Here is a 139,675-nt window from a genome sequence, read left to right on the forward strand (position 1 = left end):
GCAGCACAGAACCATCAGAAGACAGGTGTCAGTGAGTACCATGATGGTTAGCAGATCACAATAGTGGGATCTAGAGAGATGGCTCATAGAATGTGGTGTTCCTAGGGACAAGAAAGATGAGCAGGCGAAAGGGTAGATTGTTTAGTAGATACAACCAAAAGAGACTGCGAATGGATAAGCAGAGAGCCAAGTCAGCTGCCCCAGGGAAAACTCATGATCCCTTGTCCTATTTCCTGACTGAATCAGTTCTCAGACTCAGAATCCACTGGCTGAAGTGGAGACCAGGCCCCTAAGAACACTGTAATGCTCTAACCACTGTTTCTTCCATCCTCCCCTAAAGGGATCTGCCCCATTTACTCAGGTCATTGTTTTCTTGCTATCAAATTGTGTGAGTTCTTTATATATTCTTGATACAAGTCCTTTATCAAATATATATTTGCAAATATTTTCTCCAAGTCTATGGCTTATCTTTTTATTCTCCTGGTAGTATCTTTAGAGGAGCAAAAGTTTTAAATTTTGATGAATTCCAATTTATTTTTTCTTTTATGGATCATTGGTGTCCTCACTAAGAAATTTTTGCCTAACTCAAGGTCACAAAGACTTTCTCCTGTGTTTTCTTCTAGAAGTCTTATAGTCTTAGGTTTTACATTAAGGTCCACAATCAATCCATTTTGAGGTACTTTTTGGATAGGTGCGAGGTATGGATTCAAGTTCATTTTTTTTGCATGTGGATGTCCACTTGTCCCAGCACCACTTGTTGAAAAGGCTAGTCTTTCTCCACTACGTTGTCTTTCACCTCTGTCACAAATTAATTGTCCATATATGTGTGAGCTTATTTCTAGACTCTACGAGATTCCACTGGTCTATTTGTCTAATTTTATGTCCTACCCAGGCTGCTCTGATTACTGTAGCTTTACACTAAGTCTTGTTGTGATAACTGTTGCTGTGCTGAGGGGTTTCATCCACTAAGTCATTTTATGTTTCCTTGGTGGGTGCACATCAAGGCCCATGCTTTGTTGAAGGAGTAGCTAAGGCTCAGGGGAGAGGGAGGCAGGAGAGACAAGAAGAGGAGGAGGAGGGGCAGGAGGAGCACCTGCAGAGGGAGCAGGGGAGGGAGGAGGAGGGGCAGGAGGAGGGGGAAGAGCTCCTGCTCCTGTTTTCTGCCCTCTGACCACCCTGGTGTCTTTCCCACGTGGCCCCATGTGGCATGCTGTGCCTTCCATCTCTAGGACCTGTGAATATAATCAACTTTTTTTTCTTGAGCCTCTCTTACATCTCCTCTTGTGGCCGCACCTGACTGACCATCACATAAGAGAACATAAAACAAATGTTTACTTCTTTCTTTTCTTTTCTTTTTTTTTTGTGAGGAAGACCAGCCCTGGGCTAACATCCATGCCCATCTTCCTCCACTTTATATGGGATGCCGCCACAGCATGGCCTGACAAGCGGTGCATCGGTGCGCGCCCGGGGTTCCGAACCCATGCCGCCAGCAGCGGAGCACCGCACTTAACCGCTAAGCCACGGAGCCGGCCCCTACTTCTTTCTTTTTATTTGTCAATTATCAGAAGAATGAGTTAGTCCTTTAGCAACCTCCAAAGCTGTCCAGTGAGGTTTTTAAGTATCATTACAAATTCATGAATGTTTAGATATTCATATATTTTATATGTCTCAATAAATCAGAGCTATTATTCTTCATCCATGACAAATTATCCCTTCTATTCTTTGTTTTTAACAAGAATGACAATGACAACAAGGCACAGGCCTTAAGCTCGGAGCAAATAAGAATATCTAGCTAGAATTTAATTACATTGGTTTTTTTTTCTATTTATGACAAATAATATTGATTTTATTTTAATGGTGATGACGTAAAGTTTATTTTAAAGATTTAAAGAAAAATATTAATAATCCTCAACAAATACTGACAAACCAAATCCAGCAACACATAAAGAGGATTATACACCATGACCAAGTGGGAATTATCCCAGGAGTGCAAGGGTGGTTTAACATTAAAAAATCAATTGATGTAATACATCATTTTATTTTTTTATTTTTTTAAAGATTTTATTTATTTATTTTTCCCCCCAAAGCCCCAGTAGATAGTTGTATGTCACAGCTGCACATCCTTCTAGTTGCTGTATGTGGGATGTGGCCTCAGCATGGCAGGAAAAGCGATGCGTCGGTGCACCCGGGATGGGAAGCCAGGAACCCAGGCCGCCAGCAGTGGAGCGCGCGCACTTAACCGCTAAGCCACGGGGCCGGCCAATACATCATTTTAATAGATTAAAGAAAAAAGCATATCTCAATAGATGTACAAAAAGCATTTAACAAAATGCAATACTCTTTCATGATAAAAACAGTCAACAAACTAGGACTAGAAGGGAACTTCCTCGCTCTGATGAAAGACAACTACAAAAAGCCACAACTAACATCATACTTAATGGTGAAAAATTGAATGCTGTCTCCCTAAGATCAGGAACGAGATAAGAGCTTTTGCCACTTCAGGAGATTTTGGTTAGGGCAATTAGGCAAGAAAATGAAAGGATGTGAAAGGAAGAGGTAAAACTATCTCTATTGGCAGATGACATGATCTTGTATCATGAAAACACTAAGAAATCCATTGAAAAACTAATAAAACTAATAAACATGTTCTGTAAGTTTGAAAGATATAACATCAACTCACGAAAATTGGTTGTATTTTTATACATTTGTGATGTTCAATCTGAGAATGAAATTAAGAAAATCATTCCACTTACAGTAGTACCAAAAAAGAATAAAATATTTAGGAATAAATGTGACAAAAGAAATGCAAAACTTATACTCTGAAAACTATAAAACATAGTTGAAATAAATTAAAGACTATCTAAATAAATAGAAAGACATCTCATATACACAGATCAGAATATTTAATATTGTTGAGATGGCAATACTCCCCAAGTTAATGTACAAATTTAACACAATCGCTATCAAAATCCCAGCTGAATTCTTTGTAGAAATTGATAAGGTGATCCTAACATTTAAATGGAAATTCATGGAATCCAGAATAGTCCAAACAATCCTGAAAATGAAGATCAAATTTGGAGGACTCACACTTTCTGGGTTTCAAAACTTACTAAAAAGCTACACTTAAAACTCTGATTAAAGAAATCAAAGAAGAGCTAAGTAAATGGAGACATATTCCATGTTCATGGATAGGAAGACTCAATATTGTCAAGATGTCCGTTCTTCCCAACTGGATCTGTAGACTCTATGCAATTCCAGTAAAAGTCCCTGGAAATTATTTTGTGGACATTAACAAGCTGATTCTAAAGTTTATACGGAGAGGCAAAAGACTCAGAATATCCAACTCAATGTTGAAAGAGAACAAAGTTGGAGGACTGATACTACCTGACTTAAAGACTTACTATAAAGCTACAATTGTTAAGACAGTGTGGTATTGGTGAAAGAATAGACTGTCTATCAACAGAACAGAAAAGAGAGTCCAGACATGGACCCACATAAATAGCGTCAGCTGATATTTGGCAGAAGAGCAAAAGCAATACAATGGAGAAAAGATAGTCTTTTCAACAAATAATGCCGAAACAAGTGGACTTCCACATGCAAAAAAAATGAATCTAGACTTTATTTACACTCTTCACAAAAATTAACTCAAAATGGATCATAGATCTAAATGTAAAATGCAAAACTATAAAACTCCTAGAAGATGCCTTGGGTATGGAGAAGATTTTTTAAACACAACACCAAAGGCATAATCCATAAAATAACTAATTGATAAGGTGGACTTCATTAAAATTAAAAATCTCTACTTTGTGCAAGACACTGTCAAGAGAATGAGGAGACAAGCCACAGACTGTGAGAAAGTACTTGCAAAAGATATCTGATAATGGACTTTAATATAGAAAGAACAAAATATACAAAGAACTCTTAAAACTCAACAATAAGAAAACAAACAATCCAATTTAAAAATAGACAGTAAACCTGAACATACACCTCACCAAAGAAGATATATGGATGGCAAATAAGCATATGAAAAGATGCTCCACATAATACATCATTAGGGAAGTGTGAATTAAAACAATAAGGAGATACCACTATACACCTACCGGAATGGCCGAAATTCAGAACACTGACAACATCAAATGCTGGTGAGGATGTGGAGCAACAGGAACTCTTATTCATTGCTGATGGGAATACAAAACGGTACAGCCACTTTGGAAAAGACTTTGGCAGTTTCTTACAAAACTAAACATATTCTTACCACGCGATCCAGCAATCACGTTCCTTGGTATTTACCTAAATGAGTCAAAAACTTACATCCACGCAAAAACCTGCACACAATGTTTATAGCAGCTTTATTTATAATTGCCAAAACTTGGAAGCAACCAAGATGTCCTTCAGTAGGTGAATGGATAAATAAACTGTGGTCCATCCAGACAATGGAATATCATTCAATGCTGAAAAGAAATGAGCTATCAAGCCATGAAAAGACATGGAGGAACCTTAAATGCATATCACTAAGTGAAAGAAGCCAATCTGAAAAGGCTACATACTGTATGATTCCATCGCTATAGCATTCTGGAAAAGGCAATACTGTGGAGACAGTAAAGAGTTCAGTAGTTTCCAGCGGAAAGGTGGAGGGAGGGCAGCCAGGCCAGTGGGACAATTGTTCAGTTGCTCATTCATAGGTACGTTGCTTTGAGCACCTACTACATTGTGGGGCCAGGGGACCAGGCAGAGGATAGTCATATCCTCTCAGACACTCCTGGAATGGTGGGGAGATAGAAATCTAACAAGGAAAACAGAGAGGGACAAGGGCTGTCAGGGAAGGGTGCTCAGGCATCCTGAGGGTGCTTTGGGGACCTTAGGTGCCCGAATGCCATCATGCTGAAGAGGGCAGAGATCAGAGCCATGACTCTAGAGGCAACTCCACAGGGTGGAGTATGAGCTGGGGACAGGGTGAGTTAAATCAGGAGCAAGATCTGCCATCATCATAGGTGTTATTTACTTGTGTAGAAAGCTTAGGGTTGTGTGGACACAATGTTCATTTTGGTGTGATGCACTCAGAAGGGCACACCTCTTCTGTGGCATTTTTGCCAAAAATGAATAACCTTGGTCTAATCATGTGAAAAATTCAGACAAACCAAATTGAGAGCCATTCTACAAAAGAACTGACTGGTGTTCCTCAACAGTACTGAGATCATGAAACATGAAGACAGACTGAGCAACCATCCAACTGTCCCAAATTGGAGGAGACTAAGGACACATGATCCTGGATCAAATCCTGGACCAGAAACAGGACATTATGGGACAATTGTTGAAATTTGGATAAGGTCTGTAGATTAGTTAATAGTCTTGGATCAATGTTACTCTCCTGGTTTTAATCATTATATGTTGTTATATAACATTTGAGGAAGCTGGGTGAAAGGTACACAAGCATTCTTTGCACCACGTTTAAGAACTTTACTGAGGCATATAATTTATATACCATAACATTTGCCGATTTTAAGTGTACAATTCAATGACTTTTAGTAAATTTACCAAGTTGTGCAAGCATCACCATAACCCAGTTTTAAGACATTTTCATCACACCAATAGGACCCTTCACACTCCCAACCCCAGACCACCAATGATCTGTTTTTTTGTTTCCATTGATTTGCCTTTTCTGGACACTTCATACAAAAGGAATCATAAGATCTGTGGTCTTTTGTGTCTGGCACAACTTAGCATAATGTTTTTAAGGTTGTGGGTGATCAGAATTAGCCATCTCAAAGTGTGTCTCTTTGCCTTGGCTTGATTATTTTTAAGAACAAAAGACTGTGAAAGAAACTTTGGCCTTCGCTTTAACTGCCTAAAAGACTTTAAGATAAAATGCGCGTCCCCAGGATGGGCCATCACCACACATAACTCTGGGTATTGATAGACTGGGAGGGTCCTTGCTAAGCCATTCCTTTTTGTGTGTGTGTGTGAGGAAGATCAGCCCTGAGCTAACATCCATGCAAATCCTCCTCTTTTTTGCTGAGGAAGACTGGCCCTGGGCTAACATGTGTGCCCATCTTCCTCCACTTTATGTGGGACAGTGCCACAGCATGGCCTAACAAGTGGTGTGTCGGTGTGCACCCGGGATCTGAACCCGGGCCGCCAGCAGCAGAGCGCATGCACTTAGCCACTACGACACGGGGCCAGCCCCTAACCCATTCTTTTTTTTTTTTTTTTAATAATTTTATTTATTTATTTCTTTTTCCCCAAAGCCCCAGTAGATAGTTGTATGTCATAGTTGCACATCCTTCTAGTTGCTGTATGTGGGACGCGGCCTCAGCATGGCCAGAGAAGTGGTGTGTCAGTGCGCGCCCGGGATCCGAACCCGGGCCGCCAGCAGTGTAGCGTGCGCACTTAACTGCTAAGCCACAGGGCTGGCCCACCCCTAACCCATTCTTATCAAAGTTCTCTTTCCATTTCCATGTGAATTGCCTTCCTCCTCTTTGCATTCCCAAACCACTACCCCCAACATCCTCTTTTGTCTTTAGCTGAAGATAGTATTTAAGATGACAGCCTCCAGCATTTTGTTGAGTTGCTCGGTTTTCCTGAGTCTCTCCCATGTGTACAAGTTATAAAGCTTTGTTTGATTTTCTCCTGTTATTCTGTCTGATGTCAATTTAATTCGTAGCACAGCCAGAAGGACCCAGAGTGGGTAGAGGATATGTCTTCCTCTCCTACAGTTTGGCAACTTAGACAGGATAAAAATTCACTGGCTGGACACTCTTGGCTCCTGGACTACTGCAGCCAAGAGATCCTGGACCCCTGACAGGAGCTGGCAGGAGGTAAGAGTTCTTACCATGTCAGTCTCCCAGATCTCTGCATGCGGTGTCCAGTGGAAGCGAGAGTGGTGAGTTTTTTTCCTTTTCTAAATTTAGGTTAGCAGGAGAAAATATTGGTGAAACTAGCATCTTGGACTCAGCAACTCTAGGATTTGGTTGAGTACTCATTGGTTGTAGATCTTTTTCCTCCCAGAGATAGTATTTTTCCTTGTCTCTGCCTTCTTTTGTCATTTGTCATAAGACACAGGCATCTCTATAAGCCTGTTGTCTGGGAATATGCGCATCAAGTGAAAAGTTGTCACTAAGGGCATCTCAGAAGCCAAAACGGCCACAAATTTGGTTGGCGCGGGTTGAGCAGTTAAGATCCATTAGCGTCCTCCCACCTGATGAAGTCTCCCGTGAAAGGATCAGTTGGTCATGGAACGGGGTAGATGACGTAGATCCCCTGCCAACTTCAAGAAAATGTCTGTGCAATGACAAGTTACTGTGTAAAGCATACAGGATCCCCAACCCCATGGCACCTCCCTCCTAGGTGTTATTCTGGCTCCAAGAGACCCAAGGCTTAGCTAAAGCTGTTTTTTTGTTGTTGTCTTTTTGTTTTTGGTGAGGAAGATCAGCCCTGAGTTAACGTGCGATGCCAATCCTCCTCTTTTTGCTGAGAAAGATTGGCCCTGCGATAACTTCTGTGCCCATCTTCTACTTTATATGGGACACCGCCACAGCATGGCTTGACAAGGGGTGTGTCAGTCTGTCCTGGGGATTCGAACCTGTGAACCCCAGGCCACTGAAGCGGAGTGTGTGAACTTAACTGCTACACCACTGGACCAGCCCTTAAAGCTGTTAATGTGCATATCAGATGAGGTTTTTTTTCTTTTGTCTTGTTCTGTGTCTTGAGAGCTTGGCTTTGTGACCTTTCTGGTCTCCACCATCTGAAGGATGCACGTACTGGCACACATCTTGGCAGCCAGTCGAGTAGATGGGGGTTCCGGGACACAGTCTCTTTGTCCAGCTGTGTCAGCTCTCAGGGGAGTTTGTCATAATGGGTCCTAATTGCTTTCATAAGGGGCCTTTGTCATCTCAACCTTCATTGCTTGTTGTGCAACGACTGCCTTTGCTTTCTTAGGCTATTTGTGGGAGTGAATTTCCTGGATCTCTTTTGGGGACACCTCTTGAATCCATGGTTAAGCTTATTGGCATGAGTCGCTGTTAAGATCCTACTCATCAATGTGGCCAGACAATGGATCACTTAAATTGGAAAAACTTCTAAATTAGGAAAAAAAATTGTGACAGCTCTTATCATAACTGTTTTATTGGTACCTATGAAAAGACCAAATTAGAAAAAGGAAGCACACACACAAAAATAATAACTAGCCTAAGACCCTAATTCAGGTTACCATTAAACTGAGAAAATGTAAAAGTTTGGTGTTGATAAGAGTATAAATGTTGGGATGTTTGAGATAATTTTGTATAAAGAAGTTACATCAACTTTGCCTGAGTATGTTTTTTGTTTTGTTTTGTGAGGAAGATTAGCCCTGAGCTAACATCCGATGCCAATCCTCCTCTTTTTTCTGAGGAAGATTGGCCCTGGGCTAACTTCTATGCCCATCTTCCTCTACTTTATATGGGACACCACCACAACGTGGCTTGACAAGCAGTGCATCGGTGCACGCCCAGGATCTGAACCTGTGAACCCGGGGCCGCCAAAGCAGAGCTCACGCACTTAACCGCTGCACCACCAGGCTGGCCCCCTGAGTATATTTTAAAATGTCTGACTGGGAAAGCTTCCCCTATCCAATATTATAAGACCAAGACCTATTGATAAAGTCCTAATGAAAACCATGATTAGAGGTGTAAGAGTTGATGAAATTTTGTAGGAAAATTCATATATTTATGGGCTTTAATGTGAAGTGATTGTATCTCTTTTTTCCTGATCGTATTATAGATTGTATTGTGGGGATAGACATTGTGTCTCACTGGGGAATGTTTCCCCTGCCTGATTGTAAGACAGCATATAAATCTGCCCCTAAGACGATGGTAATTAAACTTACAAAAGGGAAGTCAATAGGGTTGCCTGAGTGCACACACTGTATGAGATAAAAACTAGAGACTAATATCAGGTGCTAATAAAAAGATAATAAAAGCTCCCCCCCACCCCACCCCAGGTAAATTGGTCTAGAGTTAAATTGTACACTTAGGAAAAAAATGGCCTTTGTTAAATGCTTTGTGCAGACTTTTAGTAGCATGTTGTTTAATCTCCACATCTTTGTCACTTTCCTAGTTTTTTTCTTGTGGTTGATTTCCAGTTTCATAGCATTATAGTCTGAAAAAAAATGCTTGTTATGATTTCAATCTTCTTAAATTTATTGAGGCTTGCCTTGTTTCCCAACATATGGTCTATCCTTGAGAATGTTCCATGCGTGCTTGAGAAGAATGTGTAGCCAGCTGTTTTTGGATGGAGTGCTCTGTATATGTCTACTAGGTCCATCTCATTCAGTTTTTCATTTAAGTCCACTGTTTATTGACTTTTTGTCTGGATGATCTGTCCATTGATGTAAGCAGGGTTTTAAGATCCCCTACTATTATTGTGTTGTTGTTAATATCTCCTTTTAGGTTTGTTAATAGTTGCTTTATGTATCTTGGTGCTCCTATGTTGGGTGCATATATATTTATAAGTGATATGTCTTCTTGGTGGAGTGTTCCTTTTATCATTGTATATTGCCCCTCTTTGTCTCTCATTACCTGTTTTATCTTGAAGTCAACTTTGTCTGATATAAGTATGGCAACACCTGTTTTCTTGTGTTTGCGATTAACTTGGAGTATTGTCTTCCATCCTTTCACTCTGAGCCTGTGTTTGTCTTTAGAGCTGAGATGTGTTTCCTGGAGGCAGCATATTGTTGGGTCTTGCTTTTTAATCCATCCCACCACTCTGTGTCTTTTGATTGGAGAATTCAATCCATTTACATTTAGAGTAATTATTGATATATGAGGGCTTAATGTTGCTGTTTTATTGCTTATTTTCCAGTTCTTTTGCATTTCTTTTGTGTCTTGTCCCATGTGTTTTGGACTGTCAATTCAGTTTGGTTGTTGTGTCTTGTGACTCTTTTAGTTTTCTCTTTATTTATCATATGTAATTTTGTTCTGATTATTTGTTTACTGGTTACCTTGAGGTTTGTATGAAAAAATCTTGTGTATGAGATAGTCCATTATCTGATGGCCTCTTATTCCCTGATACTAAGTCAATTTGATCTCTTTCCTCTTCCCCTTCTAAGTTATTCTTGTCACAACTTATTCTATCTTGTGTTGTGGGTGTGTGTTTAAAGTGATGAGGTTATATCTATTTTTGGTGATTTCCTTCCTTTGATCTTTGATTTTGGTATTTAAGTGGTTGCTAACCTGTTCAGGTAAAGATCTACTATTTTTCTGATTTTGTCTACCTATCTTTCTCCTTGCTCCAAGCTTTGTATTCCCTTTCTCTTCTTTTTTTCAGGCCTGAGGGCCTTCTTGAGCATTTCTTGTAGTGGAGGTCTTGTGGCCATGAACTCCTTTACCTTTTGTTTATCTGGGAAAGTTATCATTTCTCCATCATATTTGAAGGATATTTTCACTGGATAGAGTATTCTTGGCTGAAAGTTTTTGTCTCTCAGTATTTTGAATATATCATTCTAGTCTCTCCTAGCCTGTAAAGTTTCTGTTGAGAAATCTGCTGAGAGGCTGATGGGAGTTCCTTTGCACGTTATTCTTTGTTTTTGTCTAGCTGCCCTTAATATTGTTTCTTTGTTATTGACTTTTTCCAGTTTTACCACTATATGCCTTGGAGTGGGCCTTTGCCTGTTGACATATTTAGGTGACCTATTGGTTTCACTTACTGGTATTTCCTGCTCCTTCCCCAGATTTGGGAAGTTCTCAGCTATTATTTCCTTGAATAGGCTCTCTGTTCCTCTTTCCCTCTCTTCTCCCTCAGGAATACCTATAATTCTTATGTTACATTTCCTAATTGAGTCAGATATTTCTTGGAGACTTTCTTCATTTCTTTTTAGTCTTAATTCTCTCTTGTTTGCCATCTGGAGCATATCTGTATTCCTATCTTCTATAATGCTAATTCTTTCCTCCATATTGTCAGCTCTGTTCTTTAAAGATTCCATATTCTCCTTATCTCCTTCATTGTGTTCTTCATTTCCATCAATACTGATTGGTTTTTCTTTATGGTTTCAATCTCTTTTGTGAAGAAACTCCTTATCTCGCTGAATTGTTTATCTGTGTTTTCTTGTATTTCACTGAGCTTTTTTATGATAGCAATTTTGAATTCTCTGTCATTTAGGTTATGGATTTCTGTGCCATCAGGGTTGATTTCTGGGTGCTTGTCATTTTCCTTCTGGTCTGGCGATTTAATGTACTTTTGCATCATGGTTACTGTATTGGCTTTGTTTTTCCTTATCCTGGAAATATCTGGTTGCAGTTTCCACCTGCTGTTACCATGTGGGGGTCAAGGGCTGTGTAATCTGAGCCCCCTGCACTCTGCTGCGGCCACCTGCACTCTGCCAGGGCTGCTCTGACTGGTCGGCTGAGCTGCAGTATCGGGCATGTGGGAGGGAGGGGCTCTCTCTTTTGCCCGCTGGGTCCCTGGGGGGGGGCTTCTCACTTGCCCCTTGTTATCTGCTCTCCTGGGGTGCTCAAATGTTGTTCTGAGTCCTCTGTGTGGGAGTTTTCCACTGGCTGAGAGAGCTTGGAGAGCTACAGTTTCCCCGCAGAGGGCCGCCCCTCCCCCCTCTCTGGGAGCCATGGGGACCCGAGTTGCCGATCTGATGGTGTCTTGACATGAGTACAGCCATGTTTGGCCGCTCCATTGACCTACAGCCACCAGCACAAAAAGAAATATAAAAGCTGCTTTCTGCGTGGTGGGAACTGGCCCTTCTCTCACGGAGGGAGTTGCAGGTTGTAACATTTCAAGGCTCTTGGAGCGTCGTAGCACGGGATGGACTGGCCATCTATGCCGGGCTGGGACGATAACCAAAGAGAACAATGCACGTACACAACTACTGGGCTGGGACGTTAGCCAGGGGGCTCAGTGCACGTACGCCACTGATAATCATTTTGTGCATGGGAACACTAAATGCTTGCTCTGCAAACTCTGTAATTGCTTACTCTGAAAATTACTGATGGTATAAAAACTGCTGGAAACTGAGCCCTAGTGAGAGTTCCACCTGAGGAAGGGACGCCTTGCCCAGGACGTGTGATCCTTGCCCAGCCGCGTCGATTGACAGAGCTCTCCCGGCAGTGGGGCGTGGATGTTGTGAGTAACTGATTTGATGTGAAGCAATTGATTTGATATGAAGTAATTGATTTGATGTGTTCTCTTTTTGGTCAACCTGGTGTTTCTCTTTCTGGTTGATTTGTGTCCTTTCTCTTCAGCCGATGTGGGTGTTTTCCCTTTCCAGTCAGGCTGATGTTTTTTCCCTCTTAATATTTGACCTATTTGGATCTGTTTGCAGACTGTCACCTTTACTATCCTCTATATAATAAAATATACCTTCGGTCCATTTGTTTGGAGTGGAAAGTGTCTTTTACGTCTCCGATCTCATAACAGATGGGGAGGGCGAGGGTTTCTCCTTACCTCTCCCCACTTCCTCTGGGGGTCCTAGCACGTCCCCTCTCAGATGTGCGGCAGTGTGGGTCTTTCTGATGTCCCTTTGTGCAGTGTGAGTGTCTTTTGTTGGTCTATGATTGACCCTTTTCTTGTATCTTATCAGGGAAAGAGTTTACAGGAAAGCTCACTCTGCCATGTTGCTGATGTCACTCAGACTTTTAGAGGTGTGATACATTGTCCTGAAAGTTTTATTTTTATTATTATTATTATTTTTTTTTTTGGTGAGGAAGATTGGCGCTGAGCTAACATTCATTGCCAGTCTTCCTCTTTTTTTGTTGAGGAAGATTAGCCCTGAGCTAGCATCTGTCCCCCTTTTCCTCCATTTTGTATGTGGGATGCCGCCACAACATAGCTTGATGAGCAGTGCATAGGTGTGTGCCTGGGATTTGAACCTGTGAACCCTGGGCTGCCAAAGCAGAATGTGTGAACTTAACCACTATGCCACCGGGCCAGCCCCTGTCCTGAAAGTTTTAGAATATACAAATCTTTTGATTCACCTCTTAAGTTAAAATTTTCTCTGATATAAAAAAGCAATTGGAAAAATGCTGCTGGAAGTGTGTGTTAACCTCTTTTTTTTGTCATTCAAACTGTAACCCAGTTCTTTGGGGACCTGGAAGCAAATGTCTTTGTCTTACAAATCTCTACAAGGCCTGAGGTATGGCTCAAGGCAGCAGTTCAAAGTTCACCTGTCTTTTGCCAATCCCAAGGCCTCCCCTATTCCTCAAAATGCTCCTACATATTGATTGAGACAAAAGATTGAGACATTAGAAACAGAGAAGGCAGATATGCCCCCAGAAACTCCATCTTGAAGAAAACTTGACTACTTTTTCTGTGCCTTTATGATGTAGATTTTCTGCTCCTATCTTCTCTAGGACCTGAGAGCCATTCTTTTAAATACAAATGTTTCTCAGACACTAGTGGGTATTGTATTACACCTGATACACAAGAAAAATTTAACGTCTCTGTGTCTACCTATGTGTTTATGTGTGTCTATATGTATGTTATACATGTGTGATGTTTAACCTCCGGATGATATAGACAAAATTAAGAGCCCTGCTTAATTGACTTAAAGTAAGTGCTTACATGTCTTTCAAGTTAACGTGATATGAAATAATCTTTGGTAAACAAAAGCTTGTTTAAGTCTGTTGGTTTGATTAAAATAGACATGTCTTCAGTTATCAGCATTGGATCTGATGCAGACATGCAGCCTTTATTCTACATTTATTGGTCAAATAAGCTGATGTTATCTTTATTACAAAACTGGTTAACAAAAATAATAACAAAATAATAGCTGATTTTCTCTAATGTCTCATGAAGTTTTCTTGGGTAATCTAAACATAATTGGGAACAAATGATTTAGAGTTTATAGATAAACTTTTAGCAATAATTATATTTTATGAAGTGTATTTAAAATAGCTTCCAGAATCTCTTTGGTAACTTGAAACTTTGAAGTTTTGTTAGGTTAAATTAAATGACAAAAATTCGTTAAGTATTTAGATGATTTTCTTTTTTTTTTTTAATTTTTATTTATTTATTTATTTTTCCCCAAAGCCCCAGTAGATAGTTGTATGTCATGGTTGCACATCCTTCTAGTTGCTGTATGTGGGACACGGCCTCAGCATGGCCGGAGAAGCTGTGCGTCGGTGCGCGCCCGGGATCCGAACCCGGGCCGCCAGCAGCAGAGCGCGTGCGCTTAACCGCTAAGCCACGGGGCCGGCCCCTAGATGATTTTCAAATAAGATAAGATATTAGATATTAATTACTAAACATAAGTTTATCTACTTTTGGCTTCTCATTACCGAGAGACTAAAAGGTGTGTTGGGTTTATTGGTGAACACGTCTTGTAGTTTTTTGTTTTGTTGTTGGCTTTTTTTTTTTTGTGAGGAAGATCAGCCCTGAGCTAACATCTGATGCCAATTCTCCTCTTTTTTATGAGGAACACTGGCCCTGAGCTAACATCCGTGCTCATCTTCCTCTACTTTATATGGGATGCCACCACAGCATGGCTCAACAAGCAGTGTGTCGGTGCGCACCTGGGATCTGAACCCGCGAACCCCGGGCCGCTGCAGCAGAGCACGTGTACACATGCACTTAACTGCTTGTGCCACCGGGCTGGCCCCTCTTGTGGTTTATTTTTATTTTTGTATTTTTTGTGTGTGAGGAAGATCAGCCCTGAGCTAACATCCATGCCAATCCTACTCTTTTTTTTTTTTTTTTGCTGATCAAGACTGGCCCTGGGCTAACATCTTCCTCCACTTTATATGGGATGCTGCCACAGGATGGCCTAACAAGTGGCGCATCAGTGCGTGCCTGGAATCTGAACCCAGGCTACCAACAGCAGAGCACACGCACTTAACCGCTACACCACAAGGCCAGCCCCCTGTCTTGTGGTTTATTAAAAGATTGTACTATATCAAGCCATGCTGTGGTGGTGTCCCACATAAAGTAGAGGAAGATGGGCACAGGTGTTATCCCAGGGCCAGTCTTCCTCAGCAAAAAGAGGAGCATTGGCAGTGGATGTTAGCTCAGGGCTAATCTTCCTCACACACACAAAAAGATGGTACTATAAAGTAACACGTTTCCAAAAATTATAAAAAGTGTTTATAAATTTTCCAAGCCACAGAATGCTAAAGTAAAAGAAAGTTTATAATTGCTTACTTAGTTTTCGGCAAAAGTTAAGTTTTATAAGGGTTAAAAATTCTAATATATGATTATAGCTACTAGAAATTAATAAGGAAAATATGTTTGTATTCAAGGAAAATAAGAGATATGTTTTCAGTAAAGAAAATATAAAGAATGGAAATATTTTTGTTTGGTTGGTTAAGAAAGATAAATTTGTCCTAAAATACTGGAAGGAAAAAAGGATGGCATGAGACAAATTCTGAATGTAAAAAGAAAGTTATAAAAGGTTTGTAAAGGAGGAATTCTGAAAAAAGAGTTTCGTACGTGGTCAAGTTGGCTGCTTGAAATAAATGAGTTTTAATATCAAAAGTAAAGTGGTGAAAAATTAGAATTTGTTTTTTTCCCTCTCTTAAAAGGATAATTTTCTTAAACTTTTAGTCTGCTCTTGATAAAGAGAGTATGGACGGTTTTTTCTTTGAATAGTCTACCAGAAGGGTAGGAATTTTATGTTTTATCAAAATAAATTTCTTGTATTGTTTTTATTAGGTCTTTAATCATAGGTGCTGAGGTTTTTCTTCCAGCTATTTAATCTTCTACATTCACCTGAAAATTGTTAATTGTCACCATGGTTAAATGGATAACTAAGCCTTGTTTAAAAGGGACCTATGGTATTATGTGGGTAAATGTTACTGATGTAAGTGTTTTAAAAATTATATAACAGGGCCAGCCCCGTGGCTTAGTGGTTAAGTGCGCGCACTCCGCTACTGGCGGCCCAGGTTCGGATCCCAGGCGCTCACCGACGCACCGCTTGTCCAGCCATGTTGAGGCCGTGTCCCACATGCAGCAACTAGAAGGATGTGCAACTATGACATACAACTGTCTACTGGGGCTTTGGGGTAAAAAAAAAAAAAGAGGAGGATTGGCAATAGATGTTAGCTCAGAGCCGGTCTTCCTCAGAAAAAAGAGGAGGATTAGCACGGATGTTAGCTCACAGCTGATCTTCCTCACAAAAAAAATAAATAAATAATAAAAAAATAAAAATTATATTACATTCCTAGAATTCTGATCTGTCCTGGTTATTGTCATAATTCTAGTTATTATTTTAAAGTGTTGTATGTCACAGAAATAACCAAGTTTCTTTGTCAATTGTCATTTTTAAGTCTTTTGGTGTTCACAGACAGTTATTGTTTTACTCTGATGCTTTTGCAAATGTTTTCATCTTCAGAGAGATTCTTGGAAAGGACTCTGACATTTACTCTGGAATACAGGTTTCTGACAAACTTTCAGATTGTGAAACTGAACTCAGTAAGAAATTGCAGAACTCTAACAGAGAAACTGATGGCCCCATAAAACTGCTAACAGAAGATTAAGATCAAATCAATTACACAGGGGGCCAGCCCTGTGGCATAGCAGTTAAGTGTGTGCATTCTGCTGCTGGCAGCCCAGGTTCGGATCCTGGGTGAGCACCAACACACCGCTTCTCATGCCATGCTGTGGTGGCGTCCCATATAAAGTGGAGGAAGATGGGCACAGATGTTAGCCCAGAGCCAGTCTTCCTCAGCAAAAAGAGGAGGATTGGCATGGATGTTAGCTCAGGGCTGATCTTCCTCACAAAAAAAAGAAAAATCAATTACACAGGACTGAATGAACTGATAAGGATGATTATAATTTTCATGACTTTTTGTTTAAAATAGTGCTGATTTTTTTAAAAAAATATTTTGTTTTTTCAGATTTAAGAAAAGCTTTTTCTTTTTTTCCTTAAACTAACTATGACTTATAGCAACTTGGTAAATTATACTTTTGTAAACAGAATTGAAACATTTATCTTTTTCTTTCTACCTGATCCCTCCAGAATTTGGAAACTCTTAGTAAGTGAATAATCTTATTTCATGGCAATATAGTTATTTGCATAAGTTCAATAAGAATCTGTTCTCCTTATAACAGGACACAATTGGAAACATAGGTTATATTACCAAAGCTTTGACTGGGATGTCATATTTGAGAGAAACATGCATAGACTCAGATATGACCAGACAGCTTTTGAGAGACAAAGATTAGACTTTATGGAATAAAGCCACATGGAAATATTGGCCTGGTATTTTGTTTACAGTGTCTCCAGCAACCTTACTGGGTAAATAAAGAAGGTCACTTATCTGGCAGGTGCTTGGAACCTCAATATTTTGGGGAACCTCAAAAGAGGAATTCACCCAAACCTGTAGGTATTACAGGCAAGTCTGATGACAAAGTCCTTGGCTTGGCTTTCCTGACTTCGAGAGGCCTTTGAAGTTCAATTTGAGATTCCTTATAAAAGTTCCAGCAAAGCAGATTTAAAAGAGCCTATATGATCAATTGCTATTCTTGCTGTACTTGTGTAAATAACTGGGCCAAATTTATTGAAATTAGACTTATTTTACAAACCAGTTAGTCTTAATTTGGCTATCTTTGGTAAAATTGAGGGTGATTGTCAAGAGAAAAATCATTTCAGTAAAAACTATAGTACACATTTGTGGGTATTAGATCCTCGTTTTTTTAATTGTCTTTGAGGTTTTTGTTTTTCTACCTGTAAACTGGACTGGATCCTGAATTCTTCCAGTCTCCTGAAATATCTGGCTACAAATCTCCAAACTAACATTTTCAATTTTTTTCCATCATTTTCATTTGGAATCATTGAGAACTGAAACCACCCTTGCTCCTGAAGTCCTACAAACTGAAGCTAGACAACTTGATGTGAACTTAAGAGAGATCACCACGATAGCATGCCTGTTGCTGTGTAAGCCACTCAAAAGGATACTTGAACACCCAAACATCACCACAGACATTTCAAGCTGCAAAAGATGCTTTGACACTGACATCTAGAAATCTTCTTAACTGGCTGTCCTCTGAACTCAGAAACTGGTTTATAATTTGCTCCAACCATTAACCTTGTTTTTCTTTTTGTTTCCATGGAAATGCTTCTTATTAAATACCTAATTGCTTGCTTCCACAATATAGACCTAACTTTGGGAGCCCATATGAATCACCACCTCCTGAAATGAATTTAACTGGACTGATCTATTATCAGGACTAAGAAGTGTGTCTAGTGAGATGGAACAATCTACCACTCAGCTTCTGGACTACAAAACTTCTTAAAGTTTCAAAGGACTGTGAAACATCTTAAAGTTTCAAAGGTGGGACTGTGGGGGATCAGAATTGGCCACCCCAAAATGTGTCTCTTTGCCTTGGCTTGATTATTTTTAAGAACAAAAGACTCTGAAACTTTGGCCTTCCTCCTAACTGCCTAAAAGAATTTAAGATAAAAGGCCTGTCCCCAGGATGGGCCATCACCATAGATAACTCTGGGTAGTGATAGACTGGGAGGGTCCTTCCTAAGCCATTCTTATCAAAGCTCTCTTTTCCATTTCCATGTGAATTGCCTTCCTCCTCTTTGAATTCCCAAACCACTACTCCCAACAACCTCCTTTGTCTTTAGCTGAAGATGGTATTTAAGATGAGAACCTCCACCGTTTTGTTGAGTTGCTCAGTTTTCCTGCATCTCTCTCATGTATACATGTTATAAAGCTTTGTTTGATTTTCTCCTGTTATTCTCTCTTATGTCAATTTAATTCATAGCCCAGCCAGAAGGACTCAGAGTGGGTAGAGGATATATCTTCCTCCCCTACAAGGTCTTTGTGTTATTTTAGTAGGACAATTGGTGAAATTTGAATAAAATCTGTAAAACAGCTGACAGGATTGTATCAATGTTAATTTCTTAGTTTACATAGTTGAATTATGGTTATATAAGATTTTAACGTTAGAGGAAGCTGGGTGAAGAGTATATGGGAGGGGCTGGCCCAGTGGCATAGCAGTTAAGTGTGCATGTTCTGCTTCAGCGGCCTGGGGTTTGTGGGTTCGGATCCCGGGTGCGCACCAATGCACTGCTTGTCAAGCCATGCTGTGGTGGTGTCCCATATAAAGTAGAGGAGGATGGGCACAGATGTCAGCCCAAGGCCAATCTTCCTAACCAAAAAAAAAAAAGAGGAGGATTGGCATCAGATGTTAGCTCAGGGGTAATCTTCCTCAAAAAAAAAATTTTTTTTTGTAACGAGTATATGGGAACTGTGTACTACTTTTGCAACATTTTTTGGAATTAAAATAATTTCAAAATATATTTCTTTCTTTCTTTTTTTTTTTTTTGTGAGGAAGATCAGCCCTCAGCTAACATCCGATGCCAATCCTCCTCTTTTTTGCTGAGGAAGACTGGTCCTGGGCTAACATCTGTGCCCATCTTCCTCTACTTTATATGGGACACTACCACAGCATGGTTTGACAAGTGGTGTGTCAGTGTGCTCCCAGGATCCGAACCTGTGAACCCCGGGCCGCCAAAGCTGAGCGCACGCACTATATATATTTTTAATTTAAGCTTAGGGTGTAAGTTGTGCTGCTTATGATGGTCTATGATACTAAAGTTGTGATGTCTCTTCAACATAATAGTTCTGCTGGCCTTTCCAGTCTGCAGAGGTCCTTGGTGAGCTCAGCTTCCGGAAGGTTCCTCAGGGCCATGTAGGAGCTGTAGTACAGAGGGCATGGGTCCCAAGTCACAGAGGCACATCCTACAGGGGCTCAGGGAGGAGTTTTTTCACTTCCCTTGTCATGTTGGCGCCTCAGGGCTGCACAGGACGATGGGTGGGTGGCCTGTGCCTGGAGGGCTTTAGGCTAGACCTCTGTCAGCCTGAGCAGGCCCAGCCCAGGCAAGGGCCCAAGAGGCTGGGCAAGCTCATAAGGAGGCAGGTGCAGAACGAGGGGCCTGGGGAGGCTCCAGGGGCTGAGACCCCAGTCCCTGCCTGGACATCTGCCCAGGGATTTCCTCAGAAGCCGCTGATGTTAAGCTTCAGCTTCCTGTCGCCAGGACAGAAGGGGCGAGCTCAGAAGGGAGGAGGTCTGGGCCTCAGAGGAAACGAGAGCTTGGCAGAGAGGAGGCCTGAACACATGCGGAGACCCATGGACACAGAGCCGGCCTGTGGACGAGCTCGGAGACACTCACAAGCACAGGGGCCCTGAGGGACACCCAGGTGTGTAACGCATTGCCCTACGGGCAGCACGATGTGCAGACACACACGGTTCATGCAAACACGCTGGCACATAGCACACCCATCGGCATGTGTCCCACCCTTCAGGCAGGCCAGGCTGGGGCCAGAGGGGAGATCAGAGCAGGGGCTGTAGTCAGGACAGGTTTCAGGGAGGAAGGGGGCTGAGTGGGCAGAGAGGGGGCTTGAGGACGCCTTTGGCATCTGCTCTCAGGCACTCCTGTCCGTTCCCGAGCTTCTGTCAGTCATTCCCCCATCACTGAGCACATACTTCTACTACTGTTAGGCCTCGTCTAAAGCGGGGCACAGACATGGAGACCCAGCCCTGCCCCTGAGGAACCCACAGAGCCCCCAGCTGGGGAACTGCTGGTTCCCTGGGGTGATAATGGCCAAAGGGCATTCACTGGGCATTGGCCAGGTGATAAGAAGAGAAAAGTGGTTCTTGGGGAGCCCAGCAGACAGAAAAGCCCTCAGGCTTGGAACCCAGGCTTGGGGGCAGCAAGGAAGGAGGCCAGGTGGGTGGCAAGGGCAGAGCTCCCAAGGTCACATGACCCCGATGTATGGAGAACTCCCCGAGTGACTAGGCAGGGGCCACCAGGGCACCACGGTGGCCCAGGACCAGGTGCAGTAGCAGTGGCCCCGAGGACCTAGCTGCTCTGTCCCTCCCACAGCATGGCCTGTGCTTGCTTGGGGCCTCGCCAGCTTCTGCTTGTGCTTGTGTATCAGTCTGGATTCTGCCACCACTGACGAAAACCCACCTCAAACCAGCTTGAGCCAAAAGGAGAAGTGGTCGTCTTACAAAACAGAAAGGCTGAACAGCCAGGGGGGTGTTCCAGGCATGGTGGTCCCAGGGCTCTAGGACATGAGCCACCTCCCTCCTTGCAGCATGGCCACATGTTGGCTCCATCCTCCTCAGGGTGGCGAAGAGTCACCAGTGGACCCTCGGTTATCTCCCTCCTCACTCCTAGCTTCCCTTCCCAAAGTTCTAAGGAAGTTTCCAGAATTCGTTTCACCATCTTGAGTTAGCCTTGGTTCACAGTCAGTTTTGGCTCCTGCGTCCAGCCCACAGGCCTGGGGGGGCAGGAGGCAGCGCTGTCCGGACCACAGGACCTGAATGTGCAGAGGGTCGGGGCCTCAGGAAGGAGGGATGCAGGGCAGGCAGAAATGGCAGGTGACTGTTCTGGGGTCAGAGGCCTGGCAGAGGATGGGTTCAGCCATCCTGAGGGGGGGTGACCCACCCTGCCAGGCCAGCCAGGCAGCCTTCGGGATGGCCCATGTGCATGGAGCGCAAGCAGCTGTGAGGCTGGCAGACATGAGGTTTCCTGGTGGGGAGCAAGGCCGTGGCTGTGCCCACTGTGGTCCCGATACCGGGACGCTCTCAGTCAGAGGCACATGTTACAAAGCAGCCCTGGATGTGGGGGCAGGGAAACAGAGAAGTGGGCATGTACAGCGGATGGGGGGCTCAAGGCTGGGAACTCGTGAGGAGCCTGTGACCTGTGCGAAGGTGAGAGATGACTGGGGCAGGGCAGGGCTTGGCAGGTAGCGCTGGGGGTGGATTTGAGAATGAGTGGGACTTGGTGATAGATGGGAAGTGGTGGCAGTGGGGGCTTCAGGTAGGAGCCCCTAGTTTCCTGGGACTAGACTCAGGACAAAGGGAGGAACAGAGAGCCAACCAGGATCTGCTGAGGGTGCAGGCCCTGAGGGACACTGGGACAACATGGCAGCTGGACACACTCGAGGCTGGACAGGCTGCGTTCTGCCAGCACAGGGCTAGGCTTCGAAGGGGCAAGGACTGGGAGGAAGTGGCTGGGCTGTCCCCAGCTGGCTGCTTTCCTGCCCAAGCTCCGCCTGGCCCTGGTTTCCGCCTGCTCAGCCCAACCAGGCTCCCTGGCCTTCTGGCCATGGTTACGCCCCTCCCCCACACTCCCCTCCACCGAGAAGGGGTGGGGAGAACAGGCCACTCTTCCTCTCCTGGGCCAGCCTCCGAGCAGCACAGTGGCTGAAAAGAGCTCAGCAGCTAGTCCTCTCACACGCCAGCCAGGCCGGCAGAGCTGCAGGCACCATGAAGGACGAGGTGGCTCTTCTGGCCACTGTCACCCTCCTGGGAGTCCTGCTGCAAGGTGGGGAGGCTCTTGTTCGGGAGGTGGGTGGGCCTCACACGCCTGCAGCCTGCCTTCTGCCCTCTAGACCCCGGGGAGGTGCTGGAGGGCCCAGGCCAAGGTGAGGGAAGAGGCAGGGCCCCCGGCCCAGACTCCTGGTGCCCATGCTCTTCTGACCCCACCATTGGAGGCTGCGATGCCCCAGGGCTGAGGATTTGCACTTTTCCCAGGTGGGGAGGGGGGAAGCCGTGGAGGGCTGTCTGCAGCGTAAACTGTGAAACCCTGGGCAAGGACCAAGGCCAAGAGAGGCAGCGATAGAAAAAGGCCCTTAGGGATAGAAAAAGGCCCTTAGGGACGACTGAGGTAGGCATGCCAGGTGTCTGGCTTGGGGTTGGGGTGGTAGCCCCTGGACCAGCATAAAAAACCCTGGAGGAGGACAGGGGGCTTTCAGAGAGCAGGTGGGGCACCCAGCTGTGTTGGACAGTAGGCCCTGGGGGGTGTGCCAGGATGCTGGGTGCTCTGGTGCTGGCTACAGAAGTGGGACAGTCACGGGCCTGGTGCAGACCTGCTCCAGCCAGTCCCTGCCTCCTCCAGCTGTCTCCTCTCTGGGTATCCCAGCAAGAAGGCCCATCCTCCAGCGCTGCCTTCAAAGGCACCCTCTTCATGCTGGGACCATGTGGAGCTGGACAGGGGTTGGAACTTGCTCCCCAGGCCCCCAAAGGGGCCTGCTTGGTGCATATCTCAGATTGGCCCTGGAGGATGCATTCTCGGGTCAGATAGCCCTGCTGCTTGGGATACCATTGCCGCACAGCATATAGGCTAGTACAAGGCACAGCTGGGGACCGGGACCCTGGAGGGACCAAGCAGATGGGCTGACTTCACCTACAGCCACACCAGCAAGCTTGGCCCTCAGCCCCTACTCATTTGCCACAGGGACCCCTCCAGACCCTACACTGTGCTAGCACGGCTACCCTTGGCACCCACAGTGCACTTAGATGAGACATGTCTGCCCAGGGCCTGGCACCAAGGGCTCCAGAGCACAGTACTTACAGGAAGACAGTGGGGGACACCCAGCATTGGGGCTGTGTGGTGGGGGCCTGGCCTGGGATCAAGGACCCCTGCCCACAGAGCTCCCCTCAGGCCAGCCCACCCTCGGCTCCCACCCATGCTATACCAGAACCCCGGAGGCCTGGGGTTGGACCAGAAAAGTTCCAGCTGCAATCACCCAGGGGCAGGAAAGAGGATGTCTGTCAGATTTATGCCAGAGTCCAGAGCACCTGAACAGGAAAACTGAGACAGGAGCCCACGCCACAGAGTGGAAGCACACGTATCCAGGCTTGAGTGACCCGGGCCTGAAGCAGGGTCAGGAGGTCCTTCCTGGTGGCTCTGTAGGGGGCGGACCAGGGACTGTTGTGCTCCCCTGCACCTGGAAGGATGCAGCCAGCTCTGCCCTCAGGCCTTGCTTCTCCCTGCCTAGGGGCCCCAAAGCCAAGGTCCAGGCCTAGTGAGCGGGAGCTGGGTATTTGCCTGTGTTTTGCAAGTCAAATGATTTGCTGGAACAAAGTCCCCTGCAGCCCCTCCTCTGGGCAGGAGTCCCCGTGACTATAATTCTCCTCCCCCTACACTCACAGGGCGCCCCCGGCCGGCACCTTGCCCTCCCCATTAAGCGTCCGTGGATACTGGGCAAGCCCGGAGACGAGCAGGGTCGGGAAGTCCCCTTTAAAGGGGAGTCGTGACGAGTTCAGCTTGGAGAAGGGAGAAAAGAAGGTGCAGGGCCGGCGTGGAGGCGGGGCCCGGGGGAGGCTGCAGGCGTCGCGGCGGCCCGACCTGATGCCCGACCTGACTCCCGCTCCCTTCGGCCCCAGCCTACTTCTCCCTGCAGGTGATCTCGGCGCGGAGGGTCTTCCGCGTGTCGCCGCCGCTCACCACCGGCCCGCCCGAGTTCGAGCGTGTCTACCGAGCCCAGTGAGGCGCGGCGGGAGGGCGCGGGGCGGGAAGGAGCGAGGCGCGGGCCGACACGGTCCGAGGCCTCCGGCCGCGCCCTCACGCCGCCCCGCCCCCTGCAGAGTGAACTGCAGCGAGTACTTCCCGCTGTTCCTCGCCACGCTCTGGGTCGCCGGCATCTTCTTTCACGAAGGTCCGGGCGCGGGGCAGGGGCGCGCGCACTGGAGCCCAGAGGCCCCGCCAGCGTGCTCACCGCGCCCCGCCTGCCCGCTCGCAGGTGCGGCGGCCCTCTGCGGCCTGGTCTACCTGTTCGCACGCCTCCGCTACTTTCAGGGCTACGCGCGCTCGGCTCAGCAACGGTGAGAGCCGGGGCGGGGCTCCCGGGAGGGAAGGCGGGCGGGGAGAGGCGGCCTGTGGGCGGGGACTCGACGGTCCCAGGAGGCCGGCTGGAGGCGGGCCCCTTTGGGAGGTCCAGCGGGCTGGCCCTGGCGGCGGTCCCGGCAGGGCTGGTGGGCGGGGCCGCTGGCCGCCCCGCCCCTGCCCCCCCCACCTCCGCTGAGCATCGCCCGCAGGCTGGCCCCGCTGTACGCGAGCGCGCGCGCGCTCTGGCTGCTGGTGGTGCTGGCGGCGCTCGGCCTGCTCGCCCACTTCATCCCGGCCGCGCTGCGCGCCGCGCTCCTCGGACGGCTCCGGATGCTGCTGCCCAGGGCCTGAGACGGAGGACGCCGGGTCGGCGGAGCTACAGAAGAGCCCGGGCCTCCTGGAGGGCGGGGTATGGTTGCTCACCCCCGCTTTGAAGTCTCGAATTAAAGTGCCTGTGACCGGACCCCGAACGCGTTCTCTGGGTCGGAGGGGCCCGGCCCGGGGTCGCAGCGGCCAGGTGGGCTTCCCGGGGGCAGCAGGGGCGCGGCCGCGGAAGGAAGGGGGCCTTTCCCCGGGACCGGGGCTCGATGCAGTTCTCTCCTGCCTGCTCCCAGCCCCTGGAGCCACACACCGGGCCCGCGGGTGCCCTTTCCTGCCGGGGTCAGAACTCTTCGGAGGCCTGCTCTCCACTGACCGTTAGCCGCCCTTGTCCCCTGGCCTTCACACCCGACACCAGGGACTTTTTTACCTTGTCAGCGCTTGGTCCCTGTCATCCACAACAGTATAAGTGTTCAGGCACCCCGCCCTTCGTGAAGCCATGGGGACCACGACGAAGATGGTCAGTGTAGTCGTGTTAGGCTTTCTCAAGAAAACGCCCAAGTGCCTTGGGGGACCAGACCATGGGAAGGTGGCCAACAGTGTCCCTAAAGAGGTGACTTTTAGCCGAGCTGGCAGAGGAGAGGAGCTTTCCAAGCAGGGCAACAGCATGTACAAAGGTCCCCTGTACAAAGGCAGGAGATCCTAAATTGTGTCAGAGACCCAGGGGGGAGAGATGAGCGGGGCCTTGGGGACCGTGAACGACGACAGGGCTGAGACCCAGGAAGGAGGGGGTACGAGGAAATAGGAGATGCCTTCGGTTGAGAGGCCGCCATAGCAGGGGCGGGATGATGGGAGCTAAGGGGAGCAAGGGGTGGGGGGTCCTCATGGAGCGAGGGCAGCTTTGGGCACCTGGCCCCGGGCTCGCGCCCGCTCCACCGCGAGTTACTGACCAACAGGGCGGCCCAGACCGTCCCAGGAAATGGGGGTGACGTGTGAAACTGCGCAGAGGGCAAGTCCCCCTCCGTGGCAGGCGTGGCTGCGGGTGGCGCTGGGGGCGCCGGGTCTCCCCCCACCAGCCGGAGCTCGGGGTTCTCCCTCGGAGGCGTGCACTTCATTAACCCTTTATTACAAGTCACGCTCTTATAGAAGTATAGGTGGACTTACGTGAAAAAATCAAATGTATCCAAGAATAAAAAACACAGCACAGAAAGTAGTATATGCATTCCAGTGTTCGCGCCGGAGACAGCTGGCACCCAGGAAGAAGCTCTTCTCCACCGGCCTGGCTCCAGGCCTCAAGTGCGAACTGCTCCAGGCCTCAAGGGCCGGCCTCAGGCACAGTGTGGGGGCTGCCTACCTACTCCTGTGGCCCGGCGCAGGGCAGCACCAGCTCCTGGGGCCTCTAGGCCAGCAGAGACCCCAGGCCGCCAGCGGTCACCAGGCAGGACCCCTCAGGCTGGGGTGGCGGCGCCTGGACTGGCCCTCCAGGGGCAGCAGCCAGACATCCCAGGTCTCTTGGGCTTCAGGGCCAGTGAAGTGCAGCCAGGAGCCCTTGGCTTAGTCAGCCTTTTTCAGGAAGATCTAGAGGAGCAGGGCTCAGGGTTAGTGGGGCCTCGGAGCCAGCCCTGGTCTAGCCACTCCCAACAGCTCCCGGCGCCCCGCCCTGCCCTGCCGCACCGCACCTCACTCAGAATGACCCACACCGGAGAGTCTGTCTGGATGGAGAGGCGCAGTGCTTCCAGGGGGCCGAAGGCAGGGTCCACCTCGCCCTCTGCCACACCCTTGTAGAAGGAGCCTGGGGGAGGGCAGCGCTGAGAGGCTGTCCCAAGGCCCCTGTCCCCCAGCCTCTCCCGCACCTCTGCCTACCTGACCCCACTCACCAATCTGGAGGTAGCCGTCAGGGCTCCGGGGGTACCGGAGGGTGGCTGAGCGGCCCTCCTGTAGGGCCTCCTTGTCCGACTGAGGATTCTGGGGGCAAAATCAAGGGGCTGAAGTCAGGGGCTGGGGGAGGGCAGGCCTCAGTGCACACCCACACCTTTCACACTCACATCAAAGGGCAGCACCTCCACAGACGTGTTGAAGAGCTTGTCCTCCGGGTGCTCAATGTTCCCACTTCGGAAGAAGAACCTGCAGCCAGACAGGCCTGTGAGCTGCTGCAGGGGTGGGGCCGCCCAGCAGGGAAAAGGCCAGGCCTGGGCCAGGGGAGCAGTATTTGGGCCCTAGGGCAGGCTGCACCAGGCAACCAGGGCCTTATTCATAGGGACGATGGTGATGGGCAATGTCACTGAGCTCCTGTGGGCACTGCCTGACTTAGTCTTTACAAGGTAGCTACCATTATGAGCCCCACTTTTCAGACAAGGAAACCGAGGCATGGTGAGGTTAAGTAATTTGTTGGGGGTCACAGAGGGACATATGCAGGTCCAGAAATTTATGGTGAGGGCTATACCCTGGTAGCCACCCTCCTCCAAGGTGGACCTGTGGGTGCTGGCACTGACCGCTCAAGACGCAGTGGCTGAAAGAAGCGGAAGCGGATGAAGTCCCCTGCCGCAGGCGTGAAGGCCCAGAAGAAATCCTCGCGCAAGTAGGCCTTCTCCAGGGTGAAGTGCTGATATGTCTTGAGGCTCGTGCTCACTTCAGCCGGTGGGTTAACGTGCTCCTTCTGCAGTGCCTGCTTCCCAAAGTCCTTGTCCTGCAACCACCGGTGCTAGAGGGGGCCCGGACTTGCCCTGCCACTCCCTTGCCCCGCCCTCAGCCCAGCTCTGCATGTCCTGGGCCAGGCTCAAGTGGGGAACAGCTCACCTTCAGTTTCTGGATCTTGCCTGCCAGCGAGGAGTGCGTGCCCACGTGTTGGAAGAGGGATGGCTTGAAGCGGATCCGCAGGTTGGCCTTCTGCCGGTCACAGTGCTTCTACGGAGGGAGGGTGACACTCTAGGGCGCTCAGCTCAGTCCCACCTCCCAGGCCAGGGCCTCCCGCAGCCAGCAGCAGTTTCTTTGCATCCGGCGTGTGGAGGCTGACAGTCCACGCTGGAGGCTGCACACCCCACCGCCCCACCCGCCTCTGTATAGACCCTGCTCACCGCATCCTTCTCTGGGTTGCAGACTTTCACCCACAGAATATGGTCCAAAAGCCAGTCAATGGGCTTGTCTCGGTAGAACATGAGAATGAACTCCACAATCAGGCTCAGATCCAGTGACTTGAACATCTTCCCTGGAGGTGGGAGTGGGGGGAACGGGGCACTGAGTGGGCAGCTTTGCCCTGTTCTACTTCCTCTTAATCCCTGTGGGGGGGGGAGGGTCTCACAGCAAACCGTGTGGGCTGGCTGCAGGGAGGGGTGGGTACAAGGAGGCAGATGGGAATGGTGAGCCCAATATCCCCGATGCAGAGAGTGGGCGGGAGCAGGCCAGGAGGGGCCGCAGCCAGCACTCCAGGCAGGGCCCGATCTGGGCGAAGGCTCACAGCATGACACTGCATGGTACTGGGGATGGGGAGCAGGTTACAGCGGGCTGAGAGGTGATGACAGAGAGGTGATGACGGGCAGGCCTGGGGCTCTGGTCAGGTCAGTGGGGTGGGATGGGGGTGGCACACCGATGAAGCCCAGCTGGGAGAACTCCAGGATCATCCAGTCGTCTGAGGGCTGCTGCAGTGCGAAGTTCTTCATGGTGCTCAGGTAGTTGGGCTTGGCCACAATGTCATCCTCCAGCTGCACAGCGGGGGGTAGAAGGGGGCCGGACTGAGAATGGCAGAGGGGCAGGCAGGGCTCCCCACCCAGGCCCAGCCAGGGTCGGGGGTGGGGGCAGAGCAGGGTCTCAGAGCTGACCTGCACGTAGTAGATGCCTTTGGACTGCGCGTACATCATGAGGAAGCAGTAATCGAGGTTCTGTTTGGTCCTCCACCTGTGGGCCGGGTGGTGCCTCAGGAGCTCAGAACCCTCCACCTCCAGGGTGGCTACCACCCTCCCCCCAGGCGGAGGTCCTCCAGTGGAGAAACAGAGGCACTGAAGGGAAGTGCCCGGGGCTCAGACACCAACAGCCTAGGTTCTCAGCACAGGTGGGTGGGCTGCTGAGAGGACAGGCAGAGGGTGCTAGTACCTGACTCTCTCCTTGGGGTCCCCAAAGGACTCTCGGAGGCGGGAGAAGTCAGGATAGAAGTGGGGGGAAGGGGAGATGACCTCCAGGAGCCCGGAATGGATCTCCGTGGGGAACCTAGGGGACAGGAAGGCCCAGTGGGTGTGCAACCTCCAGGGACTGGAGTGGGGGCAGAGTTGAGCTAGCCAGATCCAGTCCCTTTCCTAAGGCCCACTAGGCAGACATCCCCCCACACCACACCCATCCTACCGAGGCAGTGAGGCTCCAGAGGGGCTGGGCCACCTCTACATCTCCACCGCCTTTCAGCCAAGAGGGGAAGCACCCTCTCCCACAGAGGGAAGGGGGAGGCAGGTACCTGCCCACCCAAGAGCCCATCAATGGTCCTCCCTCCACCAGCTCTGCAGGCTGCCAGTACTCACAAGGCCTTAATGTTCTCTGTCACCACCGAGGTGTACTGTGGGTCAGTCTGTGGGGAGACCAAGTGCCCTCCCTAAGCTGGGCTGCCACCACAAATGACCTGGAAGAAGGGGCTGAGGGAAGGGTGCAGGCTGCGGATGGCACCACACACAGAGGGAGTGAGCCCCCATCCTGAGGGCCAAGTAAGGCTGGGCCTGGGGGCCACAGGTGCCTCCGAAAAAGCCCTCTGGGGTACCTCGGTCCATGGGGGGGGGTGGCGAACTAGGTAACTGGCATCTCCAAGAGGGGGCACTAAAATGTTTCTCGTTAACATTATCTTGATAAATTTGTGAATCAAACTGACAGCTGAACTTCTGGTAGCTTTTTCTGAACGTTGCTGTTTTCATTTCTCCTTGTTATTTTGTGCGCGTGTCCTCCTCTGAATGTCCCCCGACCCCAGCCCACTCGCCTCGGCGATCAGCACCACGATGACCGCGTCCTCCTTCTCCTGCCGGCTCAGCTCCGAGACGAGCGAGTGCAGCGTGTCCGTCAGGTAGGAGTGCACCTCGCGCCGCACGCTGGGGATGCCCATCACCACCGACACTGCAGGGTGCGAGGGTCAGCACGGCGGGGTGCCTGACGGCCCGGCCCGTCTCTGCCCCTCCCGCCTGCCCCTACCTCCAGTGCGGCCCTGGCCCACGCGCACGGCCGGCTGCAGGCTGCCCTCCTTGGCCAGCAGGTGCGGCAGGTGGTGGAAGACGGTGGGCAGGTGCAGAGCGTGCTTGTGCGACATGTTCCAAGGCTTCAGTCGTGGGTCCTCTGGTGGGTCGGGAAGGGACGGGTCAGATGGCTGGCCTTCGGTCAGCCCCACCTCCCCCGCCGCCTCCTGCTCCGCCGCTCACCCGTCAGGCGGCCCCAGGTGCGATTGCCGTCACCGTCTCTCAGCGCCTGCCTCTCCGACACGGCCCTCTTGATCTCGTCCAGCACCAGGTTGAGCTCCTTGGAGCGCTTGAGGCTCTCCTGCTCAGCCGCATGCAGCCGGTCGCGCAGCGCCAGGAACTCCCGCTGGTACACGTCCACCACATCGCCTGTGGGTGGTGTGCACGCTGTCACCAGGGGGCAGCCTGGAGCTGACCCACTGCCCCTTGAGTGTGCCAGCCAATCTGTGCTATAGCCCACCTGCATCAGTTCTGAGGGTACAGACGGGACACTCTGAGGTCACACTCACGCTCACACTTGGGGGAGAAAAGCCTCCACCGGGGAGATTAGCCCTCTCCCCGATATGTCCTCCTTTGAGGAGGTGTCTGAAGTGGGAGGACTGCAGGATCACTTTCAGCCCCAGGTGGGACAATCCCAAGCAGGGGCTGGAGCAGCCTTAGACTGGATTCTCTCCATCGGGCGGCTCCCAGAGCCCCTCTGGCTTCTTCTCACACCATCTGCTCCTTCCAGGAGACGGGACACCCAAGGTCCCATCCAGGGACCAAGGACCCAGCCCTTCCTCAAGGGGCTTCTTAGGCCCCCAGCCTTCCCCTCTCCCTCCTCTCAGCCTCTGCACTTTGCTCCCCAGCCCCCTTCACAGAGGAGACCACAGGCAGCCCCACCCCCAAGGCCCTCTGGGGACAGACAACCTCCCTGGACTCCTTCTCCCTCCTCCAAGTAGGGCTGAGCCTCAGGGACCATCCATCACTGTCGTCAGGATCAGGCCTTGGTTGCTCATTCCGCACTGGGCACCAGCCCTGGATTCTGTCAGTCTCACACCCGAGGGGGCTGCTGCAGTTACAGCACCCAGAGCTCAGACGAGAAAATGAAGTTGAGAAACTAGCCCAGGATCACTCCCGAGTCCGTGGGCAGAGAGGGGACACGAGCTCTGAATGCCCTGAGGCCTGCTTCTCTGGAGACCCCGTGTTGGGCCTGGGCTACTTAAAAGGGTCTGCACGCCATCCTGGGGGACCTGTGTCAGAACCTTCAGCTGGCCCCCGCTGGGGCATTAGGGGTGCAGATAGGCCAGGAGAGCACAGAGGTGGGACTGCCTGACGGTGGAGAGGAATCCCCGGGGCACAAGTGTCTGGCTCCATTGGTCTGGCAGGGCCCAGCAAGCAAGAATGTCACAAAGGCCACCCTGCCTGCAGCTGGGGCCGGCAGGTCCCGCCTAGGGCACGCTCAGCACCTTCTCTGATCTCTCTGCCCTCTCTATCTGCCATCACACACAACTCCTCTGCCTCATCGTCCGGCTATGCCTTCACGCATGCTGCTGCTTCTGCCTAGGACTCCCTTCTCTTCTGGGCCGAAGGAAAAACCATGTAGCCTTCAAGGCCTGGTTTCAAAGTCTCCCAGTCTAGGACGCCTTCCAGAAGTCCTCTCCCACTCCAGGCAGCACTTCTGTTCCTTGATCCCTGGCGGGGTCACAGCCCTCAGCATGCCCTGTGCACCAAAGGTCACAACCAAGGCAAAGTTTGGTTACCTCAGGACATACCCCCTTCTGCAGCTGGGGGGGCAGAGGTCTCCGTGCTAAGTCCGGGGAAAGGGAAGACCCTCGGAGGAGGAGGGAGAGGGAGAGGGTGCCGGCCGTATCCTCCCTGAGGCATTCTAAACCCAGCTTGTGCTAGCCTCCCTCCCACACCCCGCCCCCTGGGGCTAAGGGCCAAGGCCACTCCCGGCTTCTGAGCTTGGGGACAGCCCTGTGGGGGAGGGAGAGAGAGTCAGATTACCGGATCCGGATGCGTGAGGCTCTGCACAGGGTTCAGAGGCCAGGTTACCCTGGAAACCCGACCCCTTGAACGGGAGCTGGCCACCCCCAACACGCACCTGCCTACCCCACCGCCAGTGACAGGGAGGGGGACTGGAGGTGCTGAAGCCCAGCAGCAGGGAGTTCAGAGCCGCCTAGACACTGCAGGTGGCCTCCCTCCTGCCTGGCTGAGACCCCACGCACCTGCCTATTGGTCCCCAATGCCCACCCCAGTGAGGTGGAGCCACTGAATCCTGCAGGGGCAGCCCTTGTGCCCCTAGCCACGCCTAAGGCAGCCCCCTGCGGTAGGGCCCTCTGTGAAGCGGGGGGTGAGAAGGCCTCACGCCCACCCCACTGCTGCCCCTATTCTCCCTCACTGGCCTCCTCGGACCTTTAGGTAGGCCACGCTCTGTCCAGCCTTAGCCTGCCCCAGGTGGGGCAGTGCTGGGCACTGCTGCCTGAATCACCCTGCTCTCTACCCTGGCCTCCCCTCCCAGGGCTTCCTGGGCCTGGCTCCTGCCCACACCCACCGTTCTGTCATTTCCCTGAACACTGCAGGCCCTGTCCCTCAGCAGCCTGCCCTGTTCCCGCCCTGCCTGCAAGCTCCCACACCTAACCCTCACCCCTGGCTTCTCCGGTCAGGGGTCCACTCTGTCCTTGACGAGACTCAAGTTCTGTGACTGCACCCCCATGGGCTGAGCCTCAGGCCAGGCCTCTGCCAGGCCATCCTGGCACTCCACAACCTTCATGGGCTGGGTGACTGGACTCAAGTGGTGAGTGGGCTAGGAAGGCAGCTCAAACGATGGGAGGGGCAGAGGCCTGGGGTGCCCCTGGCCTCTGGGGGGCAGGGCAGAAGTTTCTGAGAGCTAGAGCTGAGGGGCACTTGGCTTCTCCTTCCATCCACACCCTCGCACCCCAGGGTGGTGGTGGGGTGGGGGGTGAGGGCCTGGCCCCAGGTGCAGCTGGCCCCAGGGAAGGACTGTGGCTGTGGCCAGAGTATTGGAGACTGTTAAGCTACAGGTGGGGCTGGGGCGTGGCGAGGAAGCAGGTATCTACCGCCTCTCCCAGACTTGCACCCACCATCCCAGTGGTCAAGGAGGGTGTCCATCGTTGCTGAAGTCTGGGCTGCTTGGGGGGTAAGCCCGGCCCAGGACTGAGGAGAGGGAACAGCTTGGACACTGGAGAGGGTCACGTGGCCAAGGCCAGTCCCCTGGAGGGTGTGCTCTCCTCCCTGGGGATGGGCCTTCAGCAGGTGCTCGGCTGAGGGCTCGTCTGCAAGCTAGCAGAGCTGCTGCACAAATTTGGTCAAAGATGGACCCAAACCCGTATCCAGGCTCTGTCTTGCCAGGGCGTGTGTGTCCTTCCTGGCCCTTGGCTTCCAGGATGCTACCTGCTTCTGCTGCCTCCTTCCTCTCTGGCTTCCTGCCCACCCTTCCCTACAGATCTGGGTTTCTCTGCCCTTCTTCTAAGTATCTGTGCCTGGGCCAGCCATATGCTGAGCTCCCCCCACGCTGCAAACTGGAAACCAAGGGCCAGTATGGCATCTCCATAGGCTTAATTCAATTGTCTACATCTAACAATGAGAAGGTTCAGAGAGAGCCCAGATTCAAGATTCTCTTGAGGCCTCCAAAGACCTGGTCCTCCTGTGCCCCCCAAAACAGTGACACCCCCTCACCTCACCGGCTCCTGGGCTTCTGTGCCCCAGGGACAAGGACCCCTGCATCCAAGCCCCACACTTCTTTGGCTGGGGGTGCTCTCGTTGTCACCAGAGCCTTGAAGTGCCAGCCTCCTGGATGCTCCCCTCAGGGAGAGTGAGCCCTAATGGAGCCACTGGGATCCCCCTCACTCCACTGCTCTGGGACACTGGCTCCCTGTGGCCAGCCAGGCCCCCAGAGATGGTGTCCTAGTGGAGGCCCTGCGTTTCAGCTGCTGACATCAGGCTGAGGACATGGGGCTGCTGCAGGAGGCACACAGGAACTGCAGCCTGGCCAAAGACATGGCGCCAGGGCTCGTCATTTCACCCACAATGGGACAAATGTGCTCCAGCCTGACGGATATGGTCCCACCTTGGTCTCCATGCCAGTCTGCTTACGTAGCCACTCTCCATAAGGGTCCAAAATGCCATGCCCCAGGTGACATACTCCACCTACAGAAAACTCTGCTCCAGCCATGCTCTCCCTCCAGGTGGCACACCTCACGTACAGAGCTGTAGAGAACTCTGCCCCAGCCATGCCCTCCCTGTGCCCCAAGGGCAGCCCAGGCCTCCACCCAAACAGGAGGACTGCAGTGGGCTGGGCTGGGCAGGCAGGAGCCAGGAGGGGACCTGGAGGATCAGGAAGGCTCCAGCTCCTTCCCCTGCTTCACTGCGCTGTTGGGAAACAGGAAGCAGAAGGTGAGAGTGATGAGAGGGTTAGCAGGCCGCAGCCTGATCCTGCTGAGGCCTCCCACAGGAAGGCCAAGAGGCAGTAAGGAAGGAAGCAGCTCTCCCAGCACCTCCTGCGCTGCAGGCTGAGTGGACAAGGGCCTGCGCCCGCCTCCTGAGCCCTGGGCCAAGGCCCCCCACAAGCCCCAGCCACCTCAACCAACGCCCAGTGACTCCAGCCAGTGCTGCCCCTGCCCCAAGTCTGCTGGCCACACTCCGAAGGCCATTGAGGGTACTGGCCAGACTGACCAAACTTCAAGTGGGGGGCGGTGGCCCAATGAGGTCACACAAAATAAGTTAATGGTGGCCGGGCTGGGCTGGCTGCTCATGAAGCCCTCCACACACTCCCCAGGCCAGCAGCCACAGCAAGGCTTCCCCAGCACCCAGGTCTCTGCGGAGGAGGGCTGCCGAGCCCCCCGGGAGCAGGACCTGCAGTGCTGGATGGATGCGCGGACTTCTGGCTGCGCCCTCACACCTGTCTCAGAAACACCGCCTGCTCACGCCCAGGTGCCTGGAGCTGCTACCTTGGGGACCACCTAGTCACAGCCACCTCTGTGACCTTGCGTCTCTATCCGTCTGAGAACTCCGAGGTCCCCAGCTGGCCAGTGGGAGCAACCACCCTAACATCGGCATAACTGTACTCAGAGGCCGGGCCGAGCGCCGCACGGGAACCCACCAACCGCTCGGCGGGGCGGCCCAGTCCAGGCCGGAGGAGAATTTCGTGATTCCGGCAGCAAACAAGTGGGGGCGAGGATGGGAGGGGCGTCCTCCCGCGCCGCCCGGGCGGGGAAGGGGCGCTCGCGTCGGCTTCCGGCCGCCTCCCGCGGCCACTGCCCGGAGCCCGCGCGGGCCCGGAGCCCAGGTGCGCCCAGGTGCGGGCGCGGGGCGCGCGGCGGGGGAGGGGCTCACCTTTCTGGCCGCCGAGCGCCGCGTACCAGGAGAGCGAGAGGAAGGCGCACAGGCAGAAGAGCAGCAGCGTCAGGAAGGGGCCGTTGCGGAGCCTCATCTCCTCGGGTCCGCGGGGGGCGCCGGCGGGGCCGAGGCTGCATGGCCCGGGGCGCCGGGGCCGGGGCGCGGGGGCCAGAGGGCGGCGGGGGCCCCGGCCCCGGGGCGGGGAGGAGCTGGGGGCCCGGGCCGGGCACCGCGCGGACGGCTCCTGCGGGGCGCGGGCGGCGTCGGCGCCGGGCCGGGCCGAGCCGGGCTGGGCTGGGCTGGGCGGCGAGAGCCGCGGCCCGGCCTGAATCCGGGGCCGCCGCGGAGTCGGCCGCGCAGGGCGGGGCGGCCTGGATTTAAAGGGGCCGCATCACCCGCCGCCGCCACCGGCACCGCGAGGGGCGGAGTGGGCGACCCGCGCCCGGGATCTCGCCCTCCCGTCTGGGGATAGCGGCCCCGCGTGCGCTGGCGCGTTCCGAGCTTTGGGCAACCCGGGCTCCCGCCTCAGGTAGGTCGAGGCTGGAGCCTTCGTGAGTGCGGGTCGGCTGCGGTGGAGGCGGCACGCCGGGACCTCACAACCCCTTCTCGGTAACATCTCCATTATGAACCCTCCCCCAGATCCATACATCACAGGCATCCCAGACCCATTTACTCGGGATCCTCAGGCCTCTCCCCCTGGTCTGAGGGGTCTGGGTGGGGGCAGGGGAAAGGTATAGCTGGAGCTGGTCTTGCCTCCAGCTGGGAGGCTCAGCGGAGTGGCCGCTGCCTGCACCGACGCCCACGGGCTCTTCCCCTCCCGTAATCTCTTTCTAGTCTGCCGGATAAAGGGTGCTGGGGACGGGCAGTCAAAATAGGGATAATGGGCCGTTTTCAGGAGTAAGAGAGCCGATGCATGTGGGTGCTGGACACTCAGCGGGGCTGGCCTCCCGGTGCCAGGCGCAGGTGGGCAGGAGGCAGGCGAAACCACAGAGTGATGGGGACTGCGACCCCTAACGGTCCAGCGTCGCCTCCTCCTTCACCGCAGGGCGCTTACACCTTCTTTCTGTCCTAATTGCAGGCTTTCCCCAGCCCACTGTGGAACCGGGAAGGGCACAGACAGTAAAGGGACTGTCCTGCGCAGGAACTGGGGGGAGCGCCCTTGCCACTTCCCTGCTTGGGCCTGGGCACCATTCCTGAGTCCTGGTTCCCAGCATTGGCTGCAAGGACATCAGGAGGCTCACTCTTGGGGGTGGGTTCAGACTGGGAGACGTTAGTTAGAGATCTATCCTCCTCTTCCAGCCCAGGCCTGCACCTGGGGCGGGATGCCCCAGGGTCTGGGCATGCGCCTCTGCAGAGGTGTTGATGCCAGGAGCAGGTGAGGCCAGGCTAGTGATGAAGCTTCGGATTTCCTGCAGGCCTGATTCCAATGCTGACACAGCAGCGCTGCTCTCCTTACTTGCTAATGAACTTGGTGAACTGAGACTGGGCCTTGTTGGAGCCTTCTGGGGGAAACTGTCTTGTTCTGTGTTCCTATATTTTCACAGGCATCTTCTATTTGTGGCAAAGGATAATGGTTTTTCATTTGGACTGTGATATAAAGGGTTTAAATTTTTTTCTAAATGTGTATTTAAGTTTCAAAATGAGTTGATTTAAGGAAAATTGTTAAAACAGTAAAAATTGAGATGGCCCGTCAGTGATTAAAGCTTGGGAAGCTTATCTGAGTCTCCTCCCCCTCCACACTCTGGCTTTGGAGAGGAGGAACAGGGATGAGGGAGGCCCAGGAGGAGGGTGGGATTCTGCTCTAATGCCTGGGGAGTACAGGGCCTCTGTCAGAAATGGGACTGCCTAGCACCAGGGCCGGGGAGAAGAACGGTGATTGATTTTGGGAAGTGTGAGGTCTGGAGGGATGGAGAGTGGGCGAGGGGCTAGGTGAGTAGGCTGGAGGGGGCCATACCCCAAAACTGATGGCTGGGGTTGGGCAGCCATAGGGGTCTGGGTGGTGGAGACTGAGGGCAGTCCTTCCAGATTCCCCCAGCCAGTCTGCCTTTCCATGCCTCCTCACCTCTGCCCCATCAGAATCCCAGGAGGGGGTCCTGTGGGCCATGTCAGGGACACACACCCATGACTTGTCTGATAATGGGTCAGCACCAGGCCTGACTGCCCTGCCAGGGTTGTCACTGGTGACAAGAGACATCCTGAAGGAAAGCCAGGGTGCTCCCACAAGAAGGGGGCTGGAAGTGGGGTGGTCATGGAAAGAGAGCAGAAGCCTAAGGGGGTGAAGTCACCAAGGGTTTACAGAAGTGACATCATAGTGAGGGAAGGCCCACTTGATTCATTAGTTCCTTGATTCATTAGTTCCTGCATGCATTCATTCATTCATTCTGCCCACTGTTGCCGAGAGCCTCTCTGGGCCTGGGCCCTGCTGTCCCAGTGCTGGGAGGCCTTTAGCCTGACCCTCACTCTAGCCTCTGCACTCCCAACTTTCCCCTCGGAAACAGGAGCAGCAGTTGCCTCGCTCCTGGGCTCCTGGCCAGTGTCCACTGCTCCGGTGCCTTTGCAGTAATCAATTCCTCAGGGCCTGCCTGCAGCTCAGACTCCCTCCAGGCACTTCCAGGCAGGTGAGCTCTGCCTGTCACCCTGCGGCCCAGGGTGGGGCACCCCCTCACCTAAGGGTTCAGCTTTTCATGCCTGGGGACAGCAACTCCACCCCCCACCCAGGAGAGGATGGAGCCAAGTGGGCCCAGAAAAGTCTTACTTTCCCTCCAGACCCCAGGCTGGGGCCCCTACTCCTTTGTTCTTGCTTCCCACAGAGTGAAAATGCCCTTCTGTGTTGGGATTACATGCCAGCCCTCAGCTCACTTTGCCTTCCTGGAGATTTTCTGGGACAGTCCTTGGAGGTGGCCAGTCCTTCCATCCTTCTTCACAGGGCTTCTTAACCTGTGGGCCAGGGATCCAGAATTGGGCAGGTCCAGCTGAGATGAGGAAAAAAAAAAATCCATCTTTATTTTCACTAACCTCTTAACCTCTATCGGAAAGTTGGTATTTCCTTCAATTATGAATGGAGGCAGCAAAGTCCAGGAGAATGAGCAGTGTTACCGCACAAAAATGGGGTTCTCCTACCTGATGTGTATAAACAAGCCAATTAATTACAGCATCGGCTTTTGGGAGAAGAATTCAGCTCTATTCTGCGAGATCGACCTGGAGAGAGACAGGGGTGCGTGCCCTCAGGTCTGTCTCCCTGATTCAGGATTTGGGGTGAAATTTAAGAGGTTAGGGAGAACAGCCTGGCGCACAGAAATGCTGGCAGGACAGGTTTTGATTGGTGGGCTTCAAGCATTTATGGTAAGGTTCTAAACATTTATGATGAGGTGGGGAAGGAATTTAAACACCAGATCTTCCTGAATGACAGACCCCTCGTTTCTGATGAGAGTCCGACTTTGAAGTTCCGGTCGTGTTTCGGTCATGCCCCGGTCCTTTGGTTCCGTGGGGAGGAGAATCTTTGGTTCCACAGTCATTTCAAGTCAAGATTTCTTCTTCTGTGCATGCCCTGGGTAATGTGACTGCAAATTTTCTGAAAGACAATTTCTTCATTACTCTTGATAAGATGGGGTCAGTTGAACTGGTCCTGGAGGGCCCAAGGTGACAGTAGTGCTTGTGACTGCCACACACAAATCACAGAGCTTTTCACTCACTATAGGTGTTGCAGACACTTCAATAATGGTTACACACAACTATTTCATGTTTCTGGTATTTATTAGTCCTGCCTCTTTATCTCATAAGTTAATGAGTTAATAAAGAATCACAGATATTTCTATATCACAAATGTGTGTTTTTATATTTTGATATTTGCATTTCAATATCAGTAGTCTTTTTGTAATGTGATATACTTTTATGCATTTCAAAACATGGTTCTAAGCACAGTTCCTTGGTCTTCTCCAGAGGCTGATGGTGACTCTGGCACAGTGAGAGTTTGGCAGGCCTGCCCTGAGCATCCCTCACCTCATCCCTCCACCGACCCTTTCCTGAGATGTCTCACTCCCTTATTCATTTATAACACATGTTCTGAGTGTCCATCATGGGCCAGACGTGCTTGAGTCACTAGAGACACAGACACACTGTGCGCTGACATCTACCTGGTCCCTGCCCTGCCAGAGTCCCGCCCATAGCCACTGTGCCCAGTGCTGGAAAGGTAAGGTTCGTGGGGCTCAGAAAGCTTATAATGGGGGAAACTACTGTGCCAAAGGACAGAGGGCCTCCCTGGGAAAGTGAAGGTAGCCATTTGACCCAGGGGAGAGGAGGAGTTGCTTCAGCAAATGCTCTGGTGGGCCAAGCATGTGTCATGTGCCTACAGCACCCTACCCCCAATGGTAGGGGAGAAATGGATCCCCAAAAGAAAATTTGCATCCAGAAAAGGGATGGAAATTGAGCAGGGCAATGTGACTGGCGAATGCATATAAAACCTGGGGGCGAGGGCTTTACCCCCTTCCCTCATCAGAACGCCTGTCTTGGGGACCCTCAGCCCCTGCTCCAAGACTGCAGAGCCTGAGGGTGGGGGAGTGTGGGTCCTTACCACCCAGTGGGGGCTGTGCCCTTCTCAGTAGCTGCCAGCTTCTCCCCACCTGATAAGCTTTTAACCAGGTCACAGTGGAGGCCACCTTGCCAACTGCGGCATGGTCTCCTGGAGGCCCAGGCCCTGCAGCGCTCTCAGACCCTCTCTTCTTGTTGCTGAAACCAAAGCGGGTTCCCCTCCTGGTGAGTTAAATCAGACTCTCCACCAGAAGTAGTTGTCTCACAAAGTAAGGTATATTTGCAAATAGGAGACCATGTGGAATCATTTCCGAAGTCATGGCTCCCTGAACAAAGGGTAGGAGGAGCTTTTATATCTGGTGGGAATGAATATTCAAAGAGGAGAGGCGGGTATTTGCTTTCGCAGGCTCAGTAGGAAAACATGTTTCCACATACACTGCAGCTTACCGTGATAAGGCCTAAACTCCTGCTGGAGAGATCTTAGCATTAAAAATAAGGCAAAGGTCATGGGCGTAGCTCTTGTGGTGAGGCCTGGTCTGGTTCAGGGCGGTTGGTGGTTGCACCTCCTTAACGCAATAAAAAGGGAAAAAAAACAATTTGGAAAAACAGTAAAATGCTTCCAAACCCACCCTTGGGCTTCTCTGGGCAATTTGTTGGTGACATTCTCTCCTCGGCTCAGGGCCTGCCACACGGTAACTCCGGGCGCCAGGCAAAGCGGGGTGCTGAGGAGCAGCCTCAGCCACTCCTGGTCACCCGCGCGAAGCCCCGGCGCCCCCTGCCCGCGGCCCCGCGGCGCCTTGGCTCCGGCCCGCCCTGCTAGGTCGCCTGGTGGCTCCCATGGCCGCGGCCCGGGAGGGGGCGCCCTGGACCATCCCGCGCCGTCCCCGCCCCGGAGCGTCCGGGTTACACGGCACGGGGATGCGCTACGGGCGACACTCGTACGATCCCCACGCGCCGCCGGGGCTCCCGCACGTGCCTGGCAAAGGGGACCCACAGCGCGCCAGCCGCAGAGGGCGCGGGGGGACGCGGAGCAGCAGGCCGGCCCCGAGGCCGAGGGGGAGAGGGCAGCGCGGGCGGGGGGAGGCGGTGAGTCCCCGGCACGGAGGCGGCGGCGGGTGCCAGAGCCCGGCGGTGGGGGCCGCGCACGAGACTCTGGAGCACGCGAAAGGGTTAGATCCGCAAAGCCAGACAACGTTTCCAGAAAGTTTTCGACGGCAGGGGGAGAGGAGGGACAGGGCCCTGAGCCTGACCCGCAGGGGCCGCTCTCTCCACCTGACCCCAGACTCCTACCCGCTCCGGAGAGCGCCAGCCCCCCGCCCTTCTCCCGCGCCTCCTCTTCTTCCTCTGCCTCGAGCCGTTGTCAGCCGGTCCCGCCTGGCGACTCCGCAGGTCTCCGGCCTCTGATCGGCCTGGGACGCCTAGGTGCACTCTTCTGGGGTGGCCGCGCGGTCTCCTCACAGCCCCCCTTCCCCACACCTCGTGGCTCCTTTCATCTTTCCAGAACCTTCCGCATTCGGGCTGGCCCTCTGCTTTGGGGACACTGCCCGGCCGGGGGTAGGTCTCCACGGAGGAAGGGAGAGGCCAGGGAGGGGCGGGGCCCTGAGATCCCAGTCCTGACCCTCGTCCGACCCGCACCCCCTTGAAGAACCACCTTAGGGGCCCGGAACCCCGGGGCCGAGCAGACCACTAACGACCAGCGGATCTGACGCGAAGAGCGAGGTGTGCCCTCCCTGTCGCTGCGGGGAAACCGAAGCCTTGACCGGAGGTCTCAGTCGGGCAAAGACCCCGCCCAGCGCCGGGAGCCCAAAGACACACGCTGGGGCCGAGGGGGGCTGGCTGGCCGATGCCTCTTGGGGTGGGGTGGGGCGGGTCCAGTCTCCTCCTAGGCGGCACCCCTCCAGGGACCCCCCCCCCCCGCCCTTGGCTACCGCCCCGGGCCGCACGTGCCTTCTGAGCGGGGCGCGCGCGGTTGGGGTCTCAGCCGGAGAGGTCCCTGGCGCCGCCCGTCGGGCTTAGGGTTTCCGCCGATCTTGGGCGCCGGGCTTCCTGATACGCAGACAAGGCCCCGCATTAGCCGGTCAGCCTCACCTTCCCCCATGCGGCGTAGGTGAGAGTCGTTTCCACTGCTCCACACGCTTGGCATGGCCCCCAGGCGGGCGCAGGCGTCTCGCCCCCGCATCTAGTGCGGGCAGCAAAGCCCAGAACGGCTGCTCCAGCCCTCCAGCAGCCGTGCAGGAGGGCCCAGTGCTCCCACGCCCCGAGAACTTGGCATTACCTAACTCTCCAGCTGTGTCTCTTCGTGGCTCTATTTCATTTCCCCGATGACCGAGGACTTGAACCCCTTTTCTTTGAGAACCCTGCCCCCCCCAAAGCCCCCCACACCTCTTGGCTAGGCTGTGGGCTTTTGCAGGAAGGGCTAAAACGAAGTGATGTCCAGTGCCTGGGGATTTTCCCCAGGGGGTGGTCAGGGAAGGCCCCCACTGAGGAGGTGCCATTTAGCGTGGGAGGTTGCCTCTCTAGACAGCAGGGAAAGGGTTTCACGCAGGGGGAGGAGCCAGGAGAAAATCACCAGGTGGAATGAGTGGGCCTGGTTAGGACCAAGTATGGGCTGTGTCCCTACGGAGTGAGAGAGGGGAATAAAGTGGCAGATGGGTCCTAGGGCAGTGTGGCCTGAAGGCCACCCCATCCACGACCCTGTTCCCCACGGAGAGACAAACGCATCCCTTGAGCCTAGTGCTGAGGTCAGGAGGGGCTTGATCCCTTGTGATCCTCAATCTTAACGGCGGCCAGGGGCAGCTCAGCCTGAGTCCTGCAGTGGCCTTGTCTCTGGCTGCCCCCAACACCCACCTCTAGGCTTGGCTCCACACGGCAAAGAAAATAAAGAGAACTTCAGAAAACTTTTGTCAAAGGATGGGATTATTTTTGGAAGGGAGGAGGGGGAACTGAGGAGGTAGTTACAACACACCAGACCAAATCAGATGACCTCTTGGCCCCCCTGCTCCCAGAGTCTCCCAGAAACTCGACTCAGGTCTTGTCTCTGCTCCCCACTCTTTCACCTCCACTGTAGGCTGTAGCCTCTTTCCTTCCTGACAGCACCCCTGAAGCTGACACCCCCAAAGGCAGACAAACAACAAGTAGCACACCTAGGGGCATCACTTGGGAGAGGCGACTCAAGTCATCCCACTCCAGCCCCATTTCAAAGATGAAGCAACTGAAACTGGTCATTTGCCCAAAGATGGCAGGGCTGGTTGGATAGTCGGTCTTTTTATTCAGGTGCCAAGCTTTCCCCAGCTGCAGAGTGTTCGTGCCATGTTCTGGAGGGTGGGGAGGGGGCCAGAAGGCACAGGAAGGGTTGGGGGAGCTCCCTGCAGCCCAGGGAGTGGAAGGACAGCAGATGTCAGAAGCAGGCCTGGGTTCATGGGGATAGGGTCTGATTGGCTCTGGCCTCCCCGCTGCCAGCTCCCTGCCATCCTAGCCTCTGCGGGCTCTTTTGGCTCCGGGGGTCCCACAGAGGCCCATGCAGCCACTCCTCACCCCTGTGCTTGGCTGGCTGGTAAGATGTCACTGAGATTGGTGGCATCGGGCCGGGGAATCCCCCCTGTAATGAGGCGGTCATGAGACGCTGACTCACTGCCGGCCAGACCACCTGACTACGCAGCGGCAGGCGGAAGGGGCCCTGCCAGGGGGTTCCCCGGCCCGGCCTTGTTTACCTCTCACCCGCCGTGGGGGAGGGCAGGGGCAGGGGCAGGGCAGGGCGAGGGCCTGCTCAGCCGCGGGGCATGCTGGGAAGGCCGGAGCTGGGCCTCCCCAGGGGCGGAGGTCTCTCGGCTGCTTGCCAGGGCTCTATTTCCTGCCACCCCCTTTCTTCCTGAGCTCTCCATCTTTCCCCGAAAACCCACCACGGCCCCAGATGGGGCCAAATGGCGAAGGGCAAGGCGTTCCTGCCCGCGGCCTCCGTCTCCGCTGCTTGTTAGGACGGGGCCTGCGACTTGGGCCCTTCCTGAAACCCGCCGCTCCTCAGAGCCACAGGGCTTGCCTTGGGCACCCCACCCCCTCACACCCGGATGCTGAAGCTCTGGGGGGCGGGAAGCCTGGCCCTAGGCCCATCCCGCTGGGGGCTGCGAGGCTCCCAGGCTGCTGAGTCACGGGCGTGGGCGCCTGTGGGCCGCTGCACCCGCTGCCTAGCACTGCCCCCTCTGTGGCTTTTGACCCTGTCTGCAGGGCAGTGGGCAGAGGGTCACTTTCCCAGGCTCACAGCGGGGGTGCAGGGAGGGGCCTGAGACGGGACCATCCTCTCTACAGGGCAGTTTGGGCAGGGGTGCCAAGGCCGGCTCTGGAGCCCTCTGGGAAGGACCAGCCACACCTATGAACAAGTCCTTGCTGTGCTCCCATGGGCGTGTCACCCTTGTACCTGACTAGCCAAATCCACTCAACTTTCTGTGGTCTTTGGGTTTCCCATCCCTTGAGGTTTTACCTGCTCTCACAAACCCCACCATGATGGAAAGGACATGACTTTGACTCAGCAGGTCTGAACTTCTACTCACAGGACCCCACCTGGGAGACCTCATAGGGTGACATACCCTTCCCACTCACCTCCTTTCCAGACCATCCCCCCCAACGACCCCCTTTCCCCAAGCCTTGCGAACAGGTCACTTTCATCACATAAAGCGGTGTTTCCTGGTTCCTAGCTGGGGAGCTGTTGGTTTGCCCCCTGGGCTGCCTGTGAGCCCAGTAGGCCTGAGACTCCACAGGTCCTTGGACATCGCCTGCTGAACTGAACCCAGGCGCCCAAAGGGAGTCTCTCCGGCTGCAGTGAACACTCTGACCACTGAGGCTCCGGGAAGCCTTAGCTGGTGGTCCAGCCCGGGTGGGGTGGGGGCACTCTGAGCTCTTCCAGCACCTCTCAACAGTGTGCTCTATTCAACTGGGAGCTCCTCTGGTGCTCAGGCCTGAATTGGGGGTATGTCCCTCCACCAGTAAGGGGCTGTGGCCAGGTTACCAGGCTAGGCCATCATGGAGGATGCTAGGGGTGGTGGAGTGGGCTGCCACCTGGGAAGCTGGTTGCTTTGAATGGATGGGGTCGGGGTTCTCAAGAGTTGCGGTCGGGACAGAACCTCGGGAGCCAGTTTATTCCGGCCGGCCCTGCCTGATGAGCACCTAGGAACCTTCTGGCTTCCGGCCTCTGTCGCCCCCCTCCCTCCTGCGCTGGGTATCCCCAGGCGGCCAGCGTTCTGCTCTGCTGAGTCATGGTCAGATCCAAGCCTGGGAGGGGTCTGGGGCGGGGACCCCAGCGGGTCCCTTGCCCCAGGTGCAGAGACCAGAGTCCAGACATCTGTCGGAGTCCTTGGGCCGGCCTTTCGGGGTCCCTGTTGTACTAGGGACTGTGACGACAGTGGTCACCAATGAGGCGGCGGGGACGGAGGGGGCGGCAGGCGCGGGGCCCCAGCAGGGCGGCTCGCGCGCGGCGGCCCGGGCGGGGGGGGCGGGGCCGGGAGCGCGCAGGCCCGGCTCCCAGGAGGCCGGGCGGGGCGGGGCTTCCCGCGCTCCCTACAAAAGCCGCGCCCGCGATAGCCGCTGCCGGCTGCGCTCCTGCTCCTCGACACCTGGTGATGGCGTCGCTCACGGTGAAGGCTTACCTTTTGGGCAAGGAGGACGCGGCCCGCGAGATCCGCCGCTTCAGCTTCTGCTTCAGCCCTGAGCTTGACGCAGAAGCTGAGGCCGTGGCTGGCCCCGGGCCATGCGAGCGGCTGCTGAGCCGGGTGGCCGCCCTGTTCCCCGCGCTGCGGCCCAGCGGCTTCCAGGCGCACTACCGCGGTGAGCCGGCCGGCGGCGCGGGGCCGTGACGCAGGCTGCCCGCGGGCCGGGTGGCCGCTTCTTCTTCTCGTCGGGCCTGGTGGCGCCTGCAGGGGTCTGCTGTGGCGGCTTTCTGGGTGGGCGGCGGCCGGCGTGCGACCCCAGTTCGACTTCGGGTGCCAGCCTGGTGACCGGGTGTGATGACCAAGGCTGCGCTTTCGAGCTAGGCGCTGCCGGGGTCTCCGGGCGGATCTCAGGCCCCGGGGCGGGACCTGCCGTCCCTCCCCCAGCTATGATGTCGCAGATGTTGGCAAGGGCGCGCTGGGGCGTCCTCGCCGGCTCGCGGCGGGCACAGGGTGGTCAGGCGGGCACTCAGGTTACAGACGTCTTGCTCTGCGCTGAGTCTGGGTCTGCCGGCGCCAGGTGGGGGTTCAGATAATGCCGTGGAAGCGCCTGGACTGGGCAGACGCGTAGGAAGGGGCGGCGGGGAGAGGACTGACGTCAGTAAACAAGCCTGGGCGTGGGGGGGACCAGGGGCGGTGCGGCCTGGCCAGGAGCCCCGGGCCGGCGGGGAGGGGAGGTCAGGGACACATCACAGAAGCCCAGACCTGGCCAAGTCCAGGCGTTATTCCATTGGCAGCGGTCAGAAGGACAGGATCAAAATGTATTTCAGAAGTGTTGGTGTAGAGACAGAAGCCCAGGGACGAGCTGAGTTTCTTGCTGTACTGGTGTAACTGGTGGCTGCTGGGGTGGGGTTGGGAGGTTTTTGTGGCTGGGAGGGAGGCGGGCAGCCAAGGGCGGCCCCTGGAGGGGCAGTGCTGGGACCTCCCTCAGGAGTGCTGCCAGCTGGCTAGGCCAGCTCCTGGTTTGTTTTGGTAATGATTTTATTGAGCTATAATTTATATACCATACAATTCACCCATTTAGAGTGTACAATTTTTAGCATATTCACAGATTTGTGCAACTGTCATCGCAATTTCAGAACCTTTTCATCACTTTTTAAAGGAACTTGTACTTTTAAAGGAACTGTTAGCTCTCTTCCCATTCCCATTCTCTCACCCCCCAGTGCCAAGTAACCACAAATCTACTCTTTTTCTCTATGGATTTTCCTATTCTGGACGTTTCATATAAATATATAAATGGAATATAATTTATATGCATTATATAATCATACAATATTTAGTTTTTCCTAACTGGTTTCTGCAATTAGCATGTTTTCAGGGTTCACTTATGTTGTAGCGTGTGTCAGTACTTTATGTCTCTTTGTGGCTGAATAATACCCCATTTTATGGACAGACCACGTTTTGTTTATCCATTTCTCAGCTGATGGATGTTTGGGTTGTTTCTACATTTTGACACTGCCCTGTTTTTTTTTGGTTTTTTGTGAGGAAGATCAGCCCTGAGCTAACATTCATGCCAATCCTCCTCTTTTTACTGAGGAAGACTGGCTCTGAGCTAATATCTGTGCCCATCTTCCTCCACTTTATGTGGGACGCCGCCACAGCATGGCCTGACAAGTGGTGCGTCTGTCTGCGCCCGGGATCTGACCTCAGGCTGCCAGCAGCAGAGCGAGTGCACTTAACTGCTATGCCACAGGGCCGGCCCTCCACTGCCCTGTTCTTATGTTGGATGTTGTGGCTGGTGGCCCTCAGACCTGGCCCAGCCTGCAGATGCATGTGGTGCTTTACAGCCCTCTGAGCCAGCATCTAGAGGTTGGAGACTACGTACCAATACATAACGTTAGCTTTGCTGGGGGAGACAGCAGGCAGATGTGCTCATCTGCTTTACTCTCCTAAACCACAAGAGGCCCAAGGCTTTTGGAGGAGCTGGGCCCCCCCAGAGCAGATCACAGGCAGAGACCTCCCACAGTGGAAGATGGGCTGGGGCCTTGCTGGCTGTAGACTGAGGCAGCACCTTCTGAAGGGGCAGATGACAGGCTGCTGCTGCCACTGCACGCACACACTCTGCCTCCTAAGCGCCCAGGGCTCAGCTGAAGTACTTACCTTCCAGGCAGTGGCAGAGTGAATGGGCAGTCTGGTTTCAGCCTGCTTCCCTCTGGCTCAGACAGGTGGGCTTCAGTGTAGAGCCCTGCAAGTGCCCCTTTAGCGCTGGCCTCAGCCCTTTTTGGCACTGGTGTCCAGCTGAGAAGCCCTGGGTGCTCAAGTGCTGTCTTTTAAACAATCTAGATGAGGACGGGGACTTGGTTGCGTTTTCCAGTGACGAGGAACTGACGATGGCCATGTCGTATGTGAAGGATGACATCTTCCGTATTTACATTAAAGGTAAGGGGCTGCTGTGGGGTGCTGCCTGAAGCCAGGTGCTCCCTACTGAGTAAACTAGCTTGAGATTATGGAGAAATTACCCCAAAGAAGTGGTGAGGAACCTGCGGCTGTTTAAGACAGGGACATAATCATCGCTATGCTTGGCCTGAGAAAGGAGTCCATGTCCACCATGTGGTGGGATTGGATGGTCTCTGGGTTCAATCCTCTTTTTTTTTTTTTTTTTTGTTGAGGAAGATTGGCCTTGGGCTCACATCCGTGCCCATCTTTCTCTACTTTATATGGGACGCCGCCACAGCATGGCCTGACAAGCGGTGCGTCGGTGCGCGCCCAGGACCCGAATCTGAGAACCCTCAGGCTGCTGCAGTGAGCGTGCGCGCACTTAACCGCTCTGCCACCGGGCTGCCCCCTCTGGGTTCATTCTTTTTTTTTTTTTTTTTTTTTTTTTTTGTGAGGAGGACCAGCTCTGAGCTAACATCCAATGCCAATCCTCCTCTTTTTTTGCTGAGGAAGACTGGCCCTGGGCTAACATCCATGCCCGTCTTCCTCCACTTTATATGGGACGCTGCCACAGCATGGCTTAACAAGCAGTGCGTCGGTGCACACCCGGGATCCGAACCGGCGAACCGCGGGCCGCCACAGCGGAACGTGTGCACTTAACCGCTTGCGCCACCGGGCCGGCCCCTAGGGTTCATTCTTGATTGTGCCCAGACCAAGCACCACGGGCTGGGGGCAACTTTGGGAGTTCTGTGGCGTTTATTTTAGTGAGGGGCAAGGCCAAAGTGGTGCAGACCCAGCTCTTTGCTGCTTCTCTTCTGCCTGGGCCTCATGTGTCTGGGTAACAGGACGGGGGCTTGGGAACTTCCTGGCAGATTCTCAGGTAGCTTTCTTGCCACTTGAGCAACTGAATTCTGTGTGGACTCGGTGTCTGGAGAGCGGGGCCGGAGGCCCGCTGACAGCCCCGCAGTCGTGACAAGTGGGAGACTTCGTGGGACCCCACCTCACATCTCTGCCCTCCCTGCAGAGAAGAAGGAGTGCCGGCGGGACCATCGTCCACCATGTGCTCAGGAGGCACCCCGCAACATGGTGCACCCCAACGTCATCTGTGATGGTTGCAATGGGCCAGTGGTGGGGACCCGCTACAAGTGCAGCGTCTGCCCCGACTACGACCTGTGTGCCAGCTGTGAGGGGAAGGGCCTGCACAGGGAGCACAGCAAGCTTGCCTTCCCCAGCCCTTTCGGGCACCTCTCTGAGGTGAGCAGGGCCTCCCTGCGGGCCTAGGACGGCTGCGTGGTGGCTGAGAGGTGGAAGGAGCCCCCTGACCTGGCACCACCCTGCCCCTCTGCTTGCTCCTCCCCAGGGCTTCTCTCACAGCCGCTGGCTCCGCAAGCTGAGGCACGGGCACTTTGGGTGGCCTGGCTGGGAGATGGGCCCACCAGGAAACTGGAGCCCCCGTCCCCCTCGAGCTGGGGATGCCCGCCCCAGCCCCGCTGCGGAATCAGGTGAGGCTTGCATCTCCTGGCTTCTGAAGGGTGAGATGGAAGGGCTGACAGAGTTGGCCTTCCCCGTGTCCTGAATTCCTGAATTCCTGCTGTGCTCATGGCTGGGCTGGGCACTTCACGGCCATTCATGGCATTTAATCCTCATGAAATCCTGCAAAGTGTGGACCATTATCTTCCTGAGGCACCTAAGTGCCCAAGGCCACTAATTCACCTGCACTAAACCTAGACTCAGTCCAGGCCTGGCTCAGCTGCCCTGTTCCCGCCTCGCCATGCTGCCCTTCTGAGGCGCCCTCATGTACAGCAGGGAGGCCCTTCCAGCACCTCCATCTCAGTAATGTGCTCCTTTCTCTTTTGTGTTAGTAGTCAGGAAAGTCAGAGCCAAACTTGTCAAGTCTTTTTGAACATAGTCATAAAGTTAAAAACTTCCACAGAGCTTGCATTCCAGATTTTTGGATTCTGGTTTTATTTTGATTTTATTAATCTTACTGTGTCCTTTGATTCAGCTCATCCTTTGGGACAAAGGTGGGGATATTTGATTTTGAGTAAATAACATACTTAGGATGTGGCCAGTATTTTATACTGTGTACTGGGTCCCCTGATGGGCTTCCAATCACCAGGATCACAGACAAAGGGGGAGCGGTTCTGAAGGAGGAAGGAGCCCGGGGAGTGGCTGGATGGGAGTGGGAGAGGAAGGCACTGCGAGTGTAGGCAGCCAGGACAGGGCTCGGATGGAGGGGCCTGAGGCGAAGGTGACAGGACTGACATGGGTATCTGAGGCCTTGAGAAATACGCTTTGAATTAAATATATCTTTGTTTTTTAAAATGAAAGCCTCTGGCCCGCCGGAGGATCCCAGTGTGAATTTCCTCAAGAACGTAGGGGAGAGTGTGGCGGCCGCCCTCAGCCCTCTGGGTAAGTGGCTGCCCTGCCTGTCCTTTGGTGTCAGCGGGGCGTGTTAGTAACTTTGGCGTATGGGTGGCCATTGGTGGCTCTCTCTGGGACGCTATGGAGGATCGGTACTGCTGGGCCTTGAGACTGTAAGGATTTGTTGTCTCACATCAACCTTTGCCAGGTGCTGCACCACAGGCCATTCAAGGTTGAATTCCCTGGGCCAGCCCCATGGCTTAGCGGTTAAGTGCTCGCAGTCCGCTACTGGCGGCCCGGGTTCGGATCCCGGGTGCGCACCGATGTACTGCTTCTCCGGCCATGCTGAGGCCACGTCCCACATACAGCAACTAGAAGTATGTGCAACTATGACATATAACTACTGGGGCTTTGGGGAAAAAAAGGAGAATTAGCAATGGATGTTAGCTCAGAGCCGGTCCTCCTCAACAAAAAAAAAAGAGGAGGATTAGCACGGATGTTAGCTCAGAGCTGATCTTCCTCACAAAAAACAAACAAACAAACAAAAAAGGTTGAATTCCCTGACAAATTATCGTGCTTTTTCCACATGGAGTGAAGTGGAATCTGCCAACATTTGGTTGGGATAATCCCCCAACAGGGAGGGTGACCAGGCTCAGTTGCAAGGCTGGCCTGTCCACTTCTGCCTGTCTGTCCTTTGAGGGAAGAAGAGTCTGCATTTTCCCCTAATGTGAGCCTCGGGGTTTACTCAAGGACTTGGGTGAGTAGCTGGTTGAGAGGCCATTTTTCTTTTCCTCCCTTCTTTTGCAACCCCCAACCTTTCCGGGTGCTTCCCGAGTGCTGGGCTTGTGCCACTGCTAGGGAGCAGGGAGTGGTGGAGGAAGGTGCTGTGTGTGACACCAGGTTCCCAGTAGGCCTCTGGGTGGGTGAACCGCAGCATGCACCCCCACAGTGGTGTGACCTGGCCCAAAGTGTGAGCTCTGAGGCTTTAGCAAGTGCCCACCATGTCTGCTAGTCTGGATGGGCTGCTGCAGGGTTAGGCCCTGTGGCAGTGAGAATCAGCTAGTGAAGGTGACTTGTGGTTTAAGGCTACGATGGATCCGTGATCTCAAACTAGAAGAGAGCTCAGCTTTGTGACTGCCGTGGCAGGAAGTGTCCACCCAGTGTGTCCAACGTGTGAAAAAATGCTGATAGGAGGGTGCCCAAACCCCACCTGCCACCCACCCTGTGGCTTACAGGGCATGACCCCCATCGCCTGCGACCTGAGACCGTTTCTCCTCAACGCTCATTCTGCCCCAGGACGCAGCTTTGAAGCAGCAGTGACATCTGGGCATTGCTGCTACATGAAACAGCTCAGATCACACACGGTTTCTGTTCTGGCGTTAAAGGCTCTTTAGAGAATGAGAAAAAAGAATTGATATTCTTAATGCTTTCCAAGGAGGATAAAGCAGTGGGACAGTGATCAGATTATAATCGAGAGATAAGCTGTGCCTAAGCTTATAAGTGTAGGAACTTTACAACTATGTGGAGTCCCAGGTCCCACCTTCCTGAATCTCGTAGGTTGGTCTTGGGTAGGGCCTAAGATCTGTGTGTTTTGAAGGCTTTCCAGGTGACTCTGGGTCACCCTTGTCCATCCTGAGACCCATCTGAGCTTGTGGAATGTTTCAGAACTTGACCTGGATTCCCCACTCAGGACGCATGGGAATAATTTTGGAAGTGCTCAGAGGTCTTTTGGGATAAGGATAAAGGCCTTTTCAGATCTTTCAAAGTGGGTGGAGTTGCTTTCTTCCAACTAGGTAGGAACTCGGAGCTCTACGAAACAAGGGAAGTCTCAGTAAAATATGTCTGAGTAGTTTCAGTGGAGGAGAGCCATTCAAGGAGCTATTAAACTGCTGTTGGAGTGATGGGTATTTTCCTTTCTTATGAGGAACTGACAGGATGATTCACATTGCTGACTGCCTAGAAGGGGCTGTTCCCAGAGCAGAGCCCTCTGGCAGTCTGGGAGAGTAAGTCAGTGACCTGAACGGAAAATCCAAGGCCTTGTTTTGGTAAGAGCTGTGAGAGCCAGCTGAGCCGGTGCACCAGGGAGGAGGCTCATGACTGTTCCTGGCTAGGTTGTAGTCACTGACGTCTGGGACGTATACAGCAGGGCCTTTCCTGGTCTTCGAGAAACACCCCCCCACAAAGGCTCGGGGGCATCTGGGCACAGGCTGTCATAGTTTTGTGAGCCCTGAAGTCTTGGGTTCATCATTGGGTTGGGGAAACCCTTGCTCTACAATCTCTGATCCACCTACAGAAGAATCACGTGATTCACCCGTTTTAAAAAAGTAAGAAAGTCATGGATGTTCAGTGTACTGTTCTTCCAACTTTTCTATTTGCTTGAACCTTCCATAATGAAAAGTTGGGGGCAAATAGAAGGAGAAAAACAATTTAAACATTGCAGATGGGGGTACTCATAGTTAAGCCTGCTTTTATCTCTGCTCATAAAGAGAGTTTAAAAAGTATAAAGCTACATGGCCAAAAAAAAAGGGAAAAAAGTAAGAGAGGACAAGATAAAACGATGTCATCCAACTTTGGAAGATGGGAAATGGGTGGAAGGTGGGAACCAGCAGTGGAGGCATCAGAAACCCATGCGCGTTTGCAGGGACTCTGCTGAGATGCGAGACTAGCTGTTCAGGGACCACGGGAGGCCAGCAAACAAGGGAGAAGTTGAAGACCCCTATTAAGGATCACTTAGACACTTCAGGGCCCCGCTTAGCCAGATGACGGCCCTTGCCAACGCTTGCAGAAGACCTGATGTTTAATTCCTGCAGTACTTGATCCAGGGAGGCTTCAGCCATAGGGACACCAGGGACACAAGGCAGGGTGAGGCACCAGCCTGAAATGGACATCATTCTTGAATGAGCAGTGGGTCCACCAGGAGCTGAGGAGTCCCTGCTCAGGAGAAGCTGAATGTGCCAGAGAAGCATCCTATGGCTCTGCCATCTAGGATCCAGTGCCTGCCGGGCACCCACTCACCCTGCAGATGGAAGCTAGTGGCGGCCCTGGACCCACGCAGAGTGCTTCCTGTGGCCTTTTCTTCATGCCTCCCTAGGATCAGACAGCCAGGGGTCACCAACCATTTGGAAAAACCTCTGTACATGGGAGAGAGGAAACTTGGGGAAGGACTTAATGGGGAAGAGAATGTTAGCATCCTCAGTGAGATACAAAAAAGTATTTGTATCCATGAAAAAGGAACAGGATACCATAAAAATAACAAAAGGGAACATAACGAGAACATTCTTGGAAATTAAAAAAATAATAACAGAAAAAAGAAAACTTCAAAAGAAGCCTTAGGTTTTAAGATCATCTCAAGGAAGTATTCCAGGAACAAAAAAATTAGAGGCAGGAGGAGAGAAAAGATGAGATAATTCAAGGATTAATCCTGGAGGCCCCATGTAGGATGAATAGAAATTCCAAAAAGAGAGCAGAGAAAACCTAAGGGAGGAAGTGAACAAAGACTACAAGACAGTTTCTTGGCCCTGAGGATATTAAGTTGTGGGTTGCAAGGAACCCGTTGGACAGTGACTGAAAATGACCCCCCACCAAGCTTGTTGCTGTCAAGTGTCAGAACCTTTGGGGTAAAGAGAGGCTCCTCCCCTCCCCAGGTTACCAGAAAGTCTGGGCAAAGACAGCGAGTACAGCACTGGGAGCCAGGAGACAGTGCACAACCAATGATTTCCAAAGTCTGAGCTAGAATGGTTTTTCAACCTAGAATTCTATACTCAGCTAAGATGATCAAGTGTGAGGGCAGAACAAAGTTGTTTGCGGGTCTTCATCATCTTACCTGGGCTTGAGCCCTCTCTCCGGCTAACATGAGGAAATAAGCCCAGAGTGACGAAAGAGGTGCTCAACAAGAGGACCCAGCACAGGAGGGAGAGCACGGGCATCGCCAGGAGGGAAGGAAAGGCGGTCATGGGCAGAGAGCTGCCGATCCAGGTGGAGACAGAGGCTGGCAGCAAAAGGCCCGTCTCTAGGGACAAACCAGAACTGAGAGGTATCTGTACGCTGAGCCCCTGTAGAAATGTGAGAGAAGCTGTTGGAGAACAGGGCAAGTTAGCAATGAGAAAAGAGGGTGTCACTAATGCTGCAAAACTCCAACTCCCAGGAAATAACCAAGTCGCTACTCGGCCCACAATGTTTCTGTAGTGGCACTAACATAGACATAAGATGTTGTTTTCACCACACGTTGAGTTTTTGAAAGGATATGGGAAGGGGAGGTGAGTGTTGATCTTCTAGAGTAAGAAATAAAGAGAACGTAAACAATCGAGAGCAGCATGGGTTGAGAGTGGTCTCTGAGGGGTGCGCTGGGCTGTGTGCTGGGGTAGACGGTGTCTTCACTATAGCCGTTGGACTGTTTGACTCTAAGCTGTGGTCATGTAGTCCTTTGATAAATTAAAATTAGTTAAAAACACAGCGCTGGTGATTGTGCCCTCCCTCCCCCTTGGTGAGCATGTGCCCAGAGTGTGAGAGACTGGAGGTGGACACGCTGGGCCCGTGCTTCCAGCCTCGTGGGCCTCACTGGGCCTCACACAAAGCTTGCACAGGCCGTCCACCTACCTGAGCAGAATTCCAGTGTTTAAATGGGTGTGTTTTTCACACCACTAGGCCCCAGCATGCAAGCATGGTGCTTCATGTGGTCCAGTGCCAGAGTGGGGTGTTCTGGCCACACGTGGGATTGGCTCCCATCCTGTTGCTAGGGCCTGGCCCTGCCCGCCGCGCAGCCGCTGTCCTACATAGTTAGGGAAGAACAAGGTCTCTTGATGGAGTTTCTGGCTCCGAAGCTGACCTGGGGTGTTTGCCGAGATTACTGTTTTACTAAGTTGGAGGAAGAGAAAGGTCCAGTGAGGTGAACATGTCAGCAGAGTTTTTGTAGAAACCAAGAAGATTTGGGGCCAGGATATGGGGAGCAGCACTTCAGCCCTTGGGACCCTGCAGATCACAGATGGCCATCTGTTTGCCTTCTGGCTGTCGGGTTGGCAGCCTGGCCCCGTCCCGTCCCAACTCTGTGCCTCTGGATTCTATAGTGGATGCCAAGGTCTGCGTCCACACCGAGTGCCGTCCTCCGGACCCCTCACACACTCGTGGGGACTGAACGTGCAAGAGCTTTGTAAGCACACAGTCCCGCACACGCTGCATCTCACCTGCCGGTCAGCCCTCTGAAGGACTTACAGATTTTTGTTTCCTCCTTGGCCTCTAGGCATCGAAGTTGATATTGATGTGGAACACGGCGGGAAGAGAAGCCGCCTGACCCCCATCTCCGCAGGCAGCTCCAGCCCCAAAGAGAAGTGCAGCTCTCAGCCGAGCAGCTGCTCGTCTGGCCCTCACAAACCGGAGGGGGACGCAGAAGGCACAGCGCAGTCACTGGCAGAGCAGATGAACAAGATAGTCCTGGAATCCAGGGGGCAGCCTGAGGCAAGCATCTTCCTACCTATCCCCTGGGGCTGCAGCCGCCCAGCGCTTCTCCCAGTACCCCAGCCATAGCCCCTCCCCAGCACTTACACAGCCGGTGAGACCCTGTTTCTGCCGCAGAGTTAACTCTGTGGCATTTAAGTTATTCTGTGAACCTTCTGCGAGAACTTTGTAAAGAAAAATGTCTGTAACTCCTTGCCAGTCCTCCACACCCCAACTTGCCCAGGAATTGAGGCTGTGGTGAGGGGGCCGCTGCACACATTCCTAGTGTGCTCATGGCCGGGGTTCTGTTCCAGGAACAGATGGAGTCTGATAACTGTTCAGCAGGAGATGATGACTGGACTCATTTGTCTTCAAAAGAAGTGGACCCGTCGACAGGTGAACTCCAGTCTCTACAGATGCCCGAATCCGAAGGGCCAAGCTCTCTCAACCCTTCCCGGGAGGGACCCACAGGGCTGAAGGAAGCTGCATTGTACCCACATCTTCCACCAGGCAAGTGATTTCAAGCCATTTTGTATTTCTTTTTTGTTCAGAGCATCCTATCACCTGCTTTTAGCAATACAAAAAGATATCGTGTGCTCTACTGTGGGGCTTGTCTATTGACATGAGAGAAAATTAGGAGTTGGTTTTGTCCTCGTGTTTGTACTGAGCCCCAGTAACCTCAGCTCATTTTAGTTATTTTTTTTTTTTTAATAATTTTTTAATTTATTTTTTTCCCCCAAAGCCCCAGTAGATAGTTGTATGTCGTAGTTGCACATCCTTCTAGTTGCTGTATGTGGGACGTGGCCTCAGCATGGCCGGAGAAGCGGTGCGTCAGTGCGCGCCCGGGATCTGAACCCCGGGCCGCCAGCAGCAGAGCGCGTGCACTTAACCGCTAAGCCACGGGGCCGGCCCCATTTTAGTTATTTCTAAAACTGAAGATCCAGACCCAGAATTATGAAGGCAGATGTGATGGAGAAGATGGCACTGGCTTTGGCCTGCCGTGCGCTGCTGAAAGTGGACTCAGAGTCCATTTTCACTGTTTCCTCATGGAGAGCTAACTTTAGAGTAGGGGTCACAGCCAAGATCCCTGTAAGGAGCCAGGCAGGAAGCCAATGTGTGAAGTTAGGTGGTGTGGAAGGCAGTAGGGTGGGGTGGGGACTGTGGCAGCCAGCGAGCACACACTGAATGAAAGAGGCAGCTGATACCCTGCTCTGGTTCATTACTGTCACATGGAACGATGTTTAAAAAAATATTCAAGTGAAAACCCATCTGTGGGTCAGATTTGGCCCTTGGGCTGCCAGTATATATCTCCTCTGCCTTAGAGCAGGGGCAGCAAACCATGGCCTATGGGCCAAGAATGATTTTCCATGTTTATAATGGTTGAAAAAAAGTTAAGACTTATGAAAATTAGATGAAATTCAAATTCCAGCGTCCATAAAGTTTTTTTTTTAAGATTTTATCTATTTACTTTTTCCCCCACCGAAGCCCCAGTAGATAGTTGTATGTCACAGCTGCACATCCTTCCAGTTGCTGTATGTGGGACGTGGCCTCAGCATGGCCGGAGAAGCGGTGCATCGGTGCACACCCGGGATCCGAACCCGGGCCGCCAGCAACGGAGCCCGCGCACCTAACCACTAAGCCACGGGGCCAGCCCAAGCGTCCATAAAGTTTTTATTGGAACACAGCCATGCTCATTTGTTTACATATCATCTGGCTGCTTTTATGCTGTAATGGCAGAGTTGAGAAACTGTGGCAGAGACCAGATAGCCTGCAAAGCAGCTGAAAATATTTTGTTTCTGGCCTCTTACAGAAAAAGGTTGCCAACCCCTGCCTTGGAGGGTCCCTGTGAGGGTTGGAGGTCCTGTGAAGGGCTGGGCCGTGCAAGCACTGGGTACTTGTTGGCTGGACAGGATGCTGCTGCCTCTGGGCGCACACGGGGCCCCGAGACTCCCCTTCATGGCTTTCATTACTCTGGCAGAAGCTGACCCCCGGCTGATCGAGTCCCTCTCCCAGATGCTGTCCATGGGGTTCTCTGACGAAGGCGGCTGGCTCACCAGGCTCCTACAGACCAAGAATTATGACATCGGGGCTGCCCTGGACACCATCCAGTATTCAAAGCACCCACCGCCGTTGTGACAATTTTTGCTCACCTGTTCTATGTCCCCTTTCTTGTCTTAGTTGTGTTGAGCTAGTGTAGAACCCTAGGGCCTCTGTGAGGGCCAATTTCTCTGCATTTTTCTTCCAGAATCTGGGGGTGGGGTGCATGAAGGCATTTAGGGCAATAGAACAGGTGACGGGGGGCGGTTCTGCGTGTGCAGATGTCTGAGAAACGTCTGCCAGCTTCCTTCAGGGGCTCTGGCTCTTCACGGCCAGGCTGGGCCCCAGAGGCTTCCTCGGGCAGAGCGAGACTCCTTGCTGGGGAGGACACTGAGGCCACACCGCATCATATTCCTGCTCTCCCCCCGCCAGGATTACACCGGCAGTCCAGAATATATCTTGCCCGATGGCCTTCTGCTTTTTCTTTTTTTTTTAAATGACTAATAGTATGCTGACATGTAGTTGATTTTCTGCTAGAAACTCTAGGTTTCTATAGAGTACAGCCAACGTTCTGTCGGGGCAGAGGAGGCTGCCCTGGAGCAAGTACTGGAGGGAAGGACAGCCCAGCACTGTGGGCTTCCTATCCGGGAATAAAGAAGGGCAGATAGGGAGGGTGACGTTGGTGTTCACTGAGTCCTGCCTCTGTTTCATAATCACTGTAGTTCTCTCATTTCCAAATGTGTCAACTGCTTTTAAAGTAAGAAAATCCCTTTGTAGCCATTCTGTTATCATATTTGTAAACACTCTGTAATTAAATGGTATAAGCACTTTAATCAAAGATGTTGCAACAGGAGATGATCTGTTTGATAGTCATGTTTATTGTCAAGTTCTTGGTAGTTCCCATAAATCATCCTCAGTCCTATTTAAAAGCACCTTAGGGGTCCTGTTTCCAATGGCATAAGGTCTAGTGGAGAAGGGCTCTGAACAAGGATGTCTCAATTGACAGTATGCTAGTCTGTCACAGATCATCATCAAAGTCCTCACCGGTTTTAAAGAGGTCACATAGTCGCACAAGTGGGGCCTCCTGTGTCCCTTTGACCAAGGGCCCACCCTCTACCTGATACACCGTGCCCCACAGCTGCTCCGCGGTCTTCCCGCAGGGCCTCTTGGGCCCAGATGTGGGAGTGTGTGTGGCCCCAGGAAGCTGGAGTGTACTGAGGGGCCTGCTGAAGAGCCCTTCCCTTGGGGTCTGGGCCCTGGGCGTCCCCTGCTCAGCCTGTGCTGCCCCCGCTGGCTTGAGGCCTTTCTGCAGGGCTGTTGGGGGCTCCATGTCCATATGTGAGCTGTTCCCAGGTGGCAAAAGAAATCGTTCCCACTTAGAAGACGTGGTCCTGACCTGCTGGGCAGGACATGGTGGTTCCCCATGAGGAACAGTGAGCTCCCTGGTGTCCCAGTCCTCATGACCACTTCCTTCTTTGACGTTCCCTGCCAGGCCCACATCGCCCTGCAATAGAAATGAGAGCAGATGGCCACAGCCTCCATTCAGAAGAACAAGTGCCACTGCCTAGCAGGACTGAGGGACAAGAAGAGAGGGGTCCTCGTGCCTGCACTGCCGCTTCCTCATCTCTACCTTGGGGTTCTAACACTCTGCTCTATCGTCTACTGACTAGCTAGTTCTCAGGCTGGCAGGCTATGTATGTGCTTTGATGTTGAGATTTAGCAAAGTGAATAAATGCTTGCTACCTTACCCCAAATCCTTTGCTCAATTCTATGACCAAGCTTTCCAAAAATTGAAGATATTTTCATATAATCAGGTGATCATCTCCTGGGGACCTTAAGATCAGGAAACTGGGGGCTTGAGAGGAGGTGCAAGCAGGAAGGCCCTTAGAGAGCATCTGGAAAGGGATGGAGACGCTCCATCCTGCCTGCTCATTGCCAGTCGGATGGGGAACGTCTCCAGAACTGTGTGAAGGGTTTTGAAACTGGAAGTGGCTGCACAAAGGCCCCTGTGGGATGTGACAATGGCACTGGGGCCTGGCTTCTCCCTTCCACTACAGGAACCAACGATGCACTGAAAATAGGAATTAGAAAGCAATGACAGGCGGGACACTGCATCACCACCCCCAGGCAGTATGGACGTGGCTCTGTAGGCCCTTAGATGTACATCAGCTCTGCCACTGACTTGCTGTGACCTCACTGAACCTTGGCCAGCCTTAGTTCCTCACCTTAAAAACAAAACAGGCCTCTTTTGAGCATTCAACATGATAATGCAGTGGAAATGTTGAGCTCAGGAATGGGTGCAGGGTAGACTTAATAACTGTCATTATCATTCTATAATTTGGCGAGTCAGGGCCACACTCTTACCTGGTGTCACACAGCTAGTTAGTGGCAACACCAAAGTTTGACCTGTGGACTACAGTCTGAAGCTGGCCAGGCCCACCTTGACCTATGTTGGGGGGTGGCAGTGACTGACACCCAGCTGAGTTCCTCTGCCTCAGTGCCTGTAGCTCCCATGACAGCGGAAAGCATGCTATGGCCTTGGAAGTGTGGTGGGGTCTGCTAGGTCTGAAGCATCAAGAACAATTCCAGATCCTAAGTGAGGAGACTGCCTCAAGTGCAAAAGAATGCACGTGGGTAAGTGAAAGTGAGGACGGAAACAGTTTCTCAGAAACCCAAGGCAGGGCCCATGTTGAACAGTCTCCCAAAGACCTCCACTCCACACAGAACAAAGAGGGTGGTCCTGACTCAGAAGAGCCCTCCTGGTCAACCTTGGCTGCCTCCAAGGCATCAAGACACCCCTTTGACGAGGAGTTAACAGGACTGGGAGGAGTGTGGCAGGGAAATGGCATGGGCCAGAGAAGGGAGCTAGCTTAAGACAGAGAAAACAAGACATCCAGGTGTTAAAAAAAATCCTGTGTGTGCTCAATGGTCACTGGGACCAGAAGAGAAACACTGTCTTCAATCACTGACCTGGGGCTCCAAGGTGAGCTGAGAGTTGCCTGAGTCCTGGACATTAGGGCCGCATGGAGGCTGGACCGTGCTCTGGCTCCATTTCCTGGCAAAGGGAAAGTGCTGTCAAGAAGCCAGTCCTGTCACTGCCCAGTGGCCGGATCCTGACTCTGTGGTCAGCTGGTCTGATGCCCAGCCCCAGTAGGGACCTTGTCCTCCCTTATAGCTTCCCAGGTGGCTGCATACCCTCCACAGGACAGTAACAAGCTGTCCACCTACATCCACGGCAGTCTATTTCTCTGCTCCATAGCCTGCAGTTATTAGAAAGTTCATATTTTGAACTGGAAATCTACCTCCCGATAGCGCCTGCCCCGTAAAAGCCACCACAGATCTGGACAAGGCAGTCTCAGAAACTCACTGAAATGCATAGTAAGTCTGGAGAAGAACCCTATAAAAGTCAGGTCTTCCCTTCTCCAGGCTAAAAGCTCCCCGATAGGTCGGCTACTCCAGCCACATTTCACTTTCTCAACCCTGCCCTTAAAGTAAATTCTTCCCTGAGGTCAGCGCAGTCTGAGATGTTCAGAATTAAGTGAGCATCGACAAAGGCACCCACACTGGCATCCTGCCCAGCCCTAACCTCTACACTGGCAGCACCTGGCCCTGGCCAGGCTAGTGAGGGCCCAGTGGTGACGGTGCCCACGGGCTTATGTCACCCAGGCTTCTCCCACGTTGCCGGCCACTAGCAGCTGCTCATTAGTCCCTCACCTGTGACTTGCATGGCACCTTTTTCTAGGCAGGCCTGTGCTGAACGGAGGCTCTGGCTTCTCTGTCCTGGAGGAGGGCTGTCTGCTGAAACACACTCTTCTTCCTTCTGGCCCCAGGTCTTTGGACTCTCTTTCCAGATACTTCATCCAGCGGTTCTCTGAGGGCTGGGCTTTTCCCTACAGGATTGAGAAGTAAGTTAATTCTCAGAGTTGGAAAGCAGGCACTTTTACTGAAAATCTCCAGCCCAACTCTGAGGCCTGAGGGTCTCAGGACCCATGTCTCCCCCGTCACCAGGAGAGGCATTTGGCTGGAAGGTAACAGGGAGACAGATGTCGTGAGACACCACTGGGGACAGTGCACCCTGGCACAGACCTTGCAAAAGCTGCAGGGCACAACATCAAGCACTTTGCAAATGTCCACGTTCCCTGGCCCACTGGTTCCAAGCACAAAGAGGCTCATCAAGTGTTATAAACAATAGCAAATATTTATAGTAGCAAAAATTTGGAAATAACCTAAATGCCCAATAAGGGAATAAATATCGGTATGTCCACTATATTCTGTAGATACTTTTTAAAAATGAAAAGCACTGAAAACTATACAGCAACATAGAAGAATGACGTAAGTGAAAACTCCAGAATGCAAACAAGTATTTCTTATAATAAAGGTGATGTAAAATTAAGGCTGTAAGTAGTCAAAATTGGAAGTATATATTCAAACACGCAAGAAGAGCTGCCATGTTCAAGTAGTGTGCCTCAGAGCATCTCCCCTGTCTACAAAGATGAAGAGCACATGGAGAGGACACAGCCAGCGTGACACTGAGCAGAGGCAGGGCTCTGCCCTCAGGTGGGCAGGGAGCCTCTCTCTGACACCCGTTCCCACTGCCCTTGTCCCTGGCAGGACAGTGTTCCACATACCCAGTGTCTTGGATATATCAATGGCGTCACCTACTCAGTCACTCAAGCTTCTACACACACTGCCCCCCAACACTGTTTGAGCACTTACATTACTAGGCACAGAGGCAGAATCACTGCATTTGAGCCGTTCTCAGGCTCAGTCTGGAGAACCTACGACCCAGGCCCTCCACAACAGCATCCCTTCCCTACTGGAGGTATGCCCAGAGGGCTGTGGGGCAAGGGAGAAGCATAAGGAGGTGAAGTTCAAGCTAAGTTCAGAGGAGTTCTGCAAGCTGTTTTCACCGAGTATTGTAATTACTTGTACACATGGCTGTCACCATCCTTACAAAAGGGACAGCTTCCTTTTTGTGTTCCCTGTAGTTTTAAGCCAAGTGCATGTCATTTGGTGGCATCAACGAGTGTTTGCTGAACAAATGATGAATGAATGAATAAATGAAACCCCCTTCTGTGACACAGAGCCAGCCCAGGTGGCTATGCTGAGGTGGGTGCTGCTGCTTACCTGCAGACTTGTGTGCGCAGCCTGCTGAGGACCTGCATTTTCCTCTTCATTGGCATTTACAGGTTCTTCCAAAGACCTTAGAGAAAGATTGCACATATGTCCTTTGGAAAATGACCAGGAAGATGAAGGACAGGGAAGATGGGAACAGCAGGATGCAAGGACTTGACAATGGATATCAAAGACTGTTCCAGGGCATCTTAGGATCTTATCTCTGTTGTTTAGATGTGATTCAGTAATCTTCCAGCAGTTCAGAAGGCTGGGGCAGGGGGACCCATTTGTCTCTAAGTCCTCGGATTTAGACCGGTAGAGCCCTCCATCAACAGGAAAAGTGACACAGGGTAGAAAGGGCAGACTCTTAACCCACAGAGACCAGAGTATGCATCCTGGCTTTGCCAGTGACTGGCTGTCACTGTGACAGTGTGACTTTGGGTTCATCACTGTATCTTAGTTTCCTCATGTAAAAATGGGGATAATACTGCATGGCTGATTGTGAAGATAAATGAGACATGTGTGCACATGCCCTGCTCACGGCCTGGAACAAAGCAACGTTGGCTGAACTACTGAAGCAGAGTCCCTCACATCAGTAGTGGAGGTGCCTCCATCACACAGGGTCACACGAGTTTTTACAGTTGTTACATTTCAACCACTGCAAGAGGGGAGAAGGCATTTTATTGAGCTTGATGTGTCACAGTGACTTCCCAGCCTCCCAAGGACAGCATGGCTCTCTCACCACACAAAGAGCAAGGGAGTCGGAGCCTCTGCAGCCTTGAGCGGGGCTGGATGGCCAGTGAAAACATTTATTGTGTGAGGGCCGGAGGTTAGAGCCAAAGCCACATCCATTCATGTCAGACAGCTGTTACATCATATGATCAAACTGTTAACTCTCTAGTGAACTACGAGAACCCAAAACTCCACCAAATGTGGGCACCTCTACTTCCATTTTTTCTTCTGTAAAAAGAAGTCAGTGGTCCTCACAGGGTGATTATGAAGATGAGATGAGATCATGCACGTGCAACTTCTACCCTGCCACATGTCGATACTCCAACGTTCAGGCGAGCAGTGTCCTGACAGCTACTAGCCAGAGCTCTGCTCACCTTTCTGACTCAGGAACACCATCAACTAAAGGACTTCTCTCAGCAATCTGGAGATACTAGTCTGTCCTCTCGCTTCTAATGTTACTACAGAGAAGCTGGTGTCTATTATTCCTTCGCAAGTGATCTCTCTTCTCTCCAGCTACTTTTCAGCTCTTCCCTTTGTCTTCTGTGTTCTGCAATTTCATTATGTTGTTGTGTCTAAGGGCATATATTTTTTTAAATTTTATTTATTTATTTTTTCCCCCAAAGCCCCAGTAGATAGTTGTATGTCATAGCTGCAGATCCTTCTAGTTGCTGTATGTGGGACGCGGCGTCAGCATGGCCGGAGAAGCGGTGCGTCGGTGCGCGCCCAGGATCCGAACCCGGGCCACCAGTAGCAGAGCGCGCGCACTTAACCGCTAAGCCACCAGGCCGGCCCTTCAGCTACATTTAATGTTTAATCTGTCCACTGAATTTTTTTTTTTTAAAGATTTTATTTATTTTTTTCCCCCCAAGCCCCCAGTAGATAGTGGTATGTCATAGCTGTACATCCTTCTAGTTGCTGTATGTGGGACTCGGCCTCAGCATGGCTGGAGAAGTGGTGTCTCGGTGTGCGCCCGGGATCCGAACCCGGGCCACCAGCAGCGGAGCGCGCGCACTTAACCGCCAAGCCACGGGGCCGGCCCTGTCCACTGAATTTTTAATTTCAGTGATTATAATTTTCATTTCTACAAACTCTTACTGTCATTTTTTAAAGTCCCTTGCACCTCATATTATCAACCCTCTATTTTATTTCATTAAATATATTAAACATATAATATTATATATTCTGAAGTCTTTGCAGATCTGACTTTTCTGTCTGTTGTTTCTGCTGTCTTTTGCTCACGGTGACATGTCTCCTTGAGTGTTTAATGATTTTCAACTCTGAGTATATGCTCCTTGGAACTTTATCTGTGGGAATTTTTTCAGGCCTAGGTTGAAGATGTGTTGTTCCAGAAAGGAGCTGCATTTACCCCTGCTTCCGGGGACAACTTGAAAATAAATTCTCAGCTTGAGGCTTTTCACATGATGCGCGTAAAAAGGCTGAAAAGCCATGTGACGGGTTCCTTGTGCTTATAAAATTCCGAGAGACACTTCCCCTTGTGAACAGATTTTTGGGCCCCTCTCCCTGGTCTAACAGGTGAATCTAGCAAGCAAACTGCATAGGCTTTAAGTTAGTACAATAACATCCATGCTGTACTGTGAAGCAGCCGTGCAGGCCATCTTCAGCTTGTGTCAAATGACCTTGCAACCCCACACCTCATGACTGAAGATGCCAGCTGGGCAGACCCACAACAGGAAGAGATAAAGGGGTACCTTGCTCTCACATTTCCCAGCTGCATTTCTTAGAAATGGAGGGAATAATTAATAACACTGGTCCTTGCCTCCCTCCACACACAGATAACGTCAGCATTTCTAAACCTGTCTGATGTATAACCGAGAAATTCTTGTTTATGTTACCTTCAATGTATAATCTAGAGAAAAGCCCAGATGTACTCTATCCCCTTTGTTTTTGGACATACATGAAATCTAGTTATAAGTTTTTTTTCTCGTCCTCTTCCCGGCATATTTGCTGTTTTGTGGAAGAGATATAAGCTGCACTTAAACTCACACACCCTGGAGCAGGTCCAGCAGAGCACTCTGTTGAACTGTTTCCTGGGGTTTGAACCCCTCACGCTGATTACCGAATAAACTCCTTCACTAATATCGCCCAGACTCTATTTTAGTCAACACCCTCCTCAGCCAGTGCCAAGGTCACACGGGCAGGCTCCCTGCTGCAGAGGGGGTGCATTTCTAGTTCATTTGCACACAGAAGGTGTAGTATTTTGGAGACTCAGCTTGATATGGCGTCTCCGACTGACCTTCCCGCACTGGACAGGCCCCAGGCTGTGTCTCTGTCTCGTGCACCCTCCCAGCTGTCCAAACGGAAGATCCAGAGCATGAGCTCCAATCGCCCCAGCAGCCCCGTTGCTTGCTCTCTGGATTTTGGCTTCTGCTGCTGCTGCTTTCTTTTTGTGAGGAAGATTACCCCTGAGCTAACTGCTGTGGCCAAGCCTCCACTTTTTGCTGAGGAAGACTGGCCATGGGCTAACATCCGTGCCCATCTTCCTCTGCTTTACATGGGACGCTGCCACAGCATGGCTTGACAAGCAGTGCGTCAGTCTGCTCCCAGGATCCGAACCTGCGAACCCCGGGCCGCCGAAGTGGAATGCGAGAACTTAACTGTTATGCCACTGGGCCGGCCCATTCTGCTTCAGTTTTGACTTCTAATAATTATTTACTTTCTTGTCATTTCATCAGTGTATTCAAAATATTGTAGGGGCCGGCCCCGTGGCTTAGTGGTTAAGTGCGCGCGCTCTGCTGCTGGTGGCCCGGGTTCGGATCCCGGGTGCGCACCTACGCACCGCTTCTCCGGCCCTGCTGAGGCCGCGTCCCACATACAGCAACTAGAAGGATGTGCAGCTATGACATACAACTATCTACTGGGGCTTTGGGGGGGAAAATAAATAAAGTTTAAAAAAAATAATAATAAAATAAAATATTGTAGTTGGCATTTTCAGTTATTCTCAGTTGGAAGATTGTTCAAATGGTAAGACATGGAAATCTAAGAGATTTCTCCATTGTATACTTTCACTATCCAGTCAAGATGAAAACAGGGCAAGATAATCATGCCCTTCTCAAACAACTGTACCTGAGTGACATCTCTGAAACCTGTCCCTGCAGCAGATTTAATTTTTGAACATGGCGTCTGCAGTCAGCACCAGAGCCCTCACCGTAAGCCTGAGAGAGAAAAAAAATATATTAAGGTTAAAAAGTGTTGACAGAATGCTGAGAAACAGATCCACTAGAGATGTACCTCAGGGAGGGTAAAGCTGTACTTTGCAAGGCCCAAAGATGCCAGAAGCACCATGCAAGAATCCTAACATTGGATGGTGTTTCTGCAGTGATCTACAAACGAACAGTCTCAGGAACTAATAGTTTCAGTCTATCTGGCTGCCCTGCGAGCACCCTGAACTCCATATATCAAAGCCAAACTCAACCCAAAACCCCACACCAAATGGTTAATGAACACGAATAAGAAACTCAGAAGAGAAGTAATACAAATTGCCAGTAAATATGTGAAATGATACTTACCCCTCACTGATAATCAAAGGAATACAAAATAACATGAGACACTTTTTTTCACTTCAGTTACTTCTTTTTCAATACATATTTGTCGAGCACCTATTTTGTGCCAGGCCCTGGACCAGGTAAGGAGAGCACAACACAGGAGTGGGCAAGAGTCACTGTCATCACGGAGCTCACCCTGTAGTAAGGAGACAGACAGCAGACTCACAAGTCAACTACCACGGCCATCAGATGAGAGAAGTGCTACGAAGGAAAATAAGGCAATGGAATGGGTGGGCTGGAGTGGGGACAGAGCAGACAATTTTATACAGGGTGTTCAAGGTGGTCAAGGAATGGATCACTGAGGTGACATCTGAGCACAAAAGAAGATATGAGGGAGTAAGCCTTGTAGATACCGGGGGGGAAGAATAGCAGCAGAAGCAAGGAAACAAGAATGAGTGCAAAGACCCCAAGCCTGGCATTTTGGAGGAGTAGCGAGGCGGCCACATGGCTGGAGCTGAGTGGTCTAGGGGGAGGATGGCAGGAGATGAATTTTGAAAGCATAGGCCCTACTATAGGCAGAGTCAGCCTCGTGGGCATGAGACCCACTCTGCTGTTACCATGTTGAAATTCTTAGTAATCTTATCTGAGAACTTGTGTTGTGTAAGCGAAGTCTGATGGGACAACAGAGCATACCTGTGACCAGAGGAGATACACTATACGTGTCCACTGGTCCTTGCCACCCCATGTGCGTACATATGCTTAATGCCCCTGGAGCACAGAATTCCAGTGGACTCACAACACATGGGAGTTCAGTGAGACTCTGAGTGTAGACTGTAAGTGTGTGCTGTCTATGCCTGAGTACGTGGGAGTGCCCATAGTCTGAGAGGCCAGGCTTTCCACTGGAACCAGAATTTGCTTCAGATGTGAAAAAAGGCAAGGCTGTTCTAAAAAATATGAACAACCCATGGAACCCTATCATATCTTTTCTTACTCCTGTTACTTCCCTGAAATAGCCAATCACTTAAATGAAAATGAATGACACAGAAGGAAAGGGAAAGCTAGGGCAAGCCACAGTTCCTTCTCCTCTCAGTCCATCCTTCCTTATCAGTGAGCTGAAGGTAGTGAATGTGGGTAGAATGTGTGCATATCAATAAGTAAAGTAAACACAGTTGAGTCAATTTTGTGCAGCATTTCCACTGTATCAGTAAGAATGAAACACGTACGCATGTACGAGCTGCAAAATACAAACTGTGCAATTTTGATGATCCTGCACATATTCTAAATGCTCTTATATTATTCTGTATAAATTCTGCAAATGTTCTAAATGCTCTTTGCATTTAAAACTAGTGTTGCACAATATAAATGGTAAAATTCATGCTAATAATTTAAAGTGTTAGTTTTTCTTTATATAGAAAGACATCAGGGGGCCGGCCCCGTGGCTTAGCGGTTAAGTGCACATGCTCTGCTACTGGCAGCCCAGGTTTGGATCCCAGGCGCGCGCACCAACGTACCACTTCTCCGGCCACGCTGAGGCTGCGTCCCACATACAGCAACTAGGAGGATGTGCAGCTATGACATACAACTATCTACTGGGGCTTTGGGGGTAAAAAAAAAAAAGGGAGGAGGATTGGCAATGGACGTTAGCTCAGAGCCGGTCTTCCTCAGCAAAAAAAAAAAGAGGAGGATTGGCATGGATGTTAGCTCAGGGCTGATCTTCCTCACACACACACACACACACACAAAAAAGACATCAAGTGGTAAATAAAAGACATCATGAAAAGTCGAGAGACCATGAAAGAAAAGCTTAATATTTTAGTATTTAACAGTACTTTTTTCTGCTTTTGAACAACGGGCTCCATGTTTTCATTTTGCACTGGGCCCCCCAAACCCGGCCCTGTGTGTAGGACCATGGATTTTGCTGCAACCTGGAAGGTCTAAGCAAGTGACCCGATCCAGCATATGCTTTAGTAGGACCCTTCAGCTCTGGTGCTGACAGCAGACTGTACAGCAGACAGGTGGCCAATCAGGAGGTCGCTGAAACACTGCAGCAGCTCAGACCACCGTGGTAACAAGTGGGCACAGTCTGGGTATATTCTGAAGGTAGAGTTGACAAAATGTGCTGAGGGTTTGGAGGAAGAGTATAAAAAAAAAAGAGGAGTCAGAAACGACTTCAAGGTTTTTATCCCAAACAACTAGAAAGAGGGACTTGGCATTTAAGAGATGGGGATGACTACGGGAGAGCAGCTTGGTGTGGCGAGGTGAGGGCTTCCGTTGCAGACACAGGAGGTTTGGGAGGCCTGTGGACAACCAGTAGGAGCTCAGTGGATGTGGCACACACAAGCTCAGGGGCAGCTCTGGGGTCTGAGATAGACACTCGAGAGTTGTCAGATGATCTCATTTCAGACTACTAGAGGAATGAGTGTAGCTAGAGAAGAGGTCAAAAAACCGAGTTCCAGAGCATTCTAACGTTTAGAAGTTGGGGAGATGGGAAAAAACTAGCAAAGAGGATTGAGATACAGCCAGGAAGAAATGAGGAAAACCAGGAGCAGGATGACTAGAAGTTCGAGTGAAGACAATGTTTCAAGGAGGAGGAAGTGACAAACTATGAAAGACACTGCCAATCAGTCAAGTTGCTTGAGAACTGAGAACTGACCATTGTTTTTAGCAACATGGAGATCACTGCTGACTGTGACATGAGGAATATTAGTGGACTGGTGGGGAGTGAAATCCCATTTGGGGCAAGTTCAAGTGAGAATGGGAAGAGAGGAATGGGAGAGGGGAATGGCAAAGTTTAAAAAGACTGATAACCTACCTCTGGCATAACCAGTAGGGCATATGTTCCCCTGCATGTCAGAGACCACCGGCTGAATATTAAAATGCATTCTCCCCTTATCTAGGTACAAACTAAATTATATTTTCTAGTCTTCCTTACAGTCAGGTGTGGCCATGAGACTAGGTTCTTTACAGCAGAATATGAGCCACTTACAGGCCTGGCCCCTAAAAGCCTCCTGGGTAGCTCCTCCAGGCTCTTGTCCCTTTCAGTGGCTAGAGGCAGCAGGAGACAAGCCTCAGGAAATAACAGAACTTCGAGACGACAGGAGCCTGGTCCCTGAATGATCACACCAAGGACAGCGGCCCTGCTGATCTCAATTCCTCCTGGGACTGTTACAAGAACAAGAGAAACAACTTCTATCATGTTAGGCTGCCACAATTTTGGTGTCTATTTGTTACTGCCTAGTAAACCATAAGTCATATACCAGTGCACACACATGGAGGCACTGAAAGGAAGGCAAAGGCTCCTCGAGGAGAATTTAGAAATATATACTGACATCTAAAACAGGAGCTAGGCCTCCATCTTCTGAGACCCAATCTCAGAACAGGTATCTGCAACTGATCATCCCCACTCCCACCCCCATCCCCAGCCCTGTTACTGGACCAGAAACAGATATCTCAGTCAACTGGGCCAATCAGATTGCTTTTCACAGGAGTTTACAATTGGGACTCAGCTATTCCAGTTGGCTTGACATGTGAGTCTGTGGTCTGTGAGCAGAGTATGTCACTGTCAACTGTCTGGGAAGAGAGAGGAAGGGAAAGAGAGGAGGCAGAGAGGAGATAGGGAGAAACTAGATGAGGGGAGAAGCTGAGGAAGAGATGCTGCCCGCGTTGTCGGCAGCTTTGCAGTTCCTGGGGCCGGTTCTTGAAGGGGTCAAGGCTGAAGCTCCTCCCTTGATTCCCCAAGAAACCCCATTACCTTGTCTGTACATTTTTGTATTTTGCTGAAGCTATTCTGAAGTGGTCTTTTTCCTATTATCTGCAACTAAAAGAACCTTGGTAGAAGGTTTGAAACAGCAATTTAACTTCTAGGAATTTGTTCTAAGGAAATAAATGGTCAAGTGAAGAAACAGGTATTTGAAAGAAGCTTCATTGTACAGTTGTTTATAACGACGGAAACTAAAATCAACCTAAATGCCCATCAATGTGGAACTGGCTATTTATTCATTCAACAAATATTTATCCAGCGAGCACTTACTATGTGACAGGCCCTGTGCTATGTGCCATGGGTGTATCAGTAAATACAACGGGCAAAGCCTCTGCTCTCATGGACTTATAGTCTGAGACGGACAACACTCACGTAACCACACTCAAACAGAATTTCCGATCAGGATAATGAGAAGAGCTGGGGGAAGCCCCAACAATGAGCACAAAGACCTTAAGGGGGGAGCAGATCTGGATTATTTCAAGGCCAGAAAGAAAAGGCCCTATGGCTGAAGGAGCAGAATGATGAGACGAGGCTGGAGAGGTGGCATCAAGGGCTGAAGCAGGTGACTGAAGGGTTAAATGAGGCCAGGACCCAGGACGGTTTGTGGTATTAAAGAGATCAGCTGGGTCAACAGGCATGGACTTGAAAAGAATTGTGATGCTAGGTGAAAAAAGTGGCTAGCTAAGAGCACTTACAACGTGCTCTCTTCAGTCCACAGGCTCCCTCGAGTCTCTCCTGACTGCCTCCACCTCCTGAGCCCACCCCCCTCCACACCCCTGCATCCACCCACAGCTGTCTGCCCACCCCTAGTTGGGTCTGATTCCCCTGTTATCTTCTGACAGGCCCCTGCACTGTCCTTTCATTGTGCTCAGTCTAGTCGTAAATTACGCGTGTGTGTGCATGTGCACACACACGTGCACAGATTAGCTTCTCTTCCCCTCCACTCAAGCACCTGGGAGGGCAAGAACGACAACGGTCTTACCTTCCCCCGTTTCCCCTGTGCCTGCACACAGAAGTACTCAATAAATACCTGCTGACTAAATAAACAAATGAGGGTAATCTTCCAGGCGCTGCTCCATCCATTTTGGTTCCTGAAGGAACAGGAACAGGAACCTAGAGAGCAGGAGCTCTGTGTCTTTGGAACTTGATCCCAATCGTGAAATGCTGGGGCTCCACAAGAAACATGCTTTGGCAGGGCCGGGTCCCACCTGCTGTCTGGCATGGGAGTCAGATGCCCCACCTCCCAGGACTCACCCGCAAAAACGGCTGCTTCTCTCCACAGGCTTTGCATGTCCATCTGAGACTCTTCTTCATCTACAACGAAATTTCAGAAATACACCTTAGATAATTATTTAAAACAGGTGGGACTGGATCAGAAATAATAATTTAAAAAGATCAATGGAAAAGAATAAAGAGTCCAGAAACAAACCAACACATATATATAAAAATTTAGTATATTATAAAGGTGAGGAAAGATCTGACTATTTAATAAGTGGTGCTGGGAAAACTGTCTACCCATATGAAAGGAAATCAAATTAGATCTCTACCACTTGTGGTTCTCAAAAATAATTCCATAACACTTAACTTGGATTCTTGATAAATCAGTCTGACTAGATGGGTTCTCTCTACCACGATAAAAGGACTCACATCAAGCTCTGAAGCTGCAGAATCGCTACCTGCATTCCCAGGAAAGGCAAGAGCAAGCCAAGTACCCCACTACTACTTATCATTTTTTTCTGGAAGTACTAGCCAATGGAATTGTAAAAGAGAAAGTAATAAGAGGTACGAAAATGGAAAGAAGAAAAAAAAGCTATCATTATTTATAGATGACTTTTTTTTCTGAAAACTCAAGAGAATCAAATGAGAAACTACTAAAAATAGTAAAACAATCTAATATAAGGGCCTGGTAAAAAAATTAATATATCTTCAAAAATTAATATAGCCTTAATATAAGCAAACATCTGGTTAGAAGAGATAATAAAAGAAAAGAGTCCATTTTATAATAGCAACAAAGAAAATGTTATCAAGGGGCACCACACTTGCTTTAAGAAATGGAATCAGGGCCAGCCCCAGTGGCCTAGTGGTTACGCTCAGCACGCTCTGCTTTGGTGGCCCAGGTTTGGTTTCTGGGCATGGACCTACACCATTTGTCAGCCATGCTGTGGCGGTGACTCACATACAAAATAGAGGAAGACTGGCACAGATGTTAGCTCAGGGTGAAATCTTCCTCAGGAAAAAAAAAAAGAGAGAGAGAAAGAAATGGAATGAAATAGCATGACTAACATCACAAAGGCATCTAGGTTGATTCATAAAAATTAATATGATTAATACAACCCTGATACAAAAAATCAGGGCTTTTGGGGAAGTACCCAGAAGAATTCTAAGGAGAACAAGCAGCATCTACTACAAATTTAAGTGGTTATATCCTAAGATCTAGTAATTTTACTTCGCAGCGTCTACCTTCAAACACTACAAAGATACTGTATATCTTCTATGAGTATATATACAAGTAAGAAATGCATTTTTTTAAAAAATAAAAGGTCTGGAAGGACACAGTAACTGGTTAACTGGCTAGCTCTGGGGGGCTGGAGAAAGGTAGTATGATACAACAGGATCTTTGCAATCGGACAGCCTTGGCTCTGCCATTTATTAGATGGAAAGACCACTTGATTTTTCTGGATTTCAGTCTTCTCATCTCTGTAAAATGAGAATGATAATTCAGAGATTGTTGAAATTAAATGAGATGTGTGAAATTGCCTGGTACATAGCAGACTTGGAATTAAACTGTTAACTCTCTTTTTTCCCTTGCTTTCACTTTTCAGAAAGTTGAAAATGACCATGAGAGCACGCACTACATCATATATGTGTAATAATTTAAAAGTGGAAATGATTCCCATTTATCCTTAACTCCCGGAACCAAAAAGTGAAATAAGTAACAATAGTTTCTGAGCCCCTAAAATAGCCTTTACAAAGTCTCTGCAAGCTTTCAGGTCAATACTCAGCATCTTACTGACTTCTAAACATACATTTTAAAGAAGTTTGACGTTATCCTTTTTCAAGGCACAGCGGATTAGCAGATACACAGGAGGAGGAGGGGACTATCAGAAGCAGATATGCTTGACAGCAATGTTAGGTGACTTCAAGCAGGGAGATAGAATACGATCTAGGAAAAAATAGGTAAGTGACATCCCCTATCTTGATTTTGAAAGTCAGGGAAGCAATACCTTTCAGAAATATCGATTATCCTGTTTAAAATACTCGAGGTGCCGGTTGTTGACGCTTTGGGGAGCAGGCATCCTCACCGCGCGGATCAAGACCAGGGCAGAGCCAAGGAGTGACAGCAGGGGGCGCACAGTCGTGCCTGTTTTAAAAACTGTCATCTCCGTCCTCAAAGAATTAAAAATAGAGATGCCCTATGATCCAGCCATCCCACTACTGGGAATCTATCCAACGAACCTAAAATCAACAATCCAAAGAGGCTTATGCACCCCTATGTTCATTGCAGCATTATTCACCATAGCCAAGAAGTGGAAGCAACCTAAGTGTCCCTCGACTGACGACTGGATTAGGAAAATGTGGTATATATATACAATGGAATACTACTCAGCCATGAAAAAAGACAAAATCGTCCCATTTGCAACAACATGGATGGGCCTGGAGCGTATTATGTTAAGTGAAATAAGCCAGAAAGAGAAAGACAAACACTGTATGATCTCACTCATATGTGGAATATAAACCAACACATGGACAGAGAAAACTGGACTGTGGTTACCAGGGGCAGTGGGGGTGGGGGGTGGGCACAAGGGGTGAAGGGAGTCATATATGTGGTGATGGACAAACAAAAATGTACAACCCAAAAATTTCACAATGTTAGAAACCATTAAAACATCAATAAAACAAACAAACAAACAAACAAACAAAACTGTCATCTCCGTTGTATTTAAAGAAAGAGCCACTTTCGGGGCTGGGCGCTGCAGAAAGGAGGCTATCCTCAACCTGGTTTTCCCTGCTACCTGCTAGAACTCACAAGGCCGCCTCCGCAGAAACCATTACCCATGGGTTCTACGAATCTTACAACAACCAAGCAAAAAACGAAAGAAGCCCAGAACGGCGTTATGGAGAAGGGACATCAATAAAACCCGGTCCTCAGGACAGTCATCTTCACTTGTCAGGGCCCCAGGCACACCCCGCAACCGCACGAGACAGCGCGCACGCCTGGGGGGCAGGGCGCGGGACAAGGCCCGGTCCCTCGCGGCCCCGCGTGTCCCGATCGTCGTCCCCGCGCCCGGAGGAGAGGAGGCCGGGGCCCGCCCCACCTGGTGCGCCTGGAAGAGGCGGCAGCTGCAGCAACGCAGGACCCGCGCCTGCGGAAGCGGCGCCATTACGGCCGCGGTCACCGAGGCGCACGCGCGCGTGCTTGCGATCCACTTCCCTGCGCGCGCGGCTCTGTCCCCTGCACGCGCTCCGGCTCCTCTAGCCCCAGCGCCGCCTCCTATGCGCGTGCGCCCTGTGCTCCGGCTCGGCCCGGCTCCGCCCCCTGCACACGCTCGGGCTCCTCTAGCCCCCAGCACCGCCTCCTATGTGCGTGCTCCCTATGCCCGGCCCGGCTTCGCCCCCTGCACGCGCCCGGGCTCCTCTAGCCTCAGCGCCGCGGCCTATGGGCCCCGGAGGCCGACTGGGGCTCCTTGAGATCTCCGGACGGGGGCCCTTCCTCTGCTGCGCGTCAGGTGTTGTGTGGAGTTTGCGTTAGCCGGGTCACCGACTCTTTGTTTGAGCCCAGCCAGTTCCCCTCTTTTTCCAAGCCACCGTTTGCAATTAGGCTCGCTGGGGAGATTGACGTTGCAAGGGCAGAGCCTCCAGCCTGTCCCGTTCCCTCTGCTTCCTCACGTCGCAGAGAGGGAGCTGGAGGACGCCTCCCTGCTCCGGCCCACCCCTGGGGCCCGTGGTTGGAATTTGCAGGACCTCTGGACAGATGCAGTCAGTTAACCTTTGAGTCCAAGCCCGTAGGGCCGGAGAACCGAGAGTCCCGGGAAAACAGGCAGTTTACCAGCCTCACGCTTCCCGGAGAAGGAGACGGAGACAGGAGGCGGCTGAAAATGAAATCAGTCCCTCCTGCAGCACCCCCGGAAAGCCCCACCGCGACCCACTCTGGGCAAGAAGAGTATGGCACTCCTTCTGTCCCAGCCGCCCCAAGACCTTATAACGCCGGCCCGCCAAGATAGTCACACGTGCCTAACAACGTAAACCATCTTGTGAAAAGAAAATCATAACACCCAGTCCTGACGAGGATGTAATGAGAGGAGCCCTTCTCATAGGATGCTAGTAGAATGGAAAAGAATTTGGCAATTACCTTGATCCTAAGAAAACAATCGGAATCACTCAGATTTATTATTTATGTACTAGTGTTCACTTAAGTATAAAAGGAAAAAATGGAAATAAAGGTTCTAAAGAATGGTTGCTTATGATAACTCAGCATGGACCATCATTCAGGTCCATTTCAAAGAGTCTGAGTCTGAAGTGAAAATGATGGCATGTGTCTTGTTGGCAAGCAAGGAGGTTACAAGAAAGTGTACATTTCAATTATGTAAAGCCAGGCATTATTTATTTCCAGGTGTAGGGGGTTAGAGTTATAGATGATTTTAAATTTTTCATATTTTCCAAATTTTGCACAATAGCATTATTAGAAAAAGACAAATTAGCTTAAAACATCATGTTTGAGAGACTGAATGTACAAACGGACAATGACCAGATCACGTGACAACCTCTGCAGCAGCTCCACTCCCCTCCCCCAAGCCAAACTAACCTCTACAGCAGTCAGGACTTAGTCAATGACTGCGTTTCCCTATTTTTTGCACCTCCCTCCATCTCAGGACCAACCAGAGAAAGCCAGTTATGCTCCTCAAACCAATTGCAGAAGACATCTAGTTAGCCTGCCTCAGCTTCTTGCCAACAGCCTCTAAACAGCACACCTGAAGCCTTCCCTTGGTTTCAGCGTAAGGCTTTCCCACTCCTCTGCCTGCCTGCCTGCCTTTGAGTCTCTGCCAAACGCAAGTGATGGCGGTGGACTCCTTTTCTAAGCAAGCTCTTGATAAATAGTCCCTGTTCTCATTTGAGTCTTTGTTTATTTCCACATGCTTGAGTTATTGTGGCTGAGAGCAGAAGGCATCTGCAAAGAATGTTTTATGCTTAATGAAAAGAGCAGAATAAAAATTTCGTATATAGTATGAGTTTAACCTTGAAAAAGATAAAATATAGAAAAAAAATCAAAATACTGAGTAGTAGTCTTAAATACTGACTAGTAGGAAAAATTATTTTTCTACTTTTCTGTATTTTTTCCTCCTTTTAAAAGCAATAAACATGTACGCCTTTAAAAATTCACATACATATTTTTTTCTTGGAGATTATATGAATGAATGGTTTGGTACAACATACCACTCGGTAAGCAGTTTTGTTTTTTTTTTCCCACCCCCTAAAGCCCCAGTAGATAGTTGTATGTCATAGCTGCACATCCTTCTAGTTGCTGTATGTGGGACATGGCCTCAGCATGGCCGGAGGAGAAGCAGTGTGTCAGTGCGCGCCCGGGCTCCGAACCCAGGCCGCCAGCATCGGAGCGCACGCACTTAACCGCTAAACCACGGGGCCGGCCTGGGTAAGCAGTTTTAAAATATACAATTATGTTTACTTATATAATAAAAATATATTTAAAACTTTATTTGTATGATCCATATGTTATTTAGTGTTACTGCTCTGGTTGTTAAATATCTTGAATATCATCCCAGGTAGAATGAGAAATAGATGAAAGTACTGTTGTACATTTTTGTACATTCTTTTATGATAGGAAAAGGCTAGGTTCCTCTTTTATATTCTTCTGTTTAATTTCTTTGGTATATTTCCAAATTTATACTTCTATGTGGTTTATAAAACATTTATCCAAATTCCAAATTATTTAAATCTTTGTAATTGATTACAATCAACTTAAGACTTTAAACTGCCAACTGTGCGGGATTCTTATGTATATCTTAATTTCATTATGGCCAAGAACATAGTCTTTCTGGTAAGAATCCTTTGAAATTACTTGATGGCAAAGCATATGGTCAGTTTGTATAAACACTAGAAAGGAAATTACATTGATTAATTAATGACGTTTTTTGTTGTTAAGAAAGACAACAGTTGTTCGGTTTCCTTGATGTTGTTTTGCTGCGTGTATTGAGACGTGGCCCACCAGCTGTGAACAAGGTGAAATCATGGAGATTGTTATTTTTAAAACCAGCTGTAAGATCTATAGAGACAGAAAGCATAATAGTGGTTTCCTGGAGCTGAGGGTGGGAAGAGGGACTGGCTGCACACTGCAAAAGGGGTCTTTCTGGGGTGATGGAAATATTCTGAAATCGCATTGTGGTGATGGTTGCACAACTCTGTAAATTTACTGAAAATCATGGAATTGTAACTTAAAATAAGCAAATTTTATGGTAGTAAATTATGCCTCAATAAAGCTATTAAATGAAAAAAAAAACAAACAACAGCCACAGAGATGTATCTTTTAGCAGAAGAGAAGCCCCATGTGTGGGGCAAACGTGGCTGCAAAGTGAGGGGGTCCTCGTGGTGCTGTGGCCCCACAGTCTGCTTCCTGACCCGAGGGCTAGCTGCAGTCCAGGCCCGAGCACACGCCTCCTGCACTGGACCAGCTGTTGATACCTGCCGAGCTTGGGCTTTCCCACAGCATAGTCAGCACAGGCCCTGCTCAGCCTGCACCAGCACCTCCCGTGTCCCCGTTCTCCCTGGGGGCCTTGAACCCCCACCGCCCGTGGGGGTCTAAGTGCCTGGAACCTCTGGAACACGGCCTAGGCCCACACCTGCCTGGGAAGAAGTCAGGAGCCCCAAGCAGAGGCTGAGGGCCACATTAAGGCTCTGTACACAGTGTGGTTTTTAGTTCTTTCAGGCATTTTATTAAGGCATTGAGCACAGTGTGATTTTTAGCCAACTGAAATGAACACAAGAAAATATATTGGGACCTGAGGGATGTGCTTTTAAAGTTAATGGTGAGGATGATGAGCTGAAAGGGCATTTAGAGCAACGCCTGTGTGGCACCCACCCCAGTGCAGTGGACACTTCCTGCCCGTGTCCCTCAGCCAGAAGCTCAGGCTCAGGGGCTCCTGGAGAGCACCTTGAAGGTCCCGCCACTTTGGTGCCCAACAATCATGTGACGCCCCTACCTGGCACCAAGTGGCAGGAAAGCCCCCCAGAGCACATAGCAGCAGAAGTCCGCCCGTGGGCAGAGGAGGCAGCGTGGCCTGGCCACAGCACAGGCCAGTCTGAGAGCCTCAGTTTGTCACCACGCAGGGCCCAAGGCAGGGCCCACCAGGCAGGCAGGAACAGGGGGGCAGGGAGCCTCTGCCTGGGTCCCAAGTGTGGCTGCTCAGCCTTCTTTCCATTTACAACTCACTGCTTCTGGGGAGAACAGGAGGGCTGTGTCCTTAAGGAGAAAACAGAACTGGAGGGAAGGAGGGAGGAGAGAGAGGCCCCCGATTGATCGGCAGAGCCATCAGCCCGAGACCCCCGACTGCTCGTGGTCACTGGAGGTGCTGAACTGTCTCTCTACCTTCTTTTGGTCCTTGATCTTGAGTCCAATGTCTACCCTCTTCTCAAAGAAGTTCACCAGCACAGACTCTGTCAGAATGGAGGCCAGGATCTGCTCGAAGGAGATGCACCAGTCGGTGTCGACGGCGCCTCCACAGCGGATGGAGGCGGCAGGGCTGCAGGCCTCCCCACCCACCAGCACTGTGTCGTCAGCCAGGTCCTCACACTGCAGGGAGCCCGTGCTGACTACCGAGTAGGAGGACATGGACATGTCATCCTTGGTTTCATCGTCGGACAGAAGCTGGGAGGGGGAGCCCTGGCCCTCACCGCCACCTCCTTCGCCCACCACCTGGCTCTCCTGCAGCGCTTTCCCAAGGTGGGTGTCTCCGCCGGCTTTGGCCTGGGGGTCGCCTGCAGCCGGTGGCTGAAGCTCCTGGGCCAGGTCCTGAGGGGGGTCAGAGGCTGGCGGCTCGTCCTCCTCAGGGGCACAGTCCCTGGGCTTCCTGCCTGGCTGTGCTGAAAACCTCTTCCCCACCTCGCCGATGCGGAGCAGCAGACTGGCCACGGTGGCGATGGCGTGGTACAAGTCCTGCTCCATGGGGTCTTCACTGAACATGTTGTAAAGCGTCTTGCATAGCTCAATGAACTGTTCCTTTTAAGGGGAAAAACAGAAAAAGGGCAGGGAGATGGTAAAAGATGGGTCAGACTGCTTGGGTTAGCCAGACTGACAACGCTGGCCATTCTAACTGGTGTGGGGTGTTGTCTTGTTAGTGGTTTCCACACACCTGTGCCTTGTCTTGCCCATTTCACAGACTGGGACACTGAGGCTCAGAGAGGGAAAGTGACTTGAGCAAGGTCACAGAGCCTTTCAAAGGGCTTTCTTCTCAGCTGCCTTTCTTTCAGCACAGAGAATGGTTTGGAGTTTCTCCTTGTCTCTACGTCCATTCTGTTAGCAGAGACAGACCTATTTCTATCATGACCTTCCAAACCCAGTGACTACAGGGACTTCTGAACTGTGTTTTGGAGTCACTTTGAGCTTTTATATCTTTATTGAGAAGCGACTTTAGCTCAGTCCTTTACGAAGCTCTTGAGAGTGCAATGAAAAGACAGCTGCAGGGCCCAGGGAGTCAGATTCCAGGTCCCGAAACCACACAGGAGATGTGTGGCCTCTTGGCCTGAGAATGGGATGAAGCCTCCCTTCACCAGGCATCCCGTTCTTCGGGCCCATGGGTGAGCGCACCCAGACTGAAGGTGCCCCTCTGGGCAGAACAGGGCCGTGGTCAGCCTGCAAGCTCCAGAACCACCTGCTGAGATGTCTGCGGTCCTGACTCAGCAAGACGCCAGGCTCCCGGCCTTGAGAGCACCCAAGGAATGGCGGGCCGCAGGCTGGGTGGGCCTCCATGTGCGCAGCAAGAGGTAGCGTGAGCCCGTCTCTCAGAGGCTGATCTTCCTCAGTGCTTCTCTGGTTCATGGACACTGATTAACTGGGAGCAAGTCATCACCATGAAACACCACCCAGGACGAGGCCCCGAAGCACCTGGCCTCCTGTCTTTCTAGAATCGCCCTTGACTGCCGGCTGACTAGCAGGCTCTAGAGGTAGGCAGAATGCCCACCCTGCAGAGGGTGCTAGGAGGGAGGGTGGTGAGGTGCCGGGTGGGAGGGCCCCGCCTTGGTCAAAATTCTCCAGAAATGCCTGTTGTGGGCTCTGATTCGGCCTACCTGGTTCATCCTGGGAAGATCCTTAATGGAGGTCTCCTTCTGAACCTCTTTCTCCTTGGCCCACATCCGAAGGTAGTGCCGATAGTCAGGAGGGCTGGTGCCCTTCTCCTCTGCGAGTTAGAAGAAAAAGATTAATCTCCATCTGTCGATGGAGAGAGGGGGCTGGGGGTGAGGGCAGGGAGTGAGGGGTTTGATGGGAGTCCTCTAGCACGGAGTTCCCCAGGCATCTGGGGCGGCAGTGATGGGAAAACCCCCCCAAACACCACAGGTCTCCCCTGAGTTATGCTGAAGTAGGTTTGACATAGGCTGATGAAGATGGCCCCAACCTGTCTTCCCCTAGATGGTGACAGGACCATGTAGAGGCTGGAGAGAGGACAGCACGAGAGGGAGAGACTGGCTGGGCACCTAGAGGGGGCCTGGCAGAAAGCAGGCACCCCTGGGGAGAGGTGACTATACTCGGGGGTGTTCATAGCTTCAGGCCAGAGCTTCAGGCCTGGGGCTGTTGAGAGCAGGGCAGCTGATGGGCCGGGCATTCATCTCACAGCGTCACCCTTTCCCCAGGGGGAGCTGCTGTATCTGGCAGGAGTTTGCCATCTCCCCTGGGGTGGGGGGCTCTCCTGCAGTGACAGGCCCCCAGACTCCACCCACCCTGGGATCTCTACCAGCACCAGCAGAGATCAGTCTATACATACCTCCTCTTTTATCTCGAACTTCCTCATTTCCAGCTCCCTCTCGCTCTTCTTGCCGTAGTGCTTCTGGACAACGGGAAAAATAAAAAGAACAAGGAGACATTTTTCTGTGGTGACTGAAACCACTGATGTCTGTGAGCAGTCTAACCTGTGTTCTCCCGCAGGGCGGACCCCGGCCTGGGAGGGGCAGGTCCCGCACGCTGTTCTCCGCCTGCTGCCCCGTCAGCACCACAGCAGGGCCTGCTCATTTCTTCACCTGGTTAGTAAAGCAAAGAGCCACGGAACCCTCACTTCCTCTCTTTCAAAGGAATACAAGTCTCACCACAGTGTTTAAGTGAACAATATTATGGACAAAAAGTCTGACAACTAATGATTTCTGTAGTTTCTGCTAAAAAAGGTCAAACTCAGCAAAATTCTAGTCACCAATTCCACCTGCAACCGGCACACCAGCTGACGAGGAATCGTACGTGTGAGAATCCTGTGCTTAGCACTGTGTTTGTTAAAGTGACACATTTGCTGGAGGTGGCACACACCATGCTCCCTCTAATGACCAGGAACTTGGGGGCAGCAGGTCCTGGACCTGCTCCCTGAGGCAGCGTGGCAGGTGAGGGGACCTCTGGCGGGACGGCAGCACCCCAGCTCTGAGCAGCCCCCACGGCTGAGTGCTGGCGGGGAAGGGCGCACCTCTCCGAGCTCAGGCTTCTCACAGCGGAATGGAGACCCGCTGCCCGGGGCTATGTGGGGTCTGAGGAGAGGACTCTGTATCCCCAGTCCCTGGCCCCTCCGGAAGTGCCTGGGACGAGCCTAATACATCCTGGTTTGCCCAGGTTCCAAGTACGACAGGAAGTACATCAGCTTCTTCAGTTTGCAGACCTGAAATCCAGGTCCTCAAGCTTCCGAGTACAGTCCCGTGCGCCTCTGGCGCTGTCAACAGGACTGCCTTTGGGTATCTCGAGACACAGTTCATTTCCCTTTTGGGTGTGTATCATCCCCCATGAGAAATTACAGGGGGCAGTTTTTGGTCAGTTTTCTATGTGAGCTACACACCACCAGCTCGACTGCCAAATCCCAGGCCCAGACGCCCCATCGCCCTGGATCTGATGCTCCCAACAGGCTTTTTTTTTTTTTAATATTCAAATTTTACTTTATTTATTTTTTTTGTGAGGAACATTGGCCCTGAGCTAGCATCTGTGCCCATCTTCCTCTATTTTGTATGTGGGACACCACCACAGTGTGGCTTGATGAGTAGTTCTTTGGTCCGTGCCTGGGATTTGAATCTGCGAACCCTGGGCCACTGAAGCGGAGTGCGCGAACTTAACCACGATGCCACCAGGCCAGCCCACAAGAGGCTTTAAACGTAGCACAGGGATGAGTTCTAACAAGCACTCAATACATGTATTTTTCCTTAACAAAAAAGTTATGTGGCCATGAAAATGGTTTCCCAGGGAAGCCCCCCAACTCTCCACCTCCACTCAGCTGCTACATCAGCTTCACACCATGTAATGACAGTGTTTGTGTTTCTCCCTATCAATATGACACAGAATATTTTTCGCACGTGGCCGTGGAGCTGCCGCCCCGGTGTCTGTGCCTCGCCCACTGTGCTGTGTGTCCTCATGTACCACCCACATGACAGGCACAGAGGCGCCCCTCTCCTGCCCGCTCGGCGAGGAGCGGCTGGGTCTGGCTCCTCCTCAGACACACAGGAGGCTGCCCCAGGGCCAAGAGCTTCCAGGCTGCCTGACCGTACAGGGGAATGTTAGGAAGAAGCCCAAGGCCCTGGGGACGCCCAGCACAAAGGGGGCACCCTCCCCCCCAGGGACTGACCTTGAGTCTCCCAGGGCAGGAAAAGATCCAGATCTGAGGTCAGAGGAGATGCTGGAAGGGACAGTGGAGGAGGAGTGGAGGGCAGAGGGAGGGAGAGGCCAGGATCCAGGAAGGCAGAGACAAGAGAAACAGGAATGAGAACACTCCAGGGGACCCGGCCTGGAGAGGGAGGCAGCTTCCCCTGGCCCTCATCCTGGAGCTCCCAAAGCAGCACGCTCCCGAGCCCACCACGTTCTCGAGCCCACCACACTCTCGAGCCCACTGTAGGGCTGCAGGCCACCTGCCTGGGCCCCACAGCAAGATCCCGGCTGCAGGCCTGAGGCTGACGCACGACCCAGTGTCCCAGCAGCACTCACCTTCTGAGGAGCTGTCCTCCGTGAAATAATGGGTCGCTTCCAGGGCTGACTCGGCCTCCTCTGGGCTCAGAGCTGTGCTCAGCAAGAAAGGAGAGAGAGGGCAGGAGAGAACAACAGGATTGTCACCCCAGCGAACCTCCCTGAGTCCTGCACAGAGGCCGAGTCCCCGGGCCTGCTCCACCGCTCCCAGCACCGCCGACACCGTGTGCACATAGTGACGACCATCGATTCTGGTCGTTGTTCCTCTCTTGACTTGTACGATGTGTTTGAAAACGTAACACACATCCCAGGTCAAAATCTAGTCAGTGCAGTTGGGAGGCCCGTGACCGGCCAGCCTCCCTCCCACCCTGATGACAATGAGGCCCGGAGTATCTTTAGAGGACATTTTATGTTCCTGCAGGCGCATGTGCAGGACCAGCCACCACAAGTGACTTGCTCCTCTCACTTGACACATCTTGGATGTTGTTCCACCTCGGTACATCCTGGCCCACCTCATTCTTTGTGATGAAGCTGTCCCCGGGGTGCACACGAATCGGATGCACACGGTTCTGAGCGGGGGGCTTTTTCTCCAAGTTGTACGGAGGGGGACACAGTGAGAGGGGTTTAACAGTGCGTGGCATGTGGGGAGGGGGCGGGGTGTGGGCTGTGGTCCCCCAGAGACCTGGATGGAGCAGGGCAGGCAGAGGTCGCTTGGGAGTGGTGGGGGCGGCCCTGTGTGCCCTCGTCCATGGGATCCCGGCCCAGGGGGGTCTGCTCAGCCCAGGCCTCTCCCTCAGCAGTCAGATGTGGCCAGCCCCAACCTTCCCTGGAGGTGTCCCTGGGGCCACCATTCCTTGTTGCATTACAGGGAAAGACCAGCCACAGGTGAGAACAGCTGTGTCAAGAGCAGGCCTTTCTAGCTCTGGCAGCAGAGAACAATCGCCTGATGAGCTTGAAACACGGCGTCTGGGCCCGCCCAGGCCAACGAAGGCAGAGCCCATGGGGCTGAGCCCGGCACCAGGATTCTACAGATCGCTCGGCTGACTCCAGGGCAGGCTGCGAACAACAGGGACCGGGGGGCTCCACCCTAGAGGAAGGCACCGGGGCCAGATGCTCCCCCACCTGAGTCTTAGTTTCCTCCTGAAGACACAGGGATGACCCCACCTTGGAGGACTCTCCGTGCAGCCACCCTTGCTGAGCCAGGTGAGCTGGGCCATGCAGGAGGAGCCAGGGACGGCAGGACCTGGCCTGCCTTCTGACCAGCCGCCCACTGTGCTGCCTGTCAACGTGTCAGGAGGCCAGGGCACCACTCAGAGATGCGGCCCCTGCTCACCGGCCTGAGACGGGGCTCCCCAGGCCACCCCTCGGGCCTTGGTGGTGCCCCGGACTGATCCTCCAGAGATAACAGGAACCTTGAGAAACTTAAGGACAAACCAATGAACACAAAGGGGCTCAGTTTCAAACTTGGATCTCTACTCACGCGACCCCTCACCCCTCCTGGCTTTTCAGTTGAGCTATCCATGCTCTTGGATCCTTGCCCGTGGCTGGCGTCCACCCTGGGACACTCCTGCACGTCCCCTCCCAGATCACGGCCCTGTTCTCTGACCGAGACTCGGCCAGGCCGCAGCCCCAGCGCTCCCGCCTCCTCCTCCTCCGTTGGGATGGGGGAGCCTCCGCGATGCCTGGTACCCCGGGGCTGCTTCGAGGCCCAGTGGCCCACAGAGGCCTGTGCCTACGCCTTCAGACGCTCCAGCCCCAGCTATGGGCACACGAGAGGCCCTCACCTGGGGGCAGGTGCAGCTTGTAGAGCGCCTTGAGCTTGTCTGTCAGGTCCCCGTGGTACATCCCACCTGTGGACGAAGGCCAGAGAGGAGGGCACGCTGGCAGGAGGACGCCAAAGCCCCATGGCTGGCCCGCACTCAGACACCTCACCTCCAGTGGGCTCTGGCAGGACCCTGCCCACAGTCTGACTGGCTCCGGAGGGCCCTGGGGACAAGCCCAGGCCTCCCGCTTTCCCCTGAGCTTTGCCCTGCTCTGGGGCCCGCAGACCCTGACGGAGGGAAGGAGGAGGCGGAGGGCCCCTACTCGACACCACACGTCTCCAGTGAGAAAATGGCCCTTCCCTTCTCAAGGGCCCAGGGCTCCCGGCTGCCCTCTGCTTGCTGCAGTGGGAAGACTGGCCAGGGCCGCTTTCCAGGCTTCTTCAGAAAGGGGGAGGGCACAAGAGGCGCCCGAGCCACTCACTCATCCCTGTCACGAACTCCTTGAAGTTGATCAGCGAGTCCTTGTTCTCATCCAGGAGCCGGAACATGCGCCCTGCCAGCACGGGCGTGTGGGAGCCGCAGGCCCAGGGCGTCAGGCTGGCGAAGAGCTCCTGGAACTGCCTGGCGTCAATGCGGTACTGCTCCAGGTAGGGGAGGCTGGGGTCCCGACGCACAGCTGCGGGGCGTCCGCTCCCCCAGTACTGACTCGCCAGGTGCTTGGCCTGCGGGGGGTGCAGCCTGCTGAGACGGCCCGGCCTCTCAGCTCCCAGCTGGTTAGGGTTGCCAGGCTGGTCGATGTGCCCACCCGCCTCCTCTGGCCAGGTCTGCAGAGCCCAGGGTACTGAGCGCTGGGCCAGACACAGCATCTCACAGAACTGCTCACGCTGGTCCCATCGGGCCCTCTCTTACAGACGTGGGGGCTGAGACAGAACCCTAGGGCTGCCGGCCACAGCACAGCGGAGACCTGGGGGGGCAGATGGGAACCAACCAAAGGAGTGGAAAGGCAGTGTGGACTTTGTTGCTTGTGCCTGCTCTTCAGAACACTTTTCTCCTTTCTTCTGTTAATAGCACCTGAAATTTCCTTGGAGAGGCCCTCCTGTCCTACCCTCAGGCCATGAGACAGGCACACGGGCCAGTAGCAAACATCATCCTGTAGCCACAGCACCTAACTCAAGTCAGTCCAATAATCAACCCTGTGCTTTTTGCTAAAACCACTTGGAAAGAAAAATTCTCTTTCCACTGGGTTACTGAGAGGAAAGAATAACCCTGGAGCTGCTCACGACGGTCCTGCCACTCTGCAGGGAGAGCAGTCCAGAGGACATCTGAGGTGGGGGAACTTGACAGCACATTTGAGCACCTGGATCCAGCCGTGCCTGAAGCTGTACATTCCTAGAATTTTTGGTTACGTGAGCCAATGCATTCCCTCCTCTGTGTAAGCTGACTTGAGTGGATTTTCTGCTACTTAAAAGAGTGTCCTGCCTAAACTCCAAGAAGGATTAAATTCTACCAAGTGAGGTTTGTGGTAACTGCTCCTGAGGATGCTTTTAAATCTATTTCTCATCTGGAAGGAGTCTGCTGTGCTGAGGATGCATTTAAGGGACTAGGAAGGGATACTGGTCCTGCCCCTGCTCTGTCACCTTAAACACCATGTAGAGGTCCTCCAGCTCTTCAATTGAGAAACCAATATCCCCAGGTATAGCTCGGACCTAGAAGGAAAAAGAAACAGGATGTATTGGTGAATTCTCAAGTTCCTGCTCTGGTAAAAACAAGATGCTCTTTGAGAGAATTCACATGTGGATGAGGGCGAAGACATGAACCACTCTCCTGGAATCGCCAGCTGGCCAAGCACAAGAGGGCAGTCCATTCAGGAAAGAGGGTGCGGTCTGCATGCTCTCCCCTCATCACCGTCTTGTCACTCAGTTCACACTCTCCGAGCTCCTTCCTGGTGAGCACTGGGGGCCTTTCTGTCCCAAACACCCAGTCCAGGGAAACAGGGTGAGGGGCAGTCACTTAGTGACTGCTGTCTGGGTCCCAGGAAAGGCCCTGGCACTGGCTCTTTGGAAGGTGTTCTAGAACTTCCCAGTAAATGCTCCCTCCAGAGATAAGGGGGACAAAGGCTTGTGGCAGAGGCACGGCAGGCTGGGCAGGCAGAGGGTGGCCAAGTGTCCCTACCCGGGGGCAGGGGCAGGGGACAGACGGCAAAGCCAGGCCAGGAGGGCTCAGTGCAGAGTGAGATCAAGCCTGGCTTGTAGGCACTGCGGCCTCAGAGAAGCTTCCCAGTGGCCAACCGTGAGCAGAAAAGAGTGCCCGGGATCTTGCCCTCTTTCCTCCAGTCTGCACCCACACAAGGCAGCACCAGGGAGCTCTGCTCCCCGCCCCTCCCGGCAGCCTGGGCCACCAGAGCCCTGCCCCGTACCTACCACACTCCTCTTGGCTGTATCCTCCAAGGACTGGATTACTTTCAGTCTCTGTTTAAACCGCATCTGTTCAATGTCGTCGGCCCTCAGGCTGCTGAATTTCTACCAGCCAGAGGTGATCCAGTGAGATAAGGTGGAACCACAGAGCAGAGGGCCGTGCCCACCTCGGCCCGCCCCGCACCAAACGGCCCAGGAAGTGCTGACCTCATAGGACACCTTCAGGAGGTCGAAGATGTCCACCTCTGCAGGAGGGTCATCTCCACTGGTCAGCAGGGCATGGAGGTGTGGGATAGGAGGAGAAACACTCTGCTTATTGACCACATTATCCAGGTATCTGTAAAGATCGAAGGACAGAAGTTTAGACCACCCACAGGTGACAGGGGTGTCTTACCCATAGGTAAGCAATGTGCAGGGACCGAATTTGCATAGCCTACCCATGAAGGAGTGAGCGTGCTGAGGGCTGGGCATCCTCCGGAGGGCCACTAACTCTGTGGGGGGCGGGGGAGGGGGAGGTGCCCTGGCAAATCAGGACTTCCCCCTGGAGGCAGCGGAGAGAAGGCCTTGCCCCCTGCAAGGCCTGAGCACTAACTCTTAGGAAACCAGGCTGTCCTCTGGGGGTCCTGTGGGCAGGGACCCTTTATAAGCCCAGACCCTACCACACCAGAAGAAAGGTTTGTCTCAGTTGGAGGGATGATATGCTCCTTCCCTCTGGCAGGTCACCAGAGATGTAGGGACTCCCTGCTCTGGCCAGGAAGAATCAGGGACCGAAGGAGTGTCCCAGGAGCAAGGTGTGGGAGGAGCCTGCCTGTGGGGGTGTCCACGGGAAACTGGCCTCTCCAGGGACACAGCCTCGGGACAGGGCCTGACTTCGGCTGGCCTATTCCAGCCAAGACCTCTTGCCCTCTCAGGCTCTCTGGGGTGGGCCTGACACTCAGGTGGGAGGGGGTGGCTGGTCCCCCATACCCACTGGCTCCAGCCCCATCCCCAATCAGGCCCCTGCTCTGAAGTGGGGCCCGATCTGTCTGGTGTGAGAGACGGGCATGAAAACCAGTTGTTGACTCTGGCGCCTCTGGGGCCCTCTGTCTAGGTGACGGGGAGGTAGTGATGCTGCTGAGCTCGGGAAGGCACGGCCAGGACTGCTTTGTGGAAGGAACAGACACCCAGCCTTCGCTAGAGGCTGGAGGCCTTGCCGTTCCAGCTGCCTCCTGCCCACTAGGCCCTCCAGCCCAGCAAGCTCTGGCCAACTACCCGCTTTTTCTTCTCCCAGTGCCATTTTGTTTCCCACCAGAAAGGCAGCTCTCTCCTGCCCCCTGGAGCGTCCCAGGGTGTGGCCGGGCACTTGGTGGGCATGGTCACTGATGCTGACTGTGGAGAGCTCAGTGCTGCTGAGGGGTGGGGCTCTGCTGTCTGTGGGAGCGCTGGCCAGCTCCCTGGCAGGAGGATGGAGGTCTGCTCAGTCACCTGCCCAGGACGGTCATGGCCTCGCCCTCGTCGCTGCAGCCCAGCAGCTGCTCCGTGTTGGCATCTAGGACGGCCAAGGCCACCTGCAGGATCACCTTGATGCCCTCATAGAAGAAGCAGTCAACAATGACCACCGCACTCTCGAAGGGCATGACACTGAGGAAGAGGGTCAGGAACCAGGAGAGTGAGATGCTGGAGATCACCCCCAGGTCCTGCATCTTCTCAGAGAGCTGGGGCAGGAAGTCTCTCGTGAGCTCTTCAAAGATGCCTTGGTCCACCAGGGCCCCTAGGGAGAGGATGAAGGAGTGAATGGTGCAGGAAGCCCACCGGGTCCCCAGCCAGCTCCGCTTACACTGAGGGCTGGAACGGGTGGAGAAAATAAGAAAGAAAAAAAACCTTGTAAGTTTCCTTTCTACAGCTTCCAAACCACTGTCTGAAAAGAATGATTTCTTCCACTATTTTGGGATTTTCTCTTGGGATAATTTCTCCCTAGAAGCATCAGAAGTAAACAGTGGCCTCGGTGGCTTCTGTGTGTCCTGCCCTGAAGCTTGTGAACAGATGTGATTCTAAAGGATGCCAAGAGTGGAAACCCAAACACAAACGGTGCGGCAGGACATCTTAGAACAACAGACTTAATTACATCTGGAATTAAACACACTTATAAGCCCATTTCTATTTAATAACACAGGGACTGCTGGCCGTGCGTTCATAACAGTTGAACTGGGTATTAGGTATGTGGAGGTGTACTATACGCTCCAGTTGTGATGTTTGAAATTTTCTACAGTAAAAAAGTTTACAAAGAGTTAGAGGGATGGGAATTTAGGCCCCAAGCCAACTTTCAAAGACCCCTGACTGTGTGACCTCTTCTAACTCTACTGCAGCAGCTCCTAGGGATCCACACAGAGTCTGGGCGAGGCTCGGGGGTCGCTGTCTGGCTGTCCACTTTCCAGCTGTGTGATGACTTCTCCGCTCCCTACTCTGTCGTTGGAACCATGACGGCAGCCAGAAGCACGGCTGTGAGGCCTCTGAGAGCCTCTGAGGCCGGGGGAGCCGCCGCAGCGGGCACTCACCCACCACCCTGGTGTTGTAGTAGTCAGGCAGCATGCGCTCGCAGAGGGCCACCAGCAGCCAGAAGGCCTCCTCCTCGCTGCCATAGAGCAGGAGCACTGAGGTGACGATGTTCATGGCCTGCAGGCACAGAGATGGTGATGGGACACCGAGTACAACTGTCCCCTCCCCGCCTCGCTCTACAAGCAAGTCTGGCAACAACAGGCTGTCCCACCCAACTCTGGGCAATTTGCCAGAAGGCAATTTTCAGGAAATCAGTTTGATAAAAACGGTCAGCCAAGTCCCTCAAATTTGGCCAGTGGGCACTGGGAAAACCATAAAGGCAGACATCAGCAGGTGGCACTTCTGCAGAGGGGCGTCTGGTGTTGGAGGTGTGACACAGGGCCAGGTGGACGTGTAAGTGAACTGTGCACCAGAGCCCTGCACCCAGGCGACGGCCACACGGCTGCAGGGAGGCCGCGGCAAGACTGGGACCGCCTGCAGCCTGAGCTGACAGCAAGGCTTGTAAGAAAAAACTTAAACTGTGGCAAATTATCTTAAAAATTATGTACAGCCAGCACACTTGGCCTTCCATGCACTGGTAAGATGTCATGCAGAACTCCGGTCCTACAGAAAGGGACTTTGGGGGACTGCCCTGCTCCTCTGAAATGGGAAGCAGTCTAGGGGAGACAGGAAGCCATTTGACCTGGCCAGGAAAACGCCCACTGGATTTACAATCAAATGCTGCCAGAAATGCAAATCAAAACCGTGACGAGATGCCACCTCACACCATTGGGAGGGCTACCATTACAAAACAGAAAATAACAAGATTGGTGAGGATGGGGAGAAATTGGGACACTGTGCATTGCTGGTGGCTATGTAAAATGGTGCAGCTCCTGTGCAAAACACTATGGTAATTCCTCAAAAAATGAAATACAGAATTAACATATGATCCAGATATTCCACTTCTGGGTATAAACCCCAAAGAACTGAAAGCAGGGACACAAACAGATATGTGCACACCCATGTGAACACCATGAACCCATGTTCATAGCAGCTATTTTTCACAGCAGCTAAAACATGGAGGCAACCCAGGTGTCCATCGACCAATGAATGGGTGACAGAATGTGATCTGTCTGCACAATGGAGTACTATTCAGCTTTAAAATGGAAGGAGATCCTGATACATGCTTCACCATGGATGAAGCTTGCGGACATTATGCTAATGAAATAAGCCAGTCACAAAAAGACAAATACTGTATGATTCGGTACATGAGGTACCTAGAGTAGTCAGATTCACAGAGACAGAAGTAGAAGGGTGGTTGCCAGGGGCAACCAGGGGAATTGTTTACTGGGTACAGTGTTTCAGTTTTGCAAGATGTAAAGAGTTCTGGAGATGGATGGTGGTGATGGTTGCACAACAGTGTGAGTGCACTTAATGCCACTGAACTGCACACTTTAAAGTGGTTAAGATGGTAAATTTTATGTTATGCGTGTTATACCACCTACACAAAAACACTGAACGCCTCTAGGATCCAGACCAGAAACACATAGAAAACAACTTAATATATGGCATGGGGATGAGGTAAGCAATGAATACTGTTTTTAATGACATCTTTTTCTGTGGTCGGGCTTCTTCACGACAGCAGATGTGTGAGGCCACCACTCAGGCTCACGGGGACCTGCTCCTGTGAGCCTCTGCTGGAGAGGCTGCCTCTGAGCCCCCTGTAAGCCCCCTTACCTGGCAGTACCCGATGGTGGGGTTTCGGAAAGCATAGGCAGTTAGCACCCGCCGGAGCGCAGCGATCCCAAGCTCGTTCTGGAAGGCGGGGTGCTCAGGCATGGAACGGTGGAGGTCTCGCTCGATCTCTTCCGTGGCCAGGCTATACTTCCCAGTGGACTTTTCCACCAGCTCAGCATAGTAGCCAGGGTGAGTCACCATCTCATTCCAGGCCCCTGCAGAGACACAGCTGGCAGCTGTCCCCCTCCTCCCCCCTTCCTGGGACTTTGGGGACAATGACAATGACAATGGAGACTCGATGCACCACAGAGGAGAAGTGGAACTCTGGGGCCAGTTATGAGATGTGAGGCAAAAGTTCCCTCATGACTGCTCCTGGGAGGGGTCACCCCACCCAAGTTCGAATGGCTGACTTGCCCTCTTCCTGAAACCTTCCAAGAGGCCAAGGGTATAAATGTTGTCAGAGCCTATCCCAAGAAGAGGAGGCCTCAGGGGGCCTGTTCATCTCCCACTGCAGGCAGGAAGGCATCACCCCAGTGACAGTGCCCCACCCGTGGCATCGGCTCCCCAGGACACCCCTCCTGGCATGGGCCTGCACGAGGCCCCTCACAGCTGAGCCCTATTTCCGCCCTGTAAAGGCCTGGCAGTTCCTGCTTGGCCCACCAAGGAGGCCCAGGGCTCAGCAGAGCTCCCACACGGAGGCCGTAGGGGCTGGGCCTCGGGGCAGCTCACCAGAGAAAAGGAGCCACAGCTCCCCCCGGAGGCTCTCGGGGATGCCCTTCAGCACCAGCTCCCGCGTCCTGGCCGTGCGGTACATGCACATGCCGCGCCCGAACTCAAAGAAGTGAATGTTCCACGACTCCTCCTTCATTTTCTCCTTGGCCTGGGGGAAAAACAAAGGGGGTTCTGTGGGCCGCAGTGCTGCTGCCTCACCGGTGCACCCCAGGCTGCTGAGGCCTAGGGGACAGGGTCCTCTTCCATCTAGAGTGCTGATCGACCATCTCAGATTTCCAAGGGCTCATGGTAGAAATGCTGGGAGCCCAGGCCAGGCTGAGCACAGCATGGCCCTCAGGTGGCAGGAGGACGGCCTTCCTGCAGAGGCCTAGAGCCCGCAGTGACTGGCATGAAGGCACGAAGTTGTGGCTGGCCTGGCCTCCCCCAGGCTTACCCCCTTGGCTCCCAGGTCCTCCATGCTCGCATGTCTCTGGAAGAGTTTGAGCAGGCCCTGGGAAGCAGTGGGCGCCTCCTGTGCACAGGAGCTCTGGTGGCCACCAAGGGGTGAGGTTGGGCTGGCGGGCTGTTCTGATGCTGCCTGAGGAGCTGGGGACGCCTGGAAAATACAACATGGGCGGGAAAGCCCAGAAGGAAATGCGTGAGCTGCCCACGGGGCCTCTGATGTGCATGCCCGTCACAAAGCTGGACCACCACCGTGAGGCAGATGGCGCTGGGAAAGCAACATCCGGTCTGGCCGAGCACAAGGCCATGCTGCGGCCCAGCCCTACCTCCTCTCCGGCCAGCTGGACACCTACACTGTCCTCCCTTCACCGTGCCCACCCACGCTGCCCGGTCACTCACGGGGAGAGCTCTGGGGCCCACCCTGTCAGGCCCTCTCTCAGGGAGTTTAGGGCCGAGGAGATGCTCTGGGCGCCCCCTCCTGAATGCATGCGCCCCCTACAGGGCCTGGCTGGCAGCACTGGCACCTCATATCCGAAAGGCCACCTGGCGCCCCCCATGGAGCCCAAGCACCAAGCCACACAGGGAAAGCAGAGCAGGGGCAGGGTGACATGGAGGCAGATCACCCAGCACGGTCCCGATCTGACAGTCTGCCCTTTTCAGATGGACAGAGTCCTAACTGAGGCAATCCCTCCTGCAGGTGCCCTCAATGATGCTGAGTGAGGAACGAGTCCTGTCTTCCTCAGGCTACCCAATTCACTGTGCCCTCAAGGGCCCCTTGAAGAATAAGGGGCTCTCAGACCCTCCGAGGGCTGGTTGCTAGCCCCAAGGCTCCCTGAGGTTCCATCTTCCTCACTGGCCCACGTGCCTGGTGTGTGGTGTGGCCTGCAGTGGCCACACCACCTCTTGGCTCTGGACACTCATGCCAGCTCAAGACCAGGTTCTCCTCAACAGTCGGATGTGTTTTCCAACAAGGCTGCCACGGCTTTGGGGTCAAAGATAAAGACACAGACCTAGAACTGGGTGTGTGGGGAGGGGTCCCCGCCTGTGGACTATCTGTGCTGTGGGCTACTTCCTCCGCAGATCTAACCATAAGCAGGGCCCCATGTTAGAGGAGGGCTCTGTAGGGCTGTAGGTCCCTCCCCAGTATAGGAACCTGGGAATCTGCTTTCCCATCGTACAGACGGCCAAAGGACAAGAGAAATGGGCCCTGGGATGGTTCTGGGAATGTGCCGGGGGGCCATATGGGGCTGGCAGAAGGAAAAGAGGAGCATTAGGGACAAAGGTCTGCAAGGAAGCCCTGACCTTCAGGATCTTTCCCCCATCTTTCTGGAACCCCTGCCCCCAGCCCTCGCCCTGCCAGCAGGTGAGCAGATAAGTTCCTAACGCGACCTCCCAGGGAGGAGGTGTTGAGCTGGAACGCAAAGCCAGCTCCTAAGGAAAGCACCGGCATCTGTGCCCCTTCAGGCACAGTGTGGGTGACGCCTGACACCTGCCCTCTGCTCACATGGCCCCGGGCTGTGTTCTGCCTGCAGGCACCTGACTTCTAGGTGAGCTCACTGCCCTGGGCAACGGCCTGCGCAGGGAGCTTGTTCTCTGGCCTAGGGGGTCAAGAGCCGGCACCCACTCTCTGTTATTTTCCCCTTAGCTCCCTCCCTGAGTGCCCACCAGCCGGAACACTGGTCTTGGGGGGACAGTGGTCACTGGCTCTCTGGAATCCACTTCCCCTTCTGCCAGCAGCAGCTCCCCATTTTCATCTGGGGGCACATCTCTCTCTACTCTCAGCCCCACATTTGTGGGCTCTGAAGGCCCAGGGTGACAGCCCCCAGCTAATTAGCATTTCCCACCCCCGAGTTCGGGAGGCTCCGGGGTACTGTGTCACCCAGTCGCCACCAAGGAAATGCAGTGGTAACTCTACAGGGAATGTCAGGATAGCCAAGGAGGATGCAGGGGCTGCGGCCACCATCCTGGGACCACATATGGCCCAGGAATGACACTCTCCTGGCAGAAAGCCACATCCAGTGGGGAGAGGCCGGCTCCGAAGACAGGCGGCTGACTGCACGGACTCCTTGGCTTCATGGGCCAGTAAGCTCCCTGTTGGCGTGCCCCAGTCGGGGCTGGGTTTTCTGCCCTCGCGCTCTCCTGTCAGCTCTGATCCCCCCGGCCATGGTCCCATCTACCAACCGGCAGAGGTGGCATGCTGGGCCTTCTCTGTGTTCCTTATAGGGGAACCTTCACCAGGACTGTGACGCACGTTCAAGTCATCGAACTGCACTCTTTCAATACGTACAGTATGTTGTATGTCAATCTTAACTCAGTGGAGCTGTTTTTAATAAAAAGGGGAAAAAAGAGAACTCTGCTAGGTTCACATCCACAGCCCACCCCTCTACCCCTGGCTGGTGTTTTAGAAACGGATTTTGGGTCCACTAGAACCCATTTTCACGACAAACTGCTGGAACCCAGGCGGCACAACCCCAGTCCAGACCGACAGCACCCTGATGCTGAGATTCTGCTTCGTGCCCAAAGTTCTCCAAAGGGACCAGGACACAAATGGACTTGCAGGCCATGGAGAGCCTCAGAGAATCAACAACCTCAGTGCTGGAAAGGAGCCGGACTCCAGGATGAGACCTCAGCAGCAACCATGCTGTGCGAGACAGGTGGTCCTGGTGTGACAGTGAGCTCATGGCCCGTGCGCCAGGGAATCCTGCATTTTCCTAGGCCGGTCCCTCTCCCCCTCCTCTAGGGAACCATCTCACACATTCTTCCAGTGCAAACCTTCCCAAACCACCCACCCTCCTCACTTCCTACTAAACAGGACTTCTATCGCACTGCGCAAGCAGGAGCAGGGGCAATCTGAGGACTACCACGGGCAGCCCCACTGGCCCACCTTCCAGCACCTCGGCCATGCACGCCAGGCCCACCCCTCCCCCCACCACGCCTGAGCTCCCACGCCCTCACCTCTAGGACCCTCCTCTGGCAACTGCCCCTCCACTGGTTTCATTTCTGTCAGCACAGAATCATGCAGTAGTTGTCCCTACAGAGACTCCCTCTTCAACTTTGTGGAAGTCCATCAAGCTGCACACTGAGGATCGTGCGCTTTAGTGTATATATGTTATACTTCAATTAAAACGGTGCTCCAACTCCGAAGTGACCCCGTTATTCTCAGCTGACTCTTATACAAAATTTCTTGAAAGAGTTGCCTAAACCCACTGTATGCTTTCCCTATCTTAAGCTTTTCCCGGTCTGTCAGACTGTCTATTTGTGCTGACAGTAATATCCGTATCTAGGACCCGGGCCCCTGTTTAGGCACTGTTGAGTCCTACTATAGGCAATGCTGAAATCAGCAAGCAGCCCTTTGCTTCCTCCGCCAACATGTAAGTAAACGTGATGTACTTTGACACTTAGTTAATAAGGCGATGGATGAGTTCATGCTACTTTCCACAACTTCTATCTCTTGTTTTCACTGTGCTCTATCACTGTGCTCATCAGAGCACATAAATTCACATACTTGTCACCATTATACTCCTGATCTAGTCTTATTTCTACAATAAATACATTCAGTGTTCACCCCTGACCTTCTGCCAAAGCCTCTCCAATCATATCTTGGTTGTCTGAAGGTTGTTCTCTACTAATTCCTCAAAAGCTGGTAGATCCCTCAAATTCCTGCATGTTCCTGCTGCCTGTGGTCCTCACGCCTGAAGCTCAGTTCGCTTGATATAAAATCAATGGGTCATAGCTTTTTTTATTGTGTATCTTACAAATGTTACTCTGTTTGTATAAAATGTTGCTGTCAAAGTCTGATGCCTTCTGGTTTTCAATCCTTCAATGACTTGGTCTTTTTTGACTGGGTGCCCAAAATAATTTTTTAATCTTTGAATTCCAATAGTTTTATTAGATTGTATCTCAGTATCGACGATTCCGTAATGATTTTCCCAGACGTACAACATGCCCTTCTACCATGCAGATTCAATTCTTCTTTTATGTTCAGAAACATTTTCTTGAATGTTAGTTTCTATCAGTTGTTATTCCACGGCTTTGGTTTCCTTTGGTGCTTTCATTGTGTGGAAGGTTATTTGGTTCATTTTCTCCCCTATAATACCTTTGTATAGCGTGTGATCATAACTTTCTCTGTTGCTCTTGTTTACATGATGTGAATTTTTCTCTACCTTCGGGAGGACACTGGACACATAGGGTAGATGTGGGTCAGGGCAGCTCTCCGCACTGCACAGTGTGAGGGCCCGTCTGCTGCCGTCTCTCTGTAGCTCCCCTCCAGGACTTCCTGAGATCCGTCACCTCTAGTGATGGAAGTTTCTCTCTCCTTTACCCCACAGGGCTCCTGCCCTGCTCGGTCCCAGCTCTCTTTTCCTCAGGGAGGCCTCTTTCCCTTGGAAGGGAGTTTTTGTTGGGTGTTTCAGATCCTCGAGGGCTTGGCCGCCCTAGCAATCTCTGATCTTCCCTCAGCCCATTAGTGGATTTCCACATTTTGTTTTGTTCCCTTATCTGTAAACTGGAGCCTGAGAAATCTGCTCCCAGTTTCTCTGGTTGTTTCTCAGATCCACTTGCCGAGGTTTCTGTTCAGTGAGTCGTCTCTTGGGGGAGGGTGTTTTTGGTGATTCTGGAATCCCCGGCTCTTAGGACCGTCAGACCCTTCCTCCTCTCCCCTTCACCCGCTCCGCACAGCTCCTGACTCTGTCTGCATGGAGTATGCTGCAGTTGGTGGTCTGGCCCGCCGACTTGCAGGCTGGGGTTTTCGAGATGCCCTTTCACCTGGTTTTGTTGAAGATGTTGTGGGCTTTACTTTTAGTCTTGAAGTTGCTGTGTGTGTCTTTATGAGGAAATCTGGTAAGATTTTAAAATTACCCTGCTACCACCACCTTGTCCCAGTTGAAGGCGGCTCCAGTCAGCCTTTTCTTCCTGTCTTTCCACTGAACAACTCTTGTCCAGGTCACCATGACCTCCTTGTCATCTCCAGGAGTCAGGTCTCAGTTCTCATTATTCTTGACCTCAAATTTCATCCATCCAAAACCAAATTCTTCCAGGCCTGCTCTTCTTGCATCTTCCCCGTGTCATTAGATGGTGATTCTTTTCTCTAAGCTGCTCAGGCCAAAACCACAGCGTCATCTTTTTGTAAACCCCTCTCTTTCTTCCATGTCTCACATCTAATCCATCAATTCTCAGAGCTGCCTTCAAAATATATCCTATACACTAACACTGAAAAATCCAAAAAGGAAATTAAGAAAACAACTCCATTTACAATAGCACCAAAAAGAATAAAGTACTTAGGAATAAACTTAACCATGGAGGTGAAAGACTTGTACACCAAAAACTAAAAAACAACTGCTGAAAAAAATTAAAGACGACACATAAATGGGAAGACATACCATGTTCGTGGATTAGAAGATTTAATGTTGTTAAGATGTCACTACTACCCAAAGTGATCCGCAGATTCAGTGCAATCCCTATCAAAATCCCAACACTTTTTTTTGTGTGTGAGGAAGCTCAGCCCTGAGCTAACATCTGCCAATCCTCCTCTTTTTGCTGAGGAAGACTGGCCCTGGGCTAACATCTACACCCATCTTCCTCCACTTTATATGGGATGCCGCCACAGCATGCCTTGACAAGCGGTGCACGCCCAGGATGCAAACCAGCGAACCCCGGGCCGCTGCAGCAGAGCACGTGCACTTAACCACTTGCGCCACCGGGCCAGCCCCTCAACAATGTTTTTTTGCAGAAATAGATAAATACATCCTAAAATTCATATGGAATCCAAGGGATCCCAAATAGCCAAAACAATCTTAGAAAAAGAACAAAGTTTGAGGTCTCATACTTTCTGATTTAAAAATTTACTGTAAAGCTACAGTAGTTAAAACAGTGTGGTACCAGCGTAAAGACAGACATATAGACCAATGGAATAGAACTGAGATCCCAGAAATGAACTCTTGAATATATGGTCAAATAATTTTCGACAAGGGTGCCAAGACCACTCAACGGGAAATGGATAGTTTTTACAACAAATAGTGTTGGGGAAACTGGATATCTATATGCAAAATGATGAGGTTGGACCCTTACCTCACACCACACACAAAAATTAACTCAAAATGGAGTAAAGACCTTAATGTAAGAATTAAAATTATAAAACTCTTAGAACAAAACATAGAGGAAAGGTTCATGATATTGGATTGGCAATTATTTCTTGGATATGACATCAAAAGCATAAGTAATAAAAGAAAAATAGATAAATTGCACTACATAAAAATTAAAAACTCATGTGCATCAAAGGACACAATCATTAGAACGAAAAGGCAACCATGGATTGGGAGAAAATATCTGCAAATCATAGATGTGATAAGACATTAACATCCAGAATATATAAAAAACTTCTACAACTCAACAACAAAAACAAACAACCCAATTAAAAAAATAGGCCAAGGACTTGAATAGACATTTCTCCAAAGAAGATATACAAATGGCCAATAAGACATGAATAGATGCTCAACATCACTAACCACTGGTGAAATGAAAATCAAAACCACAGTGAGATATCACTTCACATCTATTAGAATGGTTATTGTAAAAAAACCCTAGAAAATAACAAGTGTTGGTATGGATGGGGAGAAATTGGAACCCTTTTGCATTCCTGGTAGGAATGTACAATGGTGCAGCCACTATGGAAGATGGTATGGCAATTCCTCAAAATATTAAAGATTGAATTACCATTTGACCCAGCAATTCCACTTCTGGGTATATCCCCAAAAGAACTGAAAGTAGGATCTTGAAGAGATATGTGTACCCGCATGTTCACAGCAGCATTATTCACAACAGCCAAAAGGTGGAAGCAACCCAACTGTCTGTCAAAAGATGAATGAATAAACAAAATATGGTATATATATACAATAGAATATTATTCAGCCTTAAAAAGGAAGGAAATTTTGACACATGCTACAACATGGATGAACTATGAGGACTGTGCTAAGTGAAATAAGCCAGTCACTGATTCCACTTATATGAGGTACCTAGAGTAGTCAAGTTCATAGAGACAGAAAGTAGAACAGTGGTTGCCAGGGGCTGGGGGAGGCAATTGGCTAAGTTCACACGCTCTGCTTCAGTAGTCCGGGGTTCACAGGTTTGGATCCCCAATGCTGACCTACGAACTGCTCATCAAGCCATGCTGTGGCAGCACCCCATATACAAAATAGAGGAAGATGGGCACAGATGTTAGCTCAGAGCCAGTCTTCCTCACAAAAAAAAAAAAAAATGGTGGTTGCCAGGGGTTGGGGGAGGCAGGACTGGGGAATTAGTGTTTAATGGGTACAGAGTTTCAGTTTTCCAAGATGAAAAGAGTTCTGGAGATGGATGGTGGTGATGATCACACAATAGTGTCAATGTGGCTAAGATGGTAAACTTCATGTTGTGTGTATTTTACCACAATAAAATGTTTATATATACGTATCCTGAATTTGACCACTTCTCACCAACTCCACTGCTACCGCCCTTGACCAAGACCCTGTCATCCAGTGTCCTGATTACTCTAACAGCCTTCCAACTCGTCTCAGCTTCTAGTCTTCTTGCCCCTCTCTAGTCCAGCTCTGTCCAAGAGAAATATAACAAGAGCCACATAACGCAACTTAAAATTTTCTAGTAGCCACATTAAAAAACATGAAAGAAATTGGTGAGATTAATTTTAATAATATATGTTATTTAATCCAATATAGCCAAAATATTATCATTACAACATAGAATAAATGTAAAAAAATTAGCAAAATATTTTACATTCTCTTTTTCGTACTAAATCTTCAACCTCTGGCCTGTAGTTTCTACTTACAGCACATTTCAATTTGGGCTAGCTGCATTTCAGGTGCTCAATAGCCACGTGTGGCTACTGTAGTGGACAGCTGTACTTCCAATTCATTCTCAACACAGTGGCCAGAGTAATTCTATTAAAACATAAACAGATTGTGTCTCTCCTCTGGTCAAAACTCGCCCATAGCTTCCCATCTCACTCAGAGTCAAAGCGAAGTGCTTAACAGGCTTTACCCGATCCTCTCTCCTCTCACCTCCAAACACCTGATCTCACTGGTCTGAGCAGCCTGTGCTCAGTCAATGCTGCTCCAGGCCTCTGCACCTGCTATTCCTTCTGCCTCGAACACCCCTTCCCCAAACACACTATGGCTTGTTCCCTTACTTCTTTCAAGTTCCTGCTCAAACGCCACTTGATCAGGGAGGCTACCCACAAGCGACACAGATGGAAGACAGCCCCTCCTTCCTGGCACTCCCCATCTCTGTCCTGCGTTATTTGCATCCCCGACCCTGGCTGCCACCTGACATCCTGCATGTTTATTTGCTGTCTGTCTATCTCACCAGAACACAAGCTCTAAGAGGCACAGATTTTGCCTACTCTGCTCACTGCTCTAATCTTAGCGCCTAGAACAGCACCTGGTACCTAACGGGATGCAACAGAAACATGTTGAGGGAATGAATGGAGAGCACTTGGAAGGGACCACAGGCCTGTGCTCACTCTGGCCCATCAGGCCCTGTCATTTGTGGTGTTGGGCCTCATGAAGGCAGCTCAACATTCCTGCTCATGTCCCTTTTCATCCAATCCAACCTCATTCTTCCCTGAAATCCCAGATCAAGCCCAGCCTCCTCTAAGAAACCTTTCTTAACGTCTCCAGTGCACACACATTCTGCCCAGCTCCTTCCCATCCATTCCTTATCTACTTAATAACTTCTGAGCATTGATTACAGGGGTGGAAAATTTAAAGGCCTTTGTGGGCCAACCAGGTGGGGCTCTGGGGAGTTGGAGGGCGCATGCCAATACTTGGCTCCAATGCTACCCAGTGGGAATGTGGGCCCTGTAATGCCAGGGCTGTTGATTTTTCCAGAGAAGCCAGATATCTGGATTTTTATATGGGCTCTGCGAATCATGAAGTATTTCCACAAATTCAGATTGACCAATAGCACATACAGCTTGTCATACCACGAAGCAAAGTGAGCAAACACGGCCAGGGCTGTGCTAAAAGGACTCAGGTGCCGACCTGAACAAGCTCCCTCTGGTCACGGATGGATTGAGGATAATAACCATCATGGATCGAAACACGTCAACTTGTTTAAATCTGTAAGTTCACAAATAATTATACTAAAAAATTAATATAAAAATGAATTGGTCACATTTGGAGGATACTAGAAAACCAACTCATCATTTTAACAACTGGTGAATAAAAGGAAAGAATAAAAGATTTATTCTGCCTTTCCTACATGAACCATGCCTCAGGGTAACCAAATAGTTGATGAGGGAAGTTTCTCTGTACGGAAGCATTCCAGCTAACAAACAGAAGGAAGGATCGGATTAGAGAGCCACCATCTTGCAGTCCCCAATGAATTACTGGATCTAGGCCACAGTCCTCAATGAGCGGTCCCAGCAGACAAGATGATCAGGTGTTGGACACTTCTTGGTGGGAGCACACAGCACCTTAATCCTGCTCGAGAAGACCTGCCCCCAAACACAAACAACTGAACCTGAATCTATCTGGATCTCACTACTCAACCACCAACTTACAGGAAAGAGGACAAAGGAAGCCGTTACATGCCTCCAGGGGAAGCAACCAGCAAAAACCAGACTGTGAGAACCTTACAGCACAAATGACCCAATCCCTTCAACAAAATACCACAAGAAAAAGAGAGAGAAAGGGGGAGGGAGCAGATGTATATAGATAAAAAGGAATTTAAGAGACATATCAACCGATCATAATGTCTCCACGACCTCCATGTACCTCAATTCAAATGGCCACACTGTAAAAAGTACACCTGCATTTGGGGAAATGTGAGTACAAGTATTTCACAGTAAGGAATTATTACTAATTTTGTTGGTATAATAACCAACAGTTAAGTTGAGATATTGCAGTTAAGTCTTTAAAAAGGGGGTCTTTCCCTATAAGAACTTCAGCCTGAAAGGCCAACGGGAGAAACGCTAGGCAGACGAAGCCGAGCTGGATAGGCCAGAACAGTGCGGCTCCTGCTCTCAGGGCAGCAGACATTCTTAAGGGACGAGATGAGGATGGCTGGCCAGCCAGAGGTTTCTCATGTGGAACGGGACTTGGGGCAGGCAGGTGATGCTCAGGAGGACTGGAGGTGTGCCAGGGTGGAGAGGCCTGTGACCTGGGGCAGCATGTGTGTGGCCGGGATACCTGAGACCAGGGCTGGGTTAGGCTCTCCACCTGGCCCCCAGCAGGGACCCTCCCGGCCCACGGCCTCCGGCAGGCACCACAGGCGTGAGGCTCCGGTATGGAAGCCGATGGCTGCCCGGGCTCTTCTCCCGGCCCTGACCTCCAGCCCCCTGCTCCCACGTGGCCCTCTCACCTCTGGGGCCGGGTCCACGACACTGGCCTTCCTCTCCCCGCTGCTGCCGCCCAGCTGCTCAGACGGCGTTCTCTGGAGGAAGTCAGAGATCTTCTGAACCAAGAAATCACGGTCCTTCAGGTTGGCAAACAAGAAGGTCATTTTGCTCTTGGTGCTAATGGACAGAGGGCTGGGCAAGACACTGGAGCTGTCAGCTTTTTCGACAATGGTCACCTAAGAAGGTAAAAACAGTTTGGGCGTCTGTGTCTTGGGACGTAGAGCCGGAGGGCTTTGTGAACATGAGAGCACAGCAGCCTCAGGTGGTCCTCTCCTGGGCATGGTGCAGGAGTGCACAGGGCTCTCCGGGCTGACCTGACTCGTATTCTGACTCTGCAGCTTGCTGCTGCAGGACCTTGAGCAAGCTCCATGCCTGTCTAGGTCTCGTTTTTCACCTGTCAGTGGGGCGAGCATGTCGGCCCTGCGGGACTGTCATGAGGATGAAGATGCAGAACGTGAGGTGCTGAGCCCCAAAGATGGCCAGCTTTCCTCCACTCTGAAGCTCACAGAGGAGGCCCACTTGCACAGCCGTCCTAAGCACTGGTTCCTAGAACACCTGCTGACAGGTGTGTCCTGGGCCTGGCTCTGACACCAAGGCAGGCGGACAGAGCAGCTCAGGCGTGGAGGACATAGGATGGGTCTTCAAGGGGTGCCTCTGCAGAGCCTGAAGCCCCGGGGTGGGGACAGAAAATGGGCATGCAGATGAAGCACAGTCACCAGGGGTGAATAGAGAGGCCACTGAACTGCTCTGTGCTGAAGGCATCTCTGGGCAGAGAGCAACTGAGCTGAGACCTTGTACAGCCAGGTGAGGAACTAGGGCAGAGGCCTGGCAACCACCCTGAGCAGGGGCAGGACTGGCCTGATGGACAACGGAAGGCCAGAGAAGCTGGGGCAGAGTGAGCAGAGGTGGGTAGGGTGGGGGGGTGTGTGTATATACGTGTATGAGCATATGCCTATGTGTGTGTGTATGCGTAAGAGTGTGCATAAGTGTATATGTGTGTGAGAGCAATGTGTGCATGTGCATACGCGTGCATGTATGTGCGGGTGGTGTGTGTACTGTATCTGTGTATGTGCATATGCATGTGAGTGTGCATGTGTGTAGTGTGTATGTGTACATGAGAGTGTGTGCCTATGCACACAAGTGTTTCCATGCATGTGTACATGTATGTGTGCACACACATGTGAGTGTGTTTACGTGTTCGTGTGCACACACGCATCTGCATGCGTATGAGCTGAGGTCTGAGAAGGGATGGATGGCTCAGTGAAAGTCTCACAGGCCACAGCACGGAGTTGGGGATTCTTCTAGTCACAAGAGAGGAGGCTGGAGGATTCTACGCTGGGCACCAACATGCCCTGACTGACATTTTCAATTACTACGGCTGCTGCAGAAGGATGGGTCCTAGAGGGGTTAGGTGCAGGTAGGACACTCTTGATGGTGTCCTAGGTGGCGGCCATGGAGAGGAAGGGACATGCTCCAGAGGGCGAGCTGACAGGACGTGCTGTGGTCAGGATGTGGGAATCAGCAAGGTCAGAGTCAAGGATGGCTCCCACTTTTCACCCAAGTGGGCGAATGGAAGGGGTGCCACTTCGTGAGGTGAGGATGTGAAGAGCACGTTTGGGATGCAAATTCAGGAGGCCAGTGGACATATGAGTGCAGTTGGCTCTGAGTGAGGAGCCCCTGTGAAGCCCCGTGGCTGGGACGTTGAGGATCTGTCAGTGCCGGGCCAGGGCCTCCATCCAGACCGGCTGCAGAGCCCCATCCCAAGAGCGTGAGATGGTCCTGCTCCTCAGCTCAGCCAGAGCTCTCTGCCATCAGAACGTCAGTACCCATCAGGAGAAATGGAGCTGTGGCCTAAGGGGACCTCTTAGCTGGCTCCCAGGCTTCAGGGCCAGGTCACTACAGCACCCAGGACAAAGCCACCTGGTGCCGAGAGAGTGTGGGGTCAGGGCCACCTCTGAGCTCCTCATCCTGGAGCTTCTGGAACTGTGGCTCTTTTGAGTCCTTTGTGTCTGACCTCCCCTGGGGACACTGAGGCACTGAGGCAGCATATCACCTCACACCTATTCACAGCTACACCTGCAACTCGAGGGCTTTGTACAAATGCCAGGGAGGTCCCATTGCTCTAGGTTTTTTAATAACATCAAAATACTGTGATTTAGGTTATAACTTAAGAACCTCATTGGACTTCAATAATCAGCCAGTCTGCCTTGACGGGCCATGAGGAAAAGGAGACCTTGGGACCTGCGCTGACCTCAGGGTCAGTGCCCTCCATCTAGACGGGGGCCCTCTCTTCACTGCAGCACAGGACAAATGGCCTTGTTTCCACCAGGATTGCCGTGGAAGCCCAAGAAATCTGAGAAAAAACTACCTCTGACAGGTGAGAGCTGTCCTCCACCCGACAGGTGAGACTGACCCCTACCTCTGACAGGTGAGAGCCGACCCTTACCTCTGACAGGTGAGAGCAGACCCCTACCTCTGACAGGTGAGAGCCGACCCCTGCCTCTGACAGGTGAGAGCTGACTTCTGATGACTCTGCTGGAGCCTGAGCCACAGCAGGTGTTGGGAGAGGAACAGTGAGGTGGCCTCTGAGAGTGACATGGAGGGGCTGGTGTACAGTCAGAGTCCTCCAAGCCCAGCCAAAGCAGGGCTTTGCCAAAGTCCAGGTGCAGGGCAGGAAGGCAGGACTGATGCACACTCACCCACAGGAGGCCCCTGGGCTCTGACCAGGGAGGTTCAGGTCCTCCTGAAGTTTCCTTCTGTCCCACTGTGAGCTCTCCTGGTGCGCCAAAGCCCCACCCTCTCTCCCAGGGTGAGGCGAGGTGACCAAGGGGGCATCCAGTGTACACACTCCTGGAAGGGTTGGCACAGGGCAGGTACTCGGAGAGGGCGCTGACTCGCTATGCACCTGCCATGTGCCCATCACCGAATGCCAAGGGGCCGCTCAGGCTGGGGACTCTCGCCAGGTGCCCCCGTGACTCAGGGCAGAGCCAGCTGGGGCTGGGGCGGGGGCTCACCTCCCGCAGTGGTATGATGAGGTGGCACGCATCCTCCTCCTTACTGGCGAAGCAGATGTAGTTGCTGGAGATGAACATCTGGCCAGGGATGTGCAGCTTGTTAAACGGGGTCCACAGGGTGCAGCCTGTGTGGCCATCCAGGCGCTCGTCCCTGGGCAGCCGGAACATGGCCCGGTAATACTCGTTCTTGGCGCGGGCGTCCAGGTCTCTGGGGAAACCAAGGTGGGGCGGGAGGAAAGGGGACAAGAGTCGGGGCGAGCACACCCGAGAGGGGCCTCAGGGCCTCGGTTTCCTCCTCTGATTCGGGTTCTTTGGGGTCCTCCCATGAGCAAGTCATGCCCAAGGATGTTAGAGGTCAAGAAAACAAGCACGATAATGGCCAAGCACAAGAGACAATCGTATGAGCAGCAGAGGAGTGGTCAGCAAACAGCATGCCCTTGAGACCCAACAGCTGTGGGAGGACAGCTGGAGGCTGACGGGGTGTGACACGTCGCTCGCTCGGCACTGTAGGCGGGCAATGCCCGGTGCCCGGAGGTTTGCTGTACCTGCCCTGCAGGCCTGTGCCCCGAGGCTGCCGCTTCTCACTGGGAAGCCCAGCCCCACCTAGAAACCCAGATCAGGACCTCCCGACAGGCAGGTGTGAAGACTAAAGCACATGGTGCTGTTGCTGAACAGAATGCACGCTCACCCGTCTATGGCTGTGGGAGGCGGGTGCCTGGCACCCTGCTCCTCGCCCCTGCGGTGGCTCTGTCCTCATAAATATCTCTCTCTCCCCAGACCCATGGGGATGCCAGCAGCCTGAGCAAGGCCTGACAGGCACAGCCTGATGGACAGTGCCTGATGGACAGTGTCAAGTCCTGGCCCTGCTTGTTTTCTTTTTGGAAGGTTCCAAAAGCAATCCTGTCACTTGCATCAGGAGAGTGACATCCTTCGACGGCGTTCTGGTCCTGAAGGTGCATCCTGGAGTCTGGGCCTAGACCATGGTCTCTGGGTGCAACCTAGGAAACGGCCAGCCTGGATAAAGTCTCTGAGTGCACGGCTACAAATCAGTGAACATCTGAGCTCCCGGCCAGCCTTGCAGGTTTCCCGTGAAGCTATAACCGAGGAGCATAAACAAAAGTGCTGGTAGGGAGTCGGCGGGGGGGGCCATTATTCGTTCCTCTGTCTACCAATACCCATGGACAAGGTGGCAGGGATCTCAGACCTCTCAGACGTGAGGCCGTCACCCTGGCTGCACTTCAGCCCCAGGCCTGGGTACCATGGCTACAAGGGGCCACTGGCCAAGGGGTCCTGAGAAGAGCTGTCAATCACAGCAGGATGGAGGCTGTGCACCCCAAGCCTGGATTCACCAAAGCCTTTCAGCTGTGGCCTCCGGGGGCAGCCTGACCCAGGTGGTACGGAGGGTGGGCTGGCAGCTCACACCCTGGCTCCACCACTTACTATCTGAGGAGGCTTGGGCAAGTTACTCAGCCTCTCTGGGCCTCAGCTTCCCGTCTGAGACCAAGGAGTGTAAGAGCACCTCCCCATCACAGGGCTTGGAGAGAGAACACGGGAAGAACTCCCTCCACGTCAGCAGCAGGTCTCTTAGGACAACCCCTCTGCGAATCTCTTGGTGCCCTCTCCACGCTATCCGAAACCATCCCTTTACCTGGCCCCTTCCCACGAGGGGAGCCTGTGAGGTGTGGGAAGGGCGGGTCCCTCCCACACCCGGGGGGGGGGGCAACGCACCGCTTCAGAGCCGAGACGTTCCTCTGCGGCCGGGAGGGCCTGGGCAGTGCCTTGTCCTCCAGGAAGCCCTCGTTGTCCAGCAGCTGCCGCATGGCCAGGTTGGCCAGCTGCTCCATGAGCTTGAAGGTCTCGCCGATGTTGAGGAACATGGAGAAGAAGAGCTCCTGGTCCCGGGTGTCCACGCGGATGCTCTCGGGGAAGAGCAGGGTGGCATTCTTCTCCAGCCGCGTGACGTCTACCCACTGCACCACCAGGCTCACTGGACACGCACAGGGACACACCAGTGGGTCAAACATGCTGGAGGGCTGGGCAAGGTGGGGCTCCTGACTTCCCCCTGCACCCGGAACCCACCCCAGGGGAGCCACTCCCTGAAGGCAGCGTTTACCGTGTGCCCCACCCCCTCCAAGCCTGGCTGTGCTTGTGCTCACAAGGAGGAATGGGGCCATGGGGCTCTCCACTGCATCCCAGGCCAACCCAGTGCCCAGCTCTAAGGACAGACCAGGTGAATATCTGCCCCACAAATGGCTGTAGGGAGACACGAACGAACGTGCAGGGGTGAGCTAGCTGAGATGCTGGCCCCGAGAAGCCCCATCTAGTGGGAGCGCACTGACATGGGAACAAGTCACAACATGGTGTGACCAGCAGAGAGAGGACACTGGCCCCTGCCTGAGGAGGAGGTACGTGGGTGGGAGAAGGGCAGGGGAGGATGTGGGAAGTGTGTGCGAGGCAGAAGGCGGCCTTGCTGGGCTCGGGCGAGGAAATACTGGAAACGGCTAAGGCCCTGGCGGCTCTTTCTGGGAATGACATGGCAGCAGAGGGTGCTGGCTGTCACCAGGGAGTTGGCCTCGTGCCCTGAGGCCGGGGCTTCCTGCAGGGAGGGACCTGCAGCAGGTGGCTGCAGGGGCACATGCCCAAGGCACCGCATAACCTGGAGCCACTCAGGGCCGTCGTGTGCCCTCGAATACTCAGTCCACAGAGGAGAGGCCCTGTGTGGACAGTCACTAGGTGAAGAGCCGTGTTGGCACATGCAGACGCGGCAGGAGCCCCCAAGAGCCCGGCGTATGCCTGGCTCAAGCTCCTGGTGTGGACCGCTGAGGTGGCACTGGGTTTTGGGGAGACCCTCTGGTGGGTGTCTGGGGACAGAAGGTCTTGGGGCTGAGAGGAGGGAGACCCCTCAGAAACTTCAGCAGTCCAGAGAGGCAGTGAACTTTCTAGAAGTCAGAGGATGAGGGGCCAGCTGAGGGCCTGGGGGACATGGGGACACCCCTGAGCCCGGGCCTGCACTCACCCTCCTTCCCCAGCAGGAAGGAGTAAAAGCACAGGTGGTTGACGGTCAGGTAGAGCCAGCCCTGCCGCGGCACGCGGCCCTTCCAGTAGCTGCAGGAGTAGTAGTTGACCAACTTCTCCCCTTCGGGCATCCCGAACTGCTTCCGCATCTTCAGCTCGGCCTCCTTGAACTTCCCGGGGTCCTCATCTCCCTGGGGCTGCAGGTTCTTGTTCTCTTCCGCGATGATACCCTGGAGGAGGAAAAGGGGACTGGTTCCTGCGAGCCCATGGGTCCCCACAGCCGAGATGTGCAAAGGCGGGAGCAGAAAGGCCCAGGGAACCCGGGCGGTGGGACCAGGAGTCTTGGACCCTAGCCCAAGGGCCAGCAGCACGGGCAGGCCCTGTCAGCTGCTCTGGCGGGTGCGTGGTCAATGCACATGGTCAGACAGACGCTGGGAAAGTTCCCTCAGCTCCCTGAGCTATGATCACCACTGGCTTGGAGCAGTGACTTTTAAAATAAACATTTACTGGGCCGGCTGGGTGGCATAGCGGTTAAGTGCACGTGCTCTGCTTCAGCGGCCCGGGGTTCGTGGGTTCGGATCCCGGGCGCGCACTGACGCACTGCTTGTCAGGCCGTGCTGTGGCGGCGTCCCATATAAAGTGGAGGAAGATGGGCACAGATGTTAGCTCAGGGCCAGTCTTCCTCAGCAACAAGAGGAGGATTGGCAACGGATGTTAGCTCAGGGCTGATCTTCCTCTCACACACACAAAAAAATAAATAAATAAACATTCATTTTTATGTAAAATTTCTGAAAAATACAATACGTAAACATGGTAAAAAAAAAGCAAATGGTAGAAAAGTGTATTCAGTGACAACGGAGTCTCCCTCTCCCGCCCTGCAGCCACTCTGCCGGGTTCTTCCTAGACACGCACGCACTGAAGGCCTTTAAGCAAACGCATGCGGCTTTCTCTCTTCCTCTCTCTACCCAGAGGCATCCCCATGTGGCACTATTCTGTGAAGTGCTTTTCTCACAACAACGTCCTGGAGGACGTTCTGTATTTGACAGTCTTCTCTGCATCCATACACCAGGGGGCTCCTGCCTCTTGCCTCTGCCCCCAGAGCAGCCCAGGGCCCACGGACCAGCCCGGGGCCCACCGAACAGCTGGGGGCCACGGACCACCAAAGGTGGCGTGTGCTCCGATGCCCCCATCTCAGGATAGCCAGTACCACTCTGGCTGTGACTTCCACATCTCTGCTCCATCAAGCTGCCTCTGGTGCCCTCCGGGACACTCCTGCAGGAACTAGCTCTACATCTGAAAAAAAGACTGCAAAGCACCCTCCACATTATTAGCACCTCCTTACTCCGGAAAGCACAAGGTGGGCCCTGGACAGCCCGTGGGTCATCACTAGCTGCCTTGCCCCTCGGGTCACCTTCCTAGGTCTCAGCCGGCAGCCCCCGCCCCCCCCCCCTCCAGCTGCACCTTGGAGACCCCGAAGCAGGGAGCAGAGGGGCTGACATGGCCTGCTCTGCATTTTCCACCGGCCTCTAATCAGGAGTAACAGTCCCACCAACGGAACGCGCCGGCCTGGCTCATGGGGTTGGGATTTCCTGTTTGTTGGCTGATAGAACCCGACTATAAAAATCACTGGGAAGATTTTAAATTATTCATTCAATTTTAATAGTTTTAGGCATATTCAGGTTTCCTATTTTTTCCTGAGTCTCAATTTAAGTTATACAATGTGGAATGCCAACTAATGGCCCCCAAAGATGTCCACATCCCAATCCCCAGGACCTGGGAATATAGAGCAAAAGAGACTGGGCAGATGTGATTAAATAAGGACTTTGAGATGGGGAGACGATCCTGGATTACTCAGGTGAGTTCCATACAATCACAGGGGTCCTTACAAAGAACGGGGCCAGGGGGTCAGAGGCACAAAGGGCAGGAGACGACAAAAGCGGGGAGAGAGCCTGACTGATGGATTTGAAGATGCTACGCTGATGGCATTAAAAGTGAGGGAAGGGGCCAAGAACCAAGGAGTACAAGTGGCTCCTAAAAGCCGGAAAAGGCAAGGAAATGGATTCTCTCCTGAGAGCCTCTGAAGGAGCACAGCCCTGCCCACACCTTGACTTTAGCCCACGAGACCCATGTGGACGTCTGGCCTCAGAACTGTAAGAGAAGGAATTTGCGTGGTTTTAAGCCACTAGGTTAATGGTAACTTGTTGCGGTAGCAATCAGAAGCTAGTAACTATTATTCTAATGAAGTGTTCATCTTGTCTAAATTCTTAAATTTACTGACTTAGAGCTGTTTATGGCACTCTTTCTCTCTCTTCTTTTAAAGTCTGCCTCTCATGGGCCAGCCCGGTGGCTTAGCAGTTAAGTGCGCGCGCTCCGCTGCTGACAGCCCGGGTTCGGATCCTGGGCGCGCACCATCGCACCGCTTCTTCGGCCATGCTGAGGCCGTGTCCCACGTACAGCAACTAGAAGGATGTGCAACTATGACATACAACTATCTACTGGGGCTTTGGGGGAAAAATAAATAAATAAAATTATTATTTATTTATTTTTTTAAATTTTTTATAAGTCCCCTTTCCACACCAAGAGCCCGGCAGCAGACACTTGGTTTGCACTGCTGTAAAGTGGGGGGGGACTGCACCGTGTTGTCTGCAGATTCAGTTGGAGACCAGGTGAACACTGCAGCCCGGGGTAGCGGGGGTACCCAGCCAGCCGCGGGAGGCGAGCCTTACGTGTATCTTGCCCTTGACGAAGGTGGTGATGTCTTCCTCATTGTCAAAGACGGACAGCGTCTGGAGTAAGTTGTTTTCCAGCCATTCCCAGTGTTTTGTGATCTCTTTGCGGGAGGAACCTAGAGGAGGTTTGGTGGAGTAAAGAAAAGGAAAATCATGTAATCACAGGCCTCAAACACAAATTCAAAGAGAGATTAAAATGGGTGACTAATTTGTATACCCAAGTGACTAAAATCTTCAAGCTGCTTCTCCTTTCCTTTTTAAACTTTATGTATATAACAAAAGTCATAAATGATCCTGATAAAAACAAAAAATTTAAAAATTGAGGCAGAACTGCCGAGTCACATGGAAAATGAAGCCTCCATCTCCCCCTAAGGCCGCGAGTACGAGTGACCACTAGTTGCTTGTGTGTCCTCCCAAAAACAGTCTACACGCCTGCAGGGTTGCTTACTTAGCAAGACTCTTCTTCGAGATAAAAGGACTTAATGTGGTCTCTGATATACAAGTGACTAACCAGACACAGGCAGACCTGGTATGAGTGCCTGCAGCTCTCCTGAGAACTCAGGCGTCCACAGGGAGCAGCTGGAGCTTCTGAAGGACTCCAGGCCCTTGGCTGGCTGGTCTCCTGCTGGGCAGGAGAGGCTCCTGTCCCTCTCTCTGAAGCCAGATGCACCCCACCCAGGCCTTTGCCTACAGTGTTCCTGCTTCTCATTCTGGCTAATATCCCAGCCCTGCTCCTGCCTCCTCCAGGAACTGTAGTCTGACTCCTTCAGCTTCTGGCTGGCCCCCAGTGTCTGCCCCACCTAGGAGGTGGTCCCTGTCCTCTTCAGGGAGGGGCCCTGGAGGGAACTGCAGGCCCAATGGAAATGGAAACACTTAGAGAAGGCAGACCAACGCCTTTCCCAAAGGGCCAGGCAGCTGTTTTCTCTGCCTCCATCAGGCAACTGGGGAGAAGGGGCTCCAGGAGGAGAAGCAAAGGGATGAGAGGAGCCTCTGCCTGGCCTGGCTTCTCCTGCCCCCTGGCATCCCACTTTTTGGAGTCTGCATGTACCTGGCATGGGGTTTGCACTCAAGAACTGTTTTCCGAATGAATGAGCACAAGAATAAGAAGAGGAGTGAGGGCATCCTTCTAACTGATCTGGGGTGGGACAGTTCATGGACTGGGAGTGCCCAGAAGGCCCAGTCGACTCCATGACCCACGGAAAGGCCTGCACACTGGCACGGACAGAGCCTTAGCAAGACACGAGTCCAACGTGGCTATGGGTCACAGACATTTTCACTGGGCACCTGATCCCTGGTCACCCCATCCTTCCTACCTGGATACACTCTTCCACCAGCTGAAAACTCAGCCCTGACCCTGCCCTGGCCGGGCCACCTGGTCCTCACCAGCTCCCCACCTGCTCTTGGCTCTGTCATATGTTACAGCCCGGCCAGTCTCAGTTCAGGTTGATTTGTTTGTTTCTTTAAATTTACCCAAGTAGCTCACCACCCTAACAAGCAATTCTGCAGAAAGACCCTTCCCCATGGGCCTGTGCAAGGATGCCCACATGAAAACGATAAACCTGGACTCATACAACTTATAGTGAGCCGCACCAGGTGATCAAAATCACCCTGGATCATCCATAGGTTACCTTTTTTTTTTTTTCATTTTTCTTTGTGTTTCTATTATGGCCTCCTTTCCCTGGTGCATGAAGGCCAAAGTCTAGTTGGTAAGCAAAGGGATTTCTTTCTCTCGCTCTCTCTCTCTGTCTTCTTGCCAAGAACCCAATTCGAATTTGGAAGTTAAATTTGCACATGATGCAACACTACTGTATCATTCCCTTTTATTTATTTATTTTTTTGGTGAGGAAGATTGGCTCTGGGGTAACATCGGTGCCCATCTTCCTCTACTTTATATGTGGGACGCCTGCCTCAGCATGGCTTGATAAGCGGTGCATAGGTCCGCGCCCAGGGTCTGAACCCGAGAACCCCGGGCCACCAAAGCAGAGTGCACAGATTTAACCACTATGCCACCGGGCCAGCCCCTGTATCATTCCCTTTCACACACATGTTACTGGCAACCTAAAACAGAAGAAATCTTGTGCACACTGCAGATCTGTCTTCACTTTAATTATAAATATTTACGTATGTGCATTTAAAAGAATTATCGGTTAAAAGGAACTCAATCTTCATTTAGTACTAACTAAACACTTAAACTGTGCCATCTCTATGCTAGGTGCTGGGAGTAAAAAGAATAGCTAATTAAATTATTATTATTATTATTATTTTGGTGAGGAAGATCAGCCCTGAGCTAACATTTGTTGCAAATCTTCCTCTTTTTGCTGAGGAAGACTGGCCCTGAGCTAACATCTGTGCCCATCTTCCTCTATTTTGTATGTGGGATGCCACCACAAGACGGCTTGATGAGCGGTGAGTAGGTCCACACCTGGGATTCAAACCTGCGAACCCTGGGCCTCCGAAGCAGAGCCACTACGCCACCAGGCTGGCCCTGCTAATTAAATTATTAAGTGCTACTTCTGTTTTCAGAAGTTTTCATAGAATATTTTATTTAATTCTTAGAGCATCTTGGAGACAGGTACCATTATTGTAATTTTAAACAATGAAGCTGAGGCACAGAAAGGTTAAGTAAGTTGTCGAAGGTCACACAGCTGGGAAGTAACCAAACCATAACTCTAACCCAGGGTGCCTGGCTGCAGAGCCTACCCACACCCTCAGGGAGCCACAGGTCCAAAAGGAAAGTCAGCGAGGCTTTAGCATACAAGTACTGGTGGAGACACTGCAAGTTCAGAGAAGGCAGGCTGGGTATGTGGGTCTGGGGAATCCGGGAAGCTTTTCCATGGGAGGTGACATCTGGCAGGTTCTCAATAGAGCAGGAGGAGTGAGGTGGAGGTGAGGGGACGCTGGATGCACACCAGCCAGGCCGGTGTGGCTGCGAACTTCAGGCCCTGCAAGCGTCTGGTCTGCCTGAAGGCCAGGTGTGAGCTGTGGGGGAGAAGGACAGAAAGGGAGGCAGGCAGACCCCGAAAGTCCTTTAATGGCAGGCTCAAGAGTCAGGACTCAGTGGGCAGGTACCACCAGGACTTTGGTTTTGGAGAGCTGAAGGGGAGGGCATGGACGAAGCGGAGGGAGGCTTGGGCAGAGGCCAGGGCAGATGAGCACAGGGACCTGACCAGGGAGGGGCTGGGGGTCTGGCAGAAGAGGGAGCAGGTCAGCGTGTGGCCTGAGGCTAAGGGCTGGGGCTCCACAACGTGGCCCGGCCCCTCCCCAGCACCAGGCTCCACTGCCACCAAAGGGGTTCCCACATAGCTACACAGTGAGGCCATGCTCCTCTCTGCCACGGAGAGGCTGCTCTCCAAGAAGGAACACCACTGAGACCCAGAGGAAAACCCCAAGGGCCCGTTTTAGAGTAAAGCATCTCCTTGTTGCCCAGGCACACACCAACCTCCCTGGGCCCCACTCAGGGAAGGCCTCACCCATGTGAAGCCCCCAGCACCCAGCACTCAGACTCTGGAACCAGGAGAGCAGGGGTCCTACTGGGCTTCCCTGTGTGGCTTTGGACAAACTCATGGTTCGAAGCCTTCATTCATTCACTCACACCCAGGGGAGTGGTGCCTGGGAGGAGGAAGACACCTAGTAAGCAGAGGCTGTGCCCAGCTGCTGCCCCGACTGGTGCCTTCACCCCTCGACCCCTCCCCTCCTGAAGCTGGGGTCTAGCTGTGAGTGCTCTCATCACCTCTCCTCAGGTCTCCAAGAAAAATCACCATCCTGGGGGACAGTGACACTGTGGCTTCCAGCGCAGAGAGGCATTCAGCACAGTGGACGTGAGCAGGTGCTCTGGGTCTGAACTGCAGTGCTGTGTGACCTTGGGCAGGTTACTTAACCCCTCTGGGCCACAGTTTCCTCATCTTCAAAATAAGGAGCGCCAGAGTTCTGCCTTCTTGAGTTGCTGGGAGGTTCATGTAGGTGCTGGGCGCACAGGAAGCGCTCTCTGGCATTGGCTACGGCTGTTCTTTTACCCCAGCGGCCTCAGCCAGGCTGGCACCCACCGAAAGGGACCTCCTCCCAGACTCTCGGGAGGGCAGGTGTATTTCCCCCTAGGATGACAGCAACAGCCAGTTCTCGTTATCCGCAGTGGCTGTGTGCGATAGACTCTCCTGGAACACTGAATTCGCCACTCTGCGCCCAGGGGAGCGACAGGGCTGAGTTCCCGAGAACCGCTCGTCACAACATGTTCATTGACCAATAGATACCTAACTTTGTTTTATGCGCCTTTTTGTGTAAAGCCCCCTTACTTAGTAGGTGTTGTTAATTCCCCACCACTGAACTCACGGCCGGCAGCCCTGGCCCTCAGGCCTGGAGGAAGCTCACCCACCACCTCGGTTTCTCCACGGGGCACCCCACAGCTGCTCACGCTCAGAAACGCCACAGAGCGCTGCAGCACTACGCTCGGGCCATTTTAAACAGCAAAGTCACCAACAAAAACCACAACAATGCAAAAAGCATGGCACTTAGACCTCGAAAAGGACAGTTGTTTACAGATTGAGAGCTGACACATGAAGGCAGAAGGACGCCTTGCTCCACCTCAGCTGGGAACCTGTGTCTCAATTTTCACCCTGCTGTGCACACGTACAATCCCACGAATGTCCACAAGTGACCTTGAAAGCAACACAAGTATTGATTTTGGGGTTTACAGATAAATTTTAGCGAGTAGGTAAATTCGAAAATATGGAGTCTGTGAATAATGAGGATTAATTGTATCTACCTCGAGAAAAAGTGAGCAAGAGAATGTGGACCCTGCCCGAGGCTGAGCCTTGAGAGAGGCATGCAGAGGGCTGCGGGGGCCGACCTCTGCCTGCCCCGCACCCATGCACAGCTGAGCTGCCTTCCTAAGCTGGATGCTGGCCTGGGCTGTGCTGGCTGAATGAGGGGCAGCGCTGGCTTCTCAGAAGGCAATATCCAGCCCAGGAATGTGGGATGTACCCCCTCCCTCCCGGGGGCCCGCCTCCCTGGGGCAGGCCCTGCCCTGCCCAGCAGCCCTTGTCATTCTGGGCACCTACCGCACGCCACTGTCCAGTAGACCTGTGAGTCCTGGGTCTGGTGCAGGATGCGGTAAGGGGCTACTCGGGCGCTGGAGTCCAGCACTACATCCAGGGTGCCCACGAGAAGACCTGGGAGGAGGGGAGAGAGAAGTGGAGGGTGAGGCAGGGCCGTGCTGAGAGGTGAGCCTGGCCGGAGGCAGCCAGGATGGTGGCACCGCCCCCAATGCCCCAGCCCAGAGGGAGAAACATCTGGCATCACCCTTGTCCGTCAGATGAATTCTTTATCCTCAAAGGCCTTCAACTAGCATCTGATCCCTATCAACAAGTCCCCTTCCACTTCCTCCTGGAAGCTTCTGCTTATCCTCCTGACTCAGAAACACTTGCAGGCAGGGGCAGAGGCAGGTTGTATGAGGCCCAAAGCTTAAACAATTCTGGAAGACCCTCTTTAAGAAAAATACAAAATTAGGTTTGAAAACAAGTATTTCTTTAGAATAAGAAAGTACAACAATTACAAATTAAAAACAAAAACAATAATACCACAAATATCACAAAATCCAGAAAAATAATACAATGTGTTTTATTAACTGCCAGACACATCTCTTAAGATACATTTTCCACAGGTACTCCCATGGCTTTTTTCATAAGACAATGATTTTGCAACATCATTTTACATATCAACAACAGGAAGATAATGTAGTCTTTCTTCTGTCACAGAATCACACATTTTTATTATGGAAAGTTTCAGGAAGTTCCTTGCAGCCTCAAAAGTCATTACTGAGGCCGGCTCTGTTGCCTAGGGGTTAAGTTTGGTGTGCTCTGCTTCGGTGACCTGGGTTTGGTTCCTAGGCACCACTCGTTGACAGCCATACTGTGGCGGCGACCCACATAAAAATAGAGGGAGACTGGGCCGGCCCCGTGGCTTAGCAGTTAAGTGCGCGCGCTCCGCTGCTGGCGCTGGGGTTCGGATCCTGGGCGCGCACTGACGCACCGCTTCTCCGGCCATGCTGAGGCCGCGTCCCCCATACAGCAACTAGAAGGATGTGCAACTATGACATACAACTATCTACTGGGGCTTTGGGGGAAAAATAAATAAATAAATAAAAATTATAAAAAAAAAAAAATAGAGGGAGACTGACACAGATGTTAGCTCAGGGCCAACCTTCCTTAGCAAAAAAAAAAAAAAAGGCATGACTGAAAAGGACACGCAAATTTTTAGAATTGTCCAATTTGGGAAAACACCAATCCAGTTTGTTATTTCCATCTCTGAACTGAAGCATTTTAGGGCATTTCAAGTTTTCCTTCTCATCACATATAGCTTTTGTCAATGTCACTACTGCCCCGACAGATCAGAGGAAATGTCTACCTTTTACCACTGTATTTGATCCACTCCTCTTCATTATCAAGCTACGTAAAAACCTGTTCATTGTTCCACTTTGAAATTTATTTTTTCCCTTTAATAAAGTGCTGCTTTTGGTATGATCTGAAAATATTTTGTTACCATTTTCCTGTTGATGTCAGAATAATTTCTACTGATTTTATTACTCGACTTTAACACTTTTGTGTCATATTCCATTTTTTCCCCTCTAGCCTTTAATAAACAAAATTACCAATTACAAAAGAAGGTACTCTTTACATACATCCAAGCCAGCAGTGTGTAATCTCTCACTTGGTTTACTGAAATGTTCTAAAATATCTCTAAATTGTAGTTAAAATGGCATAAGTTTATCAGCCTTTGGAATAAACTTTTGTTCATGGTTCCTGTTGGAGTTTCTCTTCTGGTCTTGGAAATTTTAATCTTTATTAAAATTTGGCATATCTATATTGTGAGACCTGAAAGCTTTTTAATGGGCAGACCATCTGGTCACACTCAGACTCTTCAATGAAGAATCCAGGCTGGCAACTGTTTTTAAAAGAGAGCACGAATAAAACCACATCACCAGCTGTTCCTCCCCCAGGGGGACAGTGTTCAGGAAGCCACGATAGCTATGACGGCACAGGGCAGGCCACGGCAGAGGCCACAGCAGGACTTACCAAACCTATCTGGAGCAGGGCGTTCACAGAGTGGTTGGGGGGCGGGGATGTGGTGAGCTCCATCTTGGGGAACATGGAGACATGAGGGAGGTGGAAAAAGCCTTCTCTGCACAAGAAGGCAGAGCACAGAGGGCCCCACCCAACCCGCTGAGACGATGGACTGAAAGACACAGCACAGAAGCAGTGTTGGAGGCACACTAGCTGAATCTGACACACTGGGATGCTGGTGCAACAAAAGGTACTGGGCACCCACACCTCACTTTTCTCCACAAGCTTGCAGTAACTCAGAGGCTGACCATTGGACAGTCGCTCCAGAGGGGCTGCCGTCTAACTTCCACTGAACAGCCTAGTCCAGGAGGGAGGTCCAGCACCTGCTCCGGTGACTGTCGAGGCTGTTGGAGGGAGCCTGAGGCACTGAAGGGAGCCAGGATTTCTTGGGAGGAGGTGTGGCCCAGGAGAGGCCAGGAAGAGCTCTCCCACCGGAAGCCTCTGTCTGTATATTTAAAAATCAGGACATTTCACAGGAAATTCTCTTGATAAATTGGAAGATCTGGCAACATTGGGCCCCAAGTCCTGTATGGCAACAGTGGGCCACCCGAGGAGCACAGTCCCTAGTCCAGCCCTGAGCCTGACACAGCTCTGCTCTGCCAGTGTCCAGCCCAGGCCCTGGAGCATGGGGGCCTCGGACAGCACCCGCAGAGGGAACGCTGGATCCCACAGGGCACGAAAGTCCAGGAAGTGCCTGTCCAGTCTCCTCTCGTGTTAGCGGTGATGCTCACACGGGCAAGGGGGCACACTGGCTAGCTCACCAGAACAGCGTAGACTGGTGACTGGGCAAAGCCTCCGTCTGCAGTCCCAATGCACCAAGAAGCATTAAGGTACGCGAGGAGAAGCTCGCGGGATGGGGGCTGAGGCCAGCAGCAGCTCAGGGGCCTTCTGATCTTGCTAAAAGAGCAATTCTTTGGTGAGGTGGGAATGAAGGAAGCAAAAGAAAATGTGTGCTTGTGTCACTTGGCCCCTCAGAGGCACCTGGGGAAACTGAGGCGGAGGAAGAGGACCGGGAGATCTCGCTGACTTTCCTCTGTGAACTCCCACTCCAGGAAGCGCACGCCCCTCGGCTAAGCGCCGGAAGCTCCCGGGCACCGAGTCTGGGCACCGGCCGCCGCCAGCCTTCACTTGGCCGCCCTGGGCTGACCCAAGTCTCCCGACCAGCCTCCTAACGCGAGCGCACTGGCCTGCCTCGCCCCGCGGCCCGCCCCCTCGGCCCTCGCCCCGCGCCCCGCGCCCCCGGCCCCCGGCCCGCGCTGACGTGCGCGCCCGCGGCGATGCGCCGAGGCCGGGCCTGTCCGTGCGGACCGTGCGGACCCGCGGCCGGCGCGCCGTGCCCCGCCCGGCCCCGCGCGCCTCTCACCCGTGAGGCCGCCGCCCTTGCCGTGGCCGCGGCGCCGCTGCAGCACGAAGAAGGGGTTGGCCCGCTCCGTCACCCACAGCGCGTTGGCCACCAGCACCTCCTCCGGGCCCAGCCACATCGCGGGGCCGCTACACCGGGCCCAGGCCGCCAGGCGGAAGCGCCGTCGCCGCCGCGCCGAGCCGAGCGGGGTGGGCGGGCCGCGGGCGGCGCCCCCTGGCGGGCGCGCGGACCCAACACGGCGCCGGCTGCGGGCCCGGCCGCCCGGCCCCCACCCCGGCCCCCCGCTCGCCACAAGCCGGCCCGGCCCGGCCGTGTCCGCCTCCCTCGGGTCTGCGCGTCCGGGGCCCTGCGCTGCAGCCTCATCTACAGGCCCCGTCCAGCCCGGGGCCCGGGCCTGTGGCCGTAATGGCCCAGTCCACAGACCAGAGGAACTGGTTGTGCAGAGAGCAGGGCCCCCGCGTTGTGTGAAAACCCGTCCAGGGTTTGGGGGGAAATGTAAAGAAATAGCGTTTGGAAATAGAATTTTGGCTGATCGTGCACTGCAACCCAGTGCGCGTTAACATTGCAAAGGGCGGCTGGAAGACGGTTTGAGGATTCCGATCGTTCTCAGAATTCCAACCCGCGGGCCTAAGACTAGGAGAACCTCCAGGAGCCGAGGACAGGGCGTCAGGAAGCCCTGAGGCCGGCAGGCTCCTCAGAAATCTGTAGCCCCCTCACCTGACAGATGGCGACACTGAGGCTGGGTGGTCTTGGGGTCGGGGCAGGGCCGGCCCCTGGGACCCCAGAGGTTTCTGCATAGGCATGGGCGGGCAGCATGCGGGGCTGGGGATGTGGATTCCTGCCCTCCCAGTGCTGGCCTAGAGGGCTCGACCCCCTCACAGTCCAAACACTGACCCTATTGAGTGAAAGGGGGAGCTGTTAACTCCGCCTGGGACAATAGGCTGAATCCACAATGTCCAGGGCCAATTGGGATGCAGGGGCACCCTGCTGGGCGGAGGCCGCCAAGGATCCAGCGGGAGGGCAGTAGGAAGGGGGCACTTCAGAATCATCCTGGGAGGCCTAAGCTGGTTTCCAGTTGTGTTTCTGTCACTGGCATTCAATAGGTGGTTTTGTGGTTGACAGCCAGAGTGATCAAAAGTCTTCTGACATGTTGCTTGAGACTCTGAATCAACTTTCAAGATGGATATTCAACATTTTGTTTATCCATTCATCAGCTGATGGACATTTGGGTTGTTTCCCCTTTTTGGCTTTTGTGAAAAATGCTGCCATGAACATCTGTGTACAAGTTTTTCTGTGAACATGTTTTCAGTTCTCTTGGGTAGATCCCTAGGAGAATTGTTGGGTCCTATAGTAAAATTATGTTTAACTTTTTGAGGAACAAACTGTTCTCCAAAGCAGCTGCACCATTTCATATTCCCACCGGTGATGTGTGAGGTTTGTAGTTTCTCTGTGTCTCATCAACATTTGTTACTGTTTTTTAAAAAAAATGGGTATGAAGGGGTATGTCATGTGGTTTGGATTTGCATTTCCCTAATGACTTATGATGTTGAGCATCTTTTCATGTGCTTGATGGCCATTTGTATGTCTTCTTTGGAGAAATGTCCATTTGTATCCTTTGCCCATTTTTAAATTGGGTTGTCTTTTTATTGTTGAGTTGTAAGAGTTATTGATATATTCCAGATACTAAACGGTTATGGGATGTATGATATTAAGCCTACTTCTTACATTATTTTAAATCTAATCCCCACATGTCAACCCCACGAGGCAGGTATTTTATGATCCCTATTATACAGATAAAACTGAACACAAGCAGGTGAAATGATTTGCCAAGTTCATACTAGTAGTGGCAGAGGTGGTACTAATGTCCAGAGCTTTTTGGTTCCGAGTCTTTTCTACATGTATTGGATATTTGCTGCTTTTGCCCCAACATCCATTTCTTCCTGTACAGCATCATGATTTTGCTGTGGGAACCAGACCTTAGAACCCTCAGCTTCTGTCTTTCAGCTGAAGCCAAATGCACTCCTGGGCTGCAGAAGTGGAGCCCATATTGGCCTGGGCCTTCAGCACAGTCTCCCTCTGTGACCACAGTGGCTGGTTCAGTGATGGCCATGTGCCTCCAACCAAGCCACTCAGGGCCAAGAAGAGGCCATTCTGGTCTGGTTACCTCTTGGGGAAGTAGACCACCTCCCTCAGGCTCAGAATGGAGTCTACCCAGAGGAAGTAAAGCTAGTAAATGTGTCCTGGTATCAGTGTTTGAGGGCCAAGCCATGCCAGAACTGACACAAGCAGACTATGGCATTTTAGCTTGTGTGAGACACTACATTCCCCTTTTGCTTAAGCCAGTTTTGGCTGGGGTTTCTGTCACTTGCAACTGAGGAGTCCTCACTGATAGAGGTTACCACAGTACTCCAGTACCACCCACAGTACTCCACGTGGCCCAAGCAGCTTTTTCAATAGATTTTTATTGAAATGGTTATATTAGCAAATCCCGAACATACAGGTATACACTATCAGCATACAGGTATACACCATACAATTTCACTACTTCATTATACTTACATCAACCATATGGACCTAGGATTTGTGCTGCCCTGAACATTTCAAAGGGCTTCTAAGATCTGATTGCCAAGAAATCAGGTCACATTCTATTTGCAGGTGTCTGTGTTCTAGACAAGGTAACTCCCCCTACAGTGAGCCCCCATTAAGCTAATTACTAGTTTTGCTTCTTGGATATTTGATGTGTGTTCTTTCTGGCACAAGCTATCCAATGGTGAAAGAAATTCAAGTGCATAGTTTCCCTTTCATCCCTCAAGCTGGAAAATAAGTAAGTCATTTGCCACATTTTAGGTATATCCTAAGCCTCCCCCACCCCAAATTACCTGTGCTATAGTTAGAAAAATAGTTTTGTATGCCATCCTTTGAGATGTTGTGCATAGTTAGCAGGAACCTAGAGTAAGAGGAGCTCTTTGAATGACCCAAATATGAAAGGGGTAACTTTTAATATTTTATATGAGTACAAAAGCTACTGAGGGTCAAAAACAATTGTGACAAATGTAGCCTGGGTTTGGACCAACTCCTCTTGTACAGGAACAGGATTGTTCTATTAGGTGACCCCAAAGAGCATTTCCTAGCTTGGGAGTCTTTCCTGTTTCTGTAATCACACTGGTTGTTTCCTTAGACAAAGCCACTGCCACTTGGGAGTAGACCCTGCTTCCCATTCTCAGCTAAGACATCAGATTCTGGCCCTAAGCACTGGCCAAGGGCGCCCCTCCTCCAGCTGGGCCAGCAAGCCAGGAGGATGAACAGACACAGTGCCCCCTCAGCTTTTCTCCAGGATGGCACGTGTCATCTCAGGCTGGGCACCTAGCAAAGGTGCTGAGACCCTGGCACTGGCCACACCTAGTGACCTGGTCCACATGGCATGCTGGCAGTCACTGGGCAGTCAGCCTTTCTGCTTAGGAACAGCTTTCTCACCTGAAGGAAGAGAAATGGCCTGGGGCCTACCTACCCACACCCCCCTATTTGTTTTTACAAACATCTTGGCTCAGTACCGCCAGTCACTAGAAAAGTCCTTTAATATCACATAGCATAAATATACTTGGACTTAATTGTGGATGAAGGGTAATTCTGAAAGCAAATTAGAATTCACTTTGTGTTCAGTTAAATTTATAAAGAATAACTCAGAACAGTCGTCTGTAACTCTCGACAGTTGCCAGCAGCTGTAAGGAGAGCTGGAGAGAGGGTGATGATCGCTGAGGGGTGAGCTGCTGCTGAAGGCCAGCCAGGCTTGCTAGAGGCCTCACACGCCTTACGGGGGATCAGGGGTCCCCTGCAGCTGAGAAAAGGGTGCTAATGACATCCTCCAGCTCTCGGCTTTCCACGGAAGGAGAATGCATGTGGTTTATAAAGGTGCTCATCACTACTGAGCTGGACCACCACCCTGGGGTTGAGCACACGCACTCAGGCAGCTGCCTCTGGGCCACCAGCCAGTGCTTCCCCAGGCCTGCTGTTTCTGAGAGAGTCATTCCTTTCAGGCTGCCAAACCTGGTCTGTGCCACCTCAAACCTGTGTCTTTTGTGGTATATGCATATGGAAGATTCCGTGGGAGGAACCAGGAAAGCCCAGGACGAAGGTCTGAGCGACTCCAGCAGCACTGAATCCTTCCAAAAGTTAATACTCAAGCGTGCATGAAGTTCAGTTTTTTTTTTTTTTAGGGATTTTTTTTTTTTTTTTTTTTTGATCATAAAGTATCTTCCTTCTTCCCCAAGTCAGAATTAAAAAAACAGAAAAAAATGGCTTGACTAGGCTGAACTGCAAGAGGGAAAACTCCAGGTGAGTCCCAGGTCAGGGACCGGGGGCCCCCACAGGGCCTTGTGGGAGCACAAGCCCTGAGTCTCGGGTGTAGACATGTCGTCCTTTTAGCAGCCAAAGCCAACGGCACCCCTTCCCCTCCATGTCACTGAAGGCTGGGGGACCAGCTCTGGAGAACGCAGGTGACAGCTTTCATCCCAGGTCTTCTGGGTGTGATCTGAGGACCTGGCACCCCAGAGAAGCAAGAGGGGCTGGCCAGTGGGGACATGGCCTCAGCGGGAGAAACCTTCCTGCAGGCAAGGCTCCTGGGCTCCGCACACTTGGCTTTTCCTGCTGTTTTGCAGGACAGTAAGAAAGCACAATTCCACTCAGCAACCCAGGCACCTTACCTCTGTGTCCTTCTTTCTGCATCTTCTCTGATGTTATGATACTTAAAGTATACAAGGTATTCTCCAGTCCTGCTGAAAGGATCTAAACCACTTCCGCAGAGGTCACATGAACATGTGTACTCAACATCCATTTCATCCTTTCTCAACAGGCTTTGGAATGATCTACCAATGAGGCCAGAAGGAAAGGCATAACTAGATGTGCCTCCCTTGTAACAACTGCCCCTGACGGGAGGACACTTATTCTAAGCTGTGGGTGTCATGACAGTCACCCGTGATAACCATCCTGTACTCGTGTGTGCAGCTGGGAGTGAACGCTGAGTTTAATTGCTCCAAACTCTGTTTCTGGAGTGAGTCAGGATCAGTCCGTCTGCATCTGCCATGGCGGCGAGGTGAACGCTACCTTTCTTGGATAGGGAAGTTACACTCAGTGGTTTTTCTAAACCGGATGCCGTCAGTAGCTCCTTCTGTCCCTACCTTAAATGTCGGTGTCCCCAGGGCTTTATCCCAAGCCTGGTTCTTTCACTGGACAATTTCAGCCCTACTCTGGCTTCCACCATCATCTGAACTAAGGGAACAGCAGGCCTGGCTGGACACCCACCCTGGGAGACTCTAAGTCCAGCGAGTATGTGTGCAAGTGCCTTGTGTACACACCTGTGTGTGTGAGAGAGAGAGAGGGAAGGAGAGAGGTTTGGGGCATCTGAGGGACTGGGCTCCCGTGGAGACCAGAGCGGTGGGTCTAGGTGGCATGCATGTTTAAAACACAGCTTCCCCAGAATTCGGATGCACAGAAGGCCACAACCCGCCCACCCCCTCACTGAACCTCTGCCTGAGATCCAGAGCTGCGTCTCCATGCCTCCCTCTAGAGCTCTGCCAGCCCCAAGATCCACAGTGTCCCCACAGGGCTCTCCACGGGTCCCACCCACACCCACCCGTCACCGAGACTAGCGACCTGGGCTTCCGCTTCAATCTCATGGCTCCCTCCTTTCCACTTTCAGCCAGACCAGGTCTCAGGGCTAAGGCTGCCGCCCTCTGCTCTGCCCTGGCCCGAGGCAGGCCCAGCTCACTCTTTCTAAAACAGAGATTTGGGCCTTCCCCACAGCAAAGCCCTCCCTGAGTGGGAAGTGAGACCCACGCCAGTCTCAGGCTCCTCTTGGCTTGTCCTCACCGAGGTGTCGTGTTCCTACAGCCTCAGGTCCTGTGAGGCCTCTCGGGGCTGCACTGCCCTGCCCCGTCTGCGCCCCGGGAAACCCTCCTCTTCACCACTCACCCTCATTTCGTTTGGCCTCACATCCCAGTTGGTTGGTAATGCGCCTGTTTTCTATAACAGCCCAAATCTTAACGATCACTGGATTCACCGTAACTCTGAGTATCCGTGTTTGGCACGTAGTGAGAACCTAACAAAGGTCTGTTGACAAAATCAGTCTTATAATCCTAGCCTTTTCCTTCTAAATTCTAATTCCTGGAAATCAGTGTTATTGTGTCATGACGTTTATGAGCAGAACCACTTGTCAAGGTGACCTGACGTTCACACCACCTCCTTGTTTTCCTGTAGCAGCACCGCTGCCTAAATAATAAGGGTTAACAGCAAGATAACATTTTGATTTTTCTTCAATTAAAACCAGTTTCATTTAACATGTAGATCAAGGAAAGAACTGGAAGTGAGGGGGTAATAAAAATATGAGAAGAGCTTATAAAGCCCACAGGAAATATCAAATTAGTCAAATTTAGTAATCTTCTTTTGTTATACCCCGTGCGACGCATCTTTTGGAAGCTGGGTTGTTGCATGCCTCAGGGCAGCTGGCAGGTGCAGGCTCGGCCCCGGGTCCAAACTGGTGTTCAGGGAAGTGCCTCATGGATGTCCTCCGAGCCAGGCCTGAGCAGGGGCAGGGAGATGGAGCCTTTCTTCAAAAGTGGGGCTCACCAGACTCTGCGAGGGGTTTTTAACCAACTGGTGGTAGAGCTTGTCTTCCCTTGAGGGGCAGAGGCAGGCAGCCCTAGACAGATACCCTGCCCACTAACCACTGCCACCACCGGGCGACCCCAAGCCTGGCCCTCCTCCTGAGAACAGCTTGGCTGTTCTCTGGCCAGCCATCTCTCCTCTCTTCCAGAAATAACAGGAAAGGAGGGCCGTGGGCAGTTTTTTCCTTAGGAAGTTAAAAATCACCAAATTGGGGGCTGGCCCTGTGGCTTAGTGGTTAAGTGCGCCTGCCTCGCTACTGGCGACCCGGGTTCCAATCCCGGGCGCGCACCGACGCACCGCTTGTCCGGCCATGCTGAGGCGGTGTCCCACATACAGCAACTAGAAGGATGTGCAACTATGACATACAACTATCTACTGGGGCTTTGGGGAGAAAAAGGGAAAAAAAAGGAGGAAGATTGGCAATAGATGTTAGCTTAGGGCCGGTCTTCCTCAGCAAAAAGAGGAGGATTGGCATGGATGTTAGCCTAGGGCTGATCTTCCTCACACACACAAAAAATAAATAAATAAATAAATAAAAAATAAAAAAATCACCAAATTGTAAGCATTTGCATTTTAATTGTCACAACCCAATCCCTAGCTGATGAGCTGATGGTTCTAGCTGCCCCAGACCCCACTCCAGATGCACCTGCAGTGCGTGCTGATGGCTCTGCACCCAGCTCAGCCACGCGGGCAGGAAGAGGCTGCAGCCAGACCCAGCTCAGAGCAGTCTGCTGGAGGCATGGAGGGTTTCTGCTGTAAGTAGCTCACCCCTTTGCCTTTTCCATTCTTCAACTAGTCCCCCCGGCAGTCATCAGAGGTTATCATACATTTCCTGGCTAATAACCACTGTGGCTGTAAGACCTGCAACAGCTGAGACGCTTGCATGTTGCAGAAGAATCGTCTCTCTGTACCCATAACCATGCCTGCATGGCCAATAAACTGCTCCCTGAAGCTCGAGCTTCTCAGAGGCAGGGGTGCCCACAATGAGAAGTGTGTTCTCACAGAGCTCACAGGGCAGGCAGCCCCGGCGTCCCTGCCCCTCGCCAGGGTCCCTGGGGTGGTTCTGCAAAAGATTTCCCCTCAGCACAGCTGCCAGCAAAGAGGCTGTTATTTGGGACAAATAGTGCCACCCTCGCTATTCCTGAAGTATGTGACCTTCACGGAGAAGTTTCTAATCCTCCAGACAAAGCCAGGACATTCTGTTGCTGAGCAGGAACGTGGCCCCGATCTTCAGTGAAAAGGTATCAAGCTGGGATCTGAAGCGCTATTCTGAGCGAATTCCCCTGCAGGAAATGCCTCCTCGGCTATTTGACAGTGCATGTGTGCCCTAGATTTACCAGAAATTCAAATATTAGATTAATAGGTGGATTTTTAGGTTCTCAAGTAATTTCATTTCTTTTCAGTAAAGGAATGTCTCCAGTGAAATTTGATGTATATGCTTTTGTAAGACAGCACAAATCAGAAGAAAATGATCTGTTGGGATCTGAGTTCTGGTTTAGGAAAACAAGGTCGTGGTATGGATGACATGCTCAGAACTGAGCTATCTTCTCTGTCGGATGAGCCAAACCAACGACAAAGGCAGGGGCAAGTCTGGACCCTCTGGCAGATGGAGTTCTAGTCTCCTGGAGACAACTTTCTCACTGCAAAACCCCTGGGACAAACCTGTCTTTCTCAACAGTGCGTTCCTGAAACCGTTTATCAAAAATATTGTTATAGTACAAAGACTATAAAAAAACAAAAGCCCTTGGTAAAAGGTAAAAAGGAAAAGCTGCTAAAACCTTAAAAATCTGCACTGTTTCAGCCTCAAGTGATTATAAACAAGTGCTGCAGTCACTCTGAGGCCCATTCCTACAGTTGTCACCCCTGGTTCTCTGGGCTTCGTTCCGGCACAACTGAGCCAGAGGCATCTTAGCAACATGTCACGGGAAGAGCACTGCTCAAGAGGAGGAGCCAGTGGCACACAGAAAATGGCCAGTGTCCACCTCACATTTCTGTTCCGGGGGGTTCACGGGTCTGCCCGGTCTCTGCCGGACCTAACTCCAGGCCTATGGAAACCGAAGTTCCCATTTTCATAACGAGGATCTGAGGATCTGACGGCACTTACGCCTCTGCAGAGCTCACATCGACAGGAGCAACAGGCTGAACTGTGGTGTGTCCTTGAGCAGAAAGGGGACGTAGATTTGTTTCATAAATCTGCTCATTGGAACTCCACGTTGGGAGTGCTCCTAAGATCCACGTTTCTGGTGACGTTAACTTGACGTCATCCCAGGCGTGTGGGAGGAGCATGTGTGTCCCTGATGTCTGCCACGCTGGCCACTGCATCTTTTTTTGTAAGCCCCTGTGCCTTCTTCATGCTGATGCCGAGGCCAGTGGAGGGGCTGGGCTGACCAGTGAAGACTGAACAGTGGTGCTTACCTGGTATCTAATAGCAAGGAGGTGGTTCGATCTTCTCAAGGAAGCACTCAGAATCGTTCTGATTTTGACACTTGCTGACTGCCACCCTGAGATCACTGTGCCAAGAGAAGACTGCTGGGCTGGCCCCCAGGGCACCGCCTCCCCACACACCTCGGTGGTTGCCAAGCAGACAAGCCCACAGGCCTCAGGGACAGGACCTTCAGTGTTTCAGCGGTCACATGAGCACTTGTCACTTTATGTCATGCTCTACGAGCAAGGCTGGAAATGACAATGCAGACAACTGCCCGTCCTGCACAGCCTGCAGCCCCATCACGGTGTTCTGGGTGGTCAGTCTCAGAGGAGGGACGAAAGGCAAGGCTCTCTCTCAGAACCTTTACAAAGAGGCTCTTTAACAGAAAGTAGAATAAGAGACAGGAAAATATAGAGCCGGCCACGTAGCAACAACTTGCGCCCCGCATCAGTAAGAAGCGGCGTCTGCAGGCTTTAGTATGCATTACAGGTGGGGAGCACAAAAGGCATCCAACGTCACCCCGACACACAATAGCATGTGATTATTCAGAGACACGTTTGCAAGGCAACATTAACCCCTGGGCCCCGCCTCTTCTCTAGAAACAGCCAGGCTTGTTGGCCGCCCATGTTCAGTGGCCAGCTTTGGGTGCCACTGGTGTTCGGTGCCACGAGGTCCCCTGGGCAATAACGCTGTCCTCAAAGCCTCACCTTGGGGGAACTTTGCAATTTAACCCTGAACCCCAACCTGTGCTTGGAAGCGCTGTCATTGTTCCAAAACGGATGCTGACAGAAGAATACAAAATAAGAAAGGTGATCATAAATCAAATCACAGAAGAGGTGACCCCCAACAGCCCATTTTAAAAAGTCAGGTTTTGTTCTCATCATACATGTCCAAAGAAGGTTCGATTGTGGAGAACTCACTTTCATAGACCAGGCTCCGCGGGGACAAAGAGTTTCGATGAAAGAAGTGACCACCTGGAAAAGGAACAAGAAAAATAGACTTAATACGTCATCGGGCCTACATTTCCCACACCACCTGGAGGAAAGAAAGTGGATTATTTTTGAAATATCACATTTTCTCAAATATCTCTTTCATTTTGGGCTCTATCATGAGAGAAATGAAAAGAATGCAGGCATCCCTCAATCTAAGCCCACTTTAAACATGTAAATCCCAATGTTTGGATCACAAGAGATTAACCATTGGAGTTCTTCAAAGCAAAAGCTGCCTGGTGCTCTTAAAAAGACTCCACTTCCAAATCTGAAGACTTCTGCCTAGGGACACACGATCACGTGGAGAACTCCCCCGCACCTCCCCTCGGAGCCGCTGCTCTGGGGTGAGCCCAGGGGGTGGGTGGGTACCTTCATCAGCTGGGCCGACTCAGGGTTGTGACTCTAAGGCTCTGATAATACATTGAAAAGTTTGTATTTACATTCAAGTTACACCTTCGCACGGTTTAGATAGTTAATTAATTCCACACATGTTAAGACCAGTCATCTCCAGTTGCCCTTTCTCAGAGACAGCTGCTATAAGCTGATTCTTGTAGTATTTACCTCCATGTCTCTAAATAATATGCCAGTGTGGCTCCTTTCTAATTTTTTCAGTCTTAGACTTTATCTAATGAACTCCCACTACGGAAGATGAAGGTTTTTTTCCTATCCTCCTCCACCACCACATCCACACACACTTTCCATTGCCCAAATATAATTATATTTTGATTAAAAAAATCCACTGTTTACATTATTTGACTATTTGTGCTATTCAGAGCTAAACCATGGTTACACTTCCTTTTCTGAACAACTCCGTTTTGTTTTTACAGCTTTATTCAGGTATAATTGACATACAACGAAATGCACATATGTAATACATACAATTTGATGAGTTTTGACATATGTACACACCCAGGGAAGCAGGACCAGATTCAAGATAGTGAACATCTCCAACGCCCCCCCAAAGTGTCCTGGGGTCTCTTGGTAATCCCTTCCCTTTCCTCCTGCCCTACTCCTATCCCCAGGTAAACACAGATTAGTTTGCACCTTTCTAGACTTTTATGTAAGTGGAATTGTATAGTATGCATTCACGCTTACAAATACAGCTGCCGTGACCATCTGGGTACAGTGTATGTGTGGACTTGCACCTTCACTTCCCTCACGTGGACACCCAGGCCTGGAAGGACTGGGTGGGCATGTGTTTACTTTCCTAAAATGGTTGTCCCAAGAACACTCCACCAGCAGTGCATAAGGGCTCCAGTTCCTCGGCAACACTTAGAGTCAGTCTTGACATTTTAGCTATTTTAGGAGGAGTGCAGCAGTATCTCATCCTGGTTTTAATTTGCATTTCCCTGATACTGGGCATCTTTTCATATGCTTATTTGCGAATTGTATATCTTCTTTTGTGAAGAGTTTTGTTAAAATCTTTTGCCCATTTTTAAAATTGGGTTGTCTTCCTATATTGAGTTGTAAGAATTTTTTAAAAATATATTCTAGAAACAAGTCCTTTGTCAGACATGTTTTGTAAATATTTTCTTCCCGTTTGTGGCTTGCCTTTTTATTTTCATAACAATGTCCTTTGAAGATCAAAAGTCTTAAATTTTTTTTTTTTTTTTTGCCAAGGAAGATTCGCCCTGAGCTAACATCTGTGCCAATCTTCCTCTATTTTGTATGTGGGTCACTGCTATGGCATGGCTGACGAGTGGTGTAGGTCCATGGCTGGGATCTGAACCCATGAACCCTGGCCGCCGAAGCAGAGTGTTGCTGAACTCAACCACTATGGCACAAGGCTGGCTCCAAAAGTTTTAAATTTTGATAAAATCCAATTTATTGATTTTTCCTTTTATAGTTTGTGCTTTTTGTGTCAGAATGAAGAAATCTTTGCCAAACCCAAGGTCACTAAGATTTTCTCCTATGTGTTTATTTAGAAGTTTTATAGTTTTAGCTCTTACATTTAGATGATTCACTTCAAATAAATTTTTGTATATGGTGGGAAATAAAAGTCACAGTTCAGCTTTTTGCATATGGATATTCAACTGTGCCAGAATCATTTGTTTAAAAGATTATCTTTTCCCATTGAATTGCCTTGGCACCTAGGTTGAAAGTCTATTGATTGTATATGTATAGTCTTTTCCTGGGCACTATTCTGTTTCAGCAATCCATTTGTCTTTACGCTAATACCACAGTGTCTTGATTACTACAGCTTTGTAAGTCTTGAAATCAGGTATTACAAGTTCTGCAACGTTGTTCTTATTTTTCAAATGGTACGAAGGGCGGGGAGCAAGAGAGAAAGGCCGTTGCAGAATACAGACAAGTATTAAATGAAAGCATTTTGTGCACTACATGAGTGGTAGGACCACTTCTATTTTCTTGTTTAACTTTCCTATATTAAAAATCTGCATTTTGCGCCGGCCCCGTGGCTTAGCGGTTAAGTGCGCGCGCTCCGCTACTGGCAGACCGGGTTCGGATCCCGGGCACGCACCGACGCACCGCTTCTCCGGCCATGCCGACACCACGTCCCACATACAGCAACTAGAAGGATGTGCAGCTATGACATACAACTGTCTACTGGGGCTTTGGGAAAAATAAATAAATAAAAATTAAAAAAAAAATCTGCATTTAAAAAACTGGGATGAATTCAAAGATGTTTACTCTCTGTACAAAACAGCCCTCTGAGAGTGGTCCCAAGAAAAAGCTGAGATGTTTGATCTTTGACAGCTGAGAGGAGTCTGCATGATCCAACAGGGCCGAAGCATTCAAGATTAAAACAAAACACACACACAGCAAAAGCTGAGGAGGTTTCCTGCTCTGCAGGAAGAACTAAAGCCATCAGAAGGGAAATGACCTAACTTTTTGTGTTAGTGTACTGATCAGTTGACACCAAATCTTTGGCAATAAGAAAATGGGTCAGAATTTAGTAATCTACCCACCTGTTAACCCGTTTACTTGAGAAAAATCTAATATCAAGAGAGGAACACACAAGCAGCTGAATTTCAGAGAAAGGCATGATGCTGGATTTGGCAAGAAAGCACAGCATATTTTTCAACACCTGGAAGCACATCCTATTTACTGATCAACTGATTATTGTTATTTTTGCTATTGGCTACATAATGTTATTAAGTAAACTCTTAATTGAGGTATAATGTATATAGGATATGTGCACACATCATAAGTATACAGCTCACTGAATTTCCACAAAGGGAACACGCACATGAAATCACTGGATGGGGAAGCAGAACCCTGCCAGCACCCCACAAGTCCCTCTACTGATCCCAATCACTAGGCCCTCTCTTCTCCTCCAAAGGAAACTACAATCCCGACTTCTCATACTCTGCTTTAGTTTTGTCTATTTTTAATTTCACATAAATAGAAACAGAATATATCTTCTTCTGTGTCTGGATCTTTCAGACACTATTACGTTGACATTCATCCGTGTCATTGAATATAGCAGTGGTTTCTTCATTTCACTGCTGCGTGTATTCTATTCCATTCCCCACAACTTATTTATCTCATCTCTTAGCAATGGACATTTCCATGGTTTCCATTTTGGAGCTTTAGGAATACTGCTGTTAGGAACATTCTTGTGTGTCTCTTTTGTACATATGCGCATGCAATTCTCCTGGGTTAGACGTAGGGGTGGAATCGCTGGGTCCTAGGTTATGTATCTGTTCAGCTACAGCAGAGGCTGGCAGTTTTCCAAAGTGGCTGTACCAATTTTTACCCCCACCAGTAGATGAGAATTCCAGTTGCTCTATATCTACACTAATATTTGCTATTTTCTGTCTTTTTCATTTTTGCACTTCTGGTGGATATATAATGGTATTTCATTGTGGTTTTTAATTTACATTCCCCTGATGACGAAAAAGGATGAGCACTATTTCATATGCTTTTAGGCTATCTATACATCCTATTCATCCTGAAATGTCCATTCATTTCTTTTGCTCATTTTTCAATCAGGCTGTCAGTCTTCTTCTTTATTCTGAGTATGAGTCCTTTGTCATAAGTACTACTTATGACATTACTTATTATTTTGTTATAAGTATTAGAGGTGTCTTCTTCCAAAAGAGTGTATTCTGATGAACAGAATTTCTTAACTTTAGTGTGGACCAATTTATCTCTTTTATTTCATGGTTAGTGCTTTTTGAGTCTTGTTTAAGAAATCTTTGCTTATCTCATGGTTTTGAAGACATGCTGTCCTTGAGAAGCTTCGCTGTTCTACCTTTCGCAGTCAGAGCTATGTTCTGCTTCAGATTCAGTCTTGAGAATGGTGTGAAGGAGGAATCAAGACTCATGCTTTTTTCAATAGATACGCAGTTGACCCATCACCATTTATTAAGAAGACCACCCTCATCCCCATTACTGTACAGTCCTACTAGCTTTGTATATGACCCAAGTGTCCAGAAATGCACGGTCGTTTCGGGACTGTGTTCTGTTCTATTAAGCTACTTGTTCATCCCTGCATCAGTGCCTCACAGCCTCAATTCTGGACCTTTATAAAAAGTCTTCATGTCCAGTTCTGTAAGTCTTTCCACTTTACTGTTCTTCAAGATTGTCGTGTTATTCTTGGCCCTTTTTATTTCCATATAAATTTCACAATCAGCTTGTCAACTTACACACACACCCCTTTACTGAGATCTGATTGAAATTCCAGTGAATCTATAGCTCAATCTAGGGAGAAACGATACCTTTACAATATTGAGTCTTACAACCTATCAACCTGGTATATTCATTTATTTAGGTCATCTTTAATTTCTCTAAATCAATAATGCTTAATAGTTTTCTGTGTAGAAGCCTTGCACATCTTTTTTTGGATTTATTCCTCAGTATTTGATGTTTATTTGATGTTTTGTAAATGGTATCTTTTTGAAAGTTTCATTTGCAATTGCTTATTGTTGGTATCTAGAAATACAATTGACCCTGATAAATTTCTTTTTCACTTTAAGAGCTGATTTATAGCATTTTTTGGATTTTCTACATATACCACTATGTTGTCTGTAAATAGTGACAGTTTTATTTCTTCCTTTCCAATCCTTACACCTTTTATTTCTTTTTCTTGCCTTATCATAATGGCTAAGACTGCCAATGCAATGTTGAAAGAGAGAGGCACAGCAGGTATCCTGATTTCCAATCCTAGGGAAAAGTTTTTAATATTGCTGTAATTCTGAGAATACCCACTATTAGATAAGGAAAAGCTCTTCTTTTCCTAGTTTGCTAAAAGTTCTTTTCTTTTAAAATCAGGAATGAATGTTGAATTTTAGCAAATGCTTTTTCTGTATCTATTAAGATAAAAACATGACTTTCCACTTTTATCCTGTTAATGTGTTGAATCACACTAATTTTTAACCTTCCATTTTTTAAATCTAATTTGGTTGTAATTTTTTCCTACTTATATATTGTCAGATTCATTTGGCTCATATTTTATTTAGAATATTTGCATCTATATTCATAAAAAAATTAACTTGTAATTTTACTTTCTTGTAATGTCTGTCATGATTTGGTACCAATGCTACGCTGGTCTCATTGAAGGACCTGGGAAGTTTTCCTCTTTTTCTAGTCTCTGGACAAATTTGTGTGAGACTCGTGTTATTTCTTCCTTAAGTGTTAGAAAGAATTCACCAGTGAAACCGTCCAGGCCAGAGTTTTTCTTTGAGGGAAGATTTTAAACTATGGATTTAATTTGTGGTTAGATGTAGGAGAATTCAGATTTTCTATTTCTTCTGTGTCAATTTTGGTACTTTGTATCTTTCAATGAATTTGTCCATTCAACTTTCAGACTTTATTAACATAAAGTTGTCATATACTCTTTGAATATTAAAATTTTTTTATTATAGTAAAAAACATAAAATTTGCCATCTCAACCATTTTTAAATGTACAGTTCAGTAGTGTTAAGTGTATTCACATTGTTGTGAAAGAGATCTGCAAAACTTTTTCAATCTGCAAATCTGAAACTCGATACCCATTAAACAGCAACTTCCCCTCATTCCTCCCCCAACTCCTGGTAACCATCATTCGACTTTCTCTTTTTATGAATTTTATTATTATTATTTTTAATGTGTATAGGCTCTGTACTAATGTCTCTTTTTTCATTCCTGATATTGGGTCTTTTTTCTTGATCAGCAGAGGTTTGTTAATTTTATTAGTCTTTCGAAGGAACAACTTTGTGCTTGGTTGATTTTTTTCTATTGTATATTTGTTTTTCATTGAATTAATTTATGATCTTTTAATTTCCTTCTTTTGACTTAGCCTGCTGTTCTTTATTGAGAGGAATGCATAGAACACTGATTCCTAGCCCTTCCTTAATACATGCATTTAAGGCCACAGATTTCCCTCCAACATGGCTTCAGCTGCATCACACAAATTTGGATATGTCATATTTTTATTGGCATTCAATTAAAAATTTTTAAATAATTTCCACTGCAGTATCTTCTTTGACTCATGAGTTTTTTAGAAGTATATTACTTGATTCCAATCATTTAGGGATCATTCTAATTATCTTTTTGTTATTGATTTCTAACTTAATTCCACTGGTCAGAAAACATAGTCTGTACGATTTCAATCCTCATATTTGTTGAAATTTTCTTTATCAGCCAGCATATGGTTTATTATAGTAAATGATAGATGTGCACTTGAAAATAATATATATCCTGTAGTTGATGAGTGCTATATATATGTTAATGACATCTTGTCTGTTAATTGTGCTGTTCAGATCTAGATCCTGGATGAGTATTGTCTGCTTGTTACCAAGAGGTGCTTGTACATTTCCCATTATGTAGTGGAATTGTCTACTTCTCCTTTTAGGTCTGTCGATTTTTGTTCATATATTTGAGGATCCATTAGGTACAGAAATTCAGAACTGTTTTCTTCATGATGGTTTAACTCTCTCATTGTTATCAAATGTTCCTCTTTATCTTAAAGCACATTTTGTCTGATATTTATACAACAATCACTTTCTTTTGGTTAGTGCTTACAGGGTATATATTTTTCTATCATATTATTTTCAATATTTTTGTCTCCTTTTATTAAAAAATGTCACATATATATAGATGTGTGTGTATAAATTTTAAATCTAGTCTGACTATCTTTTTCTTTGAGTATTTATTCACCCATTTATATTCATTACTAACATATTGGGATTTAAATCTATCATTTTATTTATTGTTTTCTATTTGTCCCACCTGTTCTATATTCCTTTCCTCTCCTTTTTAACTCTTCTTTTAGATGATTATTTCATTTTTCCCTCTATAGGTTTATTTTATATATATATATATATTTAATATAATTATATATATATTTATATAATATATAAATATATATTTAATATAATTATATATATATTTATATAATATATAAATATATATATTATATATATTATATATATATAATTATATATATATTATATATATAATTATATATATATAATTATATATATATATAATAATTATATATATATATAATTATTGTTTTGTGTGTGTGAGGAAGATCAGCCCTGAGCTAACAACATCCATGCTAATCCTCCTCTTTTTGCTAAAGAAGACTGGCTCTGAGCTAACATCTATTGCCAATCCTCCCCCTTTTTGTCCCCAAAGCCCCAGTAGATAGTTGTATGTCCTAGTTGCACATCCTTCTAGTTGCTGTATGTGGGATGCGGCCTCAGCATGGCTGGAGAAGCAGTGCGTCGGTGCGCACCTGGGATCCCAACCCGGGCCACCAGTAGCGGAGCGCACACACTTAACCGCTTAGCCACGGGGCCGGCCCTATTATATATTATTTTATGATTCTCTTAGTGGCTATGCTAGCCTGGAGACTATTTTACTATATTTTTTTAGTTGTTACTCTGGATCACAACATGTATCCTTGATTTATTAAAGTCTGATATAAATTGGTACTTTTACTTATCCTGGACAATATAAGTATCTTAAGAGCAATTTTATTCTATTTATCCTCTTCTATCTTTTGTGCAATTGATGTCAAGTAATTTTCACAAGACATTACTATTAGTGTTTTATACATCAATTGTCATTTAGATTTACCCACATATTTACCCTTTCTGTTGCTCTTGAATCTTCCTGCATCTCCATGTTTCTATCTGGAATAATCTTCCTCTGCCTGAAGAACTCTTTTTTGGTATTTCTGAAGTTGGATCCCTACCTCACACCATATATACATATTAACTCAAATGGATCAAAAAACTAAATATAAGAACTAAAACTATAAAACTCTTGCAAGTTTTTGTGACCTTGAATTAGGCAATGGTTTCTTAGATATGACACCCAAAACACAAGTAAGCAA

At 51.1% G+C, this 139,675-nt stretch overlaps 5 protein-coding genes across 13 annotated transcripts; 2 read left to right on the top strand and 3 right to left on the bottom strand.

The window, feature by feature from the left end:
- The first annotated feature begins 22,169 nt into the window (after positions 1–22,169).
- Positions 22,170–25,542, top strand: LTC4S (leukotriene C4 synthase). The gene is made up of 5 exons (XM_058548086.1): positions 22,170–22,261; positions 24,106–24,205; positions 24,307–24,377; positions 24,462–24,543; positions 24,757–25,542. The coding sequence occupies exons 1-5, from the start codon at positions 22,204–22,206 to the stop codon at positions 24,896–24,898; spliced, it is 453 nt and encodes a 150-aa protein (XP_058404069.1). The 5' UTR covers positions 22,170–22,203; the 3' UTR covers positions 24,899–25,542.
- A 432-nt stretch (positions 25,543–25,974) lies between these two features.
- MGAT4B (alpha-1,3-mannosyl-glycoprotein 4-beta-N-acetylglucosaminyltransferase B) lies at positions 25,975–38,358 on the bottom strand. 6 transcript variants are annotated; one of them, XM_058548032.1, is made up of 15 exons: positions 38,263–38,358; positions 30,247–30,432; positions 30,023–30,163; positions 29,814–29,947; positions 29,368–29,414; positions 28,952–29,065; positions 28,681–28,756; positions 28,449–28,563; positions 27,940–28,070; positions 27,662–27,769; positions 27,358–27,551; positions 26,911–26,989; positions 26,743–26,830; positions 26,545–26,657; positions 25,975–26,443 (listed from the first exon to the last, which is right to left on the bottom strand). In XM_058548032.1, exons 1-15 carry the CDS (start codon positions 38,315–38,317, stop codon positions 26,420–26,422), a joined length of 1,605 nt encoding a protein of 534 aa, XP_058404015.1. In that variant the 5' UTR covers positions 38,318–38,358; the 3' UTR covers positions 25,975–26,419. The 6 variants fall into 6 exon arrangements, with proteins under 6 accessions (XP_058404015.1, XP_058404004.1, XP_058403996.1 ...); XM_058548021.1 differs by lacking the exon at positions 38,263–38,358 and adding an exon at positions 35,401–35,709 and having other exon boundaries at positions 26,743–26,821; XM_058548013.1 differs by lacking the exon at positions 38,263–38,358 and adding an exon at positions 35,401–35,708.
- Positions 38,359–45,504: 7,146 nt separating this feature from the next.
- SQSTM1 (sequestosome 1) lies at positions 45,505–59,609 on the top strand. Of its 2 annotated transcripts, none has more exons than XM_058548065.1 (8): positions 45,505–45,744; positions 47,910–48,005; positions 49,027–49,256; positions 49,363–49,504; positions 50,334–50,414; positions 55,603–55,817; positions 56,111–56,306; positions 59,326–59,609. In XM_058548065.1, exons 1-8 carry the CDS (start codon positions 45,540–45,542, stop codon positions 59,505–59,507), a joined length of 1,347 nt encoding a protein of 448 aa, XP_058404048.1. In that variant the 5' UTR covers positions 45,505–45,539; the 3' UTR covers positions 59,508–59,609. The 2 variants fall into 2 exon arrangements, with proteins under 2 accessions (XP_058404048.1, XP_058404056.1); XM_058548073.1 differs by lacking the exon at positions 59,326–59,609 and adding an exon at positions 57,775–58,686 and having other exon boundaries at positions 45,508–45,744.
- Positions 58,771–75,397, bottom strand: MRNIP (MRN complex interacting protein). Its single transcript, XM_058548099.1, has 8 exons — positions 75,260–75,397; positions 72,198–72,257; positions 66,765–66,853; positions 62,961–63,036; positions 61,566–61,723; positions 60,804–60,888; positions 60,464–60,547; positions 58,771–59,337 (listed from the first exon to the last, which is right to left on the bottom strand). The coding sequence occupies exons 1-8, from the start codon at positions 75,323–75,325 to the stop codon at positions 58,852–58,854; spliced, it is 1,104 nt and encodes a 367-aa protein (XP_058404082.1). The 5' UTR covers positions 75,326–75,397; the 3' UTR covers positions 58,771–58,851.
- A 3,466-nt stretch (positions 75,398–78,863) lies between these two features.
- On the bottom strand, positions 78,864–121,480 carry TBC1D9B (TBC1 domain family member 9B). Of its 3 annotated transcripts, XM_058548112.1 has the most exons (22): positions 121,315–121,480; positions 117,891–118,001; positions 112,834–112,952; positions 110,109–110,337; positions 108,821–109,079; positions 107,093–107,300; positions 104,042–104,254; positions 93,681–93,842; positions 93,245–93,395; positions 92,516–92,730; positions 90,799–90,916; positions 89,729–90,014; positions 88,472–88,601; positions 88,271–88,369; positions 87,488–87,556; positions 86,332–86,572; positions 85,872–85,937; positions 84,109–84,180; positions 83,753–83,803; positions 81,932–81,994; positions 81,240–81,349; positions 78,864–80,172 (listed from the first exon to the last, which is right to left on the bottom strand). In XM_058548112.1, exons 1-22 carry the CDS (start codon positions 121,430–121,432, stop codon positions 79,486–79,488), a joined length of 3,777 nt encoding a protein of 1,258 aa, XP_058404095.1. In that variant the 5' UTR covers positions 121,433–121,480; the 3' UTR covers positions 78,864–79,485. The 3 variants fall into 3 exon arrangements, with proteins under 3 accessions (XP_058404095.1, XP_058404107.1, XP_058404102.1); XM_058548124.1 differs by lacking the exon at positions 93,681–93,842; XM_058548119.1 differs by lacking the exon at positions 83,753–83,803 and having other exon boundaries at positions 121,315–121,479.
- Between the last annotated feature and the right edge of the window lie 18,195 nt (positions 121,481–139,675).

The sequence above is a fragment of the Diceros bicornis genome, chromosome 1, assembly GCF_020826845.1.
Source record: "Diceros bicornis minor isolate mBicDic1 chromosome 1, mDicBic1.mat.cur, whole genome shotgun sequence".
Lineage (NCBI taxonomy): Eukaryota > Metazoa > Chordata > Mammalia > Perissodactyla > Rhinocerotidae > Diceros > Diceros bicornis.

Coding starts and splice junctions, on each gene's coding strand:
- LTC4S (XM_058548086.1), top strand. CDS start 22,204: ATGAAGGACGAGGTGGCTCTTCTGGCCACTGTCACCCTCCTGGGAGTC. Junction 24,206..24,306: donor GAGCGTGTCTACCGAGCCCA/GTGAGGCGCGGC, acceptor CGCCCCCTGCAG/AGTGAACTGCAGCGAGTACT. Junction 24,378..24,461: donor CGGCATCTTCTTTCACGAAG/GTCCGGGCGCGG, acceptor GCCCGCTCGCAG/GTGCGGCGGCCCTCTGCGGC.
- MGAT4B (XM_058548013.1), bottom strand. CDS start 35,497: ATGAGGCTCCGCAACGGCCCCTTCCTGACGCTGCTGCTCTTCTGCCTG. Junction 29,948..30,022: donor GGGCCAGGGCCGCACTGGAG/GTAGGGGCAGGC, acceptor CGCACCCTGCAG/TGTCGGTGGTGATGGGCATC. Junction 27,770..27,939: donor GCAACCCAGAGAAGGATGCG/GTGAGCAGGGTC, acceptor CTCCCTCCGTAG/AAGCACTGTGACCGGCAGAA.
- SQSTM1 (XM_058548065.1), top strand. CDS start 45,540: ATGGCGTCGCTCACGGTGAAGGCTTACCTTTTGGGCAAGGAGGACGCG. Junction 49,257..49,362: donor CTTTCGGGCACCTCTCTGAG/GTGAGCAGGGCC, acceptor GCTCCTCCCCAG/GGCTTCTCTCACAGCCGCTG. Junction 56,307..59,325: donor GTACCCACATCTTCCACCAG/GCAAGTGATTTC, acceptor GTTCCCTGCCAG/GCCCACATCGCCCTGCAATA.
- MRNIP (XM_058548099.1), bottom strand. CDS start 75,325: ATGGCGCCGCTTCCGCAGGCGCGGGTCCTGCGTTGCTGCAGCTGCCGC. Junction 63,037..66,764: donor GTTTCAGAGATGTCACTCAG/GTACAGTTGTTT, acceptor TCTTTCTCTAAG/GTCTTTGGAAGAACCTGTAA. Junction 59,338..60,463: donor CCTCACTTTCACTTACCCAC/GTGCATTCTTTT, acceptor TTTCTATTGCAG/GGCGATGTGGGCCTGGCAGG.
- TBC1D9B (XM_058548112.1), bottom strand. CDS start 121,432: ATGTGGCTGGGCCCGGAGGAGGTGCTGGTGGCCAACGCGCTGTGGGTG. Junction 90,015..90,798: donor CTACAACACCAGGGTGGTGG/GTGAGTGCCCGC, acceptor TCCTCTCCCTAG/GGGCCCTGGTGGACCAAGGC. Junction 85,938..86,331: donor GGAGTTCGTGACAGGGATGA/GTGAGTGGCTCG, acceptor CTTCGTCCACAG/GTGGGATGTACCACGGGGAC.